General features: G+C 39.1%; 4 protein-coding genes across 10 annotated transcripts; 1 reads left to right on the top strand and 3 right to left on the bottom strand.

Annotated features, from left to right (window-relative positions):
* The first annotated feature begins 9,903 nt into the window (after positions 1 to 9,903).
* On the top strand, positions 9,904 to 83,735 carry ppfia4 (PTPRF interacting protein alpha 4). Of its 5 annotated transcripts, none has more exons than XM_030134401.1 (31): positions 9,904 to 10,243; positions 10,444 to 10,746; positions 60,833 to 60,934; positions 61,146 to 61,310; positions 61,913 to 61,987; positions 62,707 to 62,778; positions 64,159 to 64,380; positions 64,607 to 64,741; positions 65,491 to 65,625; positions 65,775 to 65,858; positions 66,588 to 66,719; positions 66,856 to 66,918; positions 67,453 to 67,544; positions 67,649 to 67,778; positions 68,259 to 68,455; positions 69,529 to 69,757; positions 69,855 to 69,890; positions 69,982 to 70,103; positions 70,414 to 70,526; positions 70,623 to 70,704; positions 70,810 to 70,891; positions 72,308 to 72,508; positions 73,057 to 73,119; positions 73,521 to 73,547; positions 77,722 to 77,897; positions 78,104 to 78,201; positions 78,836 to 79,011; positions 79,697 to 79,765; positions 79,853 to 80,039; positions 80,170 to 80,267; positions 82,162 to 83,735. In XM_030134401.1, the coding sequence occupies exons 2-30, from the start codon at positions 10,489 to 10,491 to the stop codon at positions 80,226 to 80,228; spliced, it is 3,582 nt and encodes a 1,193-aa protein (XP_029990261.1). In that variant the 5' UTR covers positions 9,904 to 10,243; positions 10,444 to 10,488; the 3' UTR covers positions 80,229 to 80,267; positions 82,162 to 83,735. The 5 variants fall into 5 exon arrangements, with proteins under 5 accessions (XP_029990261.1, XP_029990264.1, XP_029990262.1 ...); XM_030134403.1 differs by having other exon boundaries at positions 9,905 to 10,243; positions 68,280 to 68,455; XM_030134404.1 differs by lacking the exon at positions 73,057 to 73,119.
* A 747-nt stretch (positions 83,736 to 84,482) lies between these two features.
* Positions 84,483 to 86,208, bottom strand: myog (myogenin). Its single transcript, XM_030134406.1, has 3 exons — positions 85,516 to 86,208; positions 84,747 to 84,846; positions 84,483 to 84,652 (listed from the first exon to the last, which is right to left on the bottom strand). The coding sequence occupies exons 1-3, from the start codon at positions 86,047 to 86,049 to the stop codon at positions 84,534 to 84,536; spliced, it is 753 nt and encodes a 250-aa protein (XP_029990266.1). The 5' UTR covers positions 86,050 to 86,208; the 3' UTR covers positions 84,483 to 84,533.
* Positions 86,209 to 96,713: 10,505 nt separating this feature from the next.
* mdm4 (MDM4 regulator of p53) lies at positions 96,714 to 103,183 on the bottom strand. 3 transcript variants are annotated; one of them, XM_030133572.1, is made up of 11 exons: positions 102,999 to 103,183; positions 102,351 to 102,438; positions 102,161 to 102,235; positions 101,931 to 102,064; positions 101,768 to 101,808; positions 101,269 to 101,333; positions 99,957 to 100,053; positions 99,691 to 99,851; positions 99,333 to 99,530; positions 99,156 to 99,224; positions 96,714 to 99,070 (listed from the first exon to the last, which is right to left on the bottom strand). In XM_030133572.1, exons 2-11 carry the CDS (start codon positions 102,420 to 102,422, stop codon positions 98,504 to 98,506), a joined length of 1,479 nt encoding a protein of 492 aa, XP_029989432.1. In that variant the 5' UTR covers positions 102,423 to 102,438; positions 102,999 to 103,183; the 3' UTR covers positions 96,714 to 98,503. The 3 variants fall into 3 exon arrangements, with proteins under 3 accessions (XP_029989432.1, XP_029989433.1, XP_029989434.1); XM_030133573.1 differs by having other exon boundaries at positions 99,333 to 99,515; positions 102,999 to 103,182; XM_030133574.1 differs by lacking the exons at positions 101,269 to 101,333; positions 102,351 to 102,438; positions 102,999 to 103,183.
* Positions 103,184 to 104,968: 1,785 nt separating this feature from the next.
* LOC115418995 (sortilin-like) lies at positions 104,969 to 123,295 on the bottom strand. The gene is made up of 20 exons (XM_030133571.1): positions 122,992 to 123,295; positions 116,186 to 116,248; positions 116,023 to 116,096; positions 115,820 to 115,922; positions 115,461 to 115,622; positions 115,177 to 115,250; positions 114,306 to 114,355; positions 114,097 to 114,224; positions 112,713 to 112,857; positions 112,383 to 112,538; positions 111,770 to 111,882; positions 111,573 to 111,675; positions 111,286 to 111,454; positions 110,962 to 111,146; positions 110,684 to 110,873; positions 108,492 to 108,608; positions 107,967 to 108,075; positions 107,187 to 107,299; positions 106,976 to 107,102; positions 104,969 to 106,894 (listed from the first exon to the last, which is right to left on the bottom strand). The coding sequence occupies exons 1-20, from the start codon at positions 123,265 to 123,267 to the stop codon at positions 106,880 to 106,882; spliced, it is 2,472 nt and encodes an 823-aa protein (XP_029989431.1). The 5' UTR covers positions 123,268 to 123,295; the 3' UTR covers positions 104,969 to 106,879.
* Between the last annotated feature and the right edge of the window lie 331 nt (positions 123,296 to 123,626).

The raw sequence follows: 123,626 nt of genomic DNA, 5'->3' as shown, positions 1-123,626 counted from the left end.
AGTACTATAAATCAGATCTAACCTCTATACAATATATTGCATAACCATTTCTGTCAATGCAATGAAATATATCTCCAATCAAACACTTTTCAGTTTTCACATTTCAGTTTTTAACAACATATTGTATCTTTTTATATCAGTATATGGTCAAATGGTTTGATTTGTGAAGAAAAAAATATATAATACTGCATAATACTACGAACTTTCTGCAGACATTTGGAATGTACTTGCTGCGCATTCATAGCTAACATGGCCAAGTGTCCCATCTGTGAAAAGGCTGCGGCTTCGGCTGAAACCATATAATCAATGGTTATCAAGCTTCTGTCCTTCAGTGTTTGATTTATCCTTATGTTAAAGGGCCGTTATTCCAACAGTATTATAATGTCAATATTTTATTGGGAAACAGCTCTATACTACACAAAAATGTAATAATTGAAATGCTGTTATGAATTCACATACATGTATTACTCCTTTTAAACAAATATGACCTACATTTAAGATTTGCAAATGAAGAAATCCATTCACCTGACAATTCACCTTTTTATAAGAGTGACAGAATCTAAGTACTTTTTTTTTTTTTTTTTTTGCATGCACTGGACTGAAACTGCACCATTACCAGTTTTTGTTCTTTTCAAAAAATTGTATGTAATACCTAATCAAATGCAGGTCATAGAGATTACAGATATAACTAGACATGCGCACATTTCCTGAAGGAAATGAAATCCGTATGCTTGCCTCTTGCCGGATTGGTGGACTTGTGTCTAGGTGCGATGTAAAAGCAAAAAATGGTACCAAAGGACTGGTTATAAATAAAGTACTGAATATATTTGGTTGAAAGTTATGTTCTTCTACATTGCATTTGTACGTATACGTTATTTATTGCAAAAAATGTTTGCTATAATTGTGTAACAGCACAACAGAAAAGAGAAAATATGAGGATTAGGTGAATTATTGACACTGTTTTTCAAAACCTAAACTTACAAATCACATACGATTAACAGTAGAATTTGTAATTTTCATGAACAATTTTGAAAAGGTTAACGTAATGTGTTACTTTTCTCACAAACATGCACATAGAAAAAAAAAGCAACAACTGATGAACAGAGGATGCAAATTGGGAAAGCAAAAAAAAAAAGAAAAAACTTACACAAAAACCAGGAAACAGGGTAAAACCAATAAAGGACCCTCTTAGGGATTCTAAAAGGAGACTGAAAATACAACTTACAATCACCCACTGAGTCTATGACAGAGATTGATAAAACAAAAAGATGGGCCTTAACCAGTTTTTAAAATGGAGTCCGTGGTCAGGGTGGGGGTGGGGCAAACTGAGGTGGGAGGGACAATCTCCTTTTAAAGACTTCAACTGACAATTACAGCCAGGTGAGGAGAAACATGGCAGGTGCACCTGATAACCACTAATGACCTGTAAGCAAGATCCAACCAAGAAAGAAAACAAGTGTGGGATCTGTGTCTGGAACAAATGAAAGAAAAGATAGGAATTCACGGAATCCATATAATTAAAGCTGCAAGCAGCATTGATCTGGGCCTCGTGCTCTGACCTGGTTCTGCCTCCCGTCCATGCTTTTTTGGCAGTTGATGACTCAATGATGACTCAAACTAGTACTTGATGTACACTTTCAGTGCAAATTGAGTGAATCTCAAAACTCCTCTCTCCTCACGTTTCGTTATGTTAAACTGCTCATGTTCTGACACCACACCTGGAGCAGATCTCAATCAGGGCCCCATATAAGGGGCTCCTCTGCTCCATGGTGATGTAGAATCAATAATGCTGCCACTACTGCTGTCATTGCTGCCACTGCTTCATCTCCACTTGTCTCCCACAGATGCACTCGAATGTTTTACACTGGCTAATACATTTATTTAGTACTCTTGTAGTAATAAAGGAACAAACAACATCCATTCCAAGTATACACATAACCAAAGTAACATCCAACTGCGGCAACATTAAATATAGTGGAAATGGCCTAAAATTTTATGTGGAAGGTTTTTTAGTCAAAAGGTGAAAAAAGGTGAACGACATGCACATCCAAAATTAGAGGTGTGCAGGATCCCAAAAAAGTAGAACGTGAAAAAATAAATAAAAATTATAAATATAATATATAATATACAGTACAGGCCAAAAGTTTGGACACACCTTCTCATTCTTCGCATTTTCTTTATTTTCATGACTATTTACATCGTAGATTCTCACTGAAGGCATCAAAACTATGAATGAACACATGTGGAATTATGTACTTGACAAAAAAGTGTGAAATAACTGAAAACATATCTTATATTCTAGTTTCTTCAAAGTAGCCACCCTTAGCTCTGATGACTGCCTTGCACACCCTTGGCATTCTCTTGATGAGCATCAAGAGGTAGTCACCTGAAATGGTTTTCACTTCATAGCTGTGCCTTGTCAGGGTTACTTAGTAGAATTTCTTGCCTTATTGATGGGGTTGGGACCATCAGTTGTGTTGTGCAGAAGTCAGGTTGATGCACAGCTGACAGCCCTATTGGACAACTGTTAGAATGCATATTATGGCGAGAACCAATCAGCTAAGTAAAGACAAACGAGTGGCCATCATTACTTTAAGAAATGAAGGTCAGTCAGTCTAGAAAATTTCAAAAACTTTGAATGTGTCCCGAAGTGCAGTCACAAAAACCATCAAGCGCTCCAACGAAACTGGCTCACATGAGGACCGCCCCAGGAAAGGAAGACCAAGAGTCACCTCTGATGCTGAAGATAAGTTCATCTGAGTCACCAGCCTCAGAAATCGCAAATTAACAGCAGCTCAGATTAGAGGCCAGATGAATACCACACAGAGCTCTAGCAGCAGACACATCTCTACAACAACTGTTAAGAGGAGACTGCGTGAATCAGGCCTTCATGGTCAAATAGGTGCTAGGAAACCACTGCTAAGGAGAGGCAACAAACAGAAGAGATTTATTTGGGCCAAGAAACCCAAGGAATGGACATTAGACCAGTGGAAATCTGTGCTTTGGTCTGATGAGTCCAAATTTGAGATCTTTGGATCCAACCACTGTGTCTTTGTGCGACGCAGAAAAGGTGAACGGATGGATGCTACATGCCTGGTTCCCACTGTGAAGCATGGAGGGGGAGGTGTGATGGTGTGGGGGTGCTTTGCTGGTGATGCTGTTGGGGATTTATTCAAGATTGAAGGCAACCTGAATCAGCATGGCTACCACAGCATCCTGAAGTGACATGCCATTCCATCCGGTTTGCGTTTAGTTGGACCATCATTTATGTTTCAACAGGACAATGACCCCAAACACACCTCCAGGCTGTGTGAGGGATATTTGACCAAGAAGGAGAGTGATGGAGTGCTGCGCCAGATGACCTGGCCTCCACAGTCACCGGACCTGAACCCAATCGAGATGGTTTGGGGTGAGCTGGACCGCAGAGTGAAGGCAAAAGGGCCAACAAGTGCTAAGCATCTCTGGGAACTTCTTCAAGACTGTTAGGAAACCATTTCAGGTGACTACCTCTTGATGCTCATCAAGAGAATGGCAAGAGTGTGCAAAACAGTCATCAGAGCTAAGGGTGGCTACTTTGAAGAAACTAGAATATAAGATATGTTTTCAGTTATTTCACACTTTTTTGTTAAGTACATAATTCCACATGTGTTCATTCATAGTTTTGATGCCTTCAGTGAGTATCTACAATGTAAATAGTCATGAAAATAAAGAAAATGCAAAGAATGAGAAGGTGTGTCCAAACTTTTGGCCTGTACTGTATATTATTATAAATAAACCATTTAATAGTGATGTTTCGGGCCGAGGCCCTTCATCAGACCTTCATCAGTCTGATGAAGGGCCTCGGCCCGAAACGTCACTATTAAATGGTTTGGGAGCTCACTGGTTGTGCGGACCTTCCTTTATTTTTTAGTCAAAAGGAACATAAATACAGCCTGGCCCAATTAAAATAATTATATAAATTTTTTTGGGTACTTTTAAGACACACCCTACTGTCTGATTGGTAAACATTATGTGAACCTGCGCTCTCATTGGTTGATCTGTTAGTGGTGCTGTTGTGCTCTCACCTGATTGGGCAGGTTGGCTAACAGGTAGGGGACAAAGTCTCCGACCCATTGGATGAACTGCTGCAGAGAATTTAAGACAGGGGGCGTCCAACTCAAACTCTTCTGTCTTCAGACTGATCATCACCTTATCGATATCTGGGGAAAGGCATGTATCAATAACTGATCGATACTCAATGGCCACCTTATCGTCCCCACCCCCCCAGCATCCCCGAGTTCCATCCCTGCTCCCCCGGCATCCCATGGTTCCGTACCCACGTCGATGTTCTTGCCACAGATCTCGGTTAGTCTGTCTCCGGGGTTTCTGTCCAGCATGTTGAGGATGTGCAGCCTCAGAAGAGACTTTAAAGTGGAGCATTTTTAATAAGGTTTTTATTTTTGAAAAACCCTACTGAGTGTGTGTGTGTGTGTCTGTGCGTGCGTTTTACATATATATATATATATATATATATATATATATATATATATATACATACACACACACACACACACACACATATATATGTATGTATGTATGTATGTATGTATACATATATGTATGTGTGTGTGTGTATATATATATATATTTATATAAAATGCACATATGCACAGACACACACATATATAATTCTCTCTCTCTCTCTCTCCACCTATCTATATGAAGACAATTAATTAAATTCTTAAATGGGCTTTATGCACATCCCCACTACTTCCTGAACTTCAGGTGACTCCTTTATTTCCTGTCTTTTATTATTTGACACACTGATTAATCCAGGTGTGTCTGCTACTTCTTGTTGTGACTACTGATTAATTAGGGACATCTGGATTAATCAGTGTGTCCAATAATGAAAGACAGGAAATAAAGGAGCCACCTGAAGTTCAGGAAGTATTGGGGCTGTGCATAGAGCCCATCTACTAACACAAAAATGTAAAAAACAAAAACTAGACTTTCATACATTTCCTGAAGGAAATGTAACCTGTGTCCTTGCGTCTTGCCAGATTGGTGGACTTGTGTCTAGGTGCAAAAGCAAGCAATAGCTCCCATTCACTTCATATGTGAACCTGAAGGGCAGTGTTTGGTAACTGATGTCACCACAGACTTTCTGAAGTGTAATGCAAGGCACAGACAATAAAGCTAATTAAAGGTCCCGTATTATGCTATTTTTCAGTCACGTCATATAGGTCTCAGAAGCCCAAAAACATAGTATTTAAGTTTGTTCGCCCCAAAATCATCCTTTTTTCGGAGTTTCAGCGGTCAAAAAAGTCACTCTGACCAGCCCTCCTCAGAACAGGCTGTGTCTGGGCCTGCTTCCGGGTATGCAAATGAACGCATCTGTCCACGCCCACTCCCCCTCCCCTCTCTGGGAGAGGACGCGGCTTCCGCTAGCGGTACAACGCGCTAGTGTTGACTGTGAAGCCATGGCTCTCTTGTCTACAATACACACGTCTCAGACAGAACGTCTTTCCAAACACTGGCTTTCTTTGCCTTGAGGCATGATTGAGCCCCGACGGAAAAGGGCGGTGTTGTGTCGGGTTCGTGGACCTGACACGGAAAGACGCCTGCCGCCACTAATGCAGGCAGCTACTAACAAGCTTGATGCTAACTATACTGATGCCAACCACAAAAGGCCCGTGTTCAAAGTAGTTCTGTTGAATGTCTCTTGATATTATCAGCTCTTGCATGTTAACGGGGACGCAAACGTTAGCAGCAGTAACCGAGCTATGTTAGCTGCCATGCTAACGTTAGACGTACACAACCACCAGCTTATCCGTAATGTAGGGTTATGCAGTAAAGATACAAAAAAATGATAAGAACTTACATCTCCCACACTTGTACTTGGGTCACGAAGCGTTGGTACTGCGTCCTTCTTGTTTCGGAGTCTTTGTGCTAAGCCGGAGCTGTATGGGCCCATGTTCGAAAAACACTCGTCCGTGAAATGCCGGGCACACACATACAAGCGTTTGGTACATGACCATCACAGATAGAATCCAGCCACTTTTTACGGAGAGGCTCGGAAGTGGGGAGCAAAAATAAACTATCGTGTTGGTGTGTGCAGCCAACAACACCACAACTTGCGTGTCTGGCCTTCGCCATGTTTGTTGTCCAAGAGGTACTTTGCCAGGGCGGGGCTCGCTTTGCCAGGGTGGGGGCACAGTCAGGGGGAGGAGTTAAATCCGCTTATGTCGTCATAAGCGGACCCAACTCAAACTCGGCCGTTTGAGCAGGCATTTTCACAAAATGTGGTGTAGCAAGGCAGGGAGGAAACAGACAGTTTTCAAATTCCAACCTCATAATGAGGCTACTGCAACACACACTACTGTAAGAAAACTTTCACAAAGTGAGATTTCCATAATACGGGACCTTTAAGGCTTGACAAAAATTAAAAAAAAAAAAAGCTGAAAGAATACAGTTAAACTAATTTTAAAAATAAATAAATTGAAATAATAAATAATGAATAAAATAAAAATAAATTTAAAAAACATAAATATAATGAAGCTCAAAAACTTCCTATAAATTCTCTCTATGAAATGAATGAGCTCACCTGGGATCACATACACAGACACACAGAACTATTCAATTAAAGGAGCCTTTTTAAACACTGCTTTAACAGGACTGACAGACTGTGGGAGGGGCTTCTCATCTGAATACATGTCTACAGAAAGTCTGTGGTGACGTCAGTCCACAAACACTGACACAGATTCTACAAGTGAAGTGAATGGGAGATATTTCTTGCTTTAACATCCCACAAGTCCACCGATCCGGCAAGAGGCAAGCACACAGGTTACATTTCCTTCAGGAAATGTATGAAAGTCTAGTTATCTTTATTGCCTGCAGCTGTGCCACACAGACCACATTTGCCGTTACCATGACAACGAGCACTGCATGCACTTAAGACACAGACAAAACCACGCTCATTTATGACTCTGAAATGCTGTGAAACAGCTCCTGAATAGCTGCTAATTACGGAAAACCGGAAATGATAGGTGAAAACTAACATGATCATGAGTGTCAGACAGACCTGGAGATCACACAGATGTATTTTTTTTTTGCCCATATGTGAAAAATGACTAAGTTATGGCAGTGTAAAAACAGTCAACTCACCAGGAGTAAGACAATCACTTTTAGTACTAATTTGTACTGATTTGAATAAGAGCCGAGGAGGGATTTGCCCCTAAACTACTGCCTGCAATTTCACTTTTAAAAAGAGCTAGGTCTCCAAACATGGGTTCATATGAAGCCCAGGAACCGTGGCTATATTTTTGGAAAAGATCATTCACCTCCTCTGTATTGTTTGGCCGGGAGGGCGAGTTGTTCAGAAAATTTTCAGGTGAAGTTTTTTGTAAAAGTCAGAAGTCATAAAAAGAATAATAATAAATATGGCGAACAATAATCCCTTGTGCCTTGCATTACATGGTAGCACATGGGGAAATAGTCTCCTGTGGAACAGACAGGACTGAAAAAACCCCATCCAATAATTTTTAGCACTGTGCCTGGCCCTGGATCGGGACTGGAACCAGGATCGGCCGGGGCGGGGGCGGGGGCGGGGGCCGGGGCCCGGGGCCCCGGGGCCCCGGGGCCGGTCGAATTGTTGGGCTTGAATTATCCAAATGTAGCTTGCGCAAACCGTTTTGCTAAGATCTCCTACCCCACCTTTTAGTTTTATTTAGATGAAATGACAAAATTTATGGTCTTACCTTTTCCATGCTGGAGAACATCCTTGCCATCTGCCTCTGACGATGATGAAAAGAGAACGTTAAAAATCTTCCACTGTTTTATACTCAGTCCTGTAACCTGGAAACAGTTGAATTCCAATGTAATATTTGAAAAGTGCTCGGGCCCCGACTGGAGCTCTGGGCTCCACCTGTATAGAGCAGTGCGCAGGCACTGCCTTCTGGAGTTGGGTTACAGTAGTGGTGGAAGTACCTGGGTTAAACCAGGACATGTGACACATTTGTTTACTTCTTCCATTTAATACCAACACATTATTATCATCACCAGTCCCTTTTTTTGCTGCGTTGAAATGTAGATTACTGTTTATGTTGTTAGGTGGGAGTTAGCTAATGTTTTTCCTCGCTAGGAAATGTTCCATGTGGTTCAGTCCACCTCTGTCCTATGTTTGAACTGGACTGAGAGAAACTGCTGTTGTGTCTGTGCATGTGTTCAGATTAAAGACAAGGTGCTACTGTCTATATCTGACTGAATAACTGACTGGATGCCCATTAAAGCCTATTTTGTGTGTGTGTGTGTGTGTGTGTGTGTGTTGTCTCTATGCACAGCCCCACTACTTCCTGAAATTGAAGCAGCTCCTTTATTTTCTGTCTTTCATTATTGGACACACTGGTTAATCCAGGTGTGCCTGACCACACTAGTCACAACAAGAAGTAGCAGGTTTAAGCTGCAGCGGTTTGGTCTGGCTTGGTTCAGCACTGCATGAGCACTGAGTGCAGGAGGAAGAGGGAGGGGGCTGTGAGCACCATGGAGCCAGTTGGGGCAGAATTCTCACAAGAACTCAAATAATAATAATAATAAATGCCAGTCCCCTCAGACATCAAAATACATTTGGGAATTGGTAACAGAGAGAGTATTTTTTTTATTTTTAAATACTGATGAATGAAGAAACAATTGGGCTCCAGTAGAAAGGGCACTTTTCTCATCCAGGGCTTAAGGGCAGGTGCTGGAGCACCACTAGGGGTCTATCTGTGCACGTGCCTGCAAGCACACAGAAATAAAAACTGAAGTTGAAGCTGTAAAATCCGACAGCGTGTCTTGTAAATCCAATTCAGCCACTAGATGGCAACAAATAACCACCCCCCCAAAAAAAACTACAACGGTATAGTGGATATTCTGCACAGTCACTTTGTATTGTGATCTGAACTGTATATATCAAGTTTTAAAAACATCTATACGGCACATACTTAAAATAATACATAAATATTTCCATAATATCTGTCACAATCATGTGACTGTGATAATTTCAGAACCTGACAATATTTAGCCTGCACTAAAGTCAGGGAGGTCAACCACATGATCTGAAGATTTTGTTATGCTTGTGATCTGGAACAATACTGTTTTCCTGCTTAAAAACTAATGACATGGTCACACATGTAGTTTTTTTAATGGACATGACAAGCAGTTGTTCATTCATCAGCTACTATAAACTACTACAAAAAACCAAACAGCGTTGAAAAAGGAAAATAAAGTCAAACGACAGAATAACAAGAGAGCTAAGAAACAAGCTCTTGCCTTTGCTTCAGTATGTTATAAAGTGAAGTGCAATTTAACAAAGAAAGAAAGAAAGAAAGAAAGAAAGAAAGAAAGAAAGAAAGAAAGAAAGAAAGAAAGAAAGAAAGAAAGATGCATCCCGACTTTAAAAGCATGTTGAAGGCACAGCAAACGTTCTATCTAATTAAAAGAGATACAATCCACAACTCCATGGTTTTTCTTTCAGGTTGCACACATGATCCTGTGTGTGGTTCTTCTTCTTCGCAGATCCTGCAGGGTGTGCTGCACACTCTGAGTTGCATCTTTTCGTTGAAGTGGACGCTGCTATCGCGCTCAGAGCTGTCAGGTCATCATTGTGTCTGCTGGTGCTGATGTGAAAAGTTAATTACATGTAATCAGTGTAAGGCTCTGTGGTAAATATGGTAATGAGGAGCGCATAGAAGTGGAATAAAGATGGAGAGCAAAATGACCTCTTAGCTACTTGTGCTTCTCCGCTTTGCTTGCACATATGGTGCAAACGCGTATAGGCTGAACGCTGGGAGTTGGTCCCTTGTTGCCAGAGCTGCGTGTGTGTGTGTGTGTGTGTGTGTGTGTGTGTGTGTGTGTGTGTTTGAGTGTGGGAGGAGGAGTGAGAGTCGCTTCGGTGTCGGAGTGGAGAGATGGAAGCGTAGCAGGCGGATGCAGATAAGGCTGGCTCTCACTGTCCCCAAGACTAAGGACGTCGATTTAACGTTTCCTCTCGGATGTATTCGTGGTTTAGTCTTCCTGCCAATGTCCTATGATCTCAGTCGTATTTGCGGGCACCACCCCTCCAAACGTACCCGTCTATCTCTGAGCTGTCAATCATATCACGCCGGGATTTCTACATGTGAGTGCATGGCGCGCCGGGCAGGGCGGATCTGCACACGGGGTGAAGAAACGCCGGTTAATATGGATGAAAGGTCAACCATCCCTTCGCCATTTCAATCACTTTGATTAGGTAAGACCATATGAAGGTCCGGGGTGAATGTTGGATGCACGATGCGTGGATCCTAATATGTAGGTCTGATGGGAAGAAGGCGCGTATCTCCGGATGCATGGGCTGCGCGGTGCTGCGGAGCGTAAATAGGCCCTCTTATCAGTTCATCTAAGTGTTTATCCGTCTTTTAACCCACATATTTCTCCTCTTAATCCCAACAGCGACACTGTCCCTATAGCGTTGCCTAGACCGTAGAACAGGGAAAGATGATGTGCGAGGTGATGCCGACCATCAGTGAGGGAGACTCGGCCGGACCTCCGAGAGGCACCGGCGGCGTCCCCAACGGCTCGGACCAGGAGGCCAACTTCGAGCAGCTGATGGTCAACATGCTGGACGAGAGGGACAAACTGCTGGAGTCCCTCAGGGAGACTCAGGAGACCCTCATTCAGTCTCAGACTAAGCTGCAGGGGGCGCTGCATGAGAGGGACGTGCTCCAGCGGCAGATCAACGCGGCTCTGCCTCAGGTGAGACGCACCGGCCTCTGGGGGGTTTAAGGGGGTTCGGGTTCACGGAGGACGGTGGACCACAGCCCGCAATTTGGGAAAGAAATATACAAAAGAAAAAAAAATATCCACCGCCATAAACTGTGGGGTGTAATCCAAAGCCTTTGCCATGAAAGTATTAGTGACTGGTTGGATTATCACACTGACACAAACTGATTGGCTCCAGGGCCCTCAAGGCTCCGAGTTTATTAGATGTTAACTGGTTTGTCGTAAATGAACAGAAATTAGTACAAGATCACTGATTAGGAGCTGAAATTGCCACAATTGGGGCTTTAAGACAGATTGTTTAGAACTTGTTTTAAATGGTTTTTGTATTTTCATAGTCTACATTAAAGACTTTCACTCCAATCAAAATATTGTTACATACATGAGAATACATATATTTGAAAATTGTATTTCCCTGGGGCTAATCAGCAGTACATCTGTCCTGATGTACTCCATATGGCAGAAGCCCTTCGCTAGTGGGATCTCCACAGAGGAGGAAGCACTGTGTTTCTTTAATAGGCTCAGATGCTTCTGTTTGGGGAACCCCTGCAAGGCTCCTGCATGTTCCAGGATATCACCATGAGAATAACTGGGAAGATGACAGGGATATACAGGCACATGCTGCTTCAAAAGAAAATAGGATCTAAATGTCACTTTTGTGGTTAAATCGCAGGTTCAGGGTGAAAGATGATTAGGAGATGAATGGCGGGTTTTTATTTTACTAAACATATGCTGGTTGTGGTCCAGATGTTTGCACTGGATCAGCTTCACCGCTCTATGCATTAACCTGCGTCTGTTCTCATCTGTAATGTGAGTAACACAAGCTTACAGTAACTTGGGCTATCTTTGTCTTTTCTAGCCTTTCTGCATAAGTGAGTATCTTTTAGAAGAAGACATCTGAATAAGTGCTGTTACAGTCACCAAGCATGACGACAATGAAGCCTCAGCACATAAAGCTGTGTTACCCTATGACCCTCTGATCTAAATGCGTGGCATGATGTCACACAGTGTGTTGGAAAGTGTGCATGTGAGAGTGGGAGAGAGCGAGAGAGAGCCATGCTGGTGGTGACAGCCTTTCTGCAGCCTCTTGTGAAAGAAACATGGCTGCTTGCTTGTGTACATGGCTCTGGGCTGCTTGATTCCCCACATGCAAACGTGTGTGTGGGACTGTCTATGAATGTTGTGTGTCTGCAGAGAGAGGATGGGGAGTGTGGGAAGAGGCTGTCATGCTTGTTTTCTAATCCTACTTGGTTCATCATAATGTTTTATTCTAGCAATAATACAAGTATTAGTTATACAGTCAGAGACTACAGGGACATTATACAGACATTATGACTGGCATGCACGTGCATACGCTGTCTTCTGCTCTCTGTCAGTCACACGCACATGTTAAACACAGCAGTGGTTATTTCCACACCAGCCACTGAGACGGGTGATGATGCAATGGACAGTGGGTGAAGCAATAGTGAGAAATGAAAAAATCTCAGTTGGAATTGATTTCTACTCGGTTGTGCTCAGCTCAACTGAAGAATGAAGATAGTCTGGGCCTGATGCATTGGAAAATGGAAAGTGCATCCTGTAATGATGAGGGCGACGTGTGGAAAAAATAACATACGGTATCTAGTGTCTCAGCTTTAGATGTGATGAATATATTTGGGATGTTTTGTTGCAGCTGGTTATGCTGTTTTCCCCATCATGCTATATATGTCAGATGTAATTAGGCTGATTTGTGGCTAAGCACCACATGACCAAAGTTGGTGTGTTTATGCCCTGGACTACAATACAGTATCACAGCTCCGTGTTTGCTCTCGCCACCTCTACTGCATTGCCCTCAAGTCAGCAGTGTCTACATGTGTGTTGTAATATACGAGCTGTATTTTTTTCTGTGCATGTGTTCAGTTCTTTTTCCTCCTGAGGTGTAGACTGATATATGAGTGTTGGCATGGCAAGACAACCTTTTTTTTTTCACCACAATTCTAAAACACTTCTACGGGTTTTGCTGAACAAACATTTGTCATCTTCACCTACAGTACTAGGTGTGTGTGTGTGTGTGTGTGTGTGCGCATGTGTGTATATTTGTATTTTGTTATGTCTTCTGTAAGTTTCCTGACTCCATGGGACTGGTCTGACCCAGAACTGTCAGATCTCAGTGTCTCTTCTACACACACACACACACACACACACACACACACACACACACACACACACACACACACACACGTACGCATGCACACACACACACACACACACATGTACGCATGCACACACACACACACACACACACACACACACACACACAGTTGTGTTTCTACCACTTTAGGGGACATTACATTGACTTGCATGAGCTTCTTGGAAACTTGAACCTAATTTTTACCACAAAATGCCAAACCATAACTCCTACTCTAACCTTAGAACCAGCCTCAAACATAAAAATTAACGATTTATATTGTGGGGGTATGGATAATTTGTCTTATGTCTCCATTATGTAAGTGTGTAAACAGATTTACATCCTCATCATGACTAATAGCCATTCTTATCTATATATAAACACACTCACTCACACACACACACACACACACACACACACACACACACACACACTGACATGCATGGGCAAATAAATGTACAAACAAAATGTGTGAGTAACTCAAGAACTGAACACTTTTCAATGTCATTACTGGTAAAAATAAATAAACCCCATCACCTTGACATCAGTGCTCAGATTTATGTTTGCCTCAGCAGCATCACAAAAATGGGACAACGCTCAGATTTACCACATATACACATACACATACACACAGTCACAGACTAGGATGGATATGTTCATTAGCTACAGAGAATAGAGTTTCAGATTAACATGTCAGCCCATTACAGTGTATAATGCTTCTAATACAGCCCTCAGAGATGGGTTTTTTGCTCATAGACAAATTAGCTTTTAAAGACACACACACACATACACACACACACACACACACGCATATGATGTCTCATCCGTTTCTGCATATGAAAAGCTGTTCTGACACCGTCAAGTACAATGTGTTGTAAGTCTAGCAGGTGCATATATGTCTATAACAAACATAGAGAGAATGAGAAATTAAACCAGGTCATGTCTGAACTCCAAACAATGTCGCTGTTCATTAATATATGTGTCTATCATGTGTCTTTATATTTTATACTTATTAATTGTATAGTTACACAGATTAATTAGGTTGGCTGATTTAATAGGACATTTTACAATCAGCAAAAGTTTGGCCAGTGGCTAATTTCATGTTGAAAAGTTGGAAATACTGACTTTGCAGGAAGATACTACCCCAAATAAAGATAAAAAAAAACTGCATAAAGATTTTTTGTGATGTTTGATTTCAGTTCAAATTGATTGAACTTTATTGATTAATTGCTGTAGAGTTTGATGTAGCGGTCAAGATTTAGTGATCTAGGTATTCAATAGTTTGAGTTAATATTCATTTCAACTCAACAGTTAATGGATTTGTAATATTGATATGTAGTTCCTTTGAGGCATGTAGAATGCATTTTCAGGGTCAAAATCTTTCAGGGGGAACGAGGGATGATATTGTCTGATTAATCAGCTATCGGTTTTTCTCTCTTTCCATAGATTTAGTTTTATACCAGTGAATGTCTTATTGTTTATTGTTGAGGATGAATCTAGGAATAGTTTTGCTGTACTCCCACTTACAAGATAGATTAAGAACAAAAATTAAGAGATATTTGTCACTTATTTTTTAGAGCTTGTTCAAAATGCATTATATAATTTCAGTAATGCATTAGCAATGATGACATTTGTGTGTTATTTCCTTATATCTCTGTTAAGATGGTGACCATTTGTTTGAAATTATGCTTTTCATTAATACCTCATAATATAAGAATATATGAGTTGACATAAGTTAATCACCAGGTTCCCATCAGGTTCCTTTTAGTGTAGTCTAGTTAATTTATTGTCAACAGGTTTAACTGTAAAATAACATTGTACCACTTCTTCTTTTTCAAGATAAAGTGTATGTGCCTTTATAGATACAATGTGGTTTATTGGTGTGTGTGAGTGTGTTTTGTGATGTTTGGACACCTGTTCCAGTCAGACACAACACTGGCTATTTTTGCCGGCATACAAATACACAGAGAGAAAGACACACACACACACACACACACACACACACACACACACACACACACACATACACACACACACACACACACACACACACACACCTCGCTGTCCTTCCAAAACAACAACTGCCTCTTGTTCTAAATTCTGTCCACCCTGTCCCCACTGAAACACAACCACACAAACACATACAGTGCAACCGTTTGTATGATGTGTTGTTTATGTGACCTTGTACATATCACTGACCTGTCCTTTGACTCCTCATAGCGGTAACTGCTGCTTACGCGTGTATACAAACACACATATAAACACATTTACACATACAGCTTATGCATAGTATGTGTTCCTAAGAACCTGTATGAGCAGCACACGTGTTCATGTGCACAAGCCTCCTTCTCCATGTTTTTTTCCATTCTTGGACATATTAGGTGTTTCCTGCTTAAGTGTTCTATTGAAAAGTTGGACCAGAAATTGCTTGACTGTTAGCACGATTATGCCGAAACTAATATAGTGTTTTTCAGATCTGGTTATTATTCAGAATTTGTAGTACTAGTACCAAAACTTTGATACTGGTTCCATAATTATGCCTTTTTCAGTACTAGTTTTCCATTATACTAAAACGAAAACCACATTACGCATTATAGTACACACCTTTATTTTTATTTTTATTCTCATTTGCATTTTTATGCACTCAAAGCATTTTCACAACATGAGAATATAAATCTATTTACCACATTATTCTTTAACTTATATCGTCTGCTCATGTTGCACCCTGGCATTATCCTACTCAATACTGTTTTTACATCACTGAAAATAAATGTATTATAATGCAGTCAAATGATTAAAATTTTAATCAGATTAATCACAGGGTTGCTGTGGATTAATTTTGAATAATCAATTAAATATCATTCATTTTTAATCTGTAATAATCACATTTCACTTTGCATGAGCAAACAGACTCAAGAAAGAAGGGAATATATATGCACTTAATGTGTTTGTCGCAAGCTGGGTGACGCGTTCGCCGAAGTGCTAGCAGAATCTCTCTAACGTACGCTTCATGTTAATGTGGTATTTTAAGATGGAAGTGCTTCGGTGAAAAGAAAACTCCTCCCTGCAGAGTGTGCGTAATACTTTATGTTGGTCGACTGTTCTGTCTTTTTTTTTGTTCTCATATTTCCATCGAGTTGTTTAGGGTCTTCCATCTTTATGGGTTGGTTCGGCTGCCTGTCACTACTGGATCAACTGCCCATTTGTGCATGCGTGACGGTAACTCTACTTTGACAAACTGCCCAAAATGCATTGCCAGAGACATTTAGAATCATTCAGCGCTGCAGATGGGTTAATTGCTTTAAAATTTCTTTCAAATTAATCATGATGATGGATCAAACTGCGTTAATGCGTTAATTTTGTCTATCTTGAAGCTGTTTAATGAGATAATATCCTAAAAATGTATAAAGTCATGCATGCTTGCCACATACAGTTATACAGATGTAATTCCTTAGGTGTTAAAATTTGGTATTGAACTGCAGACGTTTTTCAATACTCGATAGTATCTAAGAAATTGATGGATGCCATGAAAGTATTGGAGTTCAGTACCCAGCCTGACTATAGGGCAGGAACCAAGGACAAACCCATTAAAATTTGGAGCAGATCCAGCAAAAGGGGTGGGTCCTGTAATTTTTTTCTGGCTTTCTCCAACATTGCAAGACAGGGCATTTGATTGAATTACGGGACTGCAGGGTCTTGGCAGAGGTTATATGCTCTCAGAGTGCCCTTTTAGTTCTTGTTGTTATTAATTGTTCCCAAGTTTGTTCCTCTTTTGTGAAGTATCTCTTAAATGCCAGTCTCTCCTTTCTTTCAGATTCTCCCTCTCTGTTTATCTATCTCATCAATAACCCAACAGTCCATTAACTGGTCCTTCAGACAGCTCTTGTCCCCTCCTACTCCTTCAGGTGACCTTAACCCACTGCACAACAAAATCTAGTGTGGGAGGGAAGGTGACACAGTGTTTAAAGCACCGCGTACTGCATGTCTGTATAACATGTTTAATTCTACTTTGATCTAAATGGAGCTTTGGCTGAGCTATGCACATGTGTCACAGTGCAATATACAGAGCTGAAAACGTACACACTGATGCAGAACACATAGACTGTAAATAAAGATGGATGCTGTGTGTTTTACTGTGTAAAATTGAAGCTGAAATCCTGCTGTCATGGTAGCTGCCATATTGCTTATATAATGCAATAATGCACTCAAAGTCAGTGCAGTAGAGGCTGCCTGATTTGTTTACAGCTGATTGGTCATTACAGCTGTCAATCACGTATTTTTTATAACATCAAATAACTTTTGCAAACAAAATCATCAGAAAGATGATTTGAACAAATCCAACTCACTCAGGCTCACACAAAGCAAATACTGGCTTCCTAAATTTGATGATTATCTGATGTCAAATGTGGAGAAATAACTTGTATGTTTTTCAAAAGATGAGTGTTGTTACATAATGTCATCATGTTTGTGTGAAACAGTGGTAGAACACTGAGCTGTCATTGTATCAATGACTTAATATTGTAAGTGAAATCATGATGTGTACTTGTTATACACCCTGAAAACAGAAACCTATTGTCATATTTCAGGCCAAACTACGTAAACCTCAACACATTTTAGTGCAGGCTGAAAATGTCATTTAATGAAAGCTTGTAGTACTTACTTATGTCTCATCCATACCCATTCTCTAATCAAATAATTACTGCCAATTCCAGAAATTTTATAGTATGTGGGTTATGTTCTTGTACTGCATCTTTTGATAAATTAAGAATAATGTGCAAGAAGTTTAGTTATTTTTGTTGAAGAAAAAAGTTGTTTTAATGTCTTTTATTATTTATGATCTGGGGATTTGGTATAGACAGCCTTGAATGTGGCATCATTTTGATAAGCTTATGCAATATCACAACACTTATTTCCACCATTTTTTGGACACTTAATATTGCGGAATGTTGCTCTAGACCTGAATAGCTGAAGCAACTCCAGATCACAACACTGCCCCCATAGGCTTGCCGCTTGTACCTTAGGCACTAGGCATGATGGGTTATCACTTCATCTGCCTCCCCTCTTACCCTGATGCACTCATCACTCTTCTGGACTCATCAGACCACATTAGTGCTACCGCGATTAGTCGACTTATCAGATGTAATTGACCATGAAAATTAGTCGACAGCAATTTTTTTTAGTTGGCGTGTCGTTTTACTATTGACCGCCTATTTTTTTGTGGTCTTCCTCCCATCTGAAACACAGTAGGAATGGGATCTCCCTGCGACCATTGCCAGAGACAAGCCACGGGTATGGCCGGGGCTTCATGCCATGGGTATGCTGCGGTGGCACATGTATGCTATGGGTGTGCCACAGTGCCACACCTCAGAGAGAGAGAGAATCCCCCATCTTATAAGCATCTTTAGTTTCCTCATTCACCCCCCCCCCCCCCCAATTCAAAATAAAATGGATAGAACAAAATAACAAACACTTGATTTTTTTCTAAACTGGTTGTGTAGATTATTCAACTAATCGGAAAAATTACTTGAAAGACTAGTCTTTAGAAAATCAGTCATTAGTGCCAGCACTAGACCACATGACCTTTTTCCATTGACACACAGTCCAATCTTCCTTCTCTCTATCAAACTGATGGTTCTTTGAGAAATGAGAATCCACTCTCTGCATCAGTTGGAGTTAAGGAACTTGTTGCAGCTGAAGCATATTGATCACTTCAGTAATTATCCAGTGGAAGGATCTTTATATAGGACTTTATTTTGCTAGTCTGTGTATGACTGAGGACAAATCTAGACAAAGAAGCTGATAGACGCCCTTAATCACAGTTCTACCATTTTTGCATATTGACCTAATAGTCCTTACTTATTACAATGTGGGATAATAGTTGGTTTGGCTAATATAGAACAGGCTATTTCACACTACTTGAACCAGGGCCAACAGAAGGGAGACTTGCAGGCTTGGTGCTCAGCCATAGTAGTTACTGTACGAGAGGTGTGTTTTGCTTACAGGTACAGTGTGAGAGGGAACAAGTGTCAAAGCTAATATATCTTGCTCTGCAGAAGAAGGGAGAAGGTCCCCCTGCATAGTCATTGGGGGTGGCCTGGTCTCAACAGCGTAGCACACACTTTCTGTGAGGCACAAACACTCTCAGTATCTGTATCCATCTCAAATAAACAATAACACATACACACACACACAAGCTGTGTTTTCTTAAATGTCAGCATGCGTTGTCTACATGCCATCCTGAGTCGCTGTGATTGTAGAGTGTGAGGGAGCATGCCCACGGCAAGTGTTGCTTATGCATGGATGGCTGAGGCAGCTTTGTGCATCGTGATAGGAGAATATTGAGGAGGGTGGGTGAAGTCAGTTGAAAAATTACCACATCTCATTGGTCTGCTTCTGAAGCCCAAATCTTTTGCTGTGTGTTATGTAAGCACCAAATAGTGGAATTTGGGTTGATGTGGAGGAAAGTGGAGCATGAAGTGAGCAGCTGAATGTCACCAAGAAACCCTTTAAGACAGAGAAAAAAGAGCAGTAGCCATTATTATGGTTTGCAACCACACAGTGGTCCCTTTCACTTTCATACATTAAACCCCAGGCATCTGTCGTTGCAACTTCAATGTCATTTCATCTTAATCCTATGACTTTTAATATATATATTTTTAGTGCAATGGATGAGGTGATTTTAATGCTTTGTATCTGTTTACATGAACTCATACTTGGGACTGATTGCTTTTAACATCATAATAAGGCATTTGGAACATGGATGTAGATAAATGTCCTCATTTAATTTCATTCTTTTGTTTAAGGTGTTGAAATGTATCCATCAGGCAGGCTGCTACTTTAAGATCTAATGCTCGTCTGTTCCCCATTGGACCTTGCAAAACTGAACCATTTCCATATCACATCACATCATCGTCATATCTCATGTGTAGGCGTTTCCAATGAAACCGTGACAGCTTTCATTACTGTCATAACTACAGAGAACTGCTGGCACTGCTGTTTGAGTGACACCAGAGGTAGCATTAATCCTGATTTTATGATTTAGGAAACAAAACTCACATTCTTATGGCTGCTTCATGGCGTTACAATATAGTAAGATAAATCATGAGCATGGGCAACAGACTATTATAGTTTCTGAAAGCAGAAATGTGTCATAATTCGGACCAGACTAAGTAAACATCAACACATTTTACAGCAGACAAAAAAATCTCATATATTAAATACTAATATAACTAACAGCTGAATTAATGCAACATATTACTTAGCCTCCAAATTCAGTCACTTTACAGCTTTGGTCATGTTTTTGTAGCTTTGGTTAATTTGCTTGTTCAGATTCTGTCTCTTATGTTGAACTGTTTGCAGTTTAGTATACGGAAACACTGAAGTGTGCATCACTTTGAGGATTTTTGCTATTGGATTTGCTTTTCCATGCCTTGATTGATTTCTCTTACCCTTTAAAGACCTAGAACTAATTTTGTGGTGACTTTCAAATTATTTTTTTTATCTACATTTAATCTTTTCTTAGTGATTTGTTACCATTTAATATTATTATAGTAAATTATATTATATTATCCTCTGCATTTTAATGTTTTTCAGGGAAAATCAGGTATTTTTCTTTATTTAATCTACTGATCATGTAGATTTTCATTAAAGCTCAGCGTAAATTGAAAGGTTAATATATCCAAACAGAGAAAACTAAGGAAAAACTGACTTTTAGCAAAATATATCATTAAATGCACATGCAACAAGCGTCTACAACTACAATCATTTAGTAAAGTACATGTTTTTTATTGGTGAATCAATGTTGGAGAAGATTACAGTGTTTCAGTGTTCACTATGGACATAACTGATGCTACTGAAAAGGTGACACTGCATTTTTTATTTTATCAATTATTTGGATGTGTTAATAGGATGAGTGATTTTTCAAATGACTAATCATTTTAGATCAGTAGATGCTTGTGGTTGTTGCTGGTGGCTGTTTAGGTATTTGAGAGTTTCAAGCAATTTTGCAATGATTCCAGATCTCAACAATTACATATAATGTCTTTATTAGAAAGAAATAAAGTGAAATTAAACCTCATGGCTTTACCTAACCATACAGTCTGTATGGCCTTTATCATATGTATGATTACATAACTGCGTTACAGAGAAAGTGGAGAGAATAAAAAAGGAAATGAAAAGATTATGCAAAATGACCCCAAAAAAGTGTGAAGGAAGTCTAATTAACAGCACATCTCCCTCCCAGCAGCTGACTGACATCACACCTCTCTCTCTAAATCTTCTTCTTGTCTCCATCCTCTGCTACATCTTGCCAGCTTTCCATCATGTGTCTTTTTTCTCTATTCCACAGTAGGTCATGCTGTTATCTTCCCTCTGTTACATGTATGTTACTCAGCCTCGATTTCAGTCCCATTCCCTTGTGCTCTGGCAGGGTCAAACTGGCCCCTGGCAAAGAACCTGTGCACAGCTTTCAGGCCTGTGAGCTCTAATGGGATATTAGTGTGCAACGCTAGCTCTCCCATGCTCCCTGCCACACCACGGCTACAACACTCCATCTCAGAGCGGCATCCATCCTTCGCTCCCTCCATCCCCTCTGCCAGTACCATCTGGCTCTCAGCACCAAGCACATTTAGCTCAGCCGGGCGCCAATTTGTCCCCCCTGGCAGACTGGGAAAAAGAAGAAGAGTGAAGTAAGAAACAGGAAGAGTAGAATAGACAGTGTAAGATTTAGTAAAAGAAAGAAAAGCAGAATCAAGCGTATACCTGACTGTCCCCAGCAGTGGGAGGCATGCTCTCGTAATGGGACAGTCACAGTGTGCGTCTCCGTGAGTTTCCTCACCCTGGTAATAAGAGCAGAGTGATTGGAGTTGCAGGACCACCAGAGGGGAAGACGAGAGTAATGAAGAAGGGAGGCAGCAAAGGACAGAATGAGAAAGAGGAGGAGGAGTAGAGGGACGTGAGATGAAGTTTTCCAGCCAGCAGTTAAGCCCACAGCAGCCCTGCCATGTCTAACAACTACACTATTGGAACTCTGTCAGTTTGCTTTCCCACCTGAAACTCCCCCAGAATAGAAGATAAGGGGCGGGGAGGGGTGTGGGGGGGGGGTGAATGTTTGACAGGAGTTCAGGAGTAGCGGCAGTAATGTATGTGTGTTTGAGGGAGGTGTGGGAGGGTGTCAAAGCCCAAGGGGAGGAATTTTAAGGGTAGAAAACTTACAAAGCACCCCATGTGCAGAGACGCAGGGACAAACAAGAAAGTAAATGCACACAGCCCCCACAAATACACACACTCACACACCCAGACACAAAGTAGTAGTGGACATCTAGACCCCAGTTTTCCCAGCAAGCGATTTAAGCAGCAGCAGCACAGGCAATAGCGTCAGAAGCTAAGTTCCCGGCTGGACCCTTAAAGGGATTTAGAAAACTTCAAAATGCTTCATCTGCTCCATGAAATACAGCTTGTCAGTGTCTCACAACATAGCACACACCCCCTGCTGCTGACTGTCAATAACACCCGCATGCGCACCCACACACACACCCACACTGTCACACGCACAAAGATCTGAGAGAGCATGGCGGTGCAAGTGAAATGTAGGATTTGGGAGAAGGACACAGTGGTAGGACAAATACAGCTGTATATAGTTAATGGCTTATGTGTTCCATGCATTTCAGTGTGAGCAGATACAGTTCATTTTCAATCCTTGTGTCTGTTTCTGTACTTGTTTGGCATTGTATCTCTCATTATACAAATGAGACATGTTCATTATCTGTGTGACATTTTCCCAAGATAGAGAAATGTTGATTTTATTGATATTTTTGTACTTCAGCGGCCTTTACGAACTGACATTATCTGGAAATAAATGATATGGGAGTAATAGGAGAAGCAGGAGGACGGTTGTACAATATGCACAAATTAATTTTGGACATCAGGGAAACTTAACCATATGTAGCAATTCATTCCTGAAGGAGAACTCCATTAAAAATCTGTCCCTCATCTTACTAACATATTTAACATATAAGGACTACCAACTGCAGCCTGCAGGAATGAATTACACGATCAAACTACTGTCATAGGAAACAGTTCATTTCTTTCTTGTCAAAACACTATTAAACATGTAATTAGTGCCTTCTGATAAACATATTATTTAGGGACAGTTCATTTGCATGTTGTGTAACATAAATTTGCATTGTCACCAAAGCATATGAGGAGCTGTGTGTCTTGCTCCTTCAGAATGACCGACAATGTATGATTAGATCCATAGCAAACATAAACTCTTAAATATTTAAATTTACATAACACCAATACAAAGGTATATTTTAATGGCAGTAAGAAAAAATTCACAGAGCAATTTGTGAAAATGGATTGAATGGGTTCTTTATGAATATTTGTACACCACTGCAGAAAACACATGTTGTGTAAAGTATATTCTGACAGTTTAATTTTTACATATTTCCACATGCGGAAATACATATTTGACCAATGAAATGCATCATTAAAACAGATGTTGTGCACCAACCTGCCAATGGCAGTGCATCCACCTTCTACAATAGACTCACTCCCATGGTTCACCTGAGCACCACAAAGACAACAGTATTTTTATGGTTAATAAATGCCAGATTAAATAAACCTTAAATTGTTCCATGATCTGAAAATATCACCTGAAGTAACTATGACTGTGATTTACAAAAATAGAATTTCACAATTCTGCTTTTTTGCTTTTGTGACGTGACGTAAACAGAAAATGATATGAAATTATTAGGAAAAGATTAATTGAAATGTTGGAGAAAAATGTAGGAATGTTAGATTTAACCCTTAGGGGTCCACGGTCACGGCCCCGTGACTGAATCACATGACATTTTCAACACGTCGTAGCGTCGGAAGTCAGTCATGTAGACCCCTGGGGACAATTGCAACCGAAAGTGCAGACTTGAAACACTCAACACTATTTGATGTTGATAGAGCGACTACAACTGGAGATATGACAGTTTGAAACTGGAGCAAACAAGCAATATAGCGTTATCATCGTGCTATAAAGCAAGCGTTATATTTCTTACCATTCCTTTGTCATTTTTTGTCCCTTTTCCAAGTGAAAAAAAATGGCCAAATCTGCAGATTCTAATCAACAGACTGCATTAGCATAGCAGGTAAGGGTGGAGACAACCCCCACCTGAACCGGATGCAGAAACCAGGAGGACCGGGGGGCGGGTGAGAAAACCGGAGAAAACACCTATGTAAAGACATGCGTTTATGTCAAATATTTGAGTATAGTTTTAATTTATTACAATTTTAATTTCATATACCTAATATTTGGAATCAGTATTCATTTTTGAAGTCTTTGAAAAGGTTTGTTAAGCATCTTTGTGTTATTTATGCAATAAATTATATACATTTTTCCCATCAGATTTTATATTTTTTGTGTTTTTTTTGCCTTTTGTGTTGATATAGTAGGTTAAAGTGAAAAAATAATAGGCAGATGAGATAGATGACGTTGTGCTGAAAAAAAAGGTACCAAACATGGGTATAGTAAACATTTCTTTATATATTATGTAAAGGCAAAATCAAAAGTACTCAAAATCGGCCAAAATAGGCTCAGACCCTAAAGCATTAAGCATCTGCGAGATCTGAGAGCTTAATCTTCAGTGTATGATATTTAGTGACATCTAGCGGTCACATTAAAGATTGAAACCAGTTGAATGCCCCATATCCCCACCATGGTGGCAACCCCGCCCCCCCCTCCCCAAACATCCAAGTCCTTTAAAGTAGGTAATGCACTATAACAGTGGATGCCACTAAGTCCAGACCCACGCCTGTGATAAAAATGGTTCATTTTAAGATAATAAAAACACAACATTTGTCTTTATTGTTTGATTACAGGGTGGGGAAGCAAAATTTACAATATTTTGAGGCAGGGATTGAAAGACAGTGTATGACCAATTAGTTTATTGAAAGTCATGAGAATTTATTTGCCACAAGAAAATTTACATAATAGAAAATGTTTTTATTCTATGTGTCCTCCTTCTTTCTCAATAACTGCCTTCACACACTTCCTGAAACTTGCACAAGTGTTCCTCAAATATTCAGGTGACAACTTCTCCCATTCTTCTTTAATAGTATCTTCCAGACTTTCTCGTAATAGTTTTGCTCATAGTCATTCTCTTCTTTACATTATAAACAGTCTTTATGGACACTCCAACTATTTTTGAAATCTCCTTTGGTGTGACGAGTGCATTCAGCAAATCACACACTCTTTGACGTTTGCTTTCCTGATTACTCATATGGGCAAAAGTTTCTGAAAAGGTATGGATAATAGTGTTAGGTATGATTATGACATCAATATATGTTTGGTTTCAAAACAATTGACGTCGTGCCTGCTGAGAAAAAACAACTAAATGTTCATTGTAAATTTTGCTTCCCCACCCTGTATATATTTCCAAAAACATGATTATGAGTATTAAATTCAACTTCAGTGAGATCCTCCTTAATTCCCGTGAATTTTACACACTGGTCCTTTAATCCAGCAATGCAGAATGAGCAAATTAATCAGATTTTTTTTTTTTTTTTTAACCAAAACCTGAGCTCTAAAATCCATTGCATGAAAATTTAATTTGAGTGTAAAAACTGAAGTAATTATGCCCAGCAATAGATTTCTTATTTAAATGATTTTCACTTCTTTAATTTCCACATGATTAGTTTTGGAAAATGGGCCAAAGAAGACGTATGCTTAAAATTAACTTGTCTTTCAGTTGTGTTTAAAGTGTAAACGGTTTTTTCTTCTTTTTTTTTGCTTTTGGGAATTGCCACACTTAAATAGGGGGCAGAAAGCTTCCCATCACAGGGATGGGCAGCATGTGATAATTATACATTTGGGAGTAATGGCGCAGTGTTTCACAGCCTTTACTCAAAGCCATTAGTTGTGCTGCACTTGTTTGTATTGCACCATAATTCTGATGTTGTAAGAAGGCAGGGGGAGTGGGTTTTAGACATAAAAGCAGAATGATAACCTTTAAACTGGACCACTTTTGTCCTATATTTGTCTTTGACATTCTTTAAAATCTCTTTCTATGCAATAAAGCTGCAATAATTAATTGATTACTCAGTTAGTTGACTATGACATTAACTCACAGGTATATTGATAGTCGATCATCAGTTTGAATAACTTGTTTTCAAGATAAAAAAAATGTCAAATTCTCTCATTGCAGCTAAAAAAAATATATATATTTTCCGACTCTGTGGAAGTAAACTGAATATCTGTATGACTGTCAACCAGCTAAAACACTCTTGCTCCATCAATGAATCATGAAATGAGCAACCAATTAATAATTAGTGTATGTCTCTCTAGGTGTAGAATGCTGCAGATGTCATGGAATTGACAGAAAAGGTCAAAAGGTTTGGAAAATATAACCCACGCTGTAGAACACATAATATCACAACTCACCCAGTCACCACCTAACGTTATAGATTCCATACGTACTGAACTCTTACATAAGGAAATGGATCCAGTGATGAATTGCCCACACCGACTCAGCACTTTTGTGTCCAAATAGGCAGATACATCACACACATGCACACAAAGGTAAACACACAGTACACTGAAACCTGGACGTGTCCCATAGAAAGATGTATGTGCTAATGTCAGCGAGCATAAGCGCTATCATGGCTGGCCTGATCCCAAAATGCACCGTGTTCTGAGGATGGTTTTTGATAAATACATGATGGCATCTTTACACTACTAAACAGACCCTCCTCTTGGCTGATTTAAACAGCAGGAGTTCATGAAGTGCATGCTGGAGGAACTAACAAGATATATCAGGTGCATGTAGCACAGACGTCACTTAGAACGTCTCATCTCGATATTAAATCAACCCCTGTTTATTCAGCACCACCTACAACATGCCTCTGTTCTGAACTGCATTTATTTCCAACTCCATTCATAGACACGTGGGCTGGTGCAGACTCTCAAATATGTGTGCACAGTTTTACACACACACACACACACACACACACACACACACACACACACACACACACACACACACACATATTGGCTCTTTGTGCATGTGGTGAAGTTGTTCTGCTGTCTCTTTTATCATCTTTGATTTAATTAGTTTCTCTGTCTCCTTGTTTTTCATAAAGTACAAGGACCTGTTGTTGAAAATTGCTTTATGAATATGCTGGCGTTGCCTCAGTGAAGATTCAGTATCCATGTTAACATTACCAACAAACTGATCTGTTCTCCCTCTCCAAAGTCTCACTCTCGTCCCTTTTCCTCTCCCTGTGTCTCAGTGTCTTGCTGTCTCTCCCCTCTCGCTCGCTCTCTGTCTTATCAGTGGTGATGGCTTTAAGCGTGTGTGCTGAGAGGTCTATTAGTTAGCTATCGTTCTGTCAGATAATGCCTCATATCTCTCAGCTAGCTCACTGTACTTACAGCTTTGCCCTGACAGCATGAGATGGGAACACAGCAGCAGTTCGAGCGCAAACTTTACCATTCTTATATAAATGGTAATTTTGGATGTTGATGGTGGTTAAGTAAATTTTTTGGTGCTGCTATGCTTCAGTTAAAGGGGTTATATGTAGTGTTAGTATTCCACACTCTCATCAGCAGGGGGAGGTCATCATAACACACTTAGGATGGCCAATCAACACTATGTATGCACAGACTGTATCACTCACTGAATAATGTATAAAGTTCATTGTTAACACGCATCTATACTATGGTATCATTAAGTTTTCTTCAAACAAAATTTCATATTATATTTTCACATTTGGTCAAAGTAACACAGTGTATTAGGATCCTCACAGGCTGTGTCAGCTGATAGTTTACATTATAGCTCTGTTAGCTTAGCTTTCTTAGCCACAATAAAACCACATATAACCTTTGTTTAACATATAGTTTGTGTTCAAAAGCTAAACTAAAGATCTGTTTTGAATCATCCAAACAGGGTCAGAACTGTCACAGTTTAGTCTGAGCCGTGGATTAACAAAGGTCAATTTAGCAAAGATAATAATATCACATATTTACTTAGTGCTGCAACAACAAATCGATTAAATCGATCCAAATCGATTCTTAAAAGACTTGGCAATGAATTTGGCAGCTGATTCGTTGAGTCTTGAGCAAGTTAGTATTGAGGCATGCCTGCACACTGTGTAGAGCGACAGAGGAAAAGACAGAGCAGCATGGCATAGGCTTCGGATGCCAGGCCAGATTTTTAAAGCTAGGTTTACATTATGTTCGCAGTGGCCATGGCAGCCCCGTTTGGCCGAAATGTAGTGCGCATTTACATAACAAAACTTGGATATGGAGAAAAAAATTGCCAAAATCCCACAGCGCACTACGTTACGGGCAAACAGGGCTGCCGTGGCCATGGGAAAATTATGTAAGCCTAGCTTAAGATAGCCTACGTATCATGATTACTTTAGCCCGCTAGCTAGTTAGACATTATTGCCGTTATTGTAACGCTTTCATCCATCTCTGTTTGTCAGGCCACCATACTAACGTTACCTATCGTTGACTGGAACTAATGCATACAATGCTAGTTTGATAGCATATAACCGGACTTGGTTGAAGACTATATCTTGCTGGTTTCTAGCCATAACAAGTCTAGGTTGCGGGCTAGCGTTTGCTAACTCTACCAGAAGCCATTGTGGGGATGTAATCATTAGTGACTTGTCTCCAGCTTTGGGTTAAATACAGATCTTTGAGAATTGGGTGTTTTGTGTTAATCTGATGAATGGGTTAGTTATTAAAATAATTTACAAATAAATCAACTGTTAAAATTATTGTTAGTTGCAGCCCTATAATTACTTCATATCTTCATAAACCCCATAATCAAACTCAACCCTTCAGAAGAAATACTGCCATTTCAGCATCAAACTCCATTCTTTTCATTTAGAGCTGTGGTGAAAACAACAACAATGCCTCTAGCTTTTATTACTTTGTTGCTTTCTTTGACTCTAAAAGTTGTTTTGTAGTGGTTCTCATCCCATCTCATAACCTTCTGAGGCTTTGGTCAAAAGCCCTGTGGTGTTGGTTTTTATCACCATGGGAGACCAGCGGAGTGACTCACTACTCCCTCTAGTGGTCACATAAATCCACTGGCCTGCCATTGTAAATAAATTCAGTTCTTATCTGTACAATCCAATACATTGGCATCTTTAACAGAACTTCCAAGCTCTTTCTTATAAACACTTTAATGATACCCTTAGGTCATTTTTTCAGTATTTTAAAGTAGACATACTACATATAACCCCTTTAAGTCAAACCTTACAGTGTTGCTGTATGAATGTGTATCTCATCATATTGTATACCATATGACATGAAAGTTTATGTGTGTTTTGTGTCCTCCAGCCATTGCGTATGTGCATTGAATTGACTTAAATCTGCTCATTATAATGCTGAAAGTCTGGAGATTTGAGCAATTCCCATAGTAGCCTGAAAACATTTAGTTTTGTTCAAGTCTTCTCCTCAACTTTCTGCTGTATGTGCTTTGTATTGCACTGTTTCAGTCATACTAAGGACAGTCCATGTAGTAAATTTTTACTCATAACATTAATAGTCTTAACTGCTCCTGCGCATTGTAATTAGATGTATAACATATACACACTATCATCTCTATAGCCGGCTCTGTCTGCCAATGATGAAGGTCAGTAAGCATTGTGGTGCCCATTAGAATAATGGGGGCTGGGACGTGCCCTGCCCCTCGTGCAAGAAGAACATCATTCACACTTAGCTGCTTTCCTCTCTGTCCACTGCTGTGTGCCTTCTTGCCCTCAATTCCACACTTCAATAGCCCTTTCATGTACTCATGCTATTTCTCACTCACTCTGTCTTGCTCACACATAAACAATTAGAGTTAAAATACAGAAACACAGAGTCAATGTCAGGGAGACACTTTTGTACTCCGTTCATTTTATTTATTGTGTCGTTAAAGTATGGAATATAAACAGCGGGAGAATGTAAGTGAAATGACTAATGTTGGATCAGAAATGTCACACAGAAAGGTCTAAATCTGGATCACTGCAATTATGCACCTGTAGCAAGAAACATGTCGGCCCAATCAATTTGTTTTTGTGCTACTGTGTGAGCCAGAACTCTTTCATCTGGAGTTCTTCCCAGTTTCAGAATGTCTTAAATAGTTTACACAGTTTTTGGCACTCTATAAAACACCAGTGTCACTCCGTAATAACACATTTCCTTCCTGTACTGATATTTGCATTGATTATTAGATCCAAGAAGTGTTATTTTTTGCTTGTTTCACACACTGTTAGCTTTCTAACAATTAACAGTTTTGGTTAGGAATAGATGGTAATGGAAGCCACATCATTTCCAAAAATTATTGTAGTTTGAAGAGTTTCATCATCTTTCATATTGATAATAAGATGTCATAAAATAAGTGGTAAGAGAACAGTGTGCTACTCGTCTTATCAATACATAGTTTTTAGTGTAATATAGGTTTTTATGTAATCTGTGAAATCACTGCAATTAGTTTTCCTGCTGTTTGGAAATTTTAGTTGGTAAATGTAGCACTGTTTGTCATTTTATAATATGATACATGTGGTAGATTTCTGATATGCTTTCCAAATGAGTTACTGAGGCTCTCATTTTCCCAAATTCAAGGCTTTTGAGTGTGGTATAATGTCCAAGTAAAATGTGTGTGGGTTTTTTCGAACGCTTTCAGGGTTTAATGGGGTTCTCTGTTGGTGTTTTCTGAAGCACAGGTTCAGAGAAAAGTACAACCATTTAAATCTTTGGGGGCAAATATTTTAGTAGCATCAAATCTGGGACAGACAGACTTATCAGGTGTAGTTCTATAAAGGTTTTTCATGACCATTTTTAAATTTTGCGTTGGAAAATGTTTATGTAAATGGAAAAATTAGAGGAAGAAAATCCAAAACTTTGCCAACAAGTGGTGCCAGGCACAACAAACCCTGCCCCTCGCACGTATTGTAGCTTATTTTCGATTCAGCCGATGTCATCATGTCTATGCGTGTGCTAATGTCAGCATATCAATTGCCTCTATATATGTGCCAAATTTGAAGTAAATTGAAACAAAATTGATGTTTATATGCATGTGAAATTTTGCCCATTATAAGTAAATGGGAGAAGAAAAAATATTTTAAAAATTCAGAAAAAAAATGCAACTTTGCCCTTCTTTTCCCAAAATGTAATCACAACTATTCTGGGTCACAGGCAATCTATAAACCCAATTTGGTATGAATTCAACCAATAATTTTGCTGCTACAGACATGTGAAATTTTGCCCACTATAAGTGAATAGTTTAAAAAAAGATTTAAAAAATTCATTTAAAATTTGAATTTTGACCTATTTTTCCCCAAAAAGTAATGAGATCTATTCTGGGTCACTGGCAATCTATAAACCAAATTTGGTATGAATTTAACCCATAGTTGTGCTGCTACAGACATTTGAAATTTCGCCCATTATAAGTAAATGGGAAAAAAGATTTTAAAAAATTCATAAAAAATTTAAACTTTGACTTATTTTTCCCAAATGTATTGACATCTATTCTGGGTCACTGGCAATCGATAACCCAATTTGGTATGAATTCAACGAATAGTTTTATTGCTAGAGTGTTAACACAAACAAACATCCAACAAACAAACTGAATGAAAAACGCCTCCACTTTGGGGGCAGGGTAATAAAGTTTTTCTGCTTGCTTAGAGTGGTTGGAGTGGTTGTTAATGGTTAGTGGCTTATTTTCACAAAAGTGTAAATACACATGAATAAATGGAAACACATTCACAACAATTGTGATGTAGGAACCGTTTAACCATAAAGACTTACATAATTGATCAGTTCTTTGCTACACCTTCCCACATATAGATATAAGTCCCGCCCCTTCTAGTTGTGCTCCATGGGACCCTATTTCAGGGGAAAAAATTGTATTACAGTCCATGGTGACAGGTGAGAGTCAAGTAACTTTTCAGTCATTTACAAATATGATGTTTGTCACTTTAAAAAATTATTTTACAAGTAAAAAAAAAAAAGTTGCAGTCGTGGTAAAATCATCAAAGTATCAGACTGTGAAAATACATAAAAATAAAGACTACAGACCTGAAAGTCTCAGAGGTGATGAAGACGTCTCAGCAGCTTTAACATGACCACATTGTTGTGATTTTCACCTCTTTTAATACTTTTTTCACCTCCCTCGACTATCAGTCATCTTGTCTCCTCAGTGCTGAAAATGATTGGGGCTATCGTATTTCCCAGAATGCAAAGTACAAATTCCCTCCCTTCCTTTTCGTGCCTTTATTTGATGGTTCAGAGGATACAGGAAATGGACAAAGAGAGGGGCATGATATGCAAGAACATCACTCAGAGTGAGAACTGAACAGGGTACATGTTCATAATGGTCAGTGTCCTCAACTACAGGTCACCCTAACTAGTTTATATTTGACTAGCAGTGTTCAGGACTAGATGTAGTTTGAGCTTGAACAGGTTAAGACTTGTGCCCCACAGCAAATTTGATCAGTCTGATGCTTTATATTCCATGTTCCCGGAGATGAATATTAGTCCATTTACTACTGCGTATTATAGTTTTATATCAGGAGAAGCTGAGCCATTCACATGCACGACCTTGGTAAAATACTGAATTTATGTGTTTCACTCTTGCTATTCAGTTGTGACATTTCATAAGGGCAAGTTAAAGATTTACTGACAATATTTAGCAAATCCACTATAGACACAATGGTGCTGTGGTCCGTTGAGTGGACATGCTCTTATCGACACACAGTCCGTGAAAGGTGTTAAAAGCCATGAAAGGTCAGCAGGTGATAGAATAGTAATGACAGTTATTATGAGTATGACTCAGTGTTTTGTTGTTTAACTTTTACATGCATATCTTGATGGTGAAAACAGTTTTGTACCCTTAGAATTGCTTGAATGTTCTATCTCCGGTTTGTGAAACACATCACGAATAACCATCTGTGTTTTTTTTTTTTCAACTTTCACTCCTCATGAAAATTTTATTACGATAACATTTCTGGCCATATCGCCTGGATGTAATTTTAACACCATTATGTACCTTTCCCCTCACAAATGAGACAGAGGGAATGAGGCAAGATAATTATGAATGAAAGATGGAAAAAAGACGAAGGGGAAGTGCCCATAGTTGTGTTACATAAAGGTCATATGAAGCTCTGCAGCTTGCATCAGACACTGCCCTCTCTCCTTCCTTCCCCCTCCTCTACTTCCGCCGCCATCCTCCAATATTCTTCTCCTTCCTCTACCTCTCCAGTTTCAGTCGCATCCTTTTGTCATCATGATCTGTTCATTTCTGCTATGTCCTATCTGATCCCCTGTTTCCTCTCTGTGTCTTAGACAGTGCTGGAATGTCAGCAGCTGATGGAAACCTCTTCTCTTCTCTTCTCTTCTCTTCTCTTCTCTTCTCTTCTCTTCTCTTCTCTTCTCTTCTCTTCTCTTCTCTTCTCTTCTCTTCTCTTCTCTTCTTCTTCTCTTCTCTTCCTTTTTCTTCTCTTCTCTTCTCTTCTCCTTCTCTTCTCCTTCTCTTCTCCTCTTCTCATCCCTTTTTCTCTTCTCTTCTTTTCTCTCTTCCTTTTTCTTCTCTTCTCTTCTCTTCTCATCTATTTTTCTCTTCTCTTCTCATCCCTTTTTCTCTTCGCTTCTCTTCTCTTCTCTCTTCCTTTCTCTTCTCTTCTCTTCTCTTCCTTTTCTTCTCTTCTCCTTCTCTTCTCATCCCTTCTTCTCTTCTCTTCTCTTCTCTTCCTTTTTCTTCTTCTCTTCTTCTCTTCTCATCCCTTTTTCTCTTCTCTTCTCTTCCTTTTCTTCTCGTCTCTTCTCATCCCTTCTTCTCTTCCTTTTTCTTCTCTTCTCTTTTCTCCTTCTCTTCTCCTCTTCTCTTTTCTCCTTCTCTTCTCTTCTCTTCTCTTCTCTTCTCTTCTCTTCTCTTCTCTTCTCTTCTCTTCTCTTCTCTTCTCTTCTCTTCTCTCCTTCTCTTCTCTTCTCTTCTCTTCTCTTCTCTTCTCTTCTCTTCTCTTCTCTTCTCTTCTCTTCTCTTTCTCTTCTCTTCTCTTCTCTTCTCATTTCTTCTTCTCTTCCTTTTTCTTCTCTTCTCTTCCTTTTTCTTCTCTTCTCTTCTCTTCTCTTCTCTTCTCTTCTCTTCTCTTCTCTTCTCTTCTCTTCTCTTCTCTTCTCTTCTCTTCTCTTCTCTTCTCTTCATGTCTGCTTTCTGCCATCTTGCACAAGACCAAGTAATGGGGGGGCGGACACCCTGAAGCGAACATACACTGAAATACACTCCCTCGCACACACTCAGGCGCCCACAGTTCTGTGCTTTAATTGGTCCAGATTGGCTGTGGACTTTCTGCCAGGGCAGTGGGTGCATCGTGGCATGTGTAATACACACATCTACACATGTACTCTAGTTAAATAAGGCTCTTTTTAATATTTATCTTCATATCTCTAGTCTGTTGTCACTTCTGTCCTTAGCTGTAAACTATTCCTGTTGCAGACAAATTAATAGACCTCTCTGCACATAAACATCTCAACATACTGACAAGGAAGTGTAAGTCTATTTACAAGAAAACTGAGAGCAGTAAATAATAGGGATGTAATATTTAATGGCGCTCCCTTTTATTGCATGCATGATTTTGTATTGATCTTGATATCACCCATGATAAAGGGTGTATTTATTCTGAAATTTTAGTCGTGTTATGTTAAATACCCCTCCTGTTTTAGCAAGTCATCCATCTTTACAGCCACTTACAGATTAACAGTTAATGCAGCACAACTGTGTGTGTTTATGATTGGCAAACCTCCACACACAGCTGCTTAAATCCTTCCAGTCTGGCTGATTTAGAGCATTTGGACCGACACACCCGGGGGAATGCCTCCACAACTCTGCAAGCCAGTTAATTCTTTATTTTCATTCACAGAAAAAAGCTATTAACTAAGCTTTTTATATTAATAAAAAAGCTTAAAATGCTTATGAATAGCAAAGATGAAAACCCCTCTTAGAGCTGATGCTGTTGCTTTCAATGTCAAATAATGGGCATTTATTATTACTGCAGGATCATCTAAACGTGTGTGTGTGTGTGTGTGACAGGTCAGCACATCTATTTTGTCCCAGTCATCTGTGTCAGGTTATTTTTACTCCTGTCATAAAAAAAAAATCATTTCTCCTTTCCTCTCTGTTACAAATGACATTTCATTCCTGTGGTACTCAACTGTTATCACACACACATTCACACTTTCACACACAAACATACAGACTCCACACAACACTCCAGTGGGAATACACCACAGATCCAGTTGGCTCTTGTTTAATGCTGACCCAACGGAATATACATCCATCTCTCCAGTGATCCCCCCTGTCCCTGAGGGCATGATGCCAAAGAGTCACCTACATACACATATCTACACCCAAAATATACGATTGTCAGTATCTGTCGTCTGTTCCTTTACATTTGGAACACCTTTGCTTGTTAGTTGGCCTCTCTCTCAGACTATATATATGCTTTGTGTGCAAGTGTGTTCACGTGCAGACTAAGGGTTTTCTCTTTTCTTCTCACCTTTCAAAGCCCTGCAAATTTAGTCTCCATGGTAACAAGGGGGAGGGAACAGGGAGGGGATGATGTTGACTTCCTGACACCTTCTGTCCTATGGGACACCTACAGTCAGTCACTGTGTGCATGTGTGTTTGCATGAATATCATCTAACATGTGATGAGTGTGGTTAATACTTTTTCCCATATAAACACTTTGTCCTGTGTAATTGTTTCTGTGTGTCTGATGTGCAGTAGGATGTGCAGTAGGATGTATGAGTGTGTGCACTACACTTTTGTATTCTTTGATGTGTGAAGCTACAACCTTGATGGCTGTTTCTGATTGGCTGCCAAAGCTTAGCAGCTCAGTGTGTTAGTGGGTCTGAGTGAAGGACTGTATAAAGGAATCCCGCGTTCATTTGGACAGGACGATGAAAGCGGTGATGGACTTGGAGAGGAAAAAAAAGAGGTAGTTGATGTACAAAAGAAAATGCAACTTCTTTATTACATGTATCAGCTTCTGTCTGTTTTGCCTCATGACATGATGACAGGGGAAAGAATCCACAACAGTAATAAAAAATGACACCATCTTAATTCGTGTGCAGTTGATTTAAGATATAACAGGACTAAATCAGATCTGTACTGATATATCACACCTCTTTATTAATTATCAGTGTCACTAGATGACCATCTAAACAAAGCCTCATGATGAAGAAGAGCTGGCACAGAACGAAAATGATGCCAGAGGAAAATGTGACAGAAAAAACCTGATAGGGATTTCAGATCCTCTTCTCATCTTTCCAGGGTGCAAATGACCGCCAGGTGAAATAATTCTAGGTCATGGTTCCCAAAAATAGAAATCATGGAAGAAGTGAAGATAATCATGCAAGAAAAAATAAAGTAAATTGAACATCTGGAAAAAAAATGTTGTGGAGTAAGTGATGATGTGAAGAAAGGAAAAGGGCAAAAACACAAAGGAAATTAGTGATTTAGTGGAAACACAAGGAAATATGGAAGTTTCAGATGTTAGTGTTTGAGATGCTGCCTTCATTAAACAGCCGTGGGCTCTGCATCCCTACATACCACACCCCAGCGTTGCCATGGATATTAGGCCTTGGCAGCACAGATGTGTGTGTGTGTGTGTGTTGGTGAGAAGGTGTGCCAGGATGACATCATACAGTAGCTTGCTGAGAAGGTCTACTGCAGGCACATGGCATCTACAATATTTATAGACCCTCAGAACAGATGAGCTCGCTCAGTCACTCAGTGTGACCGACTTCACTTCACACACACAAGCACACACACAAAGAGCAAAAAGTGGCGGAGAAGTTACTCACGCAATCTGCGCCACACCCACTCGCATAAATATTTCCTCCCAGCTCCTCCATTTTTTCACCCACTGGCCTTGACAAGTGTGCCGCACACAAGCCACAGCGACTACAAATACTGAACTGCAGGAAAAATAGTGCTACTCAAGATTATTGTTGCATATGTGAAACGCATACGTACAGAACATATAGAGAGGAAAAGCATCGGCATTCTCAGTGAAAATGAGCTGCCACTGTATGAGTCATAAGGAGAAGAAATGGTACCCTGTGAGGGATTAAACCGATGGGAAAATAAGGGACTGCCACAGTAACACACACATGCACACATAAACACAATATAGACACACACACACACACCAGATGACCCCATTCCCCCCAACATGTCCATATTACCCCAGAGGATTTAAATCCTCGTATCCCAAAATAAACAAAATCATTTCTTAGTAGAGCAAATACTGTACATCAGCGTAACAGCAAAGTATGATTGAGAGTGACCAGTGTGTGTGTATGTGTGTGTGTGTGCATGTGCATGTGTGTGTGTGTCTGTGTGTCTGTGTGTGTGCAAGCAAGTGACTGAGTGAATGAGCGTGTGAGCTTGAGTTACAAGGCTTGAGAGCTCCTGAAACAAAAATCACATTTCATAAATAAATCATCCAGAGCGTTGTGATGGATGTGCACACATATACACAGACACACACACACAGACACACACACACACACACACACACACACACACACACACACACACACACACACACACACACATGCAAACACACATAAGGCTGCAATGCTTCATACCATGGCCATAATAGTATGTACCAGATTAGAGTTGAATCATTTTTAAGGGTTTGCGTGCTGCTGCTAGTGCTGCTCTGTGTGTGTAGTAGTGTGTGTATGTGTGTGTGTTCATTCTGCTAAGCCCATCGCAGAGCCTTATACGTTCTGTTGTCCAGAGCTCTATTGAACTACATGATTATGAAGCTACCCTAGATTTTCACACTATATAAACACATATTTTATACAGTATGCCAAGTGAAACAGTCCAGCGGTCATTGACTGTGTGTGTGTGTTACTTTTAATCTTGACTCTGTAGGTCAATTAAGTTGTGTTACACTTCATATTGTTCTGTAGGTAGACGGAAATTTGAGCTGTGCACAGATCTGGGCAAAACTCTTAAAACTTCTATATGAAACTATGAGACTAGAAATGTATTTTAAGAACCTGCGTGACAGAAAGTCATTTGTGCTACATTCCCTGTACTTCTTTTTTCTTTCTCCTACTCTAACTCTCATGCTCTCTTTCATTTTCCTGCTGCCATCATAGTGTAACACTCTCAAAGGCTATGATGTTTTATAAGTTTCACCATTATGAAGATTTTTAGAGGAGCAGAAGCATATGGTAGAACTGATTAGTGCTGATGTGTATAAATGAAGGACATCTATTTATGGATTGAATGGATACCAGGACATTGTAGCAGCAAATTGTGTGGTAAGTGAATGTGATTTTCCATATAAAATAGCAGCATTGTCATTAAACACCGGAATGCTTCTGATAAGATAAAAATCATTTATGGTTTGTTATTAATATCTCTTGTTTTGGATGTATTCATTCTAGTTAACTACAGAGGACATTTACCTGTTTAGTTCTGCGACCTTTATTTCAGTTCATTCTTGAGTCCAGGTGAATGTTTGTGTCAAATTTAACACTATTACTTCAATTTGGTCCTGAGATGTGACATTCATCAGAATCAAGAACCATGAAATCACAGCAGCTTTGACCTTTGGCCACCGAAACCTTTTTTTTTCATCCTTGAATCCAAATGAATATTCACAACTGGGACCAGCAAATCTTCTTATAGAGATAAACCATGGAGAAACACATTCATTCATGTCCCTAATATCAACTTTTTTTTTTTTGTTGTTGACGTGTACACTTGTTCCTTCTCCTTCATTTATAGTTTACAAACCTATAGTAAGTATTCCCTTCTTGGTGTATAGTTGTAATAAAAGTGTATCTGTTTTGAAGGAATCCAGCACTATTGCAGACCACATGGGGGATTGCTAGAATAGGAATGTGCATGAATAATTGATAACTGGATTAGTCAAAATGTGTTGAATTCTTTTTATTTGGAGTGGGAGCGGGAAGAGACTCATGTTTTATGTCATGGAGATGTGGAACTAATAGTGTGGTGGCGTAGGGGTTAGTGTTTCCACCTCCCAGTTGAAAGGCCCACATGTTCAATTCTTGTTTCCATGTTGAATTTGTCTGTTTTCTCCAGACCATGTTGGTTTCCTCTGGTTTCTCCCACCATTAAAAACATGTACATATGGGTTAATTTGGTTGGTCCTTGAAAGACCGTCAATGGCAGCTCACTGCTCTTAGCGTATGCTATGTGCTAATGCTACTACTAGGGTCCAGTGCATGTTTGTGTGTGTGTGTGTGTGTGTGTGTGTGTGTGTGTGTGTGTGTGTGTAAGCGCAGAGACCTACAGTACAAGTATGATCAAGTGAGTTAAACTTAACTGTTTTTGCATGAGTGTTGCATTTGTTACCAAAAAATCTGAAGAAAGGATTTTAAGTGTAAAAATTAAACAGTATAACTCCATGGTTGGTAGGGGTGTGAGAACATATCGGTTCCACGATATACTGCGATATTTCATTTCACGATACTGTATCGATATTAAAAAATGTATATCGATATTTTTAGGTATTTATTCAAATGCAGACATGGCAGAGGTTTATTTTTGGTTTTTGTTTATATTTTTGGGAATCCTGTGAGGTCTTTTATTTCTATATTCACATGGGTATTTTGCTCTGTTGTTTGTATATGACAAAAATAGTATTGTGATTCTGCAGGTCATACATGTAGTTTTTTGAAATTAATAACACTGATTTGTTAAATAGTGGTTAGTTCAAGCATCCTAAAAGCACTTTTTACTGTCTGAGAGAGGCAGATGTTAGTTTTTTGGGAAATATAAAAAAAAAAAAAAGAAGCAAAACAAAAATATATCGCCTTATTAACAGTATCGTGATATATTGCAATATATCATATCGTGATCCTAGTATTATGATTTGTATCGTATTGCCAGTTTCTTGCCAATACACACCCCTAATGGCTGGTCAGTTTTTATCATTATCCTTTTGGTTTTAGTAGTGAGGACACATTAACAACGATATAACAACTAATCGACATAAATTACCTCCATTATTCTACTATTCCATCCCTATTCTGGAACAAAGCACCTCAGTGTCACCTTGAATAGTAAAACTGCTGCTTCTTAATCAATTGTATAAATGCAGTTTAGCTTAAAAATTAGACAATATACAGAACATCAATATGCAAGCTGCACGAATTTGTCACTTTTCCCCAACGAAGTGTGTAAACAATGTACTTTTCCTCATATTGTCACAAATAAGCATAGTCTTTATTTTTAGCTGCCAGAGAGAAATGAAATTCAATAACCCAAAAGCCAATAACCTCAGTAATATAATCTAAGATATAAAAAAAAGAAGGATCTGGCAAAGTACACTTGGTTTTGTAGTCATGGTTCTCTCCCTGTCTTTCAAGCTGAGAAAGGACAGAGTGTGGAAGAAGGGCAGGACAGCAGCGTGACGCCTCACTTTCAGCCACCATAAGAGGTGCTTGTCGTGCCTCTATCATTACAGTTACAGTTATTGTGGACTAATAGTACACACACACACACTCTCAAACATGCTCAGTGGTGTAAGGTTACATCCTGTCACTGCAGTTTGTGCTCGGTGAAGGGCAAGAGCAGCATTCCTGACCTCTACAAACATGCACAAACACAAAATACCGAGGCTACCCATGATGCTCATCCAGTTTTAGCCACGTTAAGTATTGTAAAGAAAAACGATTTTTGAAAAAAATTCTTGAATGGTCCTGTAGAAATTATATCAGTTTGAGGATAAATTTTAATACAGTTGTGTTTGATGGCTCTCCTGCTGTCGTCTGAAACCATAATATTCTTTCATCCACAAAGCAGAACAGCTGGTACAGACAGTTTGTTCAGTCTCTGGAGTGTGTTAGTGTGTATTTTCCAGGGAACTATGTAGTGCATTGGGTTGTATATTGTATAATATAATAGCTAGACAAAGCATAACATTGTTTTTAAATAGATTTGTGTTATATTCTGAATAATTTGTGTTATCAAGATGTGAGAGTTGAATATATTTACACAGGCTACATTCTGCAGTGCTTATTTCTGGAGCAAAGTACTCGTAGACTTCAAATGTGATTGTTTACGCACAAATGTCTCCTGTAAATGCATCTGTTGTTTGCGATGATTGTGTGTAGTGTACTGGTAATAGGCTTCCCTCCTGGCTGACCGGGAGCTTGAGGAGGACACCGTGAAGGAGAGATGGAGGAAGCTAAGCTGTTCACTCCGGCTGAGTGATGAGGACAGCAGGGGAGAGAGACAGAGCTGACACAGGTGCTTTAAACAGGGACAGAAGAGAAGGGGGTGACAGAGATGACACGAGGAGGAAAAAAAAAAAAAAAACAATGAGGAGAGCAGGAGGAGGAGGAGCAAGAGATGAAGTGATGAGGAAGGTGGTGATCAGGAGGAAAAGATGCCGAGTGTGGTGAATTCTGGGCTCTGAGCTGATGAAACATGTATAGTTTATCTCAATTAATTACTGTGTGTTTAAAACTGAACGGACATTGAAGCTGCAGGGGCTGGAATAGAAGGGGGAAAATGCCAGAACGGTGAATACACGTTTCTTTTTGCAGCTCTCTACTTTCTGTCCGTATCAAATTAGTGTTAAGATAAATGGCATGATGCTGTTTCACGCTGTTCTGAGAAAGTGCAGCAAAATGTTCTCACTTTATCGGAAACGTTACATTGTTAGAAACATTCCCCATTCATCCATTGAATTGACTGATTGAAGTATTTATTTCGAATATGAATATAAAAAAAGAACAAAAGAAATTAACAGACAAAACATTTAGACAAAAGACAAAATACAGACTCGAAAAGGAGTGACAAGAAGTATAACTTAACTCCTACACCCTCTCCTTAAATAATTAATAATAATAAGCTAACTAGTCTAAACATATGTATACTCTAAAGCCTGATACTTACTGTTAAATTATTTTGTTTCTGACTATATTATTACGAAGAAATATAAATATAATTTACATACACCCATAATACACTATACATACACACAGACATATATACATGCACATGCATATACATATACACTAGATATACATATACATCCTTATAATGCCCAGTGATACCTAACACCTCCCTCATTCCTGTACCTCTGAAAGATCGTGTCTTAGTACCTCATTTTAAATTGTTTCATGCTCGGACATTGCTTCAAATCTATATTGAATCTGTTCCACAGTCTCATTCCACTGACTGAAACACAAAAACTTTTCCTGGTTGTATATATGAAATGAACATTAAAGTTCATTTTCCCCCTTAAATCATAACCCCCCTCATGAATACAGAATAATTTCCAGATATTTGGTGGTAATAGATTATTTTTAGCTTTGTACATTATTTGAGCTGTTTGGTAGTCCACGATGTCTGTAAATTTTAGTAATTTTCAATGTAAGAATTATGAGATTGTGCATTCCATGCATCCGTCCGTCCATCCATCCATCCATCCATCCATCCATCCATCATGATATGGATCTCCCCTTCAACCACATCCCCTAGGTACTCCATTGCAGCAGTTCTCAACGGGGGAGGGGTGCGGCCCACTAGGGGGCCTCAGAGAGCTGCCAGGGGGTCCTTGAGATGGTTGCAAATGTTTCTAAGAAAAATACAGAAAAATACTCCAATGAAAAAAATAAGAGAAAGATCTATCCAGCTAAACAAATAGTCAAATTGTAATGCTTCATTGGTATAAAATAACTGCCTAAGCCCATAATAGCAAAGAAATAAACCAATCAAAATGCAGTTTTGGGCAGTAGCATGGCTGTACACATCATTGAGGTCACCATCATTGGGACCTCTGTATTTTTTCCCTATGTATATATAAATAAAAGTAGCATAATAAATAAAAGTCTTTAACACTAACATCACACACATTTCCCTGCGGTGCTCATATGTGTGTCTTTGTCATATATACCGGGGACCTGCAATTTTTTTATTTGACACAGGGGGGCCTTGGCAACAGAAAAGTTAAGAGCCACTGTTTTGAGATTGAGATGCGGTGGCTCTGAAGGCCATAACTCACTATCATGAAACCAATTTGAGATGATGTTAGCTTTGTGCCACATTTTCCTGCTGGGAGTGTGTATCACAGGACGGGTACAGTAGCATCATAAACGGATGGACCAGGTCTCCAACAATACCCAGGTGGGCTTTGGCATTTTAACAATGCTCATTTGGTACTATGGGGCCAAATTATACTAAAAAATATCCCACTTTCTATTACACCACGAGCAGTCTTAACCTGTGATACAAGGCAGGATCCATACTTTGACGCTGTTAATGCTAAATTCTGTCCATATCATGTGAATATCAACTCACCAGACCACGCCATATTTTTCTGGTCTTCCAATGTCAAATTTTGGTGAAACTGTGTAAATTGTAGGCTCAGTTTCCTGTTTTTCGCTGACAGGAGTGGTACCCTGTGTGGTCTTCTGCTGCTGCTTCAAGGTTAGATGTGTGATTGTGCATTCAGAGAAGCTCTTCTTCACTCCTCGGCTGTGTTGAGTGATTACTTCAGTTACTGTTGCCTTTCTATCAGCTTGAACCTGTCTGACCATTGTCCTCTGGCCTCTGGTACCAACATCAAGCATTTTCACAGGGTGAACTGTCACTCACTGGATATTTACTCTTTTTTGGACCATTCTTTGTAAAACCTAGAGATGATTATATTTGGAAATCCCAGTAGACCAATAACACCACCAACAGCCTTGCTTCATTCAAAGTCACATAAATAATTTTTCTTCCCCATTTTGAATCTCAGCAGGTCTTCATAACAATCTCTACATGTCTAAATATACATTAAATATACTATCATATCATGTTATATATTAGGGCTGTCAAAATCAACACATTAACACAGATTAATCCATCATCATGATTAATCTGATTAAAAATATGAACTCAACCCACCTGCAGCGCAGAATGACTGAACATCTCTGGCAACGCATTTCGTGCAGTTTGTCCAAGAGTTACCGTCTCGCATGTGTAAATGGGCAGTTGATCCGATAGTGACAGGCAGCAGAACCAACCCATAAAGATGGAAGATGCTAAACAGCACGTTGGCCCTCTGGATGGAAATATGAGTACGAAGAAAGCCAAGACGGAACAGTTGTGTCAAGTTGTATTGTTGAAACTGTTCAGGGTGTTAAGTCATTAAGTGTATATATATTCCTTTCTTCCTTGAGTCTTTTTGCTCATGCAAAAAGAAATGCAACTAATACAGATAAAAAATGAGTGATGTTTAATCGGGATTAATCGAAATTAATCCACAGCAACCCTGTGATTAATGTGATTAAAAATTTTAATCGTTTGACAGGACTAGTTATAAAAATTATACAAATATACCTACTACATGCCTCATTGAACCATGTGATTAACTGATTCAGTATTTGTACTCATATTTTGAACAGGTTTACCTAATAAAGTGGCCGGTGAGTGTGTAGTAGAACACAGTCACCTTAACAGTGGATAATTAATGCTTCCGATCATGTATTTAATATTTAATATTGTATTTAATAATAACTTCTCTGAAAACACCTGCAAACAGCCAACATTTTATGTTATGGGGTGTATTTTCTATAGCCTGAAAACAGAGTGAAGAGTAGGTGTCTTGTTTCTTGTCAGATTATTTCAAGTGTAATATACTGAAAGGTAATTATGGACGTTTTATCCAGTGACACCAAACACTATTGCACACTGAAGCTTTGTATGGGCATCTTCTTTTGCCAATCAAGCTACAACTAGACCCCTCATAATGACCTCACATATAAATCAAGGTTTCCAAGGTTTGTTAATCTATGCATTTCCACTGCGATTTACAGGGGGGAATGTTTTATTATATGTAAATATTGTAGAAAAATGCTTTAGTTTCAGGCATCAGTGAAGGCTGAGATGGAGTCACTGTCCCTGTGACAAGAATTCAGTTTTAATTACTGAAACTATCTTGTTATCTACCTTACAGTCTTATTTATGGTATTTTTAGTGACAGCAAATATAGTATAGAATTCCATTATTTCTTAAACTCCTGACACAAGGTAAAATGATCAGTGGACTGTTTTATTGGTTAAGTCATTGGGCCTGTTATATACAGTGTGTCATACTTGTGTATGATATATATGCAATTAATTACAATGTGTTTGCCTGTTTCCTCCCTTGTATTTGTGTTGATGGTGGCATAGAAGTAGTGGAAAAACTGCCTTTTGCTCCATGTTATGTTATAGTGTAAAATGGCTTCTCCGTCGAGGGAAGGTTCAGCTGAGATTAGCAACGCTTGAGAAAAATATGGAGGAGAGAAAGAGAGAGAAAGAAGCAAGGATAAAAAAGGATGAGAGAGCAAGCATGGAGGAGCTGGAGTGGATAGAGTGTGAAAGAAGTAATCAAGTGTAGTTAGGCAGCGTCGAGAGGAGAGAGACTTAGGTAGTGAGAGAGAGAGAGAGAGAGAGAGAATAGGAGAGAAAATAAAAAAGTCAGAGGTCTCACCACTTCTGTGAATTTCGCTGCAGAAAATGCCATCGCAAATGTGTCAAGTTCTTGTGTTTTTGTTCATGCTGCTGTTGTGTATGTGTGCCTTGTGGTGAGGTGTGTGCTTGCTCAGATGCTCCTGTGTTTCTGTCTCTGACTATAAATCCCCAGATCTGCCTAGTCTGTTTCCCACTGATGTCAAGGCTGTGAGGACAAACATGAATTATTACCAGCTCCTATTGTGATTCTTGTTTTCGTGCATCTTCCTCAGACAGACGTTGGAAACCTCTTATTGCTCCAAAGCTGGAAACCTCCTCCCATGCAAATTTTTGCCTGTCTCTCTAGGAGAATGTGCTCTGGTTTACTCATTTACTTGCCACTGTTTTGTGTGAGCCCCTTGTGCTGCCAGTAGGGGTCTCTGTCTTACCACTAACCCAGTAGTAACAGTGGCCAGAGTGTTTGGCTACTCAGTGAATGAAACTGAGGCTGGAGCCTGTTCCAAGCTGTTGTCAGTTGATGGTGGCAGTCACCACTACAACTAAAGGATGCTTTAATGAGCAGAAACTTGTGGGATTCACTGATTCATCTTCTGCTCTATCTTGTTTCCTTGACAACCAGGTACGTGCAAGTGAACCAATAGTCAGGAAGCATTTCAACTCTGAAGCATAGAATGAGTGAATAATAAAGCATGAGGAAAGTAGAATAAGATTCAAAGAATGGTCAAAAAATGGTAATTATGGTTAAATTAATGTACAGTCAAATAAGGTGTAAGAGGAAACATTTGATAGAGGTGTGTGTTTGCACTGTTGAGTGATTTTTTTATTCTTAAAATGTCACAAATATCCGTATCAAGCAAAGTCACTGAAACTTAAAGGGTTTCTCCTGGTGGCCCTGGGAACTATGAATGGAAATCTTTAACAGTTCATGAGAGGCTGCAGATCTTTGTCTCTTTCCCATTATTTCTTTTCATTTCTCTACTGGCTGCCACACACAAGGGGAGTCTCAGAAAATATATAAAAGCAACATATACAGTATAGTATTGCTCCCTTAAAGAACATTTGGACACAATTGTAAAATTTAAAACGCGATCATAAAACTTGGCTTATATTCAACTAAGAGGCCAATAAGTATTTTTCCATCACACACATCAGCTGAATCCTACGGCATAAACAAGTACACACAAACTAATGAAGCAGTTTTCTCTCATGAATATTCATGCATATTTTCTATATTTCATGCATTTGAGCTCAACAGTTGATATGGGAAAGGAAGAAAAGAAGCTGTGTTCAGGTCTGTTCAATATATAAACATACATGCATCAGTAAAATGGGAAAATAATGAATTAACCTACTTTATGGCAAGAAGTCAACGTCATGCATTACAACTTCAACTCCCACTTGAATAAAGTGATGTCATCATGCTGTTAAACTTTCACAAGCATGTTCATAACTTCTCGTTGCACTAATGCTAAAGTGTTCCAGGGCACCAAAACTACTCAGGAGTCATGAGTCAGACTGTATCCATAGTGGGCTGATGATACTGAAGTTCCAATGTAAAAATGCAGTGGATATTCTTTGCTGAATAAAAGATGCATCAGAGTCCAGGCAAGTGCGTGCTCTGTGAAATCCTACTGAGAAAGGAGGGACGAAACAGGCTGCCATTTAAAAATAGAAAGAATCAGTACGCACAATGTCATGCTGGAGGAAAATGGGTCTCTTGAATTTTGTGTTGAGTAAGCAGCGACTGGAGTTTTTATTAGGGGGAAATAGAGCGTTTAATTTCATGCTAATTCTTGGCATTAGTTCCAAATGTGACTTAAAAACTCCCCTCTGAGTGCTTTAACTTTCGAAACTGCATGGGTGTAAATGTGTGTTAGCGTGGGGGTGTTTACATCAGAGAACAGGTGGCGAGAGCCCCCAGCAGTGTTTGTCTAAACCCAGCCTCTTGCTTCTTCCATCAGCTGATCACTCCTCCTCATCCCTCCGTCCTCAGCACTTCTTCCTCCGTCACTAAGATCACAATTGTCCCTGTTTATCTCCTCTCTCCTTGCCCTCTATTCTCTCTCCTCCCTCTCTTACCCCTCGTCCCTCTTGTGTCTCATCCCGTGCTATTGGCTGTAGTTAGAGCAGGCTGATTAGTGGAGTGTTAATTCCCCGGAGGAGGGCAGAGGGAGCAGCAGAGGAATCTCATCTAGCCCTGCTACACTCAGTATCGACCAGGACTCAGAGGAACTAGCCCTCTTTTGCACCACCCTTTTCCCAGTTTCTGTCTCTGTTTATGGGGTTAGCTGGTTTTACTGGGGCATCTGATATGTTTAGCCTCCAACATGAACCCAACAGTGAAGATCCACCTTCAGAATGGGACCCACTTTAACACCTACATGTACCAGGTAGGGACTCAGCACTTGTACAGTACAGTTTGTGGATATTGCCAGTGAAAGATTGTCTTCAGCTCAAATAGCTCTCTCTGCGGTTTCCACATGTCTTTGCCCGAGTATTGATTTTAGCGCTGATGACTCTTTTCTGGGACTGAGATATGGCCTCCCCTCCACCTCTTTTTCCCCCTCCTCCTCCTCCTCCTGTTCACCACCATGCTTCAATCAAGCTGCGAAGAATGATTAATGCTTCTCACTGATGCAAATCACATATCGGTTTATAAAGTGCTACTGTGTTTCGGCACGCCCCTCCACAAAGAGTTTCTCTGGTTCATGTTGTTTTCTGCAAGTATAAACCTCCAAGAAAGGGAGACTGATAAATATATAGCCTGCATTCATGGGAATATTACTCTTTTCTCTTGCACATGCTTGCTTTGCCATGTGTTTATTACAGCACATGTGGAAGAGAGACACTCTCTGATGCATGAAACAAACTCTTTGTGTTTCTCCTTTCATCCAAGCAGAGGAAGTATTCTCCTCTCTTCCTTCCTCTCAATCTTGGTCCCTTTTTCTAGTGTAGGTTTTGTTTTGCTTTACTGAAGAAAACTGGGATAGATGAATGGATGCTATTCTGGGCTCAGGCAATGGATGGGCACAGAGGAAAGAAAAAGTCGGAAACCTTGCAGGGATTTGACACCTCTCTCTATGCTGAACCATAAGAAAATGATATTTGGAAAAACTGAGGCAGATGTATCAGCTCTGCCTTCCTCCATCACTGTAAAACTGCTGTGCTAATCAACTTTATGGCCAGTTATCAAGCTATTAAATGACTGTTGGTGTATATATATATTTAAAGTAACAAGTTATTGCTTTCTTGAAACCCCTTCAAAGTGGTTAAAACTCTTAGATTCACTTACACTTTGGATTTTACATAGAAATCCCCTTTCTCTGAAAAGGTGTTCAGAGAGGGATTTACTGAGTTCTATGTATGCTGAGCATATTTGTTGTTGTGTTATCAGCATTTCAGAAGTGAGTCCAGAGTTGGCAGGGTTTCAGTCATATTGGCGTTATCCCTAATGTACTTCAGTCAGGCTGATTTACTCATGAGTCTCACTGATTATGCAGACACCTAATTTTACTACATCTGTATATTCTAAGAAATTAATGTGTTTGCTTTTTGATTTAACCTCCCCTCCCCTCTTCATTGTGCATTGTGAAGCAGACAGTGAAGCTTTTGAAAGTTTTCCGTGAGAGTATTTCCTCCAGAGCCTAAGTCAGGGGTGGAGATCTGTCAAGTGCGGCAGTCAGCTGCTTTTCTCCACGGTCTCACGAGCTGTCACACTACGAAACAGAAAGAATATCTCCCAGTGACTTTGTACATGTTTGTGTTTTAGTGCGTATACCTGCATGGGTACGTGTACGTGTGTTTGTCTGATGACACACTCATGCAAAGTTCTTCTTCCACTCAAACACTTCACTTTCCTAATGAGCCGTTGCTATAGCAATGGCAGCAGTGTGCGATGTAGCATCCTGGCAACAGATTAGTCACTGCCTACTTAAGGCCAACACCCAGGCAAGGTGTCGTGGCGGAGTGTGTCATAATTCGTGTACGTGTTAAAGGAAGGTCGGGTCCACTGCTCCGCTGTTTGCCACCTCATTCCCTCTGCAGTGGTGAAGAGTTACAGAGCTGTGATACCTGAATCCCCCCTGGGACTCACTCATTCTCCAGACTCCGATTCCGCATCCATCTTCAGCCAGCCACTCCTTAGTGAGTTACCACGATTCACATCAGAGTTAATTTAGTGTCTTGAAAAGAGCTTAGTCACTTTATACGATTAGCAATGAGATGTCAGAGACTAGGCATGTTCAGTTTCTTCTGCTTCTTTGTAAAACAGCATTTCAGAGTTAGTGGTGAAACTTCATCTTTTACATCTTTCCTATTTGCATTTAAGAAGCAGTTACACATCCCTGCATGGCTCAGAATAATACTTTCTACCTTCTGGCTCTATTAGTGTTCCTACTGCTGATATAATTAAATAAACGAAGTGGCTATTGACACAGTACAGTGGCACGAAATATTAGTTTGTCTATTACCGCAGAGCCAATCAGCACCCTCCTTATGTGTAGACTGGTAACTTGTTACATCCTGAAATGTCACATCCCGAAAAGCCTCAATCTCACTGACTGCACAGACCAAAGACTGCTGTAAAACAACATACAGAGCATTTATATTAATAATTCCTATTCTATACTATATATAGACGGTATGCACGTGACGTCACCACTAGCGGAAGTCACCGCGGTTCCGTCCACTGAGTGGCAGAAAGAAAGACATGAGTAGCAGCTTTGGCTTGAATGCTACAAAAACTTTAGAACAATCTAAAAAATGAGGAAGAGCTGTTGTGCCATTGATTGCACAAATAGGTTTAAAAAGCACTCGGAGCTATTGTTTTAGTGGCTACCTAAAGCCAAAGACAGAAGAAGCAGATGGATTGCTGCAATTTGTAGAAATCACTGGAATCCAGGCAATGAAACCTGGATTTGTGGTTGCCATTTCATGTCAGGTAATGTTAATTTATGCCGTATTCTTGCGTAAAATCATACCTTAAATTACATATTGTTTAGGCTAATGTTATTTCTTAGTAAAGCTCTTAATGTTAGCATCTGTCATTTAGTTCTATATTTCATAACTGATATGTTTTTGTCTTCAATTGTGTGATTCTGAACCTTGTGCTCTACATAATTTCGGAACTAGCTTAAACTGAGGCTAACCTAGTTTTCCAAATAAGGGGGTACTCTAGCACAAAGCTGTTGTAGCTGTGTTGTATCAAGTATTTGATGTTAACTATACTTAAATATCAAAAGTACCAGTAGATCATACACTCACTTGGGTCAATACTAAGGGTTCAACTCCAGTAAATCAGTAGTGAACTGTGAGCACTACTGCTGGGCCTTTACCTTGGCTATCACCACCAGGAAAATACATCTGCACTGACAGAAAACCTCAAAAACAATAGTATGTTGAAAGCACTCACCAGCTGTAATCCTCTAATTAACGATGACGAGGATGTCAACAACTCTTTGTCTTTTGTATGCTTTCAGGCTTTGCACTGTGTATTTTCCCAGCGTTGAAATCAGGTTCATATAAATGTCAGGATACGTGATTTCCGGCCACATATCAATGTTCGTAGACCACTTGTTGTTTGGTAGATGTATGGATCCATGTCGAGTTCAATTGTCTTTAATTTCATGTTATATTCCACATTTTTCCATGTCTCGCTGTAGTTATTGCTATGCTCCGCCATGTTGAGCCAGGTTGTTTTTGCCACTCAGTCTGACTTAGAGGGGCGTGGCCCAGGAGGGAAGTGACGTATGTGCATTCCCTCTATACTATCATTAATTTGTCATTTCTTCCATCAATTGCCACAGTACTGTGGTAGCAAAATATACAAAAGAATGCACTGAAGTATACGCCATACATCACCACAGTACTGTGGCAACAAGAGGCAAATGAGTTAATTTAACAGTATCCATGACTGGCACTAGTACAAATGCTAACATTTGATTGGCTCTGTGGCCATAGACAAACCGATATTTCATGCCACAGTACTGTGGCAGTAGCCATTGCCCTAAATAAATGTCTAGTTTCAGTGTTAAATGTACAGTACTGTGCAAACGTCCTAGTCCAACATTAGGTTTGTTGGTTTAGTAAAGTTATAATGACCACACTCATGCATTTCTCAGACTCTGTATTAAGATACAGTCTGGATATATGGGATGTACATGTACAGCGGTAAAAACAAAAATCTCTGAAGGAAAAAACAGCTTTTATAAACCAAAGTGATAGGATTTAATGTGACTTCCATTTAACAATTTTGTTCAGGTAATATGAGATTTATTGCATTAAATTTCTGATGCTTTATACCAGGTTTCATTTAACACATGCCAGATGTTGCTGTTTGTGCTGTTTCTTGTCATGGGCTCAGGGGTCTCACTAAATAGCGACTTTAGAATCCATTGCATTTAGTTTGTGTGTCTTTTAGGCTGTGCACATATTTCCTATATTTTCTAGTGGATTTTCAGGAAAAGAGACTGAGAAATTAATATATACGCTCATTTCAACAAAGCTAAAGGTGGTAAAGACTGCACATGCAAACAGTACTATTTTTTTTTTTTTTTCTGTATTTAAATAATGAAAACTCAGAAAACCAGAACTGATAATTTTGTAAAAATGTTCCAGAAATAGTTTTGGATAGTTGATAAATAGTCGAAAATTTGCATAGTTTGTCTCTCCAACTGTGGCAGAGTTGTCAGTAGGAGAATTTAATAGCTATGGAAAGCAAATTTCACAGTCTTATTAAGCTTTTAATGCCATCATAATGCACAAGAAGTGTGTTTAGACAGTGTTCCTGTGGAATGTTTGTGGTTGTAATCATTAGCATAAATTATATCATATACTCCGTCTCTACCCTGTTAATCATATTATGTGTGAACGAGCTAATAGTCATGTTTACAGTTTCTCTCTCTTTCTTTTCTTGCTTAGTTACATGTTTTGATCTTTTCCTTTTATGCTGCCCACTGACAGAAAGAATGCCCCATGATACCATGGTCAGACTCTGACAGATGATCACTTTGGGTTTGTTTTGGCATCAGCCTCATATCTCATTAATCTACCCACACATATTAGAAGTTACTTAGTGTATGAACTCTTCCCAAGACCTCCTTATCTGTAATTTGCAATGCATTCCACTTGTGATAAAGTGTAATATTTTCTTTTTTTTTTTTTTTTTTAAAGTACTTTGCTGACTGATGCCTTCCTTACATACTTCAGTTACTATTTTTCTGTTTTTCTTCAGCAGACTGCAGAAAACTGACATGCATTTGTTCAGTTTTGCTTTTAAAGTGTTAAATTTACAATTATTAGTGCACACATATGAACTAGGTGAGTACACATGATATGAGAAAACACAGTGACATCCACATGCAGGAAGCATGAAGGAACATTTCTGCTTCCTGTGCACAAATACACAGGCTCATCCATCTGTACACACCCACAACTGCTCAACATTCACCTACATGTGAACTCTGCTTTGGAGACTTTGAGATTGTAAAGCCCTCTGGGGAAAATTTGGGATTTGTGAGGAATGGAAATTAAAGTGACCAGACAAGTGACTGGACAGGTTCTCCTCTGACTGATCACTTTGCATACTGACAATGATCTATTTGGATGTTTGTCTTTGTCACTGCCACATATAAACTCCTGTTCTAAACCACCCCAGTCCATCCAGGCATTTGCACTGACATGTTCTATGTCATTATAAGGTTGTATATATATTTTTTTTAATACTTTATTTTTATTTGTTTTATTAACAGACAATACAATACAGAAGCTAGGGGTCACTGGTTGAACACAAAATATTTAAATGACATACGGTAGTAATTATGTATTGTTTTGTTTATAGTCCAGCCATTTTCTCCAGCGCTTTATGAAGATATGTTCCTTGAGCTATAGGTAATAAGTCAATCTTTCCATAGAGTAGATTTCCTCATTATAAGGTTTTTTAAAGCAAAAATTATGTACATATTCTCATCACTGTATTGGGAGCACATTACTCCAAGATTAATGTGAGTGAACAACACAAAAAGCATCTGTTTTCATTTAATACACATTGTTAAACATGAGTATCAAGTGGTACTTCCATTATGATGTTTTAGTTATGGTATGTTACACACTTCAATTCTTACTGTCACTGTATATAAATTCATATTAAATGCTTTCAGGGACATATTTGCAGAACATGTAAGTTTCCCGTCATGTTTCAGTCAAACCCATCCTGCTGTATGTTTTTCACACAAGTCCAACATCAGATAGCATTTAAAATTATACAAAGAAATGAATTTGTTTTTGGAGCCTTGTACTTAATGACCCACTCCCACTCCATACCAAAAGCATATGCACAGTTCAGTTATGTTAAGAATATTGTAGAGGTGGATGTTCTTCACTTTCTTAATGATCCTACTGATAAAAAAGTGATCGAATTGCAGAAAGTGAGTGTTAAGCACTTGTGAACATGTACATTAGATCAATCTTTGTCACAGCTCCATGCTAGAGGCACCATAATTCTGTAGAAATGCTCCCCTAGGAGGCTGCTTTTCCACTACTCTGCTCTTCTCTTCTCTGCTTCTGTGTTTGTATCACATGTTTTGAGACCAGACCATGTGTAGACCACTGTGTGTAAGCAAAGAAATCTCTTGTGGAAGTGATTTTTGTGATAACGGGAAAATATTAAGAATCATGAGAGTTACTGAAAAGCAAAAAACATTGTCTGGCAGAGTTGCATTTCATTTGTAACTTTTAGAAATTCCCATGAGTTCCTATGCTTACACTACTTTTTGCTGTAAAGACAATAGAGTGCTTTGAGATGATAGATATCCAGCTCAGTTTTCAGCTAATTGTGTTCTAGACGATACCCTTTATAATCTTTATCATGCGGGGAATCCAGATTGAATGAATCAGCACTTTCAGACGATGTTCAGGTGTGTAGTGCAGGTGAACTCTCCACAGTGCCATTACAAATACACAGCCATGAACCCAAAAACATGTGCAGAAGGATGAAAATAAAACTTTCATTTTTTGGATGTGTGTGATTGAATGTATTTTTCAGGTTTGTTTTTTTTTATCCGACCACCCTCCAATCTCCTCCCCCCCCCCCCCCTCTTCCTCTCCTCTCTCCCTCTCTTTCCTTGTACACACACACACACACAGCATTTTTTTTTTCATCCTTTAATCCCAAACTGCTTAAGGAAGCGAAGGGAAGAAATCCCTTTACAATGTCTGGGCTCAGCAGTGTTTGGTAACCACTTGCTATCTCACATTGTGGTTGGAGGGAGAAGGAGCGGATTCCTCCAGACGCCCAGAACCTTCTCCCTGCTCTATATGATATACTCTCTGACAGATGTCAAGGTTGTGGTGCCACAGAGCTGCGCTTGTGTCTGACTGCTGCGTGAAGCTGAATAAACATCCTGGGATTTTCGACACTCACATGGTTTGCGGGGGTTAGCGCTTATAATGATTGCATATGTGTTTTAGACAGAGATAAATAGTTAAAATAGCAAAAAAAATAGTTCAAGCTGCTTGAGGGAAGGCGTTAGAAATGCTTTCATGACAAATTTAACAGGACTTCTTTTGTGTGTAGACACTAGACGGTGATGTGTTATATTTTATACATAGCGCTTGTCTATTCTGTTGTATAAAATTCATTAAAGACATTTTTTTTTTCTATTCTCAGACACTTTCTTAATCCATACTTTGCCTCGTCATGCCGAAACAATTCATAGAGACATGAAGAAAGCTCCTAAAAGACAGAGGGATGAAGGGATGAAGGGGTGAATTGCAGAGTGTGAGAGGTGGCCTGTTGAGCCTTTTTGTCGTGATTGAAGAATCGGCCAGCTCTAACATCTGTTGGTGGATTTGGGCTGAGCTCCTATCTCTTGGTGTGCCCTTGTGGAATAAGAGAAGGGAAAACGAACAGGCTGACCCATTTTCCCCTTTTCCTCCTATACCCTGTCCTCCCTCTCCTCAGTCACTCCCTTTACTTTTTTTCTTGCTTGCATTGTGATAGACAGGATCAATAGAAATCTGAGAAATCTGTGCGCTTGTGTCAAGCTGTATCAAAGTGAAAGCTTATTTAACTCAGATTTTAATTCCGTATTTTATACAATCATTATCTGACTCAGTTTAGTTGGTACATGTCTGTTTTTCATGTCTTGTTTTTGCGGATGTAGGCGTGTTTTACAGTTTACATTGCTGCCAGACTTCCCTGTGCATCTATATTATAAACAGCACACAGATATGATACCACAAGTTTACTGTAATATACCTTTAATCTAATTTATTAGATTTAAGCTTATTAGTAAGTGAGATGTGTTAGAAATGCACTTTGTTATAAAATATAGGGAATCTATGCTCTTTGCTGTCAAATCAATGTTAAATTACTATTAAGTGGCTTATTTTTCTGAAGTTTCTATACAGTAAAGCCGGATTGAAATTTTGAGCCTAAACATTTATTTGTGGGCAAGTAGCAGGACATTAAAAACTGTTCTGTAACTATGTCAGCATATGGATTTTAGAACTGGTGTAATGTGGTCTGTTCTGACAGCAGTGTATGAATGAGCTACAACTGTTTGATGCTGACTAAATATGTGTGTGTCATCTATGATATCGATGACAGTCTATATTATTCAGCAATTAAGCATGTAAATGGTTAGGGTTACATTGGAAAAAATCAAAATCTTACAAAGTGTATTTTTCATCATTTCTAGTCAAAATATCTCATCACACTTAAAATAAGACACCTAAAGAGTATCTTTTCAGTGAGATATAGGAACTTATTTTCAGACAATAGATCTTGAAAATCTTATTTCAAGAAATCTTACCAAGATAATTTTTACTTGTTCAATTGGCAGATTTTTCTTTGCTTGAATTTAGCGGGGAAAAAAAAAAAAAAAAAAATTGAATTAAGCAAAAAATCTGCCAATGGAACAAGTGAAGATTATCTTGGTAAGATTTCTTGAAATAAGATTTTCGAGATCTATTGTCCAAAAATAAGTTCTTATATCTCACTGAAAAGTTACTCTTTATGATTATGTCTTATTTTAAGTGTGATGAGATATTTTGACTAGAAATGATGAAAAATACACTTGGTAAGATTTTGATTTTTTCCAGTGTAGGTTCTTGGTTTGGCTGCAGCCTTTCTGTGTGGCGTTGCTCTCCCCATATCTGCATTTGTTTTCTTTCCGGGTACTCCTGCTTCCTCCCACAGTCCAAAGACACATTAATAGGTTAATTGGTCACTCTAATGTACCTGTAGGTGTGAATATGAGGTATATAGTTGTTCATTTCTGCATGTCAGCCATGAAATGAACTGTTGAACTATCCAGGATGCACCTGCTTTATCCTTATGTCAGCTGGGATCGGTTCCAGTAGTTTAAGTATATTTACAGCATGTGAGACTATTATTAGACTTATACTGTAGTGGCATTAAGTTACGTGGCTGAATGTGCATAGTTTCTCACATAACATGCAAAATTAATACGGATATGTATCACTCCATCACTACATTAACGTTGCCTTGTTCTATAGTGTGATCCAGCACAAATGGAAAACAACACACATATAAAAACAATTACATCTTATTCTAAAACCATAACATTATCTTTGGCTGGAGATACATTTTAACTCATAAAGACCCAATGCTACTTTTGTGGCAGTTCCCAAAGAAATTTTTCTCCCTATTTGGCCATTTTTAAGTGAATTATCACCATTTATCATAATATTCTCATCTGTATTTTGCATTTTCCAGTGAAAATCAGGTATTTTCCTATGTTTATGTTACTGATCATGTACTGCAATCATCATGGTGAGATTACATTTGAGGGTTATTATATCAAAAACTGAGAAAACTTAAGAAAAAGTGACTTTTTCAGTAAAATATATCATTAACTGAATGTAAAAACAAGTGTGTCTATCCACTGTCATTTATCCAACTCCATGGGTTTTACTGGTGACTTAATGTTGTAGAGGATGACGGTGTTTCCACTTTCACTACGGAGCCTCTGAATGTCCAAATAGGTCATATCTGATGACCATGAAAAGATGACAAACTGGATTTTACACCAATTATTTACATGCATTGATAGGATTAGTGGATCAGAAGTTATTAAACATTTTAGATCAGTAGATGGTTTCGGTCAGTGGTGGATATTTGGGTCTTTATGGGTTAAACTTGGCAGTCCAGAGCAGGTTTTACAGTCTCTTACATTCCTCCATATTTTCCGTAGCTTTATGTCAACTTAAACGAAGCATCTATTAACCATATCTAACATGATGGCCATGTGTGGGAAACAGTAGACCAACAGTGCAGTGTCATGGCTACAGGGAGCATCAGGACTTCAAAAAGTCTGTGTAAACTATAGACAAGAAGAGAGTGCATAAGCCTCTGGGTATTGGTTTGGACCAAAGCCAAGCATACAGGAAATGCCAACAAAGCTCCAAGAGATGTTCAAACAATATGCACACACTTACACTAACAGAAACACACGGTTGTGTATGTGCACACAGATGTACACACTTCTGTATACAAACAGCCACCAGTCTGTGTTCCACTGTGATCAAACCATGACAAATATTACTGTGTGAACCACTGGCTTGTTCTCTGTTATATACTGCAGTCTGTGTAACTCTAATTGATGCAAGACAGAATAACAGAGCAGCAGAAAATTGTGGAGAAAGTGACTGAACATGGATTGGAGGAAACTTCCCATTGCCCTTTGACATCACAGCAGGTCAGAGCTCAGGTGAAAAACAGCAGATAAATCAATTGTTTCCAATTAGTGGGTAATTCGACCAAAAACAGCCAATGTAGATAACAGCAAGGCAACAAAAAAAAAAAAAAGAAAGAAAAAAAAAACAAAACAATTTACCGCTTTCTTTCACTGAAACTCAAGAGACATGAGAGGATCAGTTTCTGCTGCTATGACTTATCTGAGCAGGACAGGATGTAGACTTTGTAATCCCAGACCACACCAGGTGAGGCCTATCATTTTCAGCAAGAGAAAATATTCAGTGTCATACAAAGATATTTTATCAGTCATAGATCCTTCTAATAGTCATAAAATCATCAAACATCTTTTTGCCTAAATTCACCAGATTTCTATTTTCCTCACCGGTCTGATAATCACAGTGGTGTCATTGTTTTGAAGCATTACATTATTATGCTTTTCATAGCGTTGTGTCATTATGTCATCACTGCCGTCAAAGATGGCTGTAAATTTCTAAGAACTTGTTCACCCCAAAAGAAAAATGGCCAGGTGAAATACCATTAAAGTTTATATACTGTAAAAACCAAACACACAGCAGGTTAGTGCTGCAGTTTCATCACAGCCTTCTACTGAACTATTAAAGTTAATGGAGCCATCTCTTTACAGCTCCAAAGCAGCGTAGAGTGTCCATCAAATTTGCAAAGCGTAGTTGTCGGTAGTGCTGCTGTGGTGTATAATGTGGGAGTTTGCTCTGATGCAGCTATTGTACATGAAATAAGGCAGATAGATTTGACATTTTCTGTTACTTTTTTTTTATCAAGGTCTCCTTCCTTTTAGGCAGGACAAAAGTAATTTCATGAATCTGTTTCTCATCTCAGTATCACACCATTCTGTAGTATCATTAATAAGGTGGTCAGTTACCTCTAAAAGCTGCATCTGTGATCTCTAATAGGCTGAACTCGCAGAAATGTGACACACATGACTGAATGTTTCCTCAAATATGCCCTCTCTGACAGACCAGATGGATCCCAACCAACCATTGTGGTCTTTAAGTCACTCATTACGTGTGGTTATAAAGGACGTCTGGAGTGCTGCAAGTGCTTAAAAGCGTCAATAACATCCCAGGTCTTCTGTCAACACTGAACAATGAATGATCAAAGTGTCAAATGAGTTTCAAGTGTTGAAGAAAAATGGTAATAGGTGCTTCAGTGGGTCAAAAAACACAAATGTGAATGTGTGTAAAGGAATTAAGTGCTCATCAAATACAGGGACAAAATACATGAAAACAAAAGAACTGTTACAAAAATCATTCAAAATCAATCATCAGTGTTCATACAGTAAGAAATGCAAAAATACAACAGTCAGAAACAAGGCTGAGGTGCTCAGATACTTAAATAAAAGTCCTTTATTACCTATATGGCACCATCGCCAGCACATTTTGATCACACAAAGAGGAAGGTGAGAGGTGACCCCCCTAACTGTGGAACGTACTACCTTTGCACATCAGGTGGCCCGACTCAATTAATGTTTTTAAATCGTCTCTTAAAACATATTTTTTCTCTTTGGCTTTTAACTCAATGTGAGAGGTTGGCTATTATTGTCTTAATTACTTTTATTGTTTTTATAAATTCATTTAGATTTTATTACCCTGGTTTGTTTTGTTTGTTTCTTTGTTTGTTTGTTGTTAACACTCTTGCAGCAAAACTCTTGGTTGAATTCATACCACATTTGGTTTATAGATGGCCAGTGACCCAGAATAGATCTCATTACATTTTGGGAAAAGTAGGTCGAAGTTTAAATTTTTTATGAATTTTTTAAATCTTTTTTTTCCCCCCATTTACTTATAATGGGTGAAATTTCACATGTCTGTAGCAACAAAACCATTGGTTGAATTCATACCAAATTAACTTTATAGATTGCCAGTGACCCAGAATGGATCTCATTACATTTTCAGAATGGTAGGTCAAAGTTAAAATTTCTTATGAATTGTTTTAAATCTTCCCATTTACTTATAATGGGTGTTTTTATATCTGTGTACAGTACTTTGGCCAACTGTGTTGTTTTTATAGTGTTTTATAAATAAAGTTGATTTGACTTGACACAGAGTCTTTGTCCAAGCTGAAATCTGACTGAACAAGAGGCAAAGACAAAGGAAAAGACATGAAATAATAAACTTTTTGAATTCAAGTATTATAACTAAGGTCAAAGACTTTGAATGACATTGCACTCACTGTTGTTTTCCCAATATTGCTATTTGATTATTTTGATTGTATTCAAACCCAAAAGAAATACCTCTACGGGCACAACTCAGCTGTGTTTTGCATTCTGCTGTATTTTTATGGCTCTAAACGGAGCAGAATGGCACAGTTAAGGTTACTTTTATGCACATCAGGTACTTTTGTTTTATCATCAGACTGTGCTTTTATCTTTTGTCCAGGAAACATTTCCCACACTGAAGTGTTCAAGTATGTAGGTCTACCCCATCTTCAACTGCTGAAACAGTCTTCCTCCTGCAGACACTAATGCTGCTCTGAGCCAGGACAGTGGTTGTCCTTCTGGTTTTAAGAAACTAAAAACCTGGTCACCTCCCTGCATATGCTCGCATACCAACACTGTGGCTGTATATTTGCTTTTTCTTCATAAATGAAGCCCTTAATGTTGATTAGTGATACTGTATTAACCTCTATATCCGTGCTGTGTGTTATGTAGGAGTTTGCCACCCTGACGAAGGAGCTGAACATATGCAGGGAGCAGCTGCTGGAAAAGGAAGAGGAAATATCAGAGCTGAAAGCTGAAAGGAACAACACTAGGGTACGTGTTTGCATCTGTGTATCTGTATATTTTAGCACCCAAATGTAGGTACCAATGTGTGGCAATATTGGTGAAAAGAAATGTTTTTAAGTCTTAATTAGTATTCACTTTGGTTGTGTATGTGGGTGTGTGTTGTGTATGTGCATGTGTGTCGTGTATGTGCGTGTGTGTGTGTGTGTGTGTGTGTGTGTGTGTTGTGTATGTGCTGTAGCTGCTGTTGGAGCACCTGGAGTGTCTAGTGTCTCGTCACGAACGCAGTCTGAGAATGACAGTGGTGAAGAGACAAGCACCACCACCATCTGGAGTCTCCAGCGAGGTGGAGGTTCTCAAAGCTCTGAAGTCACTGTTTGAACACCACAAGGCACTGGATGAAAAGGTGGACACACAAATACACACACAGTGGCCCAAAACATATGCTCACACAAGTTCTGTTGTAACAAATAACAGTGGTGGAAAATTAAATGTAAATCTGTTTTTTTCATCATGGAGACATTTATACTTAACTGTAGTTCTGACTTTGTTTTTCTAATATAATGTTTTATTCACTAATTAATTCCACTCTCACTTCTTTGTGGCTGTTTGTTTTGCAATGTTAAGCTGCTGTTAATGAACTTTTCCTGCAAGTGTTTGTGAGTAAAAGCTGTCTAGGGAAAGAAAGGCAACCCCAACTGCACACTGAATGGCTTTAATGAAAAACTTTTATTTATTTATTTGTTATAAAAGTATTAACTTGTCAGTAACTGCAAATTATAGCATCAGTAATATGAGGTGGAGCTGAAGTAGTGATGGTAATATCAGAAAATAAAGATACAGTATGTCTCAAATAAAGGCCTGGATATCATCATACATTTAAGACTATGTACAGTCCAGTTAATACAAATTAGCATCATTTCTATCAATAAGGTGCATGATATCCACTGTGGTGCCAAACAAACAGCAGCTTTATATTGTCCTTAGGAGTGTTGTGTTGTTTTTCAGGTGCGTGAGAGGCTTCGGGTGGCTCTGGAGAGGGTGGCCACCTTAGAAGGACAGCTATCAGCTACCACTCAAGAGGTGAGAGAGCTATGTGACAGGTATTTTTATTCACATTTACATTTCAGTGTTAAAAACCTGGGTGGAAACTAATAATAGTGAACAGAAATGCAAAGAAATTTGCTTTTTCCATTCCCATTTGTCTCAAAATGTGGTAAAAATTGTCATACATTTGGCTTAAACCTGCCTTGGGAGTGTACTTTGACTGTGTGTGGTATGGTAAGTAAAACATCAGCTCAATCTCCAGTAGATTTCTGTTGAAGCCTTCAGTGTCTGGTGCTACGCTGGGTGAGAGGCTCTGCTGTCTCAGCCCCTTTGTTCACTTGAACACACATCAGCAGACACAAATTCCTCTTCTGTACTCATATGTTTAAAAGTGTCATTATAGAAACCATTGTTAAGATTAAACAGTGATAAATATTCACAGCAGGCTCAGTTAAAGCAGAGTCTCAGTGGGTTATATAAGACACAAAGTTCCTAATTTGCACTGATCACACAGCTTTAGAAGACGAGCAGACCCTCACCGAAGCAAACCCTCTCCTCTCTATTCTAAGAATAATTCATATTTGTAGCTATGTAAATTACGGTGGAATGTGCTGTCTGAAGCATGCTGGCAGTCTGTGAGCCAAACTTCCCTTTGGGAAGCTGAGTTTTGTTCTTGAAATTCACTGAGGAAAAAGAAGAGGGGATAGTAAATGTGTGAGTTTTTTTCATTTTTTTCTTTTTAATCTACTTTGCAGTTGAACATGGTGAGACAAAGGAAGGATGGTGACTCAGCAGAGCGAACAGATGGATCCAAACCTACATGGAAGGTCTTCCTGGCTGTGTGATTGTTTTTCTGCTCTGTGCTTTTATTTTATTCTGGCCTATAGTATTTTTCTGTCTGTCGTCTGTCTCCTTCTCGGTTTGTTCTTCCGGCCTTTCTCCCACACATTAACACATCCACTCGCACAAACACACGTACATGAACAGGAGGTGAATGGAGCTAAATGTAGCATTAATCTTCCTTCACCTTTCTGATAATGGTAATGCATTAGTTGCACTTGCTCTTTGATCGAGCTCAGTCTTTTCTGGTTTCAGGCCAACCCTGAAACCAGCACACATTATGTAACAGTGTCTGGGTCTGGCCCCAGAGACTAACAAACCTCCCCATGATTAAACATTGGAGCCTGTTTGTATCTAGATTCCGATCTGCCTCCTCTCTATGGGATGATAACTAAGGAAAACTAAAAGATCCATTTAGTTTGGCTCCAATTTATTTGGCTCAGACACAGTGAAAGTAAAAAATGTGCCAATGTAGTCTTATTAAAAGAATAATTAAACTTGAAAAATCAATAGCATGCCATTTAGACAAGATGAAAGTAGGAGATGACTATATCAAAGGATGGCCACAAGAGCAATAGATAAAAGATGAAGACAAGACTGTAGGTTTGCTCTATCACAGGGTGAACGGTGCGAACACCCACACTGTCGGGGCATCTATTGAAGACAGCCCGCTGGCAGTCACCACCACAGATGTGACATTCAGAGCCATTTAGGGGAAATGCTCCAAAATGACCAAGATGTCATGTACTTTTACAGCAGGAACATTAATGAAGATGTGCTTAGGGCCACATTGTACCCAGTGATTGCAACACATTGTCAGTCGGATGAGGGTGTTCAGTGCTTTTTCCACTAAAGCTAATGAGTTCGTATGGCTCAAATGGAATTATGCACATTTGCAAATCACAAGGTGTGTTTTATTACTCAGCTTCAGACCATTTAGGGCACTTTGTGTGTATGTTTCTGTTTCTGTGAGGTATATGTGTGTAGGCAAAATGGGAACACAAAGATGAGGAGGGGGTCCTACAAACTTTAGCTGCCCACTGTGTTGCCTGTCTGAATATGCATCCCTGAAGGTTTGTTTAATTAAGGCCCTGGATTTAACTGCACTTTGAGCTGTGAAGAAAAGAGAAACAACATCAAAACAACAACATGGCAGCCTACCCTCACACAACCTGCCCTCATATGCAAAACCCCAGAACTTTTTTATCTAGGTCGTTCAACAACTTCATCAGCTCCCCAACCACTCTCAATACCTTCCATCAATTCTACAAACATGTGCATGAGTCGTATCAAAATAACTTGGTTAAACTGCATTTCTGTTTAGAATGTGTGTATGGGTCTATTAATTTTTTGTATCCACTTTACAGAGACTGCCAAACGGTTCCATAGACGCCCACGATGATGGCAGTCGTGTATCTGAGCTTCAAGAGCTGCTGGATCGGACCAATAAGGAACTGGCACAGAGCCGCGAGCACTCAGCCACTCTGAACGCCCGTGTGAGTGAGCTTGAGGCAGAGCTTGCAAATGCACGCCGAGAACTGAGTCGCAGCGAGGAGCTGTCAATCAAACAACAGAGGGAACAAAGAGAGGTGAGAGTAAAGGATAGACCCTAAAGACAAATGTGCTTCTGTTCTGGTAGAAAGCATCCAGAGCAGCGGGCAGCAAAAGGTTTCAGCCTTTCAAGAATAAAGATAATAAAATTTTGCATTCTGCAGTACACTGCCCAGTCCACAGTGGCAAATACGATTAAACTACCCTGTCATTAAAAATATACTTTGGTGTCTCACTGTTTTTATATTGTTATTGCATCTACAGAGAGAAGATATGGAGGAGAGGATAACAACATTAGAGAAACGTTACCTGGCTGCTCAGCGAGAGACCACACACATCCATGACCTCAATGATAAATTGGAGAATGAACTGGCCACCAAGGACTCCCTGCACCGTCAGGTACAACTGGCACTAATGCAGTCTATAAACAGTGCTAATGTGCACACTGAACGTCCTGTTTGCCCACATGCATAAATACTATCATTTAAAGATAATCGGTCAAGTTAACATCAAATGGATATGATCATTTCATCTGTCTCAGTTAATGTTTCAGAGCATCTGAACAACAAAATCTAATGACACAGTAAACTACTCTGTAGCAAATCAGTTAATAAAACCTGACATAAAGTATTAATCTATGAATCTGCTGTGTCATTATTCTGAGTCTTCAGGCTTTCTTGGATATCTTACACTTCTAATGAATTAAGTGACACCAAATATTTGTCTGATGCAAGTTGACATATCTGTTATGTACTCAGGCTTTCACTTTTCCTTTTATAACACTTTAATATTTCATTACCTCAACCACGTTATTCACAGTAAAGCTAAGGCGGTAATAAAAACACAAAATCAATTACATTTATTTTATTGCTTTCTAATGGTTGACAGTGAATGTAAGGTTTTGCGGCACTGACTGATATTACAGTGGAAGTGAGGGACAGATGGAAACATCCATCTTCAAGGTTCATATATAGTTCAGGGTGAATGTGAGTTCAGGTCCACATAGGGGAATACCAGAAACATCCTCCATTTGTGACCATGTGTCATGTCCTTGCTCCTCTCTGGCTGCACTACACTGATTAACCCTCTCTTGTGATTGCATTTATGCCCCTCCTCTTATTTTTTTTTGGGCTGTGTTTGTGTGTCAGAGTGAAGAGAAGGTGCGCCAGCTGCAGGAGATGCTGGAGATGGCAGAGCAGAGGCTGGCTCAGACCATGAGGAAGGCTGAAACACTGCCAGAGGTGGAGGCTGAACTGGCACAGAGGGTGGCAGCGCTCTCCAAGGTAGCTCACACACAACCACAACAAACCATGAAACAGCAGCAAAGCATTAGGCCGGGACAATATATGAATCAGTGGTTTAAGGAAATGAATCAGCCAGACATTAATACATGGCTTGCATTGTTCTTATATGTATGTGTCTCCCCCTGCAGGCTGAGGAACGCCATGGCAACGTGGAGGAGCGGCTCAGACAGCTGGAGTCACAACTGGAGGAGAAGAACCAAGAGCTGGGAAGGGTGTGTGTGTGTGCATGCGTGTCTACGTGGATGTGTGTGTGGGTCTGTATGTGTGTGTCTGTGTGTGTGGGTGTACCAGCCCTGCAGGGTCTCTCTGACCTCTCACTATGATGTTTCATATTTGTTGGATGCCTTGACTCTTGGCTCTGTGTTCTCTCATGCATACACGTAAATACACAAACAAGCACGACAGACAAACACATGAAGAGCTCTCTATTTTTCCGGTGCATCGTTGCATAAATTTGAACCAAATCCACATATCTTGCTCAAACACACTCCCCCTCCCCCATAAGACTGATTGGCTGCTATCTTTAGACTCTGAATAATTCACGCAAGGCTAATTTCTCTCTCTCTCTGTGCAATTTTATGACTATATTTAGTTGAAGGAGCATTATGAGGATGCGGATATGTGTGTGTGTGTGTTAATTTACTTTAATGAAATTACTGTAGAATACATATTAAACACAGCGCATCCCATTTAAGAGAAGGCATTTAACCCTTTTTCATCATCAAGTAAATGACTGTAATTAAATCATTGTGTCTGCTAGATCCATTGTTGGCCAAGAAGACCTATATCTGACAGCTGGTGGTCTCGGGCTAAATACATACTTCATTCTTTTAATCCATGCAGAGATGCTTGATTAGCTGCATAAAAGCAACTAAATGAAGCCTGTGTCAAAGAGAAAATTTGATGTCATACCCCCGACTGATTTTCTCTTTGCTCATCAGGCTCGTCAGAGGGAGAAAATGAATGAGGAGCACAACAAGCGCTTATCTGACACTGTGGATCGTCTGCTCACTGAGTCCAATGAAAGACTGCAGCTCCATCTGAAAGAACGCATGGCTGCCCTGGAAGACAAGGCAAGGCCTGTACACACACTCATCTCTGGAGCTGCTGTTGTCATAGCCTCACGGAATGAATGATATCCAGCGTAACACATGATCAGCTCAGATCACAGATTTGTCATGACACTGTTTATTTTGTGTGTGTGTCTAGAACTCCCTTATTCAGGACCTTGAGAACTGTCAGAAACAACTTGAAGAGTTCCACCATACCAGGGTTAGTAAAGACCACTCCCACAAATTCATTTACAATATTGCAGGTGATGGGAGTACATTACACCATATGCTCTACACATTATTCTGTGTAATTGCCTGTTTATTTGGTCGTCTGTACCTTTTTTATGAGAATGAACATGTTGAGAGTATACACTATATAACCTAACATAATGTAAATGAAATGGTAATACATTACATAGTAAACATGATTCCTGCTACTGTTTCATAAGACACAATCTATTTCACAGTGTCATCTACTATGTCTTTTATTGTTGTTGTCATTTGCCCACTGACAGTGGAAGAATACTATATACAGTACTTTTAAAATAAAGCTTAATTATAATGCATCTTTAAGAATGTGGTATGTTATATTGTAATATGAAAATGACAGGAAGGTTTTTTCAAAATTTTTGCTACTTTTTAACTTCAACAGAGTATGATTCTATAAGTGTAATATTGCTCCCTGTGGTATCACTTGAGTAAAGGATCAGACTGCCTCTTCCACCACTACCCATAATGCCCTTCTCTCCCTCAGGAGCGGCTGATTGGGGAGATTGAAAAGCTGAGAAATGAGATTGACCATTTGAAGCGCCGCAGCGGAGCGTTTGGTGATGGAACTCATCCTCGGTACTCCACATTACTCCCCACCTTCTCTCCCCTTTCACACTCATACAGACGTATCTAGTGCCATATACATTATTGATGGTAATCTGCTCTGTGAATGTAATCAGGTCTCACCTGGGAAGCTCCAGTGACCTTCGCTTCTCTGTGGTGGAGGGCCAAGATGGCCACTACAGCACAACTGTGATCAGACGAGCGCAGAAGGGCAGACTGTCAGCGCTACGAGATGACCCAAACAAGGTGCCGATTGTGTCTTTATCAGACAAAAAGCCTATCTGCCCTTGATACACATGTACTAAGAAAAATGGCCTACTTACAGAACCATGCACAAGATCATAAATCAAATATCCGTCTAACTACACACTGCGTCTTACCAATGCTTTGTCCACTTTCACATCTGCTTTGTGTCTGTTTGGCTGATGTGTGATGAGACCAGTCAGACTCTTGTAGTGATCTTCATATCTAACTTACCATTCTCTACTAACCGCTCTGTCTCTGTCTCTCTTTCACCTGCTGCTGTGGACATGCTGTCTGATGTAAGTTTCCTGCTCATCCATTTCTTCATATTTAACACCAAATGCCATATTGTATTTTTACATGTATTTTTTCAGGCTTCATTCATGTATATCTATCTATTTATGTTCTTTTATGATCAAAAAGGTCAAATAGATATGGGACCATGCCTATATGGTTTAAAGTTTGTGTAATTGTGTTGTCCAGGTGTGTGCGGTGTTTGAGCAGGACTACCCATCTCTGCGCGGGAGCGTCAGCCACCTCCTTGGAAGCGACATTGAAGCAGAGTCGGACCTGGATGATGACGTTAGCTCGGCCCTGCTCTCCCCCAGTGGCCAATCAGATGCTCAGACTCTCGCTCTCATGCTGCAGGAGCAGCTTGACGCTATCAATGAGGAGATAAGGTGACATATTGCAGGCACATTGGATTATATCACATGACAGTTTCATGATGCCCCTGGGGAAACAGGGTCAGTGCCACAGCAAAAAACCGGATGCAGATAAGAGGAGAACAAAGTATTAAAGATTATACAACAAATAATTACAGAAAAAGGAGTATTTTGAGGAGACTTGAGCAAATGAAGGTGCTGCCTTGTCTTGTTAACACACATCATGAAGCCCTGTGGCCAGACATGATGCACCAGAGTGATAGCAGTATTAGATATACAGATGATTTACCACCACATGGGTCTCCTCTTTCTTTTTTTTTTCTTTTTTAATTCTTTATTGTGTGTCTCCTCTTTCTTAGCTCTGTTTTTTTGCTGGAAGATAATGCCGTTCATTGCCATTTTGAGTGAATAAGATCTTCTTGTGACATCTCAGAATAAACGTTGAAATGGAAAAAAGCTGCTGAATGTACTCAGCCATGCTTGCCTGGAAATGATTAAGCATTTTTAGAACAAATTATGTTTTTGCGAAACCGTTTTTCCAGAATTACTATTCCCTGTATTCATCATTTTGTGGAAAAAAGCTCAAGTCAGTTAAAAATGTGATTAAAAATAAATCAATAAATAATAATAGTGAACCTGACTTGGAAAACACCAACCATTATTTAGTTTTTGGTGCTTTATATATATATATATATATATATATATATATATATATATATATATATATATATATATATATATGTATGTGTGTGTGTGTGTGTGTGTGTGTATATATATATGAATATGTATATATATATATATATATATATATATATATATATATATATATATATATATATGTATGTGTGTGTGTGTGTGTGTGTATATATATATGAATATGTATATATACATATATATATATATATATATATATATATATATATATATATATATATATATATATATATACAAACACACACAGTATGAGGATAATTCTCAATACATTTACATGATCTCAGTTGTTCTCACAGAATTACAGGGCATGTTTAGGGACTTTGACTTTGTTATTCTGTAATATATAACTGATGTGTGCATGTATGAATGTGCAGGATGATTCAGGTGGAGCGAGAGTCAGCAGACCTGCGTTCTGATGAGATTGAGTCTCGCGTGAACAGCGGCAGCATGGACGGACTCAATGTGACGCTTCGACCCAGAGCCCTCCCCACATCTGCTACTGCCCAGTCCCTAGCATCGTCATCGTCACCACCCACTAGTGGCCATTCTACGCCTAAACACCATGGACGCAACCCCAGCCACCATCTAGGCATCATGACTCTGGTCAGAGACAGAAAGTCAAACTCATATACACACAAGCAGTTATAAACTAAAAAAAACTGTACCTGTTATTGTAACAGTTTTTTGTTGTGTTTTTTAGCCAAGTGACTTGAGAAAACATCGCAGGAAAGTAGCTGTAAGTTTGCAAACACGGCTAATCTAATGCTCATCTTTGATCCCATTGTGGTTGGCATTGCTGAACTCAACTGCTTTTGTGCCCCTTCCAGTCTCCAGTGGAAGTGGACAAAGCCACTATCAAGTGTGAGACATCGCCCCCCTCCTCTCCCCGCAGTTTACGGCTAGAAACCAATTTCGCCCAGTTCACTGGCAGTCTGGAGGATGGCCGAGGGTAAACACACTCACTTTCAGACACAGGCCCTTTTCCAAACTCATCTCTCAGCACTAGCACTTCATTCTGAGTGCGTCTTTGTAAGTACATTAGGTAAACTTTAAAAGAAACCCACACAGGACAAACAGCTGTCACTCTGAATACTGATAGAAGAAAAGTACATCCACCAAAACAATAAGTCTGTCCTATAAAACACTGCACATGGTTTGATATTGGGAATCCTTATGTATCACACAAATTAGAAACATATTACTCTAATTTACAGCTGACAAAAAATGTAATCTTTTGTTCCTGTTTTACTTGTTTCCAGTAAACCGAAGAAAGGTATTAAGTCCTCAATCGGCCGATTGTTTGGAAAGAAGGAGAAGGGTCGAATGGAGCCGAGTGTAGGCAGGGATGGACAGCCTCTACCGGCCTTATCAGGTGAACAGCAGAGTCCATACTCTGTTTCCACAATGATGATTCAGACCTTGTGAGACTTGCAGAGACACAGATTAACAGTGTAGAGTTATTTTTCAGACTTTGAGATGGGCATCGGTGACACTATGACTCTGGGTAAACTTGGCACCCAGGCTGAGAGGGATCGCAGGATGAAGAAAAAGTAAAAGAATCTCATCATTTTCTGACAACTGTTTGATTTCTTGTTGTTAGACTTTGTCAAGAATAATGTTGTTGATATTTTTCTCTCTCTTTCTTCATTTTTAAGACATGAACTTCTTGAAGATGCCAGGAAAAGAGGTTTGCCATTTGCTCAGTGGGATGGTCCTACTGTCGTCTCCTGGCTGGAGGTATCCTGTTGTTTTACTATTGTACTGTTTTTATCAACTGATCATTTCCTTCTTACTTTGAAAAACTATTTTTGATATAGCTAAATGAGCATGGAGAGCATTGAGGTGCTTCAGAGATGTCCCTGGTTCAGAAATAATATTCTCCAAGTGTGTATGAACATGCTTGCTTGGTACACACTAGAACTGCACAACTTATAGAGACGCAATTTCAGTAAATTATGTAACTGCAAAAGTCTGCAAAGCAATGGACCAATGTGTGTGTGATGATCACTTTGGATTTTGCAACACTGAGGAGAAAAGGGTAAACTGTGTAAAACATGAAAAATTGAACCCTTTATAGGGCACTCATAGAAATACTCTGAAATTCATAAAATCAGCCATAGTGTGTTATTGAAGGACATAACAAAAATGCATTACTTAAGTGAAAATTTTCAACATTTTATATTGTTATGTAGAAACTCAAGGTCAGTGAAGTTACCATATTTGGTTCCTTGGTTGCAAGTGATAAAAAAAATAAAAAATCCAAGACGTATATATAAAAAATACAAGAAAAATGCATGTAAGGTGAAAGGAACATCACTTTTAGAACATTTCAACAACATAAGTGCTGATCCAGACACCTGTCCACATCCACATTATCCCTTTGAACACCATTTCTTTACATTAGTACCATTACTTCATGGTACCTAACAAAGCAGGTACACTCACTGTTCATGCAGAGGTGGACCTTACAGACCCTGTAGACCACATTGGACCTGAGGTTGTTGACTCACTGTCCTCACTGTAACTGTTGCTGTCACTGTCTTGTAATGTATGTGGAAATGACCAAAAATAGTCCCTTGCCCGATAAAGGGTTAAGTTTATCATTTTTTAATAACAGATTATCATATTTAATTGTTATTACACAAGCTTTTATGTTTAAAAAAATACATGTCCAAAATGCACACTTCAGAATTATCAGTAATCTGTGCATTTTGTTTGATTAAGCAAAGAGACTCAAATTGCTATCGCAGTGTTGTCCATGATAATTGCAATGTGACTTTTTCACCAAATTGTGTGTCATATCCACACACTAGAGCTGCGTATTTAATAGGTTAACAACTGTAGTTTGGAAAAGGCTGCAATTTAATGGTGTATCTTTGGCAATATGACTTGTGCCTTCATACACAGTGAAAATTATATGATCATTTTTATGTTTGTTTCAGTGAAAATGCCGAAGTTACACAGACTCACAGTGTATCTCTAAATAACTGTAATAGTATTTTTTGCACATCATTCAGCCCTGATGTTGTATATACAGTACACCACTCATCTATCAAATACCATTGCACACATATCTCCACACCCTTCATCTTCTCCATGAATTTTTATTACGGCAATGGTGGTGACACTGACTATCCCATTGACTGTCACCAGCTGTGGGTGGGCATGCCGGCATGGTACGTGGCAGCCTGTCGTGCCAACGTGAAGAGTGGAGCCATCATGTCCGCTCTGTCAGACACAGAGATCCAGAGGGAGATTGGCATCAGCAACCCCCTGCATCGACTCAAACTACGCTTGGCCATCCAGGAAATGGTGTCCCTCACCAGCCCCTCTGCCCCGCTCACCTCCAGAACGGTAAACAAGAACAATAAATACACATGCACTCAAAAGGTGGATTAAATTAGCAAATGATATGAAAGTGCAATCGAGGAAAGTGACTGTGAACCCGTTACCCTCCACAAGAATTAACTAAGTCCACTGTGAATTTGTTTCACTTTAAGGCTCAAGCTTCACTCTGCACTGGGGAAACGACTCCTCACTATTCTTTTTATGTGTTTGTTCCTCTGTTTGGACCACAGAGGAGGCTTGTTTTACGTCTTTGACTGGGTTGACGTGCCCTTTTCTGCTGCCATAAATTGCATGGGGTTCTGTGGGAAAACGACACACAAATAGTGCCAGATATAGCTACAAGCTACCTGCCTGAAATACACTCCCTCCCTTGGCATCACTCAACACAGTGTTTGTCTTTGTGCGTGTTTGTCTGTGTGCGCGGGGGGGTTTGGTATGTGTGAAAATATACACGAGTGCATTTTTGGGTGTGTTTTATGTGTGTGTGTGTGTGTGTGTGTGCTGTCGTATGTGTGTGTATGTTCTGCTTGTGCGTGTTCTCGTCCTCTGAGCAGTCCTCCGGAAATGTGTGGGTGACTCATGAAGAGATGGAGAACCTGGCTTCCTCCACTAAAGCGGTCAGTACCATCTGGGTGCTCCCCTCCCGTTTCCCCCCACCAAACACCAAACACTCCCTCACACTAACACCGTCCCCACCGTGACACACATATGTCCTGTCCCGGAAGACCCTTTTAAATTCTCTTGACATCACTACTAACGCATCTTTTGAGCTATCGCTAGCACATTCATGTGGGTTGGATGCCAGCTGTATTTTGTGTAGGATAATGACTCCATGAAAAATGTGTTGTTGTCTTTCTAAGTGGCAAATAATGTGTTATTACAGTTAACTGATATGAGTGATGGTTAAGTGCAGAAGAGCAGTGTGTAGGTGTGTGTGTCTGTGCGAGTTTATGATGACGGGGTTTAATCTGCATGCTTTTCTAACCCTGTATATTGTCTTTACCATGCTGCCACTCAGGAGAATGAGGAGGGCAGTTGGGCACAGGTGAGGGCTGCAAACATCATCTAGAACTGCACTCATACATTAGCAACACGTACACTCTAATTTATATCTGAACATAAGGGCAATTTATATTCATATTCCATTCTGCCCTATACATTTGCATACATTTAACACTTCAGAGAGCTGTACTTATGGGCAACCAATTTGCAGAGTAAAATACACAATGATGATATGTTGCGTGAATTCATTTTCCTTGCGACTAAAAGCCATGTAAAATGTAAATGAGAGGTTTCAGATGTAAAAGACATGAAATGAAAACGACATGGAAAATGGAATAAGATGAAAATAACAACAAGATGCAACAAAACCTTGAGTGACAGTGTTTTGACAGTGGAAAAGTCAGCCCGTGTAACTTTACTTGTCAGTGTTGATGATCATGCTATCCGTGATTGACTTTCCAGCACTGAAAAAAGTGCATTTATTCAATGTTGTTGTGACAGCAAAAGTCAGCAAAAATCATGATTTCTTGTCATAGATGAGGTTTTCAAGCTGAAGATGTTATTGCAATATGAGAATCACTGAGGTGTGTTTTAGAGCCTGTGCTATTAGCTGATATGGCAATAAGGAAACAAGATTAAAGTATGAAAAGTGGGTTTTTATTTACTCAAAATAATGCAGACCCAAAATTACAATAACCAGGCCTATAAAAAAGGTTAATAAAATGTAACTGCACTAAAAACAGCAACTGAACAAGAAGGTTTTAACTAAATGAACTGACCTAACACAATGACACCAGAGGGAACACATATAGTGGCTTGGCCAAACTAAGTAACACGCAGGGGGAAAACAAAATGGACGCTGACTATGACTAAATACAAAGTAAACCTAACTAAAACTAAACCCCCCCCTATTACACCACAGCTCATGGTTCAGTCTTGTGAGCTGGCACCAGAATTTCACAGGCTTCATCCCTCAGACCAGAATGAGACCACCCACCAGCTACGCCCAGTAACTCAAAGACAATGAAACAAAAGATAAATATAATAATGAATTCACAAATTAATACAGCAAATAATTACCTTACAATGTTAAAGTGTCTGCTTTCCATTTGAACAGCCAAAGATTGAGTTAAATTCCAACTCAAATAAGCTAATATTTAATGCTTAAGTGTGATTGACTGGAACTGAACATATGCAGGTACCAAACTACATGATTGCAAATGAAATAACCTTTTTCTAGTAGGGTGCTTGAAACTGGTGCATGAAACTGAGTTCATTTTGGTACCTGGAACTTTGCCAGCTTGTTTAGACCCAATAATAAAAGAGAAATTTAGACATATTTCCCCCCAGGATGTACCTAATGATGACCTCAGATAAATGCATAAAAAATTATACTCTTGCTCCGAACCATCCCAAAATTAATGAATTTTTAATAAAATATTGGGACAAAAATTGGGACATGAAAAGCTACCGAGGTGTCAGTGCATTTTATCTGGACCACATAGCTTGAAATGGTCTTATATAGCACTGTAAATAAAGACAGTGTTAAATTTGATGATCCTAGTGGTTTTTCTAACCCAAACATGTGGGATTTTCATGATCAGTCTCATTCCAGGTTTTGTATGTAACCCATTGTGTCCACTTGCATTACATGTTGAACCTTCCCAGTTGAACTCATATAAATCGTGAATGATTTTGTGACCAGGGTCATTTTTGTGAAATACTCTGCCTTACATAATTAGTTCAACTCCCAAAATGTACCTGTGAGAGAATAAAGAGATATTCAATAAAATAGTAATTTTTGAGTCCTTTTGATCATGTCACATGCAGATTTTTGTCTTAAATATAATGTAAAATAATATAAACATGTGTTTTATCTGAAAAATAGTTTCTCTTTTATGTCAGTAAATATTTTCAAAATAGACCCAAAGTGCTTCCAAACTTGCTTCATAAAATTAGTCTACATCTGGTTTGAATTTTTAGCTCTCTTGTCCTGTTTTTAGGGACCAGTTTCATAGAAGCACCCAGTAACAAACTAATGAGGTAGGAGAGTGTACATTGTGGTTATGTTACCCAATGTGGCTGTGACCATCAGTTAGTTTCATACAGACAAAATAAGGACAACACAAAATGCCTCATGACTGTACTTAAAGTGCATCACACAATTAAATTTTGTTGATAATCAGATTAAAAAGGTAGACCTTGACTGCCTCTAAAAATACCAACATTGTCTCCTGCCCTCAGGTCATCAGAAAGGCTATTCTAAAAACATGGACTGCAGAAATAAAAGTCCTGACAAGGGATAATTAAAAGGCCACTACCAGAAGACCTGAGGGTTATACAAAGCCTTTAAAAGCAAGTCTGAATAAACCATTAAGAGCTTCATAAACGTGGTTGAAAGAACCTGAAAATCAATAGTAATGCAGATAGGTAGCCAGTGCAGAGATTAGTGTAATGTGTGTTCTCTTTCTGGTTCTAGTCAGCCCAGTGCAGTTTGAGTGTTAAAGTAACTGTAATTGAACTATTTTCTTCTCAGGAGGCCAGACAGTAAAGCATTACAACAGTCAATTGTGCAGGTAATAGAGGCAGGCATTAGTGTCTCTTTGTTGACTGGAGAGAGAATCAGTCACAGTCTAGCAGAGGTTTTAGGATGATAAAAGCATTCTACGTTATGTCTCTAATCATGTCTAATGTGAGGATCAAAAGTGAGATGTGAATAAAAGACATGCTCTCTACTTTGACTCTCACCAGTCATGCAGACTTCAGTTTTGTCCTGAAAAATCTCATACATAGCTTGATAAATACCGTTAAAATGTCTTAACAGTGTTATGAGATGGGTACTCGTTTTCTGAAACTGGTTGAAACTGTTTTTACAGAAGATTTGAGGCAGAAAAGATGCTTTTTTCATAATTCAATAAATCTTGATGTATTATGTATTTAGTCTTACTTGTAGTTGTGGTCTACCATCTTTGCTTGTTCTTACACACACACACACACACACACACTCAGTAAACCCCAGAAAAGAGTCTCAGTTGGAAGAGACACATTTTAACAATATTTTTCTGAAGAGATGTTTTTGACCTTGTTTCAAGTGTAAGTAAGATCCTGAGTTTGGCTGTTGAACTGATGCATAGTACCAGATCCTGGACCTGGAAAATATAGATCACAGGTGTCAAACATACGGCCCACGGACCAAAACCGGCCCACCAAAGTGTCCAGTCCGGCCCCTCTGATGAATATGTGAAATGCAGAAATCACATTGAAGACATTAACAATCAAGGATGTTAAAATCTTTTTAGTTCAGGTTCCACACACAGAACAATGTGATCTCAAGTGGATCAGACCAGTAAAATACTATCATAATAACTTACCATAATATCATAATAACCCATAATAGCAACTGGAATTTTTTCCCTGTTTTTTTTTTTGTGCAAAAAAGTAAAATTACATGAAAATGTTTACATTTACAAACTATCCTTTCAGAAAAAAATGTGAATTATCTGAACAAATAGGAACAACCTCAATCAATCAATCAACCAATTAAATTTTATTTACATAGTGCCAAGTCATAACAAAAGTTATCTCATGACACTTTACACATAGAGCCAGTCAAAACCAGACCCTCAAGTCAATTTACGGAAACCCAACAGAATCCTCCTGAAATACCTGAAGTACAATTTTAACAATATTCTGCCTGTTACTAAATGTTTTGTGTATTTGTAGATATACTGTGATCTGTAAGCTGTAATGCACATGTGTTAATGATAAACTAAGACTAGTTTTGTTAAAATTGCAAAAAAAAAAAAAAGAAGAAGAAGACATTTCAGGTTATTCATGTTATTCACATTTTAAGGAAACTTTGTAGATGTAATCATTTTCATAATGTAATTGTACATTTTTCGCTGTTATTATTTTACTGGTCTAGCCCACTTCAGATTATATTGGGCTGAATGTGGCCCTTGAACTAAATTGAGCTTGACATCCCTGATCTAAATAGACTAAATCATTCTTAAAAATGTGCTTTTGCTCTGCACTTTTGGACGCAAGGCATGAACAGGTTAAGAAATGTGGGTGTAATTTTATTTAACCGTCTTCTTAAAATGATAGAAGCTTAATTTGTTGTGATCTCAGTGCACCATAGCCTCTTGTCTTTTCATATTAATTAGCCCCATACTTGTATGTTCATACAGTTCTTATATGTTCTATTATTCCTGTAGACTCTGGCGTATGGTGACATGAATCATGAGTGGATAGGGAATGAATGGCTGCCCAGTCTCGGTCTGCCTCAGTACCGCTCCTACTTCATGGAGTGTCTGGTGGATGCACGTATGCTGGACCACCTGACCAAGAAGGACCTGAGGAGCCACCTCAAGATGGTGGACAGCTTCCACAGGTCTGCAGTTTTGGTTTTTCGTTTAGCTACAGGTTGATCAATCTTAGCTTTCATGTGCTGGCCGGATACATTAGCAATGAAGACGAGAGGGCTCATGGTGCATATGGGCTGGTGTATTTCTCTGTTTTGGTCTGTTTTTAAGGTTGTTTTTCCACTGGGGTGTGTGTGTGTGTGTGTGTGTGTGTGTGTGTGTGTGTGTGTGCCAGGGCTAGTCTGCAGTACGGGATTATGTGCTTGAAGAGACTCAATTATGACAGAAAAGACCTGGAGCGCCGAAGAGAGGACAGCCAACATGACATGAAAGGTACACTTTCACACTTTACACACATCCAGAGACACACAGAGAGTGACAAAGCAGCAAAAAGATACCGCGTACACATGTTCAGACGCTGCTTAGAACACGTTCACGGTCAGAGTACCATCTAGTGGTTTTGTGTGATATTGTCAGCTGTGTCTAAGCACGAAGACAGCTGCAGTTTTGACTGTCAAAATGCCAAATGAAGAAAGGCCTACAACGTTATGATCCAAAGCTTTACATACCAAAGTAGTACACACAGACACACACATGAATACAGCCAGCCCTCTCGCCCTTTTGACCTTGAGTTCTGCACATGAACTTGACTCAGCTGTCGTGTCAAATCAGAATCCTACCCTATTTACACACACACACACATGCATACACGCACACCTACACACACGCACGCATACATGCACACACACCGCCTGTTCCAACTTGGAAAGCTGGCCGACAGCTGTGCTTTAAATGAACAAAGGGAGTGTGCCAGTGAGTTGACACTATGTGGACACACACATTATCTCTTTATCTCTCCATCTTGCTCTTTGTAGCTTTTTTTTAATGTAAAATAAAGTTGCTATGTAACTGTGAAACATTACTGTGTAACATTCTCTTGAACCTGAGTTACTTTCTTTTGCTTCAGACGTGTTGGTGTGGACTAATGAGCAGGTGATCCACTGGGTCCAGTCCGTTGGACTGAGGGAATATAGCGGCAATCTGTTGGAGAGCGGTGTTCATGGAGCACTTATCGCTCTGGACGAGACCTTCGACTACAGCAGCCTCGCTCTTATCCTGCAGATCCCTATGCAGAACACACAGGTGGTTAATACGACTCAGCATGCAGTCCCATGTTACACAACGTACACTAAAGTTCATTATGTTGTTTACTGACCTGTTAAAGTTAATCTCAGTCCTGTTTATTTAGCAGTTTTTACATCAAGACATAAAACATTGCACTTAGAAAACTGCCGACAAGATTTGTTTCATTTTGCACATGCACAAGGACACATGCAACATTTTTTTCCAGTCCTGTCAGCCCAGTGCAGGCCATTTGGACATTCAGTGACCAGTCCATCTTCCAACAGTCACACTTCCTGAGGTTTTTATGAGATTGGTTGATTTACTTTTTATTGATGGTGTGGTTTGTGTGAAGTCAGCTTTTCCTTGTACCGCTTGCTACATGCTGCCAACTTTTACTACTCCTGCACATTTTGTATTAGTTGTTCTCTGATCAAATTCCCCACGGTCCTCAGACAGAATTGGCTTAAATATTTCCTCAGTTGTGAGCTTCAGTGCAAATTATGTTCCAACATCTTCATATTAATCTTTGTTTTGGCAGCTAAACTTAAAAAAAAAAGAGTCCAAGGTTAGTCCTATTTATCAGAACAATTGTTTTTTATCTAACAGGTGTTTCACATGTATTTCAATTTTGTGTTTATCGTCAGTTCCTGTTTATTTCTGACCCTAGTCAAGTAACTCACAGATATAATTTGGTGTTTTTCAGGCACGTCAGGTTCTGGAAAGAGAATTCAACAACATGTTGGCCTTGGGGACTGACCGCCGACTAGAAGAGGTGACCTCTGAAGCTGCTGCTTTGATCAATGCAGTAACGTTGAAAATGGGCCAGTTATCTGACTTTGTTTTCGTCCTGTCCCTGTAGAGTGGGGATGACAAGTCTTTTCGACGCTCTCCTTCATGGCGTAAGAGGTTTCGGGCACGTGAAGGAGGGGCGGGGCTGGGGATGATGGCGGGCTCCATGGAAACGCTGCCAGCTGGTTTCCGAATGCCCTCTATGTCCATGCCACCCTCTGTGAATTTGATGCACAAGAAGCAGCTTCAGCCTGAAGGTGTGTTTCAGTACTAACCAAACTAGTCATTTTTTGGATGCATCAGTAGTATGTGAGCTTTTTCTTACTGACTGCTGCATGCTGTGTCCTTTCTGTCTTGCTGCGCCCATACACTTCCACGCCTCTTAAGCTCCTCCCCCGGCTCCCCCGAGACTCGACCCTTCAGCTGTGCGGACCTACTCATGCTAACTTCTGTCTGCTTACTAACAGGAGCGCTAATGCTGACAGGTAAGCTAACAAAATACTACCTGAACCTGCTGAACTGACAGGTCAGTGTGCACTTTTAACCAGCATTTGCCCAGCTTTATGGCATGAGGCAGGAATGTGGCACTAACTCCCAATGACAAAACCTACAGTATGTGTATGAATGCTTTTGGTTGATCTTGGCCTTTTGCTTTGACACTAAATCAACCAATAATATGGGTCCTGAAAACATATTCATACTGTGTGTCTTCAAAATGTTCCCAATCATATTGAATGTTCTGTTAAAATTACTTCTTGCAAAACCCAGCAGTGATTTCTTCCATTTCTTAATTCTAAAATCACAGGTCCCTGTTTTATGTGAAAGGTGTTGCACGTTGTGTCACCCACCTCTGATGTCGTTCTCTGATTGCTGGAGGTGTTTGCTAACATGTTTGTTGTCACAACTTTATGAGATGTCAAAAAACTGTCAAAGCCACGTGTTACTGTGTTTCTCAAGAGGCCAAAAAATCAATAAGGTAGCCTTAAAGTCTAGCACTTAATTTTTTTATTGTCAGTTATTCCTTGAGGAAAGTAACACTTGCAATAAATTTATTCTGTTGCAGGTTCAGTCGTACACAAACCAAACTGAATGACATCTTTAGCAAGTTTCACATACAGGGTCGAAAAGTATAGAGATAGACTGACTCTTTATTAATATGAGTTTCTTTTTTATTTTTTGGGGATAGAGAGGCGAAGTTTTGCACCTTAAGGTGGACCTTACTTTACTAAATATATGAATGGCCATTAAAGACAGATCATTTTTCAGTCTTGAGTGAATTATGCCAACATTTGCAATTAAGATATTTCTCCATTTAAGTCAAGAGAGTCAAAACATAGCGTAACTAGAAAAGCACTAAGAGAGCACAGACCTCCGCCAAGGCAGATCAGTCCCCCCCCATCACCACCAAAATTCAGTCATTTGTTCCTTGTGCCAGTATCAACATCTCCTGAAATTTTCATCCAAATCCGTCCATAACTTTTTGAGTTATCTTGCACACACACAGACAGACAGACAGACAGACAGACCAATGCCGGCAAAAACACAACCTCCTTGGTGGAGGTAAAAAATAGTTAAAAATTGTTGGGTTTTGCTTCAAGTCACGTTTCTTGTCTCGTGACAAAATCAAAAGGGCCATCACCTCGACACATTCACCTCATTTCAAGAATGAGTGAAAAACTATTAAAAGAGATGAAAAATCACAACAGGTCTGGTCATGTCCAGAGCTATAGAGACAGACATATTCAGCCTCTCTGCAGGTCATTGAAAGATGAAGTTAGAATGATGTCAGTTTTATGTGTGCGTTCTAATTATGTAATATCACAATATTTACAGGCTATGAATGAACCTCAAAAGTTTCTTTTATGTGGATGTCATATGTGTAATTGATGGCATTTAAAGGGGATCAAAAAATATAGAGCTGGGTGATAATCTTTTTCTTAAATAGTATGGACAATTTATAATTTCAATCGATTTTTTTCTGGCTACACAAACTGAAGACATATTTTGATTAAAAAATACTAAAAATATTTATATATAGACCATACATGACTGGAGATACACATTCACACTTAACATAGTGAAGAAACCAAACACTTTGCACTTTCAGTTTTTGTTGTGCAAGAACAGTCTCCAGAGGAATAATCTCAGTAAGTTTGGCATTTTTCATGATTTTTTAAAGGCAAAACCTTGATTACTTGATATACTGTCGAGCCACTGACTACTATAGATATTTTCCCCAAAATAAGGTTCCAAGGTGATCCACCAAAAGGAGCAGGACTTTGCCTCTCAGTACACAACAGTATTGGTTTGCAAATAGCAGATATGAACTAGCTTAAGTCTTCAACACTGACTCATTTCGATCTCATGTCTTTCTTCCAGTGCATTCTCATTACCTATATGGACATATGCTTGCGGCCTTTTGAGAGTGATATGCCAAATCTGGAGAGGGAGCCCTGGGTGCCACGGGGGGCTTCACTGCCAGCCCCTTTGCTGCCCAGCCTCACCTCCCACCTTTCACCTCTCACCTCTCCTTCGGACACGTGCAATACAGAGGCCAACTCTGACCTTTGAACTCTTGAGAGTGCTCATTGGCTGCGCTCGCTGCTGTAAAGGAGACTCGCCCCGGTCTCTCCCAGTTTACCCCAGTGCTCCCAGTAGCCTTGTTGTTGTGGTGTTGTGCTCCTGCCCCCCTGGTTTCAGCTGTGGGTTCTTGTCCTGGTTTTATAGTCCCAATATGGCTAAGTCCAAACCAATCTGCCTCTGTCATCATTTCCTACGTTTCCCGGTTAGGTTGTAAAAAAAATTAGGGACATGGTGACCAGCCATTGATTTGGACTTGGAATGGATGAATACTTGTATAAAAGGCAGATCCCACTGCACATTGCCCCTCTACCGGTTATGCAAGGTATTACTCATTTATCGTCTCTGTACATAAAATGGATGACTTATGTTTTTTATAGAAATATTATATATAAATATATATATATTGGAAATATATATGGAAAATAATATAATATCATTGCTGTATGAAACCCAATGCCCTGTATTCGATAGTGACTGTTCTCTCTCTTTCTCTTTCTTTCTCTTTCTCTCTGTGTCGGACCTTTGTGTGTCTTTTGCCGTATGCTGTAAGTGTGTGAATCAGTAGTGGGAGGGACTCACTAAGGAGGGGTGTGTTTATTCAAGGACTCTTCACAGGTTCATGGGTCCAATTTCAGACTTTTCTCTTTGCCTCTTCTCCTGTTCTTTCCTCTCCCCTCTTCCTCTTTTGACACTATGTAGCTGTTACCTCTCCTCTCTGTCCGCCTCTCTCGCCTTCTGTATGACACTATGTAGCCTAGAATAGAGAGAATCCTTTAATATGAAGAGTTACTGTGAGTGTGTGCGTGAGTGAGAGAGAGAGAGTGATAATCAGACGTCTCCTTGCGCGAGACTCGTGGAGAGGTTGTGCGTGAAAAGGCCGACCCCAGCCATGTGACCATGACTTTTTTTTACATGGATGGGTAGTGTGGACACTGTAGCTCCTCTCTGTTGATTCCTTTTTTTCTCTCAATTCAAAACTGTAAACTGCTGCTCAACATCAGCCAATGATATTCATGTAAAACTGCTCAAAGAGACAGATATGTCGAATTCTGTCCTGTCACCTCCCATTTAGTTGCCATGGAGACGTGCCAGAGAGCAGTCAGTACTTGCAGCTGACCAACTCCTCATTCAGTGAGAACACAGTATATGAACCAGTGAAGTGCTGGATGGGTGTACAATCCTTTTTTATTTTACAGTTTTTCCAAGGTGTCTAAAGGTGTAATGTGCTATGTGGCAGCTATGAGTACTGTGTCTTTATTCCAGGTGTGAAACAATGCTGACAAATCAAGATTTTATTATTTGGCTATTTAAAAGAAGTGTACTGTATTTATGACACTATATAGACATAAGTAAAGCTGTTTTTTAAAGATTTTGGATGTCGTTCCTTATAAGATTCATGAGCACAATGACAATGGGTATATTGAAAATGGTCTTTATTGCAAGAATTAAACAGAAAATATTGTTTTTTTCCAGAACATCTACAAATACACAACAATCTTAGTTATAAAAGTCAAAAATAAGTTAGCAAAAAAATAAAAAATAAAATGGCAAAACCACTCTGTAGAAAAAGGGAACGTATTTACATCACTATCATTCATTACCTGTTTAAGCAGATCTTGGTCAAAACTGCCATGGTACATATTGGCCCCACAAACAAACTCATGTTTTTTTAAGCATATAAAACACACACGTAAAAGAATGAAAGATCAGGGAAAGGTTTCGAAAAGAGGAAAACATGTTTAAATTAAGAAAGGAGAAAAAACAGGCTTTGTTATTGCTCTGTGGCTTCATCAGACAAGCCCAACAGAGATCCACTCTAGTAACTAGGTGTTGGATTCATGCAGCAAAGTCCTTAATTCTCTAGTTAGACTCTAAGCACCTGTGACTCTGACAAGACAGGTTTGAACCACAGGATTAGATAGGAAATAAAGGGAATAAGGCCTTATTGTGAACAGTACAGGAGGAATTCTTTGGCTAGCAGACCCGCAGAGCAGCTTCAACACTGATAAATCAGAATGTTCAAATTTAGACCAAACAAACATTTAGATCAGTAGAGCTGTGAAATAAATAAAACCAGAAATTACATTGTTTATTAACCTACGGTGCCAATTTTTATGTTGCTTTTTTTTTGGCTCACTGTTCGTGTATGGGTCCACTAAATGGAGGGTCTACTTGGGAATGTCCACAGGAAAGGCTACGGCTCCATCTGATGCAGAGATGCTGTCCACGATGGAGGTCAGAGCACGCATGTTCCCCTGCTCTGGAGAGTCAGCAGCACTCAGGAGGTCTGCGGAGAAACCCAGTCACACATTCAGTACCAGAGTGTGGACACACTGAGCTGTTCGTGCTTTTTAATGGGATCATGTGTGAACTGTCCTCACCCTCGCTGCTGTAGCTTTGCGTGCACTGCTCTGGGGTGCTGCTCCACTCGGGGCTACTGCAGCAGGTGCTGCCCGAACTGGGCTCACTGGACGACGACACCTGTTACCATGGAGATGCACACACAGAAGTTGCCGTCAGTCACCCTGTGTTATGACACGACACACCCCACCCCACACTGTACTGTTACAACACACAAATACACACATGCTGCCCACAAATGAAACCTGTCACCCCAGAGACCACCATCACTAGAAAATGTCAAAATCTTCTAACATCAAAACCATTTCAACAAGTTCTACAGTCACTTTTTGGACTTTTCAAACAGATTTTCTACTTTTGCTACATTTTGACAGCTGGTAGCTTGTAAGAATTGTCTTTTTGAGCAGAAGATTTTTTTTATCCTATGGTATATTAAACTAGAAATTCACTTTGCTAACTATAGAGTAATATACTACAAAACTAAGTTACTAACTATAGAAATATCTTAACTTAAAGACACTGAAAGGACATGTATTACGTTTGTTATGTGATCAAACAGATACACTCCAAATGAAACTTCAAATCTTAGCCACAGTGGTCATTTCCAAAGCAGATCAGTTTGTCACAGTCACACCTTGTGAAGAAATTTTTTAGTTTGACCAAGTAGTTTTTTTCACTTCCTCTTTCACCTTTTCCTTAAAAATATCATCTTGACTTTGACCTTTGACTGGTCTCAATGTTTAATACGTGACCTTCTGCTTCCACTCATCCCTCCTATGTCCTACTCACTCTGGGCTGGGCCGGGCTGGGTCGGTAGTGAAGTCCCTGCTGTCCTGTCTCAGTGTCCTGCTGGTTCAGGGAGGACACCAGTGCCTGCAGCCTTTCAATGTACTGGATGGCACTCCGCAAGATCTCCACCTTGGGCAGCCTCTGGTTGGGGTTCATTAGGGTGCTTCTCTTCAGGGCATCAAAGGCCTCGTTGACCTTCTTCAGGCGTCTTTTCTCCCTCAGCGTGGCTGCTCTCCGGCGGTCCATGGTCACTGTCTTCCGTTTGCAGAGCTTACAGGCCCAGGGCAGGCACTGACCCGGGCAGTGGGGTTCAGAGTGAGGTGACAGGCTGGATGGAGAGGCTTTATCCTCTGTTCCTGTCACCCCAACTCCAACACCCCCTGAAAGACTCCCACATAACCCCATCATGGAGTTCCTATCCTGGTAGCCAGGTTGGTCATATGCCCCAGGTAGGCGAGAGGGGAAATAGCTGTCACCTCCCTCGTAGAAGCGCTGGTCAGGGAAGAAGTAAGGGTTGGTCTCAAAAAGCTCCATGGTGGACACCTCTGTGGTCTGGATGTAGGGGACAAAGATTCCTGCTTCCCCTGGAACTGCTCTACCGTACGTGGTCGTTGGGTCCTGTGTCTGGAGCGTATGTGTCGGAGTGTACGAGTGTGTCTTCGTCCCTGGTCTGAGTTTGTGATGAGTGGAAGACGTGTGGAGAACAACTGGTGTGGAGCAACTGTAGGCTGGCATTTAAACCCCTCTGCCTGCTGCAGGATCATAGGGTTAAATTTAGCACGAGCCCCCAGAAACCTGACACGACGTTTAGCTGTTGCTGCACATCTACACTTCACATCTCTGTTGGGCCTGCTCTCTAGGGCTTTATGGCCCGCTCGTGCGTGTGTGTGTGTGTGTGTGTGTCTGCCCTTGTGTGTGTCTTTGTGTGCTGTAGGAGGTCAGGATATGATCAGGTTGCCGTGGAAATGAAACAGATAACCTCAGATCAAAGATGTCCGTCTTAATGAGCTAATCCCAGACTCACGTCTCCCTCTATGACACTATACATGAAGTCCTCTGCCTTGCGGGTGGAGGAGAGGGCCAGGCAATAGGGACAGTCTGGAGACAGCTGTCACTTCTACTAGGAGCCAATGATATGCAATGACAAGAAGGTGTTTGGCTCCTAGTTCTGTACGAGAAGGAAATGAGGCCAGAGATTGTTGTTTACACAAAACTGGGTCACGATTCAAGACTGTCCATACAGTCTACTGTGTTGTGACTGAAGCGATGTTGGGTTTGAAATGATCACACAGGTCAGGACTAAATTTATGAAAGCCCCTATGGCACAAGACTTCATACCAGCGTTGGTAGGTCTTGGTTTTATTTAACAACATTCATATCAGCTGACTTTCCTTCTAAGATGATTGCAAAGTATGATGCAAACGACACGGGGCTATTCATGTCCCTCCTCGTCTTAGAGCCAGACAGGCCTGTACAGGAACAAGTATGGTGAAGGAAGTCCAGTACCAAATTCACACTGGTTCCAATTACGTTCAGAAATCAGCAGACAATATTTAAGTCCACCATGTTGTGGGAAATGGCCTTCGTTGTCCTGACCTCTTCCGGCCAGGCGTAGCATTAGCCTAGTCACTGGGTGTTAATCTTTCCAGGACATGTCTCACCACATAGCTCACCAGCTAATTTGGACCATTTTCCGTTAGCTTGTACCAACAGCCAAAACACACATGAGCATCAGAAGAGAAATGACGAACAATGAAAAGCGTGGTGTTATGCTGGTGTTGCATCAGAATGAGTCCTATAAGATTATTGCAATAATGCACTTATCTGGCAGGACATGAGCGAGAGCAGCCTTTACTGCTCTGCTCTACAAAAAATGTCCAGGGGCATCATGGTGTGAGTGTAAATACTATTTTCAACAACACATGGACATTTTTAGAAGCATCCATAAAGCATCTCTAACAGAGGGTGAGTCTGTCAATCAGTCAGTCCTCATTACATATAGAACACAGTATATTAATCAAACATTAGGTTGCAAAAATTGGCACAAATATTCAATTAAATGCAAGGATGAACAATCAAGATTGTAGTGTTAGAAGGTCACATTCACACTGTCTTCATCTGTTTCATCAGAGATGCCTATTGCTAATAGTGTGAGATCTTAGGTACGACTCAAAAAATATCAAAGGTTATTGTCTGACCTCATACCTGTTCATGTTTATTAGTGTAATATCTTAAACATGGCTTGAGGGATTTCTTTTTTTTTCACTTTATCACAAACATTTAATTGAGTCGGAGATGAACAGGTTAGATTTTGGTGGCAGCGACACTGCAAAAATCAAAATCTTACCAAGTGTATTTTTCTCATTTCTAGTCAAAATATCTCACCACACTTAAAATGAGACATAATCACCCAAGAGATTTCTTGAAATAAGAATTTCAAGATTTTATTGTCTAAAAATAAGTTCTTACGTCTCACTGAAAAGTTACTCTTTAAGTGATTATGTCTCATTTTAAGTGTGATGAGATATTTTGACTAGAAATGAGGAAAAATACCCTTGGTAAGATTTAGATTTTTGCAGGGTAAAGGTCAAAAGAAAAGTTTGTCATGAGGTCTCAAAACAAATTTTTGATTATGATGCAAGTATAATGGACATATCTGATTAAATTTGCAGTTTTTTCATATCATAATGTTGTCAATTTCTCTTAATTTCATATTAAAGACAAATTTGACCAAATCCTCCAGGTCATATCAAGAGTCTAGTGCAGCATCTTTACTTTTACAGTTGCAAATAATTCAGCATTTAGCATTGAACTGTGCAATGAAAATTAAAGAATACAAGCAAAGTGCAATAAAAAGGTGTAATAAAACTGTAAAATATGGAGTAGTGTTTTGATATGTATCATGCAATCTCAATTTACATTCTATATTTCCCAATTTTACAATGTTCACATTGTGTTCATTTCAGATACAATTGAACTGACATTCAAGCAAAAGAAAATATTGGTTGTTTGGCAGCATTGTGTGTATTTATCACACTTATGTTTCAAGAAAATACTTATAAGATACTATACAACTATTCTCCCTGGGCTCCTTACCAAATCAAACAAGATATTATTTAAACAATCTACACTAGGTGAAATATCATAAGAAGAGTATTATATTATATACATATTAGTATCGCAAAGACAGACAGCAAGACATTTAAGTATTCCACTATTGACATTAACAATAATAAATGAAAATAAAATAACATTTGGACTAATTTCTTAGACAAATTAGTACCACATCAAAAACTAAGACTGACCAACAACAAAATATTAAAAATAAGTGACTGATATTTGGTGCAGTGGTATTAGTTTACAGTGTTTACACAATAAAAGCACCTTCATATCAAGAGCATATGTGAAATAAACTGACTTCCTCCTCCCATCAGTCTTTTTTCTGTTTAGATATATTTATTAAATTTCAAATACAGAACACATCATCAGTCTTTTTCGTAGCAGATAACACTGCAGAGTATGAGTTAAAATGAGGAAATAAATGACTGAAATATCCATCCATCCATTTTCTGGATCGCAAAGCTCCTGATGAGGTTTGCCAGGTGGAAGCCTATCCCAGCTATCTTTGGATGACGGTGGGGTACACCCTGGACGTATCACTGGTTCATCACATGGGTTGATTGAAATACATGATAAGTTAAATATATGATCATTCCAGGTTAGCGCAGTTGTAAACTGTTAACAGCACAGTTTTCTCTAAAGCATTTGTTATAGACCCCACAAAGGCATAGCTCAGGGGTGTCAAACTCATTTTAGTTCAGGGGCCACATTCAGTTAAATTTGATCTGAAGTGGGCTGAACCAGTAAAATAATTACATAGTAATATATAAATAATGTCAACTCCAAACTTTTCTCTATGTTTTAGAGCGAAAAAAGTAAATTTACATTATGAAAAGGTTTACATCTACAAACTATCCTTTCAAAAGATGTGAATAACATGAACAAACTGAAAAAATAAGTGTAATTTTAACAATATTCTGCCTCAGTTTATCATTTACACATATACACTAGAACTCACAGATCACAGTGAATCTACAAATACACAAAACATTGAGTAACAGGCAGAGTCTTGTTAAAATTGTACTTACTTCTCTGAAGAAATTTCAGGTTGTTCATATTTGTTCAGGTTATTCACATTTTTTGTGAAATTATACTTTGTTTCAGTGTAAATATATGAAAATATTTACATTTACAAAGAGAAAAATTTGGAGTTGTCATTATTTATATTTTTATTATGATAGTATTTTACTGAATCCTGCCCACTTGAGATTGAATTGTTCTGAATGTGGAACCTGAACTAAAATGATTGTAAATGTCTTAGTGTAGTTTTTGCATTTCACAAATTCATCCCAAGGGCTGGACTGGACCCTTCGGTGGGCTGCATTTGGCCCCATGTATGACACCTGTGGCATAGCTGGTATCATAATCTATCCTTTGTGTGTATTAAGTGAGAATACAGATATGTTGGCCTCCTTAAGAAGCATACCAAAATATCCCATTTTCTCTCATTTTCTCCTGAAATGATCCAGGCCACTTGATGCACAGAGGACAGAGGAGAACAGATCTGAGAGCCTGACAGTGGTTTGGGAGGACTGGATAACGGGTCGTGGTCTTGTCCTGGGTTTCTGAGTGGGTTTGGGGCTGAGGCAGAGGGCAGGGGTGCAGCTTGGCGCAGGGCTGCGGTGGGCTGTCAGGTTAGTCTGTGATGGATAGTCACTGATGGTAGAACGAGTACAAAGACGCCTGTGTTGGACTCAGGGGTACAGCCGGGAGGGGGTCTGCAGTGTGTCAGAGTCACTCATAACCCTCTGTCATCTTAACCCATTGTCAGCAGAACTAGAGAACTTTGTGTGTGTGTGTGTCTGTGTGTGTGTGTGTTTGGGACTATATGTAACGTCAGGCACACACTTGTGTTTTGTTTGAAGAAGAAGTCCCCACTCAGCATTTTGAAGTGAACACTTGAGATGCAGTAAATGAGAAAGTGCAGGGTGTTTATTTACTGCTTGCAGATACTGAAAATACTTTTATGCTGTGTTTACTAAGTGAAAAGTAAACCCAGTGAAAAAGCAAGGCCAACCAGATACAGATCAGATTAAACCAGGGGTGTCAAACTCCTTTTAGTTCAGGGGTCACATACAGCCCAATATGATCTCAAGTGAGCCAGACCAGTAAAATAATAGCATAATCACCTAAAAATAAGGACAACTCCAAATGTTCTTTTTATTTTAGTGCATTACAGTTATATTTACAATCTGTTTTTTCACAAAAAAATGGGAATAACCTGAACAAGCATGAACAACCTGAAATTTCTTCAGAAAAATGCGCTCAATTTGACCAATATTATGCCGTAACTTATCATTTATACATGTTTATGCATATTATTATCTGTGCATCTTAAATTGAAGTGGATCTACAAAGGCACAAAACATGTATTTATTAATTTACTTATTTATTTACTTATTTAAGGATCCCCATTAGTAATTACTATTCTTCTTGGGGTCCATTCCCAATATTAAAATATTATAATTTGTACATTTACAACATTAACAAATTAACATGGATTATACTGCAAAAATTTTAGTTTGGAATTTGAAGTTGTGATTATTTTTAAGTTATAATGCTATTATTTTACTGGTTTGATACATTTGATGTGTGAAATTGGGCTGAAATGAGTTTGACACCCTTGACTGTTAATGTTTTCAGTGTAATTTTTGCACTTCGTAAAGCCATTGCATGAGCCAGATTGGAATTATAAACACTAACTTTTATTCCTGCCTGATGAATCTCAAAAAATAAATAGTTAAACTGACATTATGTTTTATTTTATAATATCACATTTATATATGTAACTGAGTCAAGAATTTAGAAAGAGACATCTTTTATTTTGCTGTTAGGCTTGTAGGGTAGAAGGAAAAGTAATCTACTCCACAACAAGTCATCGCGTGCGCGTGTTTATGTTTATGTCTGTTTTCATGTTGGTGTGTGTGTCTGTGGACCTGGGATTGCCCTGTCACTGGTAACACTGTTCCACTTCTCCTCGGTGACAAGCAGCAGCACATTGCGGGACAGCTGAGCTGGAAGGAGGAGGGGTGAAGGATCAGCGCTCCTCACCCCAGGTTAGCCTCAAGATCATCATTGACCTGCAGAACTGTCATCTGAGCACAGGCAGGAAATCTCACATATGTAAGAGGAGAATAACACAACAACAGTGAAGGAGCATTGATTAAAGGTGGATAAACTAGGACACACAGCATGAGATACAATAACCAGCAAATGTCACAATTCAGTGGCATGTTTGTGGTGATGGCTCATTAAATAGGTAGGTTGTACTAATTACAGGGGAAAAAGATACATTTCTTTTTAATGTTTTCTGCTGGGGAACTTATTATCAGTAGTCGGCCTGAAACACACAATGTTTCAATGTTACACCACAGGGTTTAAAAGAAGAATGTGGAAGAAAAATAGGCAAAGGTTGGGAATTTTAAGAGCTTTTGTGGGAAATTGCTCAATTCGTCTCACTTTGTCAAAGCAAATAACATCTGACCATTTTTTAGACATAGTTTCACTGACTGGAATGAATACTTAAAATATTCCATCATGAGAACTTTTTAATCTGTATTTGTTGAATTGTATAATAACTTAATTTCAAGCCTGTTATGAACTTACTAAAGCCTTCTCCAAGTTGGCGAGCTATTACTTAAAATTCATTAACTGCAAATGTACCAACTGAACACTGTCTCCATTTAATCGACCAAATTACAAAATTACTTCCAGAAACACATTTACACAAGACCTTTTGAAAATAATTAGAAAAAGATGCCCCTGCAACCATTTCATGTCACCAGTTTAGTATTTCCCTTCCAGACACAGTTTTATAGCTCATTAATACATGATACGCTAAACTCACATCATTAAAGTCGGTGTTAACACACTATAAATTCCAGTTGAGCAAACTATGGTTCAACAAAGATAATGATTTCTCTTTAACTCATACTCGGTGCTGTCTCTGAACTACAGACTCATGGACAGTATTATTTCATTGTTAAGTGCTTTAGAGAGAGAACATGGTCACCATAGTGACAGCAACAGATGCCTGAGTCTGTCGCCACAGAGACTCTTTCCATACTGTCGCCATGATAACTGCGCCTATTACTGAATCCTTTGAAATCAGTTTTTCATACAGCACAACGCAGAGCTCTTCTGTTTCACATTATGGTTTCATATTATTATACAGGCCGGATGAAATTAACTGTGAAAGATGATGAAGTAGATGATAATCAGCACAACACAATCAAAGCAAATCTATCACCTGCTGGAACTACTCTATCAAATGAATGGTAGCCGTCAGGGTTGGTTACACTACGGTGTGCCACCATTTCTGTTGAGTAATGAACCTTACATAAGCCGCCGTGCTGTACCATTTGACTAATGCCGAAAGGTGACGTTACACCACTACGGCCCCACTAATCATTAGGAGAATACTCCCATTCATTCCTGTTCAGAATGAAGTGCCCCACCTGTGTTTTCACAGGGCTCTGGAGGCCTGGAGAAAGCTTTCTAAGTCAAGGGGGAAACAGTAGTTCTGTAGCCCAGCCATGCTGCTGCTCACTGGGGCTTTTATCACAGAGTAATCCCCTACAACAAACAGAATGGCCGGCATGTGCATACGCAGCTGTTGCAGTCTTAGTGCAAGTGGTGTCATGTTAAATCACAGGAATGGACTGAGCCCCTGAGCCATCCGCTGCCCTTCCCTTCACTGGCATCCCACTCACTGCAAGGCTCCAGCGCACAGACAACACACACATACCTACACACATAACACACTTCACACTAACATACTTCACAGCACATGGTAGACCTAAAGTTATTTACTGTAAATAACTGCTGCAAACAACCAGATGATTTCAGATATTCAAATAATGCTATGTATGATACTCAACGTATGACACTTTAAACAGGCTCACCCAATAGTTTTCATGTCTTACAGTAGGTTCTGTCTATGTTACTGTAAGTTAATCAGAGAGGTATCTGACACAGTAAAGCCTGGTCCTCACAACATCTATCCGCTTTAATTTGAGGGCAATTTACACCTAGATGCTGCTCGAGTGTAAACCACAATCAGAATAGTTTCTCCTGGAGAAGCACTATTTACATTGTGTAATTTCAGTGGATGGATGGTAGAGAAACTATGGCCTGATACCAGCCAGTCCAGCATTTCCATCAACATTGGCCTGCTGTGTTTAAAAGAAACTTTGACTTTGTGTCTCATCTTTCCCATAACTGTGATTCCTCGCATTTCTACTTTTATTTTGAAATTCTCTCCATCCTCGTGTCTTTTTCCGTCTCCCTATCTTTGTTTTTCTCTGGCTCCACTGACCTTCTCCCATGTCAGCAGTGGGACAAATTTAGCGGCCTGGTTTCTGGAGCGACCAAATAGCCGGACACAACAGAGAGAATGTGTGTGTCTGTAGTGTGTATCTTCACAGAGGTGAGAATTACAGGTCCTGGCCACAAAGATACAGATACCCAGACACAGTAGAGGGAAGCAAAGGGGGGTTCACAGGCTCAGGCTTGCCATCATGGAGGCATGCAGACAAAGGACACAGAAGAGTGACAAGAAAAATATCTATAAATGTACTTTACAATGGAGAGAACAAAAACACTGTGGTCACAAGAGCAATAAAAGGATAAAAACTGCTGAAAGTATTGGAGCAATGTTCAACGGGGCTTTTATCCTAAGTATTTTTTCCTCTAGGAAGTATTGCATACGCCATAGGGGATAAAAGAAGAATGTGTTAAGTTATTCTGGGATGTTGGGATGGAGGTACAGTCGCCATGGAAACATACAGATCCCCTACCACTCCCTTGGCCATGCCATTCTAGAGCTGCCAAGCTCTGGGTGCCATGTCACCAGGGGTGTTATGCCATTCTTCGTCTCTACACTCAGTGACGCGCCAGACGCCAGAGACAAAGTGGTATGCCATTCTTGAATTAGATGCATAGTGAAGGAAAGTGTTCTGGTATGGCGGTTACAAGCATTTAGTACAGTACTCTAGTACCAATCAAAAAGAGGATAGCAACACCCTTCTCCTTACCGTGTGGTGTCTCACCTGATATCGGACCTACCGTCAAAGCACTTTGTACCAACACATTTTTATTGGGCTGTTTAACCCATAAAGACCCAGTCCTACTTTTATGGCAGCTCCCAAATGAATTTGTTCTTTATTTAACCTTTCTTAAGTGATTTATCACTATTTATTATAATATTATGCTCTGTATTTTGTGCTTTTTTCTGTAATAATCATATATTTTCCTGTATTTAATTCATTGATCATGTAGCTGTTCACTAAAGCTCAGAGTAACGTTGAAGGTTATTAGATCAGAAACAGAAAACTGAAGTAAAAGTGACTTTTCAACAAAATCGATCATTAACTGAACATAAACCCAATGTGTCCATCCATTGTCATTGATCCAACTCCATGAGTTTTACTGGTGAATCAATGTTGTAGAAGATGACGGTGTTTCCACGGTAACTACCGAGTCTCTGAATGTCCAAATGGGTCATATCTGATGAGCATGAAAAGATAACAAACTGAATTTTACACCAATTATTTACATGTATTGATAGGATTAATGGATCAACAGGTATTAAATAGTTTAGATCAGTGGATGGTTTGTGTCTTTACGGGTTAAGGAATTTTATATGACAATTTACAAAATTACTCATATATTTCACTGAGAATATCTAGTTTGTTACATCAGTATTGGCTTTGACCTCACTGTTCATTTAAGTCTATTGTTCTTGACACTGCACTTCTTACATATTTCGTTGCTGTATGTTTCAGTGCACACATTATTTTTGTACTTTTATCTGTAGTATTCATGGTTTTTCATTCCCCTGCATTAAACTTTAATCCTTTTTTACTCCCTTTGCATTGTTTTTCAATGCATAAATGTAACTTCTGAATGACAAGAAAAATTGACGTGATGGAAAATTTCATATCAGTCTGATAATATGAAAATACCAAATCATTATTTCACATCAGTTTAAAGGATTGTTTCTGGGCCTTAGTGAAAGATGAAGCCACTAAATGCTTATTTTTGATGTTGAACTACCGCTCCAATTCTAAAAAGCTCTTTACAATGTAAATAAAAACAGGTCTCATACATCCATATTTTCTTCACAATAGAACATATCAAACATATCTCATTTAAACCTGAGAAAATTTACTATTATAAGAAAAAAAGGAAATTTAATGGCAGCAGCACATCTCAAAAATGTTGGGACGGGCCATGTTTGCTGCTTTTAATGTAAATTTTACACAACATTCTAAGTTTTTGGAATTGGTGTTGTATTTATACTGGTAAAAACATGACAAACACTTGCCAAACAATGGAAAAAACCCTAAAACATTTAGATGTGTCTAGAATATTAAAAACAATTCTAATCAGATATATTGGAAGTATTTCTTTAACATCAAAATACAGTATGTCTTCAAAAAGTTGAATAAAAAAAAGCTAAATAGTTGTGTGTTACAGTTTATATTCGTTTATTCAATTACTGAACCGTGAAATAAATCCTAAAGATAAAGCTAAAAATTAATGTTACGAGAATTATAAAGGTTTAACATTATATTGCACTACATTACATTTTTAATCAGCACTGTGTGTTTGTTGTGGAAAAATAGCTATTGTTTTAACATTATTACTGACTAAATATGTCCGTTTTATTCCGAGTAGTGGATGCTTTGTAAGAAGAGCATCACACGGTACTTTCCATTAAAAAAAATAGACTAGACTAGATCAGTATCTAAATAACACCCTGGGGTAAAACAGTCACAGTTACAGTAGATACCAGCAGTGTTACATGTGCTGCTTAGAGCCGGGTGTCTGTCCCACTTCTACACAGGAGGACAAAAATAAGGCGGACACGAGTAAGCACAAGAACAGTGAGTAAGCAGAGGAAAGACGCAGGTGCTGGAACCCAGTCGAGGAAGAGAGGACACATGACAGCTGGCCCGTCATAAAAAGACTTATTATTCCTCAGCCAAAACACCCTCACCCCACCAGTGGGTACTACACATCAATTGTCGCTCTGGTTAGAAAGTGAACAAAATGAAACAAATAACCAAAGACTCTATCTTTACAAAACGTGATTTTATTGGACATGTGCGGAAAAAAAACTACATTATCTGTACCATATTTGTCCACATTGTAGTTTTATTGTCTATAATTGTCAATTCAAACCAGCACCACTGGGATGACTCTGTAATATGCCATTTTCTTATGAGGTCTGTATCTACTATACCTTTGTCAGGTTGCACAAAGATAATACCACAGGCTACAGTTATCTTTATAGTTTTGTATAGCTAATATAGCTGTCACACCAGCCCAGTGCTGGTTCAAGTCACAACAGGAGGCATGCTCTATAAGTGTATTACATGGACTACTGGTACTGTACAACTTCTGGTGGTACCAGATTATATTATATAGAGACTTCTCCACCTGCTGGCAGAAACATTAAGCGCGCGTGAAAAGTACACCAAAGAACTACGATATTCCCTCTAGGCCAAGCAGAGCTGAGTTACGGTATAATGCCTACTGTCACTGAATATAGTGTCACTCCTACTGCAGACACTGTAGCATATACTGAATTAGTAGACAGCTCACATACTGCGTTAAAGGAAACAAGGAAGTCCAGCAATACAATCTTCAAACAAAAGAACTATCAAACAAAGACATAGAAATTCACTATAATGGCAGTGTAACGCTTCAATTAATCCCCAAACTCAATAGTACAGTCATTTCCACTGAGGGTACATTCTTAGCTACTTTAGCAAAAAAAAAAAAAAAAAGCTGTTGAATGTAACAAGTGCAGTTTTAGTCTGCTTCATCAGAGATGGTAATCTGAACAATTACAACTGAATCATAAATAAATTAAATACAAATATATACAATTTTTTTTTACTTATGTTCAGGAAGGGAGGTAAATCATTTCTTCCTGAAGAAAAGCATTAAAATATTAACCAGCAAATATATGGTGTAATTTACTGCAGGAGTATCTGTCATTAAAAGCTTGGCAATAGTACACATTTGTTCCATATCAACATCAAAATATAAGTCGAAAAGAAAGTCTGAGTAAGTACTTCAGCTGTGCATTCACAAGCAGGCTTCTATTCTGCTTCTTAAAATACTATGCAGAGAAAAGCACATCTGTATATTATAGAACATTCACTTATGCTCAGAAAATGCATTTAAAAAAAGTTTTGTAGCTGCGGCTGTTCAAAAATTAGGGTTTACAACATGCCTACTCTTCCTTCAATGATTATATTTATAATCCAAAAATGAAAAACGAAAAAAGATCTGCAAAAATCTCACAAAAATGTTGTTGGATTAAGATAGTGATTAGTCCATTTTAGCCTAAGTGATTAAAATGGAGGAAAAAAAAAACAAGACAAACAAAAGGAAGCATTGCATGTTCTTGACTGGAGCCATTTAACAAATGAAATGCAAAAACCAGTAAGAACCCACCTTAATGAAATGAAACCATAGGCTCACATGAGCAGGCTACTCTACCATGGCCTCCAATAAATAAATAAATACTCCTGCTCTTATTCTTGATCCCTTGTTATATGTGGCACTGCAACAAAAAAAACTGCTTTACAAAATCTGAGGCTTCTTTAAACAATACTTCAGAGGCAGTGAGAAGTAAAACAAACCATTCAACCATAAGCTAGCATCACCAGGTGTGATACTTTGTGTGAAATTGTTAAAGTTAGGTGGTAAGGTGCATGTTTTGTAGGTGTCTTAAGAGCAGAGACTGAATACCCAACTGCATGCAGCTGTATGGTCAAATTCACTTAAAAATACAAAATATTTATACATTAGATTCTGAGGAGCTAATATGTGTGAGTGTGCGCTCGTATTTTTAGAGAATGAATATCTTAATAACTTTTTGAATAATTTTTCCACATCCTGGGCAAGGAGCTTGGAACTTGTGAAGTCTTCGGGCACATGGGAAGCAGGTTAGCAGGTGAGCTGTACGTCCGTGTATTATATTCCCATTACGTGGACGCACTCGACAGAGCTTGCAAGGCTCCAACAGCGCCTCAGGCCGAACTTCAACTTCCATGTCCAGATTTTCTTGACTCTCGCCCCCTGAGAGCTGCTCATCCTTGTGAAAGGCAGACAGCCGAGGCCCCTTGCCCTTCCCTGTAACCATAGTGGGCAGTGGTCTGTCAGCTGTGGAGTGGGAGGGCAGGATAACTGGGTCAGACACCGTCCTGCTACAATCTGGGACATCAATGCCTGTGTCGCTGTCATCTTCCTCATCATGGGTGGTGAGAGAACTGCATGCTGGGATGTCAGGAACAGAAAGGGAATGGGCAAGTCGTGGGACATCTTTGTACCAGTTCTTCCTTAGTGCCCAGCAGCGAACACAGTACCTCTGTAGAGGTGTGTTAAACTTCCGGCACTCTGTGCATTGCCATGCATCCTAAGGGCAACAGACATAATGACAAATGTGTGACTTAAGACATTTTAATTAAGTACAACATCGGCATTCAGCGAATAGTACAGACCTGCGTGGAGATCTCTGTATCAGTATCATCACTCAAGCACTGTGAGTCTTCATCTGGCTCTTCCTGCATCTGGTTAAATAAAAAACTAAGCTTCATTATCAGTGATAACAAGCAGCGTCACTGTTAAAGAATATTTTCCACAATTTGCAACACTGAATAAAGACCAATGACTCGTACCTCTCGATCTGCCTTCTCTTCCTTCCCTCCTCCATCATCATCATCTGGTGGAGCTTCTCCTTCTCCTCCACTCCCTTCCTCCAGAGCAGCCTCTTTCATCTCCACGCTTACCTGCTCACTCTCACCCTCCGTCAAGAACCACAGGTCATCTGTGGTGTCGGACACAATGGCTGTGTCTTCTTCCTGTGCAGGAGACAGCTGACACATCAGTGAGACCACTACTGTTAAAATCCAGTTTATGATATTTACAAATAAGTGAATAAAGGTTAAGTGTTTCAAGCCTAAACAGTGTCCAGACTGGCTTTGACCCAGCTTTGACATGATGTTACAATATTGACGACAAAAAAAGTTTTCTTACTTGGTTTGTGTGGATGTCGGTAGAGCCATTACTCCTACGGCTGTAGTTACTACGGAGATTACCCAGAAACCACCAAGGCAGGCCAGACAGGTCCCACTCATCCAGAGTAACATCTAGCTTGGGCCGTTTGCAAGCTGATCGTGGCAGACCTTCAAGGGAGTCTGAGAAGATGTTGATGATGAGGTTGCGGTGCTCAGCTTTGACTAAATTCTCAGATACAGCATAATAATGGCTTAAAACACTTTTGGATAAAAAAAAAGGTTTACCATCATCTGGCTCCCGTGGTCGTCTTTGGGAGGGGGTCTGCAGGAGAGGCCCATCACTGCCAGCCTCTACACCTGCTTTGACTACACCTCCACATACCTACAGATGAGGAAGTGTGAAGGAATAAAATTAGAATGAGGAGCCATAACTGCGTACTTGGAGGACTCACAGCTCCTTTTCAAGATGGCCTTTGCGTATGGGGTAGTGGTTCAGGGAACAAGGGGCTGGGAAATTAGGGTATGGGCCAGTGGGGAGGGATGTCACAACAATTTTAAGGATATCTGGGGCACTGAAAAATGGTGCATCCACAGACAAGGACAGGTACTGAAAGGGCAGGGGTACCAATTAACAACAATAAAAAATACATGCAGTAAAGTTTTGAAATATCTAGTAAAGTTCTAATGTTGCATAGGCAGACTTCAAAGTAATTTATTCTGAGACATGTTTCAAGTTTAAATACTTATATAAAAAAACTGCAAGCAAGGTGTGCGTAATGGAAAAATGACTCTAGATAGAGAATAAACATTTGTAGACCTTTTTACGAAGATGGATAAAAAACTGTAAGATAAACAACCTAAAAATATATCTAAAGTTCATTACTCGGGAGTAATTAAGTAGATTAAAAGGTTTTATTGAATAGCAAATCTTAGTTTGATTAGAGCTAAAAACTGATTTTACCATGGAAAAGATTTAGTAAATTTGTCATATGATGATTAAAGAAAGACAAAAATCTGACTGGTCAATAATGTGAGGATACAGCACATGCTACAAGGTGAAATCTGGAAGTATTTAGACGGAAGGGTGTAGGAACACAGGGATAGGTGAAGAGGTTTAGGGTATTCGTCAGGCCCATGGCTGGATCAGGAGCTGCGATCCCCCAGTTTGGAGCAGAGAAGAGAACTCTGAGACAGACAGAGACAGTGACTCTGCCCCCCATCCACTGGGTGGAGCTGGTGGAATCTCACACAGAGTGAATAAAAAAACCACCACACCAAACCAAGGATGGGGTTGTACAGAGACGGTGCCACTCTGTACAGATTCCCACCAATGAAGGCAGCAGCCCTCACCTCCCTCCTCATTACACACAAACCAACAGGGGTTCATTTTATGTACGAAACCCATTTTGTGTGCGCTGGCACAACATCAACACCTACTGCTCTCAGTTTAACACCAACTATTTTGCATCATTTATTATGAAAGCAGGGTTGCACAAAGTGCCATGACGATGCCATTTCTTCATTCACAAGAGTTGTGTGTATTGAGGTGAGACAGGCCGGGGGTCTGTTTCTTCAGAGCACCATGTTTCAGCTTTACCTGACCACGATCCTCCACTCCGCCCTCTACACATTCACGGCCCACAGAAAGATTCTCTGCAGCGTCTGCATTTCAGATAAGACAGTAACAGAAACAGGACATCCCTACCCTTTAATTATGACATAACACACTCTCTCACTAAGGCCTTCCTCTGTCCCTTTGTAGGACAAATAGGAAAATTACGTCCAACGCTCATCTCCCACATCCTCAGGAGATGCATCGAAGAAGTAAAGCTGGTATTGTCATATGTAAAAATGTGAGCTGAATACAATACTCCCAGGCATCTTCACTTCAATACATTTCATGTTTAAGATGCAACTAAATAAGAGCGAATTCTTAAAACACAAAGGGAAGAGGAAAGAAAACAGTTAAATAACAACACATCACATACAATTTCCCACATTCATTGTTTCTGAACTATAGCCCTCAGTAAAATCAAAACAAAACATACTTTCAGGAGAAAATATACAGAATATTACTAAATGTTCACATGACTTACCAAGCACAACCAAATACTTCTTGAGCATTTCATACACAGGGCTGTAAAAAGAGAACAACTTTTTAGCATTGTCTGGTCCTTCATATGTTTCAGAATATGTTGCAATGATATTATAGCATAAAACTTATTATTTTTTAATATCAAGTTTGAGGCATGTACCAACCTTGGATTTTTGACAGAGAAGCTCTCAACTTCCAGCAGCTCACCCAAAGGGTCATCCTGGCAATGGACTATGTGCTGCCTCTGCTTGTCATAAAGTTGTTTTCCCATGATGTACTGGCCCAAATAGTGCATCACCTACAGAAACCACAAGACATTAGCTATCACAAGGTACACTCAGAGCACATCTTTCCTTTCTGCCTGACATGCTCTACCTTCCACCTAGCAGCTCACCTCTTTGAGAGTGAAGACTTCCTGCTGGGCTCCAGCAACACGCAGAATCTGCAGGAGAGGGGCTTTGGGTTGCACCTAAAAACGTACATTACCAGCGTTTGGAATCAGAGCAGTTATATAATGCAATGTGGGCAGTGTACATGTAAAAACACAGTGTTTTAATAAAATAAAAGTTTATGTTTAGTTGTACCCGATTCCCCTCCCCAGGGAGCGTTCTGCATGATGAGTTTGATGGCGGAGGCTGGGTTGACAGGGAGTTCATCGTAAACAAACGATGTCTGAAACACAAAATTTGAGCAGGTCATATAAAGTCTGAAGTGCAGATCTGGTCAGCTGATACCATATGCCAAATGTTAATACTGACATGCACGGGGCCAACGCTAATAATATAGTCATAGTATTTATTAAATAACATAGCATACACATACATGACTATGTATGTGTATGAGGCCTGTCTAGTTAATCCACTTAAAATTTATTCATCTCCACTGGTGTGAATTCAGCAGACTGCAACACTGTCCTGACGGAGGAGTTAACGTTTCACTTCTCCATTCCTTTCCCTTAGCGCGACAGCCCTTATTGTCTTCAAAAATCGGGTTCAGTGTGGCGACAAAGATGAGCTAACGCTGGGTTAATAAATAATGCACATATAGTCGTGACTGCACTAATTCGACGATTGTTAGTCCAAGGTGTTTGCTAAGTTTAGCAGGTGGAAAAACTGGCCAATACTGACAACTAGCAAACGTGTTAACCAACGTCACACGGGAGCTAATGTTAGCTAACTAGCTAACCAAGCTAACCAGTTCCTGAACAATACGTTTAGTGAACAACGCCTTACCGGGATAGGTTGACATTACATCAATGCTGCTACATTGTCCCGCGAATACAGTTACCTGAACAGCTTAAATATTTCTAAGGATACTAGGAGTCACAAATATTTGTGTTCCCAACAGTCGCGAACTCTAACTGACAGGTAGCTAGACAATTAGCTAAACTACACATTCAAAATGATATGTCTGAACAACTTCCGGAAGCAAAACTCCATCAATGAAGAGTGTGGCACCCCCTATTGTTCAAAAAGGTGCACTGGCGATTTTTCTTTTCTTTTCTTTTCTTTTCTTTTCTTTTCCACCCACTTTTTCTTCTCATTCATTTAACCTGATCTTTCTAAAATTCCCTAGGATCGATCTGATTACCAACCACATGGCCTTAGTGTGATCACATCAGAATTCATGTGTTTTAAATCATTCAGTCTTGAGATTCTTCATAACTGCACTGTACTCATAGCAGTTCAAATGAGTGAATGGACATGTCCAGCCGTAAAATTAAATTTACGCATGAATGCACAAATAACATAAAATTAAACACATCATGTATAATAATAAACCCAACAGGGACTATTGCACAATGATTGTGTAATAATACAATTATTCACTTATTTACATGTCTCTGTCCCTCTGTAAGACTGTTGAATGATATTGGTACTGCTGTGTGACTGACTGACTGACTGACAGATAGATAGAGCAGTGATTCTTGCATATGGATCCCTGGGGGCATGTTCTGATTGACATCATGCTTATCCTGTCAGTCTCTTTTTTTGTTTGTTTGTTGGTGGGTGGAAAGAAAGTCTAGGAGAGCCTGTGAATACTTGTAACACCGCTGCTTTTTTTTTTGCATGCAGCTTATTTCAGGATAGTGATGAGTTCATGCTGGAACCTAATATTATCAAAAAATAATCAGAGCGTCCAAACAAAAGATTCAGATCAGAGCAATAATTCTGAAATATCCACTGATGTAGTCACTGGTAATACCAAATACTTTTCATATGTTCATGGAATAATAACATATTAAATCTGTTTATCAAATATATTATAACAGTACTTATATTTTAATGTTAAGATGCATTTTTAACATATGATCAACCTCATTTTCCCTTTTTTGACAATAAAGTATTTCTTTTGTAGAAATTAGGCTTCAACCACACACATAATCTACTGTAAAAGGGATTCCTTATTTCTTTCATGATTAATAAATTCTATTTAATAGATGCAAACATTGTATTAATTTTAAAAAAAAAACATTTGTACTACAGAATAGTTTAATACAGAGAAAATCATCTCTAATACTCTAAAAACAGTCAAAGAACAAGAAAGAAATGACAACACAAGGCCCTAGTATTTTACAAAATTAGATATACATGGAAGCATAAATGCAACTTTTTCACAGATCTGTAGATACAGTGCAAAAATATATCATTGAATCCAGTAAATAGCTGGGTATGTTCTTACTGACAGTTGTGTAAATAGAGAAGCATCAAGCATTTGAATTTCATATCTGACAAAGTCCACCCAACAGTCCTTGAGAATATGCCTCTAAATTGGGCCAGCTTATTACAATAGCTTATTCACTGGGATATTATTGCCTTTGCTAGAGGATACAAGCACTGGCCCTTAACACCTGCAGGTATGTCAATAGTTACAGTTCTTACAATGTAGATAACATGGAAACAAAAGCTGGCCAACGTAATATCTAAACAATTCATACTTTATAATAATCCTTTATTTATAAAGCACTTTCATTAAAAAAAACTGCCTACTGGGCAAAAAATGTAATAACTGACCAGGATTACATTCTTCCATATTTTACTATGTTTATGAGATCATTCGCTTGGGATGCACTAACAAAACATATCAATGGCCAATATATCCAAACACTATTAGTACTGCCTGAAAACAATACCACTAATGTGTAACTTGTACTGCTAATATTTAGGTATCTGATTGTGGATGAACACTTCAACAGTTTTTCTGTAGTAAAAGGAAAACAATCTGCACGGTTTAGGAGAAAACACTTAATTATTTCATGTTTGTAATTACGTATTCATTACGTACTGGTACGGGCTGATATGTGAAAACATCACTGCAGTATATCAGCAGATCCCTGTTCAACTATCAGAAAGTTCAAGTAAAGACTGTCGGTTAACATTACCTTTACACTCATATAACAACGGGCTGAGTTTAGGTCTCATATCTACTACCTCACATCTAAAATTAGAAAACAATCAAAGTGCTTTGGCAATAATTCAAGTCTTTCATTTTCACCACACAAACAGGGGAGCAGGAGGAATTGTCTGTTACTATATGAAGCTGCACTGTATAGAAAAATAGTTTTCATTTTACATCTTCACAAAAAAATGGCAGGCCTTTTAACATTTACTGTTTGTCTGGTTGCTAAGTTTTTCATTTTATTAAGAACCATCAAAAGGATTTGTACATTTGTAAATGTAATAAATTTATTCTCTTGAATTTCTGCTACTTTTATGTTATACAACACGACACTATAGGTATTTCATTAACCCTCAAATACCTAAACAGCTGTGCAACCAATAGCATCTACTAATATAACATGTTTAATAACTTTTGAACCCCTAATCCTATCAATACATTTAATAATTCAGGTAAAATCCAGTTATTCAGCTTTTCAATGGTATCAGATATGACTCATTTGGACATTCAGAAACATGGAAATACTGTCATGTTCTGTAGGATTGATTCATCAATAAAACCTACGGAGTTTCAGAAATGACAGTGGCTTAAGACACTTTTCATGTTCAGTTAATGATTTTTTAAAAAGTATTTTGCTTCAGTTTTCTCTGATCTGATATAATAACCTTTGAATTTACTCTACTCTTATAAACATGATCAGTAAATTAAATTGAGGAAAATATTTTCTTTTCACTTAAAAATGCAGAGGATAAAATAATAGTAATAAATCACTTGAAAGGGGAAATGGGAACAATTCATCTGGAAGTCACCACAAAAATATTTCTAGGTCTTTGGGGATTAATTTTGTTAGACTTCTTGCTCTTACGTTTTTATAATTGTTTACTTTTCTAAATAAAAAACAATTCAACTACATAATACTAAAATCACTTAAATAGTCAAATAAACTTTGTTAATTTTTTATATAGTCTACTTTGTAAAAAATATTTTATCGTATACTGAATGTGGGTGTACGTCATCACTCTTTTCAAATGTGGACAATTTACCTGCAATAATATTGCTAAAAATAAAAGTGATTGATAACAACAGCTGAAGGATATTGAGTAGTCTTTCAAATGTGTCGTGCAATTTAGCGAAACTGATAAATAAATGTTAAAATGGCCCACCATACAAACAAAAAATATATCTTGCAAGTTTCAGGTTTACAAATGTACAAAAACTACTTCACTGACAGCAGACATAAACTTTAAGGTAAAATATTAAGGATTAATTTCTGTGCTTTCCCTAACTCTGGAGTACTTCAGCCTATATATCTGAGTCATAGCCTCTGCATAGTGCATCTGCAGTGCGTCACTATATAAAAACACCATCTTTCCTCAGGTCAGCATTTAAGAAACATACAGAGCACACATTCAGACTCAGTGGTCTTTACAGAACACTGTGACAGAAACAACAAAAGCTCTCCAGGGGCTTTTCTCCGTTCTGCACTGGGTTCGTCCCCTCCCTAAACCACCGTTTTGCCTTTTGGTGGAAGCTTCAACTGACACAAGGAAGCAATGTGAGATGTCGCCCGCTGATGTAGCGTCCACCAGCCACCGGGGGGATAGCGAGAAGTGAGAAGCAGATGTTAATCAGCATGTGGGAGCGACAGGAGTGCCCAGGCATCGTGATAGACTGCATTTAGTTTAGTCTTGAAGAGCCATGCAGATAAATCCCTTTATTCTAAGAGATCCTGTGAAAAGACAAACCCACATTAGTAACTAAATTAGAAAATGTAACCCAAAAATAAATCATTTTACACACCAGTGGATACCTGATCTGAATCTTCATTGTACTGTGCTTTTCCTGTCTCCATGTAGTTGGGGTCAACATCATCGACTCCTTCTATTTTATTAGCTTCAACATGTTCCCTCATGACTGAGTATCTGTGCACCAGGAACCTGACCAGATAAATTATTACATATTAGAGAAAAGCAGAGACATCTATTTGCTGTTTATTGGTATGTGGGAAAAGTTTAACTGACCGTCCTCCGCAGACGTATTTCTTAACCAGCCAAACGCCTGCGACAGCGCTCATCAGGAGCATCGCTATGACAACCATCACTATGACAGCAGTGCTTGATGAACTGGTCTCAGTCTGTTGGAATAACAGAGGAAGAAAAGCAAGAAATAGAAGGTGAAAATGTGGAGTTCTGACACGTGTATCTCATGAGGATGACCCTTTAAAATCCTCTTACATGACTAAGGTTGAGATTGTAACTGAGCCTGTTTACATTCACACTAAAACTCTGATACTTATCCAATTTCTGGAGTTATCACATTACTCAAGTGATCATGTAAAACAGCATAATCAGATATGTTTTTATCAGATAATGGCAGTTATGCAAATTAACACATATAGATTTCTCCCCAATACGCCAATGTCTTCATGTATATATAGTGGCTAATCTGGTTCTGTTACATCTGTGTATCTGTAAAAAAAAAAAAAAAAAAAAAACATAGAAAATGGAAGTGAGCGGAAGACAATGACAGAAGTTTTAGTCTACATACGTACATACCCCAGAAAGGAATCCGATAATGGACTGAAACGTTAAAACCAGGGTTTTTGGGATGATCACATTTCTGAAGTTCATGTAAATGCATCAGATTGGATTACCTGATTACTTACAGTTATCAGATTTTTATGGTCATCTAAACAGGCTCACTGTCTCACACTTTCGCTCATATTACACAGGCCATCCCTCCCTGATAAATCTTTATTTGAAAACATGAAAATTTGGACAGGATGAAATGAAACATCTGACCAGAGAATTTGGATGTAGGGCGTTGCTAATGCACATCCTCCTCAAATCAGTCTCAGTCCTCTCTGGCTGGAAGCCACCCTCACACTGGTCTCCTGGAATCTTCCGGTAGCTTAAAGGGATAAAGACAAAAAGGCATGAACGGCACAGCACATTTAATAAAAATAACACAGTATGAAGGCAAGGATTGAAATGGAGAAGCAGAAAAGTACTATAAAACTACTAATCAGGCTATAAGATGGTCTCTGGAATTCTCAGATTTTCTTCAGTTCTTTGATGCTTATTTTATGGATATCCATTGTCTCAAGTTAAACAGGTTGATGTTTGGTATTGTGTATTTGCTCCAGGTCATGTGTTGCTCTATTTACTCTAAAGCACCTCTTTCCCTAAACATCTGCAGCAGTCCCTATGAATCAAATGTAATCTACCAATGCACAGAAGGTGTAATCATCATTACTGTCAGTTTCTTGGCTTTTGATTTCACTCCGAATAAAGAATAAATAGTGAATAGTTAAGATGCTTCCTTACCCACTGGTCTGCAGCTGTTCAGTGGTCCCATTTAAGCAGAACTCTAGAGGTCGGCCCTTTAACTCCTCCTGCTCCACACACTCTGAGCTGTTCTCTGGACGGTAATATCCAAAATCGCTGGAAGTCCAACAGTTGTGAATAAGGTGAACATGGCATTCTGATGATTGCAATGGCATATACTTATAGGTACACAGATACGTATAAGGATACTTTATTCAGCACGTCAAAACACGAAGTAAATGCAGTACTCATCTTACAGTGGTAAATAATCTAAAGTCTAATATTAAAATAAAAAAAAAAACCTAAGCAACTGTACTAGATTAAAAAACAAACAAAACCAATGTATTCTAAGTTTTGGCTTTTTTACTTTAAATAACTGCCTTGATTGGAAACTTTTTTTTTCAGATACATTTTTAATTTTTGAAGGAATGTTTTTTGCACTGGGCAGCATTAGCATTTCCTGTTTGAGTAATGCTAAATAAAGCTGGGTGTACACCAGAAGACTTTTCAGGCAATTTCACTGTCACAGAAAAATGTCCATTGTGAAAAAATCTTTAGAGTATTGCTGGAGTTGATGGATGTTCCTGTCATTTAGATTATTTGGTCTAAGGTGGTCATAAAACTCAGTCAGAGCTGTCTTTAGTCAGTCCTTTTTGTCTTTTATCTTAACCTTCAGACAGAATCAAACCTGTTTAATATTATAATAAGTTGTTAGCCGTGGCTCATGCAAACAGTCACATTAACACTGTCGACATTACTTCTGTCTTCTGGTGTATCCTGTTTTTGTCCAATGCTTACTGACTAAACATGCAAAAATTTATCAGACTGGCCTGTTATGACCTTGCCCTCACTAGCATGACTCATGTTCAAAGTGTAACTAGCAGTTATCTAGTGGTGAGTACAACCGACTGTCCCTTGGCTGTCGGTGGCCACAAAAAAATGCAGAAAGCCCCCTGTCAGTCAGTGTTTGCCTTGTCAGTTCTGGACTTTCTAGTTGAGAAGGTTTTAACTCTGATTCAGTTCAACGGGTGATGGTAATGCATCTAAATGCTGAATGTCACCCACTATGAAATGAAAAAAGGAGATGTAGAAATTGATGGCACTATGGAGGCAACCTCCTCCCTGTGTAGATATAAACAGCTTACTCTAAGGTAATGAAACATAATTATGAATATTACATTCCATTTTTGCAATTTGATCCTTCTAAATCTTTCATAATGGAATTTTAAAGTGGCACAGTAAGTATTCTGTACCCTGTAGCATTTCACCCAGAACTGATCTTCCTTTGTGAATCTCTGTGTAATAGTATTTAAGTACTAGACAATGGAAGACAGGTGGAGAGGTTGATCACTGTACTGCTGTCTCACAAGTGTATTCTAATAAATATCTTATCCGTAACGTCATCCAGAGTCTCCAGCCATATACTACACCCGTTCTCAGAAAATTGTTGAATAAAGGACTTTATCTGCTCTGTGGAAAAATGTCTTGCCTTTTATTGCAGATAAATAAGCAAAAAAAAAAAAAAAGCCAGGTGCAGCTGCAGGACTCTACTTCTTAGCTAAGACAAATGGGAAATGTTTTTAAACTCATAATAAAGAGACCTCAGTATCTATACCTGATTAAAACTCACAGAGAATCTTTTGTATTTTATTTTACAGAACAGCTCATATCTAAGAACCATAACCCGACAGGTCAGAATATAAAGTTTCAACAGTCACTCAGCTCATAGTAACGTGAACTGGGCTAGTCATTTAAAATAGAAGGGGTTTGCATGAAGACAAGAAAGGATCAGCATCAGTTTAGTTAAAGAACAGCTGTCTCTGTGTGACACAACCCCTAAAAACTACAGCCAATTCCAAAATTTCAACCCTCTCGTGTTTTATGTGTTTATCATTTCAGCAATGCTGGAAATGCAACTTTTGTAAATAACTCACTATCGCTGTCCTTAGTCATATTTTAAGACACAACAAATCATATCCAGTGAAAAAAGCCTGTAAAGCTTGCAGTAAGAACAGATGTACAAAAATGGTAGTTGTGGCAGTGTGTGATGGTTACATGAGTATAAACTGTCTGGTTTTCAGGATGTGTCAGACTGGCACATTACAAACAGTTGCTAATTATAACTTGTCTTGACATGAATCTTTGTCTAACACAATAATATTAAAGAACACATGCTAAGGACAAAGACATACCAGTGATAATCATCTGCTGTACATGGACAGGGGGACGGCTGTGTGGTGACAACATAGTCCCTGCCCTTCCAGCAGACAGAGTCCTTCCTCAGACGTAAGAAAGTCTCTCTATAGCCCAGGACACAGCCATCATTAGATCCACTGGGGTCTGCAGAGTGAGACAGCCACTGCACAAAGTCCCCCTCCGTGCCTGCATGGACATATATGCACACATATGAAACACAACCTGTGCACCTGTGCTTACATCAACTACCTGTCATCCTCCAGAACATACTCACAGTCTCTGCTGAGGAGTTTCCTGAAATCTATGGTGATCACGACCCATTTACTGTAATCGTTCCTGTATCCCCACAGGCTGACATTCATAGAGCGAGAGCCGGGCTCACTGTCCATTCCACTGAAGTGAAAGGGGTCGTTCGTAAAATTATATGTATGCCAGCACTGTCCTTCATCTGTGGAAAACCTGTTGAAGTGGTAAGGGAAGGAAGGAAGGAAGTGCAGTGTTTGTTAAAAATGACTCAGTGAAGATAAAATAACAGCAAATACTACAATCAAACAGCACATCATAAACAGATAATGGCAGCTTGTTATCCTCTACTCACTTGATCTGATTGACAGGTAGGTTGGTGTGTTCCATAGCTACTAAGAGGCCTCCAGAGTCCAGTATAGCATAGTGATGGGGGCCCTTGAGGGCCAAAAACCATGAGTAGCCTCCATCATCAGACACATATATATCAGGGGAGAGTGCAGACTCTGCATCTCCAATACTTCCTAGAGGAAGAAAAGGATGGGATGTTTTAAGAGATTGCACCAAGCAATGAAACACTGTTGAGCCAAGAGTGCTTTGTATGTGTGTGTGTGTGTGTGTGTGTGTGTGTGTGTTTTCTACCATGTGCGAGAATGAGGCCAACAGCATTGGGCTGTGACAGAGGCAGCATCGGGACGTTCAACTTCATGCTCGTGCTGTATGTAGCATGGATATGAAGTCTGCACTGTACAGAAAGAAAACAGATGTTGGTAGAGTGGCAATTCACAAATGTGACAATCATGTTTTATAGGTCAAAAAATCCTAAACACGGGTCTCACTCTGTTTGGCCTGTTAGTGGACGTATCAGTGTCACACTGGCTGCTCTGTGGTCGACGCAGTGTCTGCCACTTTGCTCCTTGGTCAAAGGTGATGACTGTCTCCACTGCACCATCTGCAAATCAACACAAATACTTTTACCAGGACCATAATCATTGTCTTGTTTTAACTACAAAGAATAACATACTGGGTTTTATAATACAGCAAGTCATTTTGAATTTATTTCCTAATAAGTAAAACCCAGGATGTTAATCAATCAGTCTATAAGGGTTTAATGGTCTTTGGAAACAGAAATTACATATACTTGCAAATTTACTTTGCTCTGCATTTGTACGCATAATTTAAGGTGATTATAGGTCAAAATAATCATTCAAACATTTATGTAAATACGTAAAGTAAGATAACATAAGAATTGTATTACTTCCAGAGGAATTTCATGTGTAAGTAAGCCAAAAATCTATTAAAATACAATAAGAACACAGTAAAAGTATTGTAAATAAAAAAACAAAAACAAATAAATAACAGTAAATATAATTAATGGTGTTTATATAAAAAAAATTGTCATAACACAATAGAGAACCTGACCCACACACACATTCAACAGGGGTAACCCACCCTCTGTGAGAACGCTGGTCAGGTAAACACCCCTGAGTGAAGAAACAACAGTGAAATCCGTGTCACTTCCTGTGGTCGTGTAGAGATGGCGCTCCAGAGACTTGGAGAACACAGTTCCTCTGTCATCTGACACATAGACGGTTCCAACACCTGAGTCTGGTACAAACACACACAGGGTGAGACACATTTAATGAGCTCTAAAGAAAGATTCCCAGCAGCTTCATTGTTTTATCATGGAGAAACACACTGCTTGCTAGAAGGATGTTTTCTGTTCTCAACATTATTCCTAAACAGTCAGTTTTCATTATCAGTGTCATCACCGGTTCTGACCTCCAGGGTCATCCACGTGCATGAAGATCATGTCCTGATTGGCTGAAAGGATGGAGTAGAACTGCTCGTGGTTGACTGTAGGAAGCTGAGCCATGTTCCACACCTCACCTCCGTCCACAGACACATGGATCATACGCTCTGTACCCTAACACAAGCACATGCATTATTTTACACCATAGAATAGGGTAAAGACTGAAGAAAAATGATGTGTACATGTGTGCATTTTTAAAATTTGAGGTGTGTTTTATTAACATATTTGAGAGGAGCAGGTATGCTGAGCAAGAGTGAGGATTAGTATGAAATGACAAAAAGAAAAAAACACTTTCTACAGATACAATTCCATTCATCTATATAATTTTCTCGAGCTGTCCTTCAATTCCTTTGCATCTTTAGAATATGAAAAAGGAAGCAATACTTATTTAATATATTTAGTGTGAAAACAGAGCAGGGCTGGGAAAAATATCAAATTGATTCAATTAATTGAAGTTTTCCTAAATCAGGGGTGTCAAACTCAGATCCTCTAGGGCCGGTATCCTGCATGTTTTAGATGTTTCCCTCTTCCAACACACCTGATTCAAATGATAAGCCTATCATCCAACTCTGCAGAAGTCTGATAACGACCGTAAGGTGTGCTGGAAGAGGGAAACATCTAAAACATGCAGGATACCGGCCCTCAAGGACCAGAGTTTGACACCTGTGCTCTAGAGCATACACCATAACTTAGTGCATATGCCATGGTATATGCTTTCAGTGAAGATGGAGTATTTTCAAATCATGTTTGGTCTGCAGTTCATGCAGACAGAAATACCAGAAAAATCTATTAAAATTGTAAATTGTTCCTAACATTAAAAAAAAAAGAAAACGATAATTTTTTTCACCTTATTGTCCAGCTCTGTAATGGAGAGTAAATGTGTACTATTTGTACTAGAAATGAAAAGTTTGAAAGGACCAGTGATTTGCCTGGATAAGGATCAGATTCCAGTATTTGATAGTTTATAGGTACCATTTGATTGGTTACACGTCTTCAGTCACAGCCTTTTAAAACTACAATGAAAAAAAAGTATATATTATGAGAGTAATATACAATACTTCCCTCAAGTTAACAGTGAAAACTCCCACTGAATGAATAGAAATGTTGCTCAGTGTTACTTTCTCCATTTAGATCATTTAGTCAGCTTAAAAATTATAAAATCTAACAAGTTTCATTTTACTACAGTTCTGCATGTCAGATCAACTACTGGCTATCGTCCTTATCGAAACTATGAATGCGTCTGGTATTGACCTCTAACCCGAGCATGAAAACAAAAACTGTATGGAACAAAAATTCTCAGATGCAAACAGGTAAACAATGCTTATACACACATGCACACACATACACGCCTACCGTGCCAGTCATGATGGAAGCAAAGACAAAGCGCCCTCCCAGTACAAAAGAGTAAACTCTTGTTGCGATGGTCTGGAAACTTCTACCATAGTCTGCTGTCTTCCTCAGCTCCAACATTCCTTTATCATCTGACAGAAGAGAGGTGGGTTCACTGCATGTGTTTTAGTGCTTTGTGTATAAATACACGTGACATTATTGTATTCACTCACTGCATGATCCATTGTGGTTTGTTGTAAAGTAGATGCTGTTCTTCGGACCCCTGTATGTGAGAGAGAGAAAAGATAAAAGGGAAGGATGTTCAGAGAAAGGAAAGATCTCACTGTGCTCACGCTTTGAGACATCTGAAAGTTGTCAATTTAAATGTAAATCCACTTTTGGAATTTGTAGAAATCACAGATTATGGTTGTGGTTTCTTTTAAATGTTGTGTGAGCATGGCACACATCAGCGCTCCGAGCCCTCTGGGTCCGTTAGCTGCCAAAGGGGACGAAGGTTTTCACTCTGCTAAGAATCTGCTGGTTCAAGGACTGTGGGTTGAATAAGAATGCTGCTGCTGACTCATGATTCACTGTGACAGCAGCCTCAGCTCCTTTGCTCTGCAGTCAATTTAGGCCGGGGCCTAAATGACAGCTGTGGTCACACAGAGCTATCACAATGTTCCCACAATGCAGTGCTAACAACCACAGGCTGACACCACAACCCCATGTGAACTCAATGAAACCAGAGTCAGCCAAGTGATCCAAACTGTGGTGAGAAAGACAGCTGGAATAACAACAAAACACAAAGGACACGCACACTCCTGTTGCACCAAAGATGCACGTGTAGGCAGTGTGGAAACAAACATGCACTAAGCTGCTTCACACCCTGTCAATAGTCATGTCCTTATTTGGCAGAGATTTCACCCCCAAATAAATCACACACAGATGACTGACACATAAATGATTCCAAAACATTCATTGTCTGCTACAATATATTAAACTAGTCTTGGTGCTTCATTAAGTTGTCTGCCAACATTCTTTGCGTATATTTATAGATTTTTTTTTTTTTTTAATTTAATGTTTGATGTGGAGGGAAATTCTCACCATCTGACCAAACAAACACTGTCATATAACTTCCTCCAGGTGGCGCCAAAGTCCTCAGACAACCACAGGTCCAACTGGAGGGAAGAATGATAAAAGGAGGAAAAAGCTCTGTAAGGATCAAGTTTTCACTGACTTCTGAATATTCAGTACTCATTCTGAATCTGTTAGACAGAGATTAAAGTCCAGCATCCAATTCAGGTTATGTGAAGTAGACAGCTCAGTTCATTAAAATGCAAAACTATTATATAAAGTACATGAGTAATAGTAGAGTTTAGAGCTTGTACCGTGATACTGAGTGTCATGAGTACGTTGCAGTCTCCAGGGTTGTACAGCATCTGAATGAGGGGCTCAAATGGCAGATCTGTTGCAACAAAGGTCAGGCCAAAGTCCTCAGAGCGAAATAGTTTAAATCCCCCCATTTCTGACACATCACCAGTCAGAATCACCTAAAACCAGAAAGAGAGAGGAGTAAGGGCAAGTTTCTCACAAACTACATCACCACATTTAAACCTTAGTGACTGTTAGTATTAATACACACTGTGGTCCTTTATATTTACATAAAGCCACATAAAAATGTCACTTCAAGACAGAAGGGATTTATTTTATTTATCACATGCCTGTTTGTTTTCTCTGACATACTAACCTTGCCAGAGTGGTCAGGACTGATTGCAATACCAAACTCGGTATGGATAAAAGTATGGTTGATCAAATGAGTCACGTCTTTGAATGTCTTCCCATAGTCGTCACTGACAAAGAGACAAGGTTTCAAAACATGGATTAGTTGATTCCTGTTTTCATTAGTCACTCACTGCTCCATTTCAGGTCATCAGGATCAACATTTCTCACCTCCGGTAAAGGTTTGACTGTCCAAAGTGCATCATGAACAACGGGACCTGAAACGTGGTCAAAACCAGCAGCACCTAGAGGACAGAGACCAGATCTGAGTGACCATCTCTGCACACTCTGTTGTCATATATCCACATCATTCCATGGATATAAACAAACTCACCCCTGATCCATCTCCCACCCAGGCCAATGACAGTGAACCCATAGTCCTCACCTTGAAGGTGAACTAAAAAAGAAGAACAGAAGAAATCAATGAGTTATTATGTTACGAGTTATTCTAGTTAATACAATACATTTCTTACTTATGACATGTAAGCTGACTGGCTACTTTGGTATAATGTTGTATAATAATAAACTTTATTGCAGACACAAGTCTATATAACACAAGCCTACAACATACAGGATAAATAGAATAAAAAGGAGGTCCAGAATTTGTGCATATTATAAGATATACAGACTATGCACCAGTGCCATCTCAGCAGTCTTTTGAGCATATATATACTAGACCAAAACTGTGACACCATGCTGATAAAGTGGTACTAATCTAATTTTTTGTTACCAGAGCATTAGGAAAAACAGTGTGACTTTTTTTGTCGTATATGTTGTATTGATCTGTCAAAGTGGGGCAGTTTATGTGCAGGATATATGTGTAAGTACCGTATAATAACAAAAATGACTCAAAATAATGTGTGTAATTATAAGTCAAATTATCTAAAAAAAACAACGAATTATTATATTATTTTGCATTATTCTGACTGTGGTGTTGTGATATCATTGCAGTATTGTAGGTGTTCTGTTTTTTTTTAATTAATGCTGAGTTGGAACATCCACTGAGCTGCAGAAAATGCATAAATCCACACAACTAAAGGTGCAGATTTTAGTCTGAAATTTGCAAAATGTAAGACCAGTGTGAGTGTGTGTCACACTGCACAGAACACACAGCAGTCGAGAGGACAGAATGAATTGTCTTTACTGTCCAAAGTAACTCGGCCATTTGGATGCACTCTGCGTGTGTGACCTACATTCCCGCCTAAATGGCCAGAGAACAAAACAATTACTGAGCACAGCATGAACACAGATGCACACACTCACACACATCCAGACTGAGTCTTCTCTCCAAATAAAAACAATAAGTTGCAGTGTTTATTGAAGAAATCTTCAAGCCACAGCCCATTTAAAATTCATGTTTTATACAGAATTACATAACATCGGCAAAATATATGTCAACAAGTAAAAGTTTAGACCTAAAACCTTTGTGCCATTACTTCATAACAAGAGCCATTCACTATTAACAACATCCCAGTCTTTTTATTAAAACTAACACACACGTGCTTGGTCATTTGAGCAACAGCCACAGCCTACTTTATTTTACAGGATGAGGAAGGTTTCTCCCCTTCTTTCATTTGCTGGCATGGCTGAGATGTTTACAAGGTGAGTCCAGCCCCAGAGAGTCTGCATGCAGCTCTGTTAAGCCTCTGCCTCCTGGAAACTCCTTGTAAAGAGGTCCAGTGGAAACTGGCCTGCCCTGACTGTCCAAGAGTGTGAATACAACTTTCCGTTTTTCCCCCACGTGAATTGCTTCATCACACCCTCACTACATTCATCTGCCTCTTTCATCTCGAGTTCACTTCACTGTGTGACATTGTCTCCACCCGTCTGTTGTGATCAGCTGTTGAACATGCTGCTCACTTTAAAACAATATGAAGCATGACCTTGTCATGTTTTGCCAGTGGTGGCTTATGGGTTCAGTCAATGGCTTAATAACATTAAAACAGGTGACAAACTGCAGTGCTGCAATAAAAACAGCAGTGAGGCAGGTGTTAAAACTCTGGAAACACAGGCTTTCTTAACTACACAAAGCCAATCCTTAGACTTAACCTGGTTATCTGAGCCGATCTATTATTTATGATATGATGATATAAGTTTCAAGTTATACCTTGGTATTAAACATTTGTAGAAAGCCAGTGAAAAGCCAGTGGGATAAACACTCTTCCTTATTTATTAGTTTGTTATTGATGAATGCTCTAAAAGGAAAGAACAAACCAAACGCAGAGGTCTTCCTCAGAGATCACTGAAAGAAGGTAGATTCTGTGCGTGATTTATGACTCATTGTATTGCTGTTGGATGAATTATTGATTTAAGATTAGTACCAGAGATGTTTACAGTTCAGTGACAAGAAAGTGGCCTTAAGGCCTGACTGACATATATGGATCTGTACAATTCTATTATATTTCCTTAGAATTGGCAGTCCAAGGCAAAAGTAAATTGTAAAAAAGCTATATGGACATATAAAGAAAAAATAGCAATGCCAAAAACATGTATGATGCAATTTTTTAAAAGCCATCATTACATAATATTATTTTTCCACCAGGGAAAGTCATTATGTTGCAACATCTTCACTTCCTCCATCCCCCTCACTATGTTCTATACCTTGTACATAATCCTGTGATAGTTATTAAACATGTCTGTTATATGTTTAAGCTTAAAACAACCACCAGTTAATAAATTACAACAAACTAATATCACTCAGGCTCTACCATAATACTTGCACTACACCAGAGAAAATCACCTGACAAATCAAATCCCAATCAGAATGCAATCAAAGATTCTAGACCAAAAAGAAAATGAAACAAACCTAACCACAAAAAATGTGCACCAGGAACATTTTGTCATGCAATTGAATTTTACCATCAGATCTTAAACATAAGTAAGGAGAAGGTGTTGCCAAGGTTACTGCAGGTCAACAGGTTTCGTGCTGTGTCTTGTCTTAAAAGACAGTCCTTTGCAAATACTTTTGCCAGTTGCTTTCACATCTGTGTTAAATTTAACCATTGGAGTGTTTCCCACATCTGTTCTTCTGAAACCCTGACTGGACAAATGTAGATTTGACCAGATATAACAGAGTAGTTCAGTGGGACTGAAACCCAAATAATCTGCAACAGCACCATAAAGCAGGTCAACGAAAGCAAAGAGCAGGAGAAACCTGTGAAAACAGCTGTTTTATGTCACTGGAGGAGGCAGAAGCAGGATAATGTGGGTCAGTTCCAGAGAAATGGATATCCCATCAGATAAAATATGAATATATGTGATGGAAAACAGAAGACAGTAATGAGTAGAAAATGACCAGCTCAAAAAAAGAAGTTAGAAAAGTATTTAAAAAACCATTAGATAAATGTCTGACCTGGTTGGCCCCTCACAAACCAGACATGACCTGTAGCTGTAGGCTATAATGTGTTGACTCTCTGTAGGAGCTCTCAAAAGCCCCCTCTAACCTCTTGCTCTGCTCCTGATTCTGCAGCATTCAAGGTGCATTCAGCGTTCAACAATGCAACACAAGCAAGTATCTCATATGCTGCTGTACATGCACAGACATACACATGTCCATGCAGACTCAGTTGGTGGGTGGAAGCACAGTGAAGTACTCTCTAACAGGTCAAACACCAACACAATGAGCTCTTTATTCCCACTGCTCTGGATTTTAACCTCTCTGCTCCAGTGGTGTTTACACATATAAAACATCAGAGGAGCGGGTCAAATGCTCAGGCTCTGATCTATTACATGAAACAGTGTAGGGCTGTGTAGTATGGGATGGTGCAGGCTTAGTTTTATAGACATTAATGTAAGCTTTGGTATATTTTTTGTTTATAATACATTGATCAGATTTTTTTTTAACTTGTCTAGCTGATTAGTGGAGGCTTAAAATAATGGGAAGTTAATGTTTACAACAATTAATTAAGATCTGAAATTGGTGACTTTGATTGTTAGACCACTTGGGGATGAAAATGATCACAAGTCACTTGATCACAAAAGAGATATCTTCACTTTTCAAGCTAATATGGCCTAAAAAGCAAGTTAGCCAAGGCTATCCTGTTTAGTGTCAGCAAAACGCTATTAACATAATTTAGACTTGGAAAATGTTCCCAATATTTACACTGAAAAAGTCAATATTCAGTCACTTTTACCTCTGTTTTTGGTCACTGTCAGTGTGTGTATATTTTGCTTTGCTAATGTCCCACTACTTTATGCAGGTAGCGGCTAAATCCGTCTACTGCTTGGTGCTGGGACAGTTGTATTCAGCAGAACTTTTTAGTGCTTTTCCCTGAAAACAGCTGTCATGTGGTGGCTAAAAACAACACGAAGGGTGGTGAGTTGTGCACCAAAACAGCATCAAAGTTGTTAAAGTTTAACACACTCTGGAGCTGAGGTGATGATTCCCTGTGGGATTAATATTGTGAGTAAATCATCAAATTTGACCAACAGCTGGAATAAGTAAAATTGTGTTTTGTTTGTATTATTTGTATTTGTTAAGTGATTATTTATTAAGATCTGAAACCAGGGACAGGTTTGACCACTTGAGAATGGAAATGATCATAAAAGTCACTTGAGATATCATCACCTTTTTAAACTAACACAGCCTCAAACATTTAATGCAAACCTCTTAACAAATTAAGTATTGGAGAAACGATAGTAGAATAATTTAGACTTTTACATGAGAACTTACCATGCCTGAGGTTGATTTATTTGTTTAAAATAGTAAGTTGCATAAACTAATAGAATTTATAAAAAAAAAAAAAAAAAAAATGTTAGATAAATACATTTATTAACTAAGTATTTTAACAGTGATGGAGTTTATCAGATCAATCACAAACAGACTTGATCATTTCTCCATCTTCTGTAGGTAAGATGAACAGTGTGTGTTTTATTTATTTTCACTCTGATATCTCCTTGTGTATCAACAAACTCACACTTTCCATACTCTGTTTCCCTGCCTCCCCTGTCCTCCTCTCTCTCACCACGTGGAACATCAACTGTGCTGCTTTTCTTGGTAGTCTAACAGCTGGCTGCTACCCAGATACGCTTCACCCTGAAAACAGAACATGTTTTTTCGCTACGTTTTTTTGGCCAGAGGGGATAGAGGACGGGATGGAGCAGGGAGAAAAAAAACAACATGCTAGTTTGTAAACCAGACAGAGTCAGCTAAATTAACCTCACGCAAGGATTACAAGCAAAGCAAGTACTGGCTGACAAAACACATTCTGTACAGCCCACGACGCCTGAAATACAGGGACTGGTGAGATTTGTTTAATTACTTCTGATAATAGAAAAGTCATAATATGTGCATTCTGGAGCTCAGATCAAGTTGAGGGGGAAAAAAAGTCTGGGAATGTTTGTAAAGGAGAGAAAAGCCCAGAGGACTTGGGAGGAGTCTTCATTTTTAGAGCACACCGAATCATTTCCATACTCAAAAGCTGGTCCAGGTGTCTGAGCCACTGAAATGATGTAACGTCCACATCGTCCATGTCAGACACACTTAAAAACGCAAACATAATGAGAAGACTGCCCAGCAGTTCACTGTAGCTATGGGTCCAGTTGTTATTCTTAAACATTCCTCCAGACATTAGGGTTGTTCTTGATGTGCTTCCTATTAAAACATGTTCAGCACTGAAATAGCAAGAAGATGTTTGTTGTTTTGGTCTATCACAGAAAAATGGTTAAGATTAAAAAGAATTCAAGACTAGATGAGAAGGAAAACTAAACAAGCATGATGTTGATCTTATTAGAGGCTTATAGAGTGAATATGAGGCATATTATCACCTTTTATCGTCAAATGACAAAACTATGACTAAAAAAAAGAGGGTAACAGACAGTGTTTTCATAATAGCAATAGTTTGGATCATGAAAAAGCAGATAGCTGAAAATATCTGGGTTTATTTATCAATTAGATCATCACAGTCAAAGTAATAAATACCTGAATAATTGCATAAATCTGGAACTAAACGTCAAACTAACAATATTTTCCCTCAAAGCCTCATGACTAATCTGATATACCATTAGCTGGAACCAAATTCTACCCACATAAAGAGATGTTAAATATCCTTTTTGTTTACCTAAATATATTAATATGCAGGTATAGCACCTTTAAGATCCTCCTGGGAGGCTACAGATCATCATATGCTTTTGTTGGACTTGGTTATAAAGTTTTCTCAAACAAAAAGGTAAATAAAGTTGTACTATTACATATTAGTATCTTATCTTTCTCCATATATGTAACACATGGAAAACTGCACATGGAAAGCTCAGTTCTAAGGTGAGCATCAGCAGATTCAGATCACTCTTCTTCTCAGCTGTACATCTTTTTATTAACCCTTTGATGCATGAATTATGAGAACCTTAGTCAAGATTTTTTATTTTTTTTCTCCTGAGTGTTTTTATTCCTCTTTAGGCAAGAAAAAACCTTTGTGACTGAATTTTTTTTAATGAACCTATTTTTTATGGAGTTACAAAAATGTCCGCTCAGCTGGACACCATGTGTTTAATTTTTGAAGCAAAGAAACATGTCTTTAAAATGCAATAACAGAAAGTGATATACTGTGTGAAAACTATGAAATAAAAAAAATTAATGCAGCTAATCTGATGTTTTCTCGCATTTGAACATACTTTAATACTAATTATTACTCACTTCAGGGAGATAATATGAAAAATAATAATAATAATGATAATAATAATAATAATTGTTTAAGAAAACTGTGAATTACAGAAAATCAGCAATTGATTTATAATAAAACATGTTACTGCAGATCAGGTTTATCAAGAACAGTAAAGTTACAGTAATGGTATGAATTTTAGTGTATGAGATGGTGCATAAGTGTCCGCTGTGTTGGCTGATATGAAACTGAAACAACAAAACCCATGAATATACAAGGGAAAAGCTGTAGAATAGATGTCCACTGTAGTGAACAGTATGCATAAAAGGGTTAACATCAGAAACGGATTTAGTTGAACTGGATAAGGTGGTGTCAGATGTTGTTTTCTTGGGTATGAAGGTTGTTTACAGTCAGGACATTATGATCTGGCCCATGTGCCAGCATAGACACAAGTATGAGCAAAGAAAAAAACACACTTCGCTGCACATTTTTGGAGTTGAATATTTTGTTGAGTGAGTTCCAAACCCCTGGATGAGACACTTACAGTATGGGTGTTGTTGTGCAGGGCTGACTCCACTCCAGGCAGACTTGTACATGACTGTTCATTCAGTCCGGCGCTGCGTCTCCACAGGTCCGACTTCTCCAAACTCTGGCGCTCCTCATCACTGCGAAGCTCCTTCTGCAAATCTGACAAGTTTTCCCTTCCGTGGAAAGCAGCTCCCAGCACCGAGGGAGAAAACACCCAAAGCGCCAAGACGCAAGAAACGGAGATCATGTTTACGCACAGATTACCCAACTTTGGAGTCAGAGAGGAACTCATCTGTCCAGACCCAGCAGTTGGCTCCACATGCCCCCCTCATCCCCAAATGCATCCTTTGATAACGGCCCATTCACCAGGGCCGAGGATTGGTCAGGACCAGAATAACCTGCGATTTCATTGGACAGAAAGAACCGTCCTGAGCGCAGATGTCAACGTGTTTTCTGGTGTTAAACTGACCCCTGGTGGACAGATCAGCGATGACCAATAGTCGCTTATTCGGTGTGTAATAGTGTATGAGTCCATGTAAACCAGTGTTTTTCAACCTTGGGGTCGGGACCCCACGTGGGGTCGCCTGAAATTTCTAGTAATTGATAAAAAAAAAAAAAAATCCTAGTAAAAAATATATGGTGAGTTGACAG

This window comes from Sphaeramia orbicularis, chromosome 5 (assembly GCF_902148855.1).
Source record: "Sphaeramia orbicularis chromosome 5, fSphaOr1.1, whole genome shotgun sequence".
Lineage (NCBI taxonomy): Eukaryota > Metazoa > Chordata > Actinopteri > Kurtiformes > Apogonidae > Sphaeramia > Sphaeramia orbicularis.
Note: the sequence above shows the minus strand (reverse complement) of the source record. Positions and strands in the feature narration are given on the sequence as shown.

Excerpts from the sequence above, each read along its gene's own strand:
- ppfia4 (XM_030134401.1), top strand. The coding sequence starts at position 10,489 with ATGATGTGCGAGGTGATGCCGACCATCAGTGAGGGAGACTCGGCCGGA. Across the intron at positions 66,720-66,855 it reads TGGCTGCCCTGGAAGACAAG|AACTCCCTTATTCAGGACCT; the intron begins GCAAGGCCTGTA and ends GTGTGTGTCTAG. Across the intron at positions 66,919-67,452 it reads AAGAGTTCCACCATACCAGG|GAGCGGCTGATTGGGGAGAT; the intron begins GTTAGTAAAGAC and ends TCTCTCCCTCAG.
- myog (XM_030134406.1), bottom strand. The coding sequence starts at position 86,049 with ATGGAGCTTTTTGAGACCAACCCTTACTTCTTCCCTGACCAGCGCTTC. Across the intron at positions 84,847-85,515 it reads CCAGCCCGGCCCAGCCCAGA|GTGTCGTCGTCCAGTGAGCC; the intron begins GTGAGTAGGACA and ends CCATGGTAACAG. Across the intron at positions 84,653-84,746 it reads GCAAAGCTACAGCAGCGAGG|ACCTCCTGAGTGCTGCTGAC; the intron begins GTGAGGACAGTT and ends GTTTCTCCGCAG.
- mdm4 (XM_030133572.1), bottom strand. The coding sequence starts at position 102,422 with ATGAACTCCCTGTCAACCCAGCCTCCGCCATCAAACTCATCATGCAGA. Across the intron at positions 102,236-102,350 it reads TCCCTGGGGAGGGGAATCGG|GTGCAACCCAAAGCCCCTCT; the intron begins GTACAACTAAAC and ends GTACGTTTTTAG. Across the intron at positions 99,531-99,690 it reads CCGACATCCACACAAACCAA|CTGTCTCCTGCACAGGAAGA; the intron begins GTAAGAAAACTT and ends CTGATGTGTCAG.
- LOC115418995 (XM_030133571.1), bottom strand. The coding sequence starts at position 123,267 with ATGAGTTCCTCTCTGACTCCAAAGTTGGGTAATCTGTGCGTAAACATG. Across the intron at positions 116,249-122,991 it reads TGCACAACAACACCCATACT|TTCACCTTCAAGGTGAGGAC; the intron begins GTAAGTGTCTCA and ends CTTCTTTTTTAG. Across the intron at positions 111,455-111,572 it reads TGGCCTCATTCTCGCACATG|GAAGTATTGGAGATGCAGAG; the intron begins GTAGAAAACACA and ends TTCTTCCTCTAG.